The sequence below is a fragment of the Notamacropus eugenii genome, chromosome 1, assembly GCF_028372415.1.
Source record: "Notamacropus eugenii isolate mMacEug1 chromosome 1, mMacEug1.pri_v2, whole genome shotgun sequence".
Taxonomy (NCBI): domain Eukaryota; kingdom Metazoa; phylum Chordata; class Mammalia; order Diprotodontia; family Macropodidae; genus Notamacropus; species Notamacropus eugenii.
In genome coordinates, this window is record NC_092872.1 from 482,963,376 (window position 1) to 483,107,554 (window position 144,179).

The following is a 144,179-nucleotide window of genomic DNA, read 5'->3' on the forward strand; positions in this document are numbered from 1 at the left end:
GACAAAACTAGCCAATTCATTATCCTTCAACCTTGCTTGTACTTTATACTTTGTACACCCTTTGCCTACCTAGATGAGCTTCCTTTCCCCTTTTCTTCCTGCCCACTTCTGTGGAAACCTCAAATCAAATCTTCCCTAATCCCTCTTCCATATCCAATCCATCCCTTACTGCCAGACACCCTCCGTATCCAAAGATACGCTCATATCACACCACTGTTCAAAACCTTGCAAAGGTTGCTAGTTCCTAAATTCAAACTCAGCTTTACATTCAATGTCATCCACAAGCTAGCAACAGCATCTTTCCAGTCTTAGTTCTTATATCTACTTATACCTTAGTTCTTTTACCTACTCTACTGTCCAGTCAGAAGAGACTACTTGCCCCAATATATTTGGTGCAGTAGAAAAAGTGCTGGATTTAAAAGACCTGGGTTCTCATGTGATATTGGGAATGACAACCTTTTTCAAGCTGAGTATATTCCTCTGGAAAACCAAGAAGTTAGAATACATGACCTCTAAATGAGGCAACTAGTTGGTAAAGTAGGTAGAGTGCCAAGTCCAAAAGACTTATTTTTCTGAATTCAAGTCTAGACTCAAACACTTGTTAACTTTGTGACCTTGGGCAAGTCATTTAACCCTGTTTGCCTTAGTTTCCTCATTCGTAAAATGGGCTAGTGAAGGAAATGGCAAACCTCTAGTAGCTTTGTCAAGAAAACCCTCAAATTGGGTAACAAAGAATTAGGACACAACTGAAAAAATGACGAGAAGAACAACAAGTATCTGAACACGACCTATACTTTTTGATAGTGTAGATAAAGGATTTTGCAAATTTGAACTCTATAGAAACGTCAGGTGTTATCTCCAATTCCAAGTCTTTAAAGTCCAGTTCAGATTCCACTTCCTTCATAGCGCCTTCACTGAAGCCATCGACAACTGGACGCTTTGTAGCTCTTGAGCCTTAAGTTTGATTTGTCCTAATTTGCCTCTGTGTCATCTTCAGCTGTTAGACCTAAACTCAGAGAAGCTTATTTAAAACATGGTATTCCATTCCCCCACACCTCAGTTCTGCACAAGAAGACCCGGTCTGAATTAGACCGAATTCCCCAAACTTTCCCTTTTCTTATTGGTCTTAAAAACTCTTCGCGGTCTTCCTCCCGGCAGTTCTCCGCGTCCTGGTGGAGAGGCTGGAAGGCAGGCAGGGATTTTACTTCTTTCTCTAAAATCCAGGATACAAACCTGGCAGAGGGTGCGGCGACAAGCCCGCGCGCAGGGGTGTTGAATGAATGAATGAATGAATGCCATTCATTGCGGACCACGCGGCGGGAAGGACGTGAAACAGAGCCCCGCTACGCTGAGCTATATGCTACACACAGACATTTCCCCATCCGTGAAGAATTTTTTAAAAATAAATGATTTACTTTGTTAAATGTTTCCCAATTACATGTAAACTATTTTTAACATTCGTTTTAAAAAAAATTTGAGTTCGAAATTCTCTCCCTTCCTCCCGACATCCCCCACCCATTGAGAAGGCGAGCAATATGATAGCGATTATACATGGGAAGTCACATCAGTCAAATTAAAAGTTAAAATTTTGGAAATTAACTTCCGCGGTCCAGAAACTCCCTAAGATCCTAGACTGGAAGATGACTGCATGTTAGGAAGAAAGGCTAGGCAACAGCGAATCACGACTGATGGACTTCAGGCCACACCCCCTTCCTAGGGTAAACCAATGGAAAGAGGCGGCTGACAGTAAGCGCGAGCCTGACTGACCAATGGGAGGCTGCAGTTCACAGCGCGCTCGCGCCAGACGGGCCAATGGAAAGCAGCAGCTCACGACAGGCTCGAGTTGGATCGACCCCTTTCCCACCCTCCTAGAAGACTGTTTCTCACGGGTGTGACGTAGTTTTGATGCGCCGGAAATGGCAGCCGTCGGAGCCTGTCGCTGAGCTCAGCGAGGGAATTTTTCCTCGCTGTAGCTCCGGCTCTCCGGGGGCGGCGGCTCCTCGGGCTCCCGCTTGTAGGGAGTCTGTGCCATGGGAGACGAGATGGATGCGCTGATCCCCGAACGGGAGATGAAGGTCAGGTTCAATGAGACCTGGGCCGGGAGGGGCAGGAGGACCGGTACCACCGGGACAGGCCACGCCGCGCCAGGCCTGGCCGGACGTCACTGAGGCCCAGCGTTGCCTTGGAGAGAGAGCCTCCCGTCTCGAATTTCTCGAGGCGCTGGGTGCTGTAGTTTAGAGCTTACTGGGCACGAGAGAATGGGAACCCAGAGATTTGGGTTTCAGTTAGAGTCTAGGATGTTTCCCCGTAGGTTCGATACCTTTCCCTACCCCTGCATCTCGTCTTGAAGGGACCGTAGATTTAGAGCTAGAAGGGACCCGCGGCACAGATTATCTTGTCCGGCCCGCACCCCACACCCACTTTACAGATGAGGAAACCGAGGCCCACAAGTTAAATCATTTGCTTACCGTCATAAGTGGTAGCGCCCTACATTTTCTGACTCCAGGTCCGGTCACTGCCCTTTTTTATGGATCATTGCAACGTCTACAGCCCAGTGCTTTCCCACCTCACAGGGAAAAACTCAGCATCTGCATCTTTCTTACGTAGCTGTTTCCCCAGAACAGAAAGCTAGATGAGAAAGATATAAAGGATCTTCAAAATGCGACGTCTTAGATTTCCGAAAGCCAAGAAGATGATTAGCATATATTCGGGGCATAAATCCAGACAACCTCCTCTTCCCAAATATGTAGAAAATCAAAGGGAAGTAAGTGAAATTATTCTTTGGCCCCATTTTACATATGTTTGGAGAGAAAGGGACACAAGGTGGAAATGATTTGTGGAAGAATTCCAGCATCCTGGGAAAACACAGAAATGGCTCTGGAGGGCACCGTCTTCTTCAGATGAACCTGGTTGAACAAACCATCACTATCTATCTTAGATGCTGTTGTGGAAGGGCTCCAAATCTCAAGTTGTCTTATGTGAATAAGAATAATGGACTAGTCTTACTCTTCTCGATGCCTCAGTTTCTTCATCTGTAAAATGGAGGAAACTGGATTAAGTTGTTTTGGAAGTTTTTTCCAGTACTGATATTCTGTAGTTCCTGGAATTTGTCTCTTAGGCTACATATATCTGAAGGGAATGTTGCAGGGACAGTTAGATTGACAGGTTGTTGTGAAGGGAAGTGTACCATACTGAGTATTACAAAACCAAAGTCCTAGTCACTGATTTGCTACTAATTTGGTATGAATTGTTGTGATGGGAAGTATTTCTACACTAGGTATCAGAAACCATGAGTTCTAATTCATTGATTTACTACTAAATCATAGTGTGATTCTGGGACACTCCCTTCCTCTGTCTGGGCTTTATTTTCATTATGTTTAAAATTAGGGGATAGCACTAGGTTGTTGCTAAGGTCTTTTGCATTCTGTGGTTTCTGGCTCAGTAGTCCTTGATGGATTTAGCCATTGAAGCAATATTGACTCTGATCTCTTGGACAAAGTTGGGTCAACGTTGGGTTGAGAAATATGCTGAATTGAGAGTGAAGAGATCTGGATTCTGCTTCCATTAGGTTGCATGCTTCTTGAGGGCTGAGAATATCTTTTGCTTCTCTTTGTATCTCCAGTGCTTAGTAGAGTGCCTAGCACATAGTAGTCTCTTAATGAATATTAGTTGACTGACTTCTAGATGTTTGACTCATTGTACAACCTTGGGTCACTTCCCCCTTAGAGACTCAGTTTTCCCATCTGTAAAAAACACTAGATAGTCTCTAAGGTCCCTCTCTCAACTCAAGAATACTATGGATAGTGATCCTTAAGGCTAACGTACAGATTTACTTAAGGAGCCTGTTTACATCATTGGTTCATCTGTCATCCAGATGTTGGGTGACTGTGATCTTAGAGGCCCAAAAATAATCCAGATTGTACTTACAGAAAACTTTGTTGTGGGTCTGGGCTTTTTTGGAAGGGATCACAGTAGTACACTGGACCAGTGAAAATGCCCATGAGAACTCTCATAATCCTTTTTGAGTTTGTAAATGCTATTTCAGAGGCTACAGTTCTTTAAGTATGATCATATAGGTATTATGATCCCCATTTGACAGATTTAGAAACTGAGTCAGAAAGTGACTTGCCTGTGGTCACATATCTTTTAAGTGTCAGTGATGGGGTTTTAAATCTATGTCCTCCTGATTCTAATTAAGTTCATCTTCCACTGTCTGCAAAGCAGAAAACATTCTCCCCTTGTATAAAACCACTCACAGAAGTACCTTTTCTGTTCAAGATCCTTAGCTAGATGTTGAGAATACGGAGATGCAGAATGACATAGGCTTGGCCTGCAAGAAGTTTACATGTACATATATAAGTAGAATTCAAGGTAGACAGAGATGGGGCAAAAGATATTTTGATGTGCTGAAATTTCATTGTGAAAATTTCTTGAAATGTCACATAGAATTAAGTAATCTTTTTCTTGTTGGTCAGTAATTTTTGAGTACTTGTTATGTACATAGATTTTGTGTCTTGTGGGACTATAGTAATAAGTCACATTTCTATAATCTTTTGGGGTCACAAAGTATTTTCTTCACAACATCTCCATAAGGGAGCACAAGTTTTATTGAAAATGAAGAAACTAAGGCTCAGAGGAAAAGTAACTTTCTAATAGTTTCATAGCTACTAAGTGTCAGAGCTGGAATCATTCAGTTTTCTTTATGTCAAGTCTTCAATTCATTCCACTATACCATGGGGAGAGAAATGGAAGGGACTGTCCTTATTCAGAAGGAATTTACATTGCTCTCAGTGGAGAGGTAGAATATATACTTATGTATAATTAGAGAGTAAGACTTTATATGTAAGTATATAACAGTGAGTGAGTAAGAGAAAACTAGGGTGAGCTGAATTTGTCAGGGAAGGAGTCAAGGAAGGAATGGGAGTATTAAGTCAAGATTTTCTTTGTAACTCTCTTTGACCCAGGTAAGCAATACCTCTTATCATCATTTAAACTACTGAGTTACTCTCTGTTTTTATTCTTTATGACAGGATTTTCAGTTTAGAGCGCTGAAGAAGGTTCGAGTCTTTGAAGCCCCTGAAGAGCTGTCCAAAGATCGCTGCAGTATGCTTACTGTGTCTAATAAGTATGGTCTAGTGTTCGCTGCCGGAGCCACTGGGTTTCGGGTTTTTCCTACCAAAAATCTTCTTATTCAGAATCGGCCTGGGGAGGATCCCAATAGAATTGGTTAGTTACAGTCCAGCAAACTTTTATTATTAAACTCCTACTGTGTGTGTGAAGAGCTTTTTGCAAGTTATTGATCTATGTAAGATAGAAAAGAGAGGAATGTAGTGAAATACTAGTGAAGTAGTCTTTTTCTCAAAGAAAATCTCTGACATGGTCACTGAAGTCGTGATTTTAAGAGTGTTACTAAGTTGACCAAAGGTTCCCAGGTAAGTACCAAAGCTATTCCTGAGGTGTTGGAGATAATCCATGTGGGTCTTCCTTTTGAGGTATCTGGTCATCCCTTCAAGCTCAAAGTAGGGAAAAGTCTACCTTATTTTATTTTTTGTTGGGCTTATGACCTAATTGTGGAAGGAGTTTATTGTATCACATTTTAGTTGGCTTAACAGTACTCTTGTTAAGGAGAAGATGGGCAAATTATGTACTAATGATAGAATTATTGTGTCGCTGGAGCCATATGCAGCACTGCTTTCTAAAACTCCCTTGAGGGGGTTGTTCCTTTTATAATGGGATGCCCCGACGGGTTACAGAAGAACCAAAACTTAAAGATGTTTAATTGGATCTTAATATTAAGGGTGTATGTCTGGGAATCTTTCATATAGACACTTTACTTAACATATCACTAGATGAAAGTTTTTGTCTGCATGCTTATAACATGGTGACTTTTGTTTCTTGTCTTTTTTTTAATAGTTGAGAAAGTTCCAAACGTCTTTATCCCTATGAAATTCCCAGTGTACCACTTGGCTTTGAGCTGTGATAATCTGACACTTTCTGTTTGTATGACATCCAGTGAATTTGGCCTCATTGCCTTTTTTGATGTTCGTACATTTTCAAATGAGGTAAGGAACTTGTTAGGTGATCTTGGAATCTTTATTCAGCATGAAAGTGTAGTTTCTGGTGTTGAACACTTACCTCCGAAGCATCTGCCTGCAGTCTTGCTTACAGAACAATAGTATTTATCCATTACTGAATCCTAGAATCTTAGAACTGAGAGCTAGAAGAGATGATCTACTACAGTAACTTCTCTTGAGATGGTGGCATCTTTGTTTTACACATAAGGACTATGAGACCCTAAAAAGGTGGCTTGTGAAAGGTTACACAGTTGATAACTTCAGTCTGATGCATGCATCTTTGTCTATCCTTATTGTCTCATCAGTCCGTATGCTCTTTGACAAACATTTTAGTCACCTGCTGCTCACCAGGTATTTTTAGCTTGTTTTTGGTGTTGTACGTTATTTTGAATATGTTGAGCTAAAAAGGATAACAGTTTCAGCACCTTGCCTTAAGATTTGCCATAATAAGCAGAAGTTATTTCCCCCATCTGGGCCTTAGTTTTTCTATCTATAAAATGAACAAATAAGACAATAGGATCACTAAGAAGCCTTCTGATCCTAAAGCTTTTTAATTCTATAAGGAGGACAGTCTATAATTGGGAGGAGCTAGCATAGATTGGTTTTGTCTGAAAGATGTGGTGCTTCTGTGCATGTTTTAAAGGCTAAACAGCAGAAACGCCCATTTGCTTATCATAAACTGATGAAAGATGCTGGTGGCGTGGTCGTTGATATGAAGTGGAACCCTACCATCCCCACCATGGCAGCAGTTTGTCTGGCTGATGGTAGTATCGCAGTTCTGCAAGTCACAGACGTAGTGAAAGTATCTGCAAGCCTTCCACCATCTGTGGCAGTAACATCTGGTAGGTAATTAAAAGCTTTGACCCTATTATGTATATTTATGTGATTCTTTTTAAAAATTAATTTCTAGAAGTAACATGTGACATTAATATCTGAAAAGGGGGATAGTATTCTTGGAAGCAGGAGAGCATAAATAATTTAGACTGAGTACTTAGTTTTTTCTGAGGGAAGAAACACTTTTATACTGCTTGCTGGCCCCCTGTTGGGATTTGATAATAACTTAATATCCCTTCTTCTTAAATGAATGCACTCTGGTACATTCTTTTGCTTCTTCTGCGGAAAAGAGTATTAGAAATGATAGTGAGAAATTGAACAATTTTCTGATACTTGTAGGCCTGCTTAACTAAGGTGGAAAGTCTTAATCCCTCTGGGCAGGTCTCGCTTAAAAAGCTCTCTTAGCCCTCAAATGATTGGAGCTAAGACAATATAGTTTGGTTGGATCCTACACATATTCTCAGTGTCTTTAACCACATTTAATAAATTCCAAAACAAGCAGCCTTCCTCTTTGAATTGGCTATTAAAGCAACAAAAAGTGGTGATTATGCAAATTATCTTGTGATCATTCTTAGTTGTTAACCCTGTTTTTGAAAATGCTTAGTAAAATTTTCTTCTTTCCTCAGTGTGTTGGAGCCCTAAAGGGAAGCAGCTTGCAGTAGGAAAGCATAATGGAACTGTGATCCAGTATCTCCCTGTAAGTTTAGTCTGCCTTCTCACAGTAATTCTTGTGTGTGTGAAATTTATTTGTCACTCACTGTTATCTTTGCTCTCTTGACCCCTGAGGATGGGTAAAATCAATATGAGACTTCTGTGTTTGGCATAAATTGCTTTGCTTCTGGGGAGAACCAGTTGAAACTTGGCCTGGGTAGTGTTGATTATTTGAAAAAAAGCCTTTTGTCTTGCAGACATTGCAGGAGAAAAAAGTAATTCCTTGCCCTCCATTTTATGAAGCAGATCATCCTGTAAGAGGTAAGGTACTTTATGTTTAAAACTGACGTCTTAAAAAAATGATCCCTGATGAGTTGTGTGTTTTTAAAGTATATTCACATTAACCAGATTTTATCACAAAATTCTCAGAACTATATGCTGTATTTTATCATCTACAGAATTGTTGAGTAAATTTTTAGATTCTTTTATGTTCATGTTATTTCAATTCAACCTAGGAAAGCAGTTTTTGATGAATTGCTCAAGGAGATTATTTGTCTTTATGTGAATGTCAGTTTTTCTTAGAAATGTCCATTTTTATAAGTCCCCAGATAAATTAATAACTATTTTGACCTGAATTGAACTTGTCAGCTTCTGTTAGTTGTATACACTCAATGGAATCTTTTCAGTTCTTAAGTTAAGTTTCTTGATTTCATATATTTAGATGTTAATTTTGTAGTATCTAGTGGTCAGCATCAACCATGAAAGTTATTGCTTCATCTGTTATTTTTAATGATGAATTCATTCATTCATATCTCTTTTCAGTTCTCGACGTGCTGTGGATTGGTACATATGTCTTCTCAATAGTGTACGCAGCAGCAGATGGAACCTTGGAAACCTCCCCAGATGTGGTGATGACTGTACTGCCTGTATGTATACTGATTTATATGCCCTGCTTGTGAACTTAATAGCATTGCTTTAGGTGTCCTTTTAACAAACTATTTTTGTTGGAATAGCTTTTCTTTTTCTTTGGAATGTTTTATGCTCTTTTACTTTGAATTCTAAATAAAGGAGTACCCAGGCACCAGTCATATGTGTTTTGTACCCTTCCCCAATATAATTTTTAAGAAATCAGTTCATTAAGCATTAAGTAAAATAATGTTGAAAATTCACCTCAGAGTTTGAATCGTGAGTCCAAGGAATAAGCTTACGTAGCTCACTGTGGTTAGTGTTTTATTCATATTGCCCTATTTAAAACTGTTTGGATTAATTTGATTGTGAATTAAAATTTCTGTATTAATTTAAAAAAGAACCTAACTAAAGTTCTGAGTATTTGCCTTTTATTTTTCGCTTGAGCTAATCTACTAGAAACTGAGTATGCTTGAGGCTCAGTAATTATTTGAGAATAAATGAAGAGCACTAAGTGTTGTTTATTCCTAGGGATCTAGATGCTTGTTGATCTGTGAAGTTGCTGATATTGGCATTCCCTTAAGTGGTATAGATGAAGACTGTCACCCAGGTCTTCTCATTGTGTTCTGTTCTTGTCTGTGTCTTGCGGTGCAGTGGGTAGAGCACTAGTGCAGGAGTCAGGAGGACCTGAGTTCAAATCTCACCTCAGACACTTGACACAGACCTTGGGCAAGTCACTTAACCCCAGTTGCCTCATCCTGGGTCATCTCCAGTTATCCTGATGAATATCTGGTCACTGGATTCAGATGGCTCTGGAGGAGAAGTGAGGCTGGTGACCTGCACAGCCCTCCCTCACTCAAAACAAAGTCAAGTTCAAGTCATGTCATCATTTCTCTGATGGCATGGTGTTCTTCGGCAACGAAGGACAAACACACACACTGTAAATCTTTGGGGGTTACCCAAATACTGGGGGCAGAGGCCTTTTTTTGGTGTGTGGGGGGGGGAGGAGATAAGCATTTATACAGGGCCTGCTGTGTGCCAGGCACCATGCTAGGCACTTTACAAATATGATCTCTTTAGATCTGTTGCGATTGAAATAATGGTAAACTGAGGCAACAAAATTCCCAGTACAATCACTTTATTATCAGGGCTAGGAGATACCAATAAATGGAGTCCAAGGCTCCTCAGTAACCAAAGACACAGCTGAAAGTCAAGATAGCTCTTTTATAGTCATACAGAGGAACCCCAAAATAGAAGGTGACATCAATCTGGTGTTACAGAGCTGTATCTCACTTCTGATAGGTCAGTGCCAAAGTTTTTTTACTGATCCTATGGAAATTCCAGTGATTGCTAATACCTGAGAGAGAACAAAGAGCTTGTGGTATACATGTTACTGATTTCTGATAGATTAGAATTTTATGCCTGGAGACTCCTGTGGAGGGCAATGGGTGGCCAACTAAAGAGCTGACAGCTATAAGCTTAAGGAGTTTAGAGAGAGCTCAAGTTCACATACTAAAGGACAGTAATTAATATATAGCAACTTGACCATTAATACATAGTAATTGATTAAACTTTAATAAAATAGAGGAGATTATTCATTTTCAATTACACAGATCTTTGAACTCTCCTTGGATACTAATGGAGTACGCAGGCCGTGTACCTATGTTGTTCTTCGATTATCCCTAACTCTCATATTTCTGGCCCACCTCCTTTTCCAGACGTACTTCTCTCCAAGGATATCTTTTGTGTTGCTTCTCTCATGTAGCATACTCTTGCTTACCATACCCTTTCATTGACTTTAATTCTTTGAGACTTTGGTATTTCCATATAGCATCACTGGAAGAATCTTGATGTTATCAAGATGGATCTTTATTTCAGGTAGAAGCTTGGAATTATTAAAAAGACTACATGATTTTTCCCAAAAGCAGTTCAGCCTTCTTTCCTCCTTATGTTCAGTTAATTATTCATTCATAGTGTCTGTCCAAGACATGTACTCTACAGGTTGCCCATGCCACTACATATCCCCATCTGGACAATAGTCTTTCTTTAAAACACCTTGTTTTTTCTGCTTTGGGTAGTTAAACTGATAGTTTTTGAATGATGATAGTTCTTTTTAAGGAGCATCTTCAGTGTTCCATGTCTTGATATCACTACCACAAAGCAGGAGCACCTGAAAGATCTTAATTTTTTTTTGTTCAGTCATTTTTTAGTCGTATCTGATTCTTCACAACCCCATTTTGGGGTTTTCTTGGTAAAGATACTGGAGGGATTTGCCCTTTCCTTTTCTAGCTCATTTTATAGATGAGGAAACTGAGGCAAACAGGGTTAAGTGACTTACCCAGGGCCCCTCAGCTATTAAGTGTCTGAGACTAGATTTCAACTCAGGAAGATGAATCTTCCTGATTTCAAGCCCACTGCACCCCCTAGTTTCCCTTACTATTCATACTATCCATAGGATAATAGATTGAAAGCTAATAAGGACCTTAGAAGTCTGACCCCCCCTTATTTTATAGATGAGGTTTAAGTGAGTTGTTCAGGGACCCATAGCCAGTGTGTCTTAAGTTAGGATTGAAACTCAGGCCTTCTTAACTTTAAGTCTAATGCTCTATCTATTAACAGTACTGTGCCTCTCTCCAATTAGATATATCCTTATGACAGTAACAAACACCTCTGGTGACCATTCTTCCCATTTTTTTCCATACTTGGTGTTAATACTTAGAAGATCAAACAAAAATAAAATTATCTCTTGTTATTCACATTTTTCAAGTAATTCTATTTTTAACTTAAAGATGGGAAGATATCTTGGAGTAGAACTATAAAGGCAGTTATTTTTATAGTTTAATAATGAATGCAGTACTACTTTTTATTTTCTGTACTTTTCAGTCATTTGTATGACTGTAAAGATGTGGTCTTCTCTACAATGTCTTTCTGAAAACTTTCCTGTTTCTTTCTTATACCTTTATCAAAGATACTCTCAGTACATGTGTAAAGTATTCTTATCAAAATTTTATAGGGATGGGAAAATAGGCATATGGGTCTTGAGAGCCCTCTGTTTAGAGGTAGGGATGAAACTAAACACTGTGATTTTAAAAAATAAGTTTTACTGACATCCTTTGTTTTTATATCGCAGTCATTTCCAAATATATGTCCTTTGCATGTCCCACGTAAGTAAGAAACTCTTCCTTACAATGAAGGAAAAAATAGGCAAAAAGAACCAGTAGAGTTGACCCCCTCTGATGGTAGGTGGTTCCCCACCTCTTTGCCAAAAGGGAGGAAGGTATACTTTCTTTTCTGTCCTCTGGGACCAAGATTGGTCATTATAGTTACTTAGAGTTCTTCCTTTCCATGGTCCTTTCATTTATGTTAATGTATTTACTGTGTATGTTTTTCTCATTCTGAATACTTTAGCCTGTGCTAGTTTGTGAGTCTTCTTATGTTTTTTTGAATTTCTTATATTTGTCATCTCTAACTATACAGTAATGTTGTTACATTTACATATACATTTCATTGAGCTATTCTTACCCACTTTATTTCCATTTCTTTACTGCCTCAAAAAATACTGCTTTGAATATATACGTATACATGGAACCTTTCATCTTGTCTTGTATAACTCCATTTTCCACAATGGTTGGGATCTGGTTTGTTCTAAGTGCTTGGCATTTTCCCTTCTTTTTGATATCTTGAGAATCAAATTACTTAGTGCTATCAAAATTGTGTCATCTCTCATATGACCTTCCCCTGGGTGTACTTAATCTAATCCATCTTTTCTTCCCATTTGTTTTCTTTATTGCCACTTCTGTTTCCTTATGCAGGATGTTGGGAGCTGTGATGTTAGAGTCCCACCATCATTGATGGAGAAGAGAGTTGATTGTAGTAATTATAGGTGTTTTTCATATTTGCTCTGCTGTGCTCTAGTTTCATCTTTAATTGCTTTCAGAATCATCTGGCTTAATTGGCTCTTTTGTTAGGTTTTCTGTAAATTTGTTTTTACCTGAACTGCTTCTTACCATATTGTGAATGATACTCCTCATAATCTTTTCAGTAAGATTTTACAACTGAATATACATTTTAAACTGCTTTTGCAGTTGGCTGCTATATCTTTCCACTTGGCAAGAAGATCAAGTGTTTGCTGGCTCAGCTTGTTTCTAGCTTCTTTTAGTCTCCTTATTGTGAGCATTAATTTACATTGGCTAACTTCCTTAGGAAATGGTGATACCTATGTCAAAGTCTATCCTTTTATCCATTTAACCTCTTTTTGATGTCAACAACTTGTTAAAAATAGCCAGGCTGGAGTTAACTCATTTGCAATCCAAATGTCCCTTTATTCTTTTTTGGCAATGATTTTGATCTTTGTTCTCATAAGTCAGTGCTCTGACTGCATACAGGCATTTGATTTGGAAATGACTCCTGCATAAGTAAACAATGATTTGCTTTCCATTAGAGTAAAATCACTTGTCATTTTTGTGACATTCTCCAGTTTTTGCCATGTCTATTTTTCTAGAATCTCGAAGAAAGTATTCATAGTCTGTAGCCAACAAGCTTCCATATAGTCTGGGGGCCTTTGGCATCTTTCGTTTCTTCTTTTTAAAATATTCTAGATCAAGGGTTCTTAACCTTGGGTCCATAAACTTTTTTTTTTAGGGGTTATGGCATTTGAGGTTAAGTGACTTGCCCAAGGTTACATAGCTATTATGTGTCTGAGGCAGGATTTGAACTGAGGTCCTCCTGCCTGGTACTCTGTTCACTTAGCTACCCCCTCAAAACTTATTTTAAAAAAATATTTTGATGACTGTGTTTCTATGTAATTGGCTTCCTTTATAAACTTAAATTTTTTTTTTATTTAAAAAATTCTGAGAACAGTTCTCTTGGTTACACCAAACTTTCCAAAGAATCCATGATAAAAAAAAAAGTTAAGAACTCTTAGATCAACTCCTGAACCAGCCTGAACATTTTGTGATTTCTTAAAATTTAAATGCACTAATTTGTGTTAATTGGCAACTTATTCTTGGGGCCACTGAACAGTGTCATTTTGGAGGAAAGGAGTATGCCAGTTATTCATTTTTTTCCTCTTCCATGTTTATAGAAAAAAGAAGATAAGCACCCAGAGATATTTGTGAATTTCATGGAGCCTTGCTATGGCAGCTGCACTGAGAGACAGCATCATTACTATCTCAATTACATTGAGGAATGGTGAGTCTAGAATCCAAGAAAGAGGTTCCTTCTCTTCCTCCAGGTCAGAGATCAGAAATCATATTCTTAGGTTTCTCTCTAGTAATCTTTGTACAAGTGGGAAAAAGAGAGTCTGAATACTGTGAGAGCATCTACTGTGGCTAGAAAGAAAGCTATGATAGTTCCTACTTCAACCTCCTGTGATCCACAAGAAATATAAATACACAATTAAAAAAATTTTTTTAACTTAGTTCCAGTGGTTGCTTATAGGAAATTGGCATTTGAGGAACATTTCTAAATTCTCCACCTGAGAGCAAATAGAACTGGAGCTGAAAATTTCACTAAGCAGTACTTGTGCTTATATAGCAGAATGAGATAATTAAATGAGATAATGTTTCTAAAGCGCTTATTTAGCACAGTGCCTGGCACATAATTGGCACTTAATAAATGCTTGTTACCTCCTTCCACTTATATAATGAATAGGGAATACATATTTAATGATTTTTTGCTCTTTGCCAAGCAGCAGCAGGAGTTAATTTTCTGTGCCACTTTAAGCACTTTTCTTATATCAGTCTTTTGAGATAAGTAGGACAAAGATTATCATTCCCATTTTGTACAGATGAGAAAGCTGAGGCTTAGAGACATAAAATCTCTAGCTTGGAGTCACACAATTTGTATGTGAGAACCAGGCCTTGTACCCCAATATTTCCTGAATCCAAACTCAGTACTCTTCTATGCTCTTGTTTCTGTACTTGTTTATATAAATTGCTATCACTGTTATTACTGATGCATCTTTCTCTTGATAAGACATGCTGCTGTTAGTTAATTTTTTTTTTTTTTGCTATATTCTTGATCCAAAAAGTGAAATATTGGCTGTAAAGCGCTTTCTGTTCTGCAACTGTATAGGCCACATCACTTTCTCCTTAACTATTCAGTAGAGAAATTAACTTTTCTGTATTGACATAATGATGTGTTCCTTTATAATATTACTAGTTCAAATCAGGTTTTAGCCTCTGCCTGTGACATAATGGTGATCTGGATTTGTTTCTTGAAGGGACTTAGTGCTGGCAGCCTCTGCAGCCTCGACAGAAGTCAGCATTCTTGCCCGACAAAATGATCAGGTACCTTTTTTTTTTTTTTTTACATTTTCACCATAGTCATGTTGTATAGAAGAATTAATTAAAATGAATGGGAGAAATCATATAGCAAACCAAAATGTAATACAAAAGAAAATGATCTGCTACAATCTGCGGTTGAATTCCATAGTTTTTTCTCTGGATGTGGAAGGCAGTTTGCCTTAAGAGTCCATTGGGAATTTTTTAAGTCCTTGCAATGCAGTGAAGTTCTAAGTCTACCAGAAAAAGTCCTTACACACTGTGGTTGTTACTGTGTACAAAATTCTCCTGGTTCTGCTCCTTTCACTCAACATCAGATCATATAAGTCTTTCTAGGCCCCTCTGAAGTCTTCCTGTTCATCTTTTCTTGTAGCACAATAGTATTCCACTACATTTATATACCATAATTTATTCAGCCATTCCCCAATTGATGGGCATCCCCTTGATTTCCAGTTTTTGGCCACCACAAAGAGTGCTGCTGTAAATATTTTTGGGCATGTGGGACCCTTTCCCATTTTTATGATCTCTTGGGGATATGGTCCTAGAAGCTGTATTGCTAGGTCAAAGAGTATGCACATTTTTGTAACCCTTTGGGCATAATTCCAAATTACTCTCCAGAATAGTTGGATCAGCTCACAGCTCCACCATCAATGAATTAGTGTTCCAACTCTCCCACATCTTTTCCCACATTTGTCATCTTCTTTTTCTGTCATGTTAGCCAATCTGATAGGTGTGATGTGGTATCCCAGAGTTGTTTTGATTTGCATCTCTCTAATCAATAGTGATTTAGAGCATTTTTTCGTATGACTATAGATATCTTTAATTTCTTCCTCTGAAACCTGTCTGTTCATATCCTTTGACCATTTATCAATTTGGGAATAACTTGTATTCTTGTAAATTTGACTCAGTTCTCTATATATTTTGGAAATGAGACCTTTATCACAGATACTAGTTGCAAAAATTCTTTCCCAGTTTTCTGCTTCCCACTTAATCTTGACTGCATTGTATTTGGTTGCACAAAACCTTTTCAGTTTGATGTAATCAAAATTATTCATTTTGCACTTCATAATGCTTTCTTTCTCTTCTTTAGTCAAAAATTCTTCCCTTCTCCATAAATCTGATAAATACACTATTCCTTGCTCCACTAATTTGTTTATACAGGTACCTTATATTTTGTATAAATAATCTCTGGTGGTTTTCTAAGTAAAATTTCTAGGGGAGTAGGAAAGTTAAAATTGAAAGAACAATTACAGTATGTAAGTTTGACATTGCTTCATTATTTCATGTCTAGACTATAGCAGCACCTGCATGGCATACTGGAGCTATAAATAAAATGGGCCATTTGTTGTAGGGCCAAGTAGCCTGCAGACACATCCGAGGTATCAGATTTAGTGGTAATCAAACACTCCTGCCCTCTAATGATCAGTTATGGATCAGCAAAGTGGACTAGATGACTAAACCATCAGTGAGGCAGCTTGTGCCTTTATATGAGGTGGAATTGAAAGCTAATCTGACCTTACTCCTAGTCACAGTAACTTTTTTCTATTAGCTTTCTTAAAGCCATTTCTTCCCACGTATCTGTATATGAGGAGTTGAAATTGGGTGACCTCAGGTCCTTTAAGCCTGCGATCCTCTGACCATAAGACAGTAGTTAGCACTTGATTGTGTCTTCCATTGTGTATGTGGGGGTGGGGGTGGGAACATGCTCGGGAATGATGTATGTGATATCAAACAGTGGCTAGCAGGTCATGTTTGTTTGATGTTGGAACAGTAGCTCACATTTATTTAGCACATTAACATTCACCAAACACTTTCCATATGTTATCTCCTGCAGTCAAAGATTTATTCATTGTGGCAGGAGGCTGAGCCCAAATAACTTACAAGATCATACAGGCAATTATTGGTATTTAGTCAGTGAAGAGACCCAGCTAGTAGGTGCTCTTTCCACTATATTAATACTGCCTCCACAAAATGAGTTTTCCTAATTTATTATAAGGAAGAGAAAGTAAATCTATTTTATTGTAATGTATTTTGACTATTATCACAGTTTAAGGAGGAGAAAGTAAATTTCCCAGCCTTCAGATTTCTGAGGCTGCTCTGAGCTTCCACCATTTTAATGCCAGATTGGATTTAAGTGTTAGAATGAATTTGTAGATAACAAATTAATCCAAGAGAAATGGTTCTTTACTTATTCCCACATGAATGAGATAAAAGGCAAAACACGGACTAAAATGGCTCTTTCTTCCTTTCCAGATTAACTGGGAATCCTGGCTTCTGGAAGACTCTAGCCGAGCAGAACTGCCTGTTACCGATAAGAGTGATGATTCCTTGCCTGTGGGTGTTGCTATAGATTATACCAGCCAAGTAGAAATACCCATCAGTAAGTGAGACACTCACCCTTAAACTCAGAAATGCAATTCTTTCGAAAGATTGTTTGACTTTTCAAGCAATGTATCTCCAGAAATACATGTTAAAGACAATTACATTTCACTGTCTCTCCATTTTACTGGTTAAACTTATGCATAATTCCCATTTATTTTGGTGGCACACAGTCCCCTAAAATCCCTTATATGGGAGTTGTTGTTGACACTGACATGGGAGATTATAACATGACTTATCATTTGTCTGTAAAATACAGTTAAACTCTAGAAGCTTAAATTTGATGTTTATGCCAAGATAGCTGAGTTGGAGTTTCATTCCTTGATTATTTTTATTTTTCTTGGTTATCTTTTTAATCATAGTGCTTCAGGTGGTTTTCTTTGGTGATACCTCATAGATTAGAACAGTCACTTATTGGGATACTCCAGTCATTTTAATGTCAGGTTGGATCTGAACTCCTAAGAATCTGTGTAGCTAACCACTACATGTTGCCTGGAAGGGTTCCACAAAAAATATTTTGACCCACTCCTTCCAAATTCTAGCATCAGAAACAAGAGTGGCATGCTTTTCCTCTAAAACACTTGCCATTTGTCAATCAGCATGTTTTTGTAATAGGCATGGAGTAATGGAAGGATTACTGGGGTAATCTTACTGTAGGATTTCTGTCATTGGTTCTCAAACAGGTAAATCTTATATCTGCATTATATCCCGCACTATTTCCAATCTATTTCCCACATCCCACAAAAAAAGAAGGGCCTATACTTCATCTCTTAGTCATCAGGCAGCATTCTTTCTTTCTTTACCTTCTGTGTGTCTGGCATTATGCTAGGTGCTTTGGTGGCACAGAAATAAAAGGTATTTTTTACTCATAAGGAGTTTTGAGTATCCAGTCTGGTTGGAGAGAATCAGGTTTGTCTTTCTGGTGCCACCACTGCTAAGTGGCTATTTAGAGTGCCACAACTCTAGTCTCCCTCCAACATTGCAGCATTTTTTTATTCACTGAAAGGGAAAGACTTTCAGGAGAAAATTCAAGAGCTTTCCCCTAAGTCCTTGATTTGCTGCCAGAGAGATGGTTCAAGGTTTTGTTTTTGTCACCTGTATCATATCCTTACAACTCCTTTATTGATAATATGTCCTTTCACCTCCTTTCCCCCATTCAGTGAGACAATTGTGTTTATTCTAAAAATGTGATTTTGACCATATGGATTTGAAAATTGTGGCTTTTCAAGCATAGAATCCAAATGTCATCCAAATGTTATCAGTCTAGAACTCTATATACCACCTACTATGTTGAAGTTTGGCCAAAAGCTATGAATCAAGAGAAATACTCTTTATCTGCCTCCTAGTGCTCTAAGCTTTGGGAGTGTATCACAGTCAAGCACCATTAAAATCTACAGGATAATCCCCTTATACAAGCCTCAGTCATGCAGGACTGTTTGGCCTGATTAGCTATTCGCATTAACTGGTCCAGAGGACAAGCTGGTTCATTTGATTACCCTTGAAAAGTCTGAACTGACAAAAGTACATGTTTAGGATTCATCTATGAATGAAGGTAAAGTTGTTTGACGTGCCTTTCAGTCTCCTGCTTTGCTTAACACATTTTTCCACTAGCAGTTCTGCCTAAGCATTCCTGTCCTTTTAATTTTAAATGTTTTGAGCATTCACTTATAGTTTTTTGAGCCTTGAGGCATGCTGAACCTACCCTTTGAGTTCTGAGATACATTTTAAACCTCTGTGCCTTTGGCAGAGTAATGAAATCATCTTCATATAGGGCACAGCAGGAAGCTGATGATCTAATACAGGGAACCCATGCCCTTGAGGTCACATGTGGCCCTCAAGGTCCTACGGTGTGGCCCTTTGACTGAATTCAAACTTTACAGAACAAATTTCCTTATAGATGATGTGGTTTTCTTTTTTCTTCTTTAATATATAATTTATTTATTTTTCAGTTTTTAACATTGACTTCTACAAGAATTTAAATTCCAAATTTTCTCCTCATTTCTCCCACCCCCCTACCCCAGGACAGCATGCACCCCATCCACCCCTTCCCGTAGTCTGTCCTTCCTTCTATCACTCCTCCCTTCTTCCTTCCCCCTCCTCTCTATTTTCCTGTAGGGCAAAATAGATTTCTATACCTCATTGCCTGTACATCTTATTTCCTAGTTGCATGCAAAAACAATTTTTAACATTTGTTTTTAAAGCTTTGAGTTCCTATTCTCTCCCTTCCTCCCTCCGCACCCACCCTCATTGAGAAAACAAGCAATTCAATATAGGTCATACATGTATAGCCATGCAAAACACTTCCGTAACAGTTATGTTTCAAAAGACTAACCACTTTTCCCTCTGTCCTATGCTGTCCTCCATTTATTCCATTCTCTCCCTTGACCTGTCCTCCCACAATAGTGTTAGCTTCTGATTATCTCTTTCCCCAATTTGCTTATTATTATCTTCTATTATCTTCCCTCTCCTATCTCCTTCCCTCCTGCAGGGTAAAATAGATTTCCATACCCAATTGAGTGTGTGTTATTCTCTCCGTAAGCCAAATCCCATGAGAGTAAGGCTCACTTATTTCCTTTCATTTCCCCCTTATCCTCCATTGTAAAAGATCTTTCTTGCCTCTTTTATGTGAGATGATTTGATACATTCTACCTCTCCCTTTCTCTTACTCCTAGTATATTTGTGGTAGTTTTCTTTAGCCAATTATAGTATGAAAATTAAGATTCAGATCCCAACAATTTTAAGTATATAGTCTTGTGGGAAACCTGTTAGCCAACTTCTTGTCTCAACCAGTGTCTTGAGTTCCCAAGTTGATATTTTCTCTCCAAAATCTTTTCTCTTTAATAGATGATGAAAAGACTCTTCCTCCTGCTCCAGTTCTGATGTTGCTTTCAACAGATGGTGTACTTTGTCCATTTTATATGATCAATCAAAATCCTGGTCTCAGGTCTCTGATCAAGACCCCAGAACAACTTACTCTAGAAGGAGAAAGACAACCCAAATCAACAGGTACATACCCTCAAATTTCTTTTGTAGACAAGGAATTTGTAGTAAGCTTTTTGAAGAATTTTTCTTCTCAGAAAGGAAGGAGCTAGCGAAGTACAAATTGTGGTTATTCAGTTAGAGTTTAACACATTTATTAAGTACTTACTGAGGGCAAGATACCATGCTTAGCCTTTATATTACAACTCTCATCTTCATTTGGGACGGGAAATTCTATACTTTCTTCCTTCTGAACTCTTCTTTGTTGGTAGAAACTGGAAACTTGCTCAAAAACTTCATCCTCAGTCATAATACAGAGCCCTCTTGAATCTTTTGTCAAACTAACCTTGAAGGTTAAGTTACTGCAATGCCTGAAGGATCACGTTCTAAGTTAGGCTCAGACATTGTGCCACAGGGACAGCATCTTAAATGCTACATATATTTATAGGCTAGAGCTGGATACAGAAGTGCTCAGATTTGCTACCTTCATGTTCAGAGATATCAGTGAACAGTATAGTGTTCAGTCATTCATACTGATAAGACTAACAGAAAGAAGAATTGAAGTTAGTGTGGGTTGGGCAAGGCAGGAATTTTTTAGATTACTTTGATACCCTCTTAAGAACATTTAAGCCTAGAGTCAGGAGAGACATGCATTCAGCCTTTGGGCCTTTGGGCTTCTGTAAAATGGGTGCTTATCTCACAGGGCTGTCGTGAGGATCTAATGAGATAATGTACAGAAAAGTACTTTGCAAACCTTAAAGCACTACGTAAGGATCAGTTATTATTAGGATGACTTTTCTTACACCTTTTCCATTGGTTCATTCCTAAATGGAACTATTAAGATACCTAGACTACTGATGAACAAGTACCAGTAACCCTTCGATGACCAAGGGACTAATGTCCTGGTTCACTTACTTGTGTGGGACTTTGTGAATCCAGATGTTCACTAGCAGGTGTGGCACTCACAAGGTCCCTCTCAAGAACTTTGGATTTGACAATGCAACATGGGAGACACTGGCACAGGACTGCTTAGCATGACATGCCCCTATAAGAAAAGGTGCTGTGCTCTTTGAGGAAAGCAGAATTGAGATAGCACAAAGTAAATGCAGTATGCGCAAATTTAGGATATTCACCCCAAATCTTCACATGGACTATCTGTGCCCAACCTGTAGTAGAGCATTCCGAGCTTGCATTGGTCTGATCAGCCACAATCGGACACACTGAAATTTCACTTTGCAACGGTGATGTCGTTTTTGTCCTCTTCGAAGATGAAGGACAACAATCAACCAGCGGATGTTATGATGTAATGGCTAGACCAGTGGACTTGGAGTCAGGAAGACTTGTACAAATCCTTCACTGCACATTAGCTGCATGACCCTAAGCAAGTCATTTAATCTTTTTCAAATCCATTTCCTCTTCTGTAAAATGGGGATAATAATAGCACCTCCCTCACGGGGTTGTTGTGAGGATCATATGAGAAAATCTATGGAAAGCAAAGCACTTTGCAAATCTTAAAACACTGCAGGTGTGCACTAGTATGAGCTGGTTGGTAGCAGTGAGCTGTGCGGGCTCTCCTGCCTGATCCTTAATGAGCACCACATATTGTGAGGTGACAGGTTCCAGTGTGTGCTGGGAGCTTTGCTGATACTGCCCTTCTCGATGTTATTTACTTTGTGCTTGATTACTGGAGGGATCTTTTAACCAATAGGTGTGAAATATAAAAAATGATGTCAATGTCAGTTTTTATTTTTGATCTTTCCTGATGACTAGGGCTGCTCTTCCACAAGTCTTGAAGTCACCCAGCTCTTTATTTTGGGCCAGCAAAGGACAGAGTGCTTGTAAGCAGGAAATAGAAGTGAACAGATGCTAGGAGCACCCTCTCCACCCAAGCCTTGCCAGTGTGTCCTTAACTAAATTGGTGGTTCTTAAAGATTTCACCAGCCTTCCCCACCCTTACTGTTGTCAGAACATGTTTTGTCTGGGACAGGCACAAGTCCTTTTAAATAATGATATTTGCATCTAGTGTGTGTACATGTACATGTGCATGCACATACACATACATATACATGTATGTATGTACACACTCACGCACACATATCTGCAGTGTGGTTTTCAGGTTATGATCCCAGGTGAAGTTGTGTTGATGTGACCAGCATGTGTGAGTGGGCTCTGCAGAAGTGTTAACTCTCACTGATTATCTAGGTACACATAAGATAGCTCACAAGGAATCTTTTGGTACCAAAAAGGGTTTTTTAAATTTCTTTTGTCATTGTTCTTCAAAGGACATTATATTGTAAGGGGAGGTGATAGAATGTGATGAGCCCCAGGTTCAAGTTACATCCTGAGCCACTTCCTCTTCTATCACATCGTTTGCCTAAATCTCAGTTTTCTCTTCTGTAAAATGGGGCTGACAATACTTAAACTACTGAGCATACCAGGTAGTTGTAAGGAGAGTGTGTTGTAAATGGCACGGTGTTTACTTGGAAATGGTGGCACTTCAGATGTTTCTCTTTCTGGCTACTCCTGGTCAGATTCCCATGAGATCCTGTATTACAAAACTAATTTTTTTTCAAGTCACAGGAGAAGAATTGAAAATTTTTCATCTACATCAAGAAATGGGGATGTAATCTAATTATCTAAAAAGACTCTCTCCTTAGAGTTAACTAATATCACTTTTATTATTAAATCTTCGATTTTTTAAATTTAATCTCTTTATTTTTTCTTGTACCCATTTATGGGTAGATATACTTTCACTTCCTTTTTGTAATGTTTGATTTCCACCATAAGTGTTAATTGTCTTCTTTCCCATTTCCAGGAAGTACTCCCACAACCCCAACTTCTACTCAGGCCCCTCTGAAGCTTGAAGCATCACCAGCTCTGGCTCTGGCTACGGCACCAACTCCTGCTCTGGCTTCAGCTCCAGCTCCAGCTCTGGCTCCGACTCCAGCTCCTGGTTCTGCCCCACCTTTATCTCTTGCCACGTCAACTACCGCTTTCATTTTGCCTACAGTCACTCTCCCTGTTGCCACTTTCCCATTTGGCTCTACATCCTTAAAATCATCCAGTTTGATGTCAGGAGATCCCCCTTCTTTTCCCTTTTCCTCAGACAGCTCCAAACCAGCTCTAAGCTCTGCTGTAACTAGTGCAACAGCTTTCTCTTTTACACCTCCTTCTAAAGCCCCCTTGGCCTCAGCCCCCTCCCTAGCCCCAGTGACTACCTCTGCATCTTCCTTCTATTTTGGATCTCTTGCTTTTAAGCCTGCAGTGGAAAATACTCCAGTGGCTAGCATGTCTAGTCCACATGTAGGGACAAAGACATCTTTCCCACCTACGTCCTCTGCAGCCAAAGTAAACCTGAATGAAAAGTAAGTAACACTTCCTCAAGAGAACTGGATTTTTCTTTGTAATACATAGAAATATTTTGAGGTTTGTTTTGACCAGTGGGTAGAGTCTAGAGGACTCATGTACAGATTTATATGGCATTCACTCCCCATTAGATTGTCAGTGCCTTTAGGAGGAGGGATCATGTCTTCTATTTCTTTTGCCCTTCTCTCACTGCTACTCTAGGACCCTGTACACTTAGTGAGTGCTTGGTGAGTAAGGAAGTGGTTAAGTGAGTGTTCTTTTGGCAAAAGGCAGAAGTAGGAATGGTTGGGAGTCTTTGTCCTAGAGCTTGGTTGAACAGATGCTGAAACTACTACCCTATTGTGGCAGATTTATTAGTTCATATTCCTGTTAAATATTTGTTTGATACCAGGGTTGAATAGTTCATTCTCAAATCAGCTGAATATCTAGTAAAGTAACATCATATTTTCTTACAACCTGTACCCAAATTCAAGACATTTGTTTTGCATGAAGTTAGGAGTACTTTTGTCAGTAATATATTACCTTTTGGAGGTTTCACTTTTTACTGGCATGAGAAAGAAAGAAATGAGCTCTTTTGAAATAGTGTGCTTTTTTTTCGCAGATTCCCTGCTGGAGAGTCATCTACTCCTGTCAGCAGTTCCCAGAGCAGCTCCTCAATGCTATCATTTTCCTCAGCCTCCAAATTGGCTTCTGCTGGCCCTGTCAGTCACTCCACGCCTCTGTCATCTTCATCTAGCTCAATGTCAGCAAAGTCGTCGGTATCTCCCTCTGTTTCAGGTATGCTTTCAAGCAGATGGCTTTAAAGGTTTTTAATTCTCAGTGAGGAAGGGAATGGAGACTGGACTGATAATTTCATTGGTAATTTCCTTCTCCAAGTGCAGGTCAGTATTTCTGCTTCTTAAAGAATTACCTCGAACAGGTTACCTAGAAAGAGGTTAGGAATTTATGCCCGAGTATATGTCAGATGTGGAACTTGAACCCAGGTCTTCCTAGTGCTGGCTCTCTAACCACTACACCATGCCACCTCAAATATGCTCAAAGAACTTTTTTTTTTTCAGAGTTCTTAGAGGTACCAGTTATGTAAATGGAAAAAACATTTCTTTCTCTCGATGTAGAATAAGTTACTATGGATTTAGCATTCTCTTATTTAGGACAATCTGTAAATTATGTGGTATTGTGGACCTAATACTGTGATTGGCAGGTTTCCTTGTCTCCTTATTATTCCTCACAGAGCTGAAGGTACTTGGTGATTCAAATAATAGATCTAGTTGCCATCCATCTGCATCTAGTGTCTGTCGGTCTTTTGTCGACTCTAAAATGATTCATTAAAGAACAGATGAGGATGGTCCTGCAGTGACTATTATACTTGTCACCTGAGCCCAAAGCAATTACAGGTGAATAATTTTTGCAGATGTCAAAACCATGAACAATCTGTCACATAGAAGGGCAGCAGAAGCAGGCAACTGAGGACGACGAGGCTGAAGGGTAGTGAAGGCAGTGCTTAGTACATTTCCTTAGCCCATTGCTGTTTAGAATTTGGTATCATGAGTTATTGTCATGAATTAAAATAACAGGTTAAATGTATGTGGTGATTTACATCTTACAGAACCCTTTCTGTAATAGCTCTGTGAGATAGATAGTTCAAGGAGTAATTTCCTTATTTTGTCAGTCAGTGCGCATTTATTAAGCACCTACTCTGCTAGGCAGAATCTTGGGTACTGAGGCTATGTGTACAAATAAAATAATCCCTATTCACTTGGACCTTACATTCTTGATGGGGTGAGAAAATTCAGACTTTAAGAAGTTTGACTTCTTTCTATGCTAACATTGTGTCTTTAAGCACTAAAAAGAGTTTCATTTTCAGTAAGCCCACACTGTCTCCTAGCTATATCATGTTGGTTTTTACCAAAGAAAGGTTATAGAATTATTGAAATCTTATCTCCCAAGAATAGCCCATTCTGAATTCACTCTTACCTAGGAGAGAGGAAGGCCTGGTGCTGCTTACACAGTTAGCTTAGTCTTCTGATAATGGATTCTCTTTATTTCCTCTTCCTATAGAAATATTTCTATACTGACTGTTTCCCCTATCCTGCATTGTTTCCCCCAATTTGAGGAAACTAATCTTCTGTCTCAGAAGGTATGGGGAATGTGGGAACAGAGAGAAATGGCATTAGGTGAGTCAGTAGAGTCATTGTCAGATGTGCCAGCAGCAGATTTTCAGTTCTCATCCTTGATTCTCCCTCGGCTATTTTGGGACCACCCATGCTAGCACATGTGTCTAGCAGGACCTTGTCTAAATGTTTCCACTAATGGTAACCATGGCAGCCTTCCATTTGTTGCCATGGCTGATAGCCTCTCTGAGGAAGAATTATACACCTTTTTTCTTTCTCATATTTGAGGGTGAGGAAATTATGTAAATGTGGTATATTATGATTGAGTTATCTCATTGTCATTACAGGACGCTCTTCTCAGAGCAGTCCAGTATCTTCAATGGTGCAGAAATCGGCCAGGATCACTGCTCCAGTGGCAAAATCAAGTACTACTCAGGTACAGAATGCTTGGATTCAAGCAAAATTATATATGCTTTTTGATAAACTCATTTAAGTTATATTTTTGAAACTCATATTTTTTTTTTTGGAATTATCACTTTTGAAGAATCCCTTTGACATCATATTTTTATCTCTGCAATGCAATAAAAAAAATAAAGTGTAAGATTTTTGACTTAATGCATACGTACTTTATCTTAAACTAAAGATTATAGATTTATATTCTCATGCCTTTTTATATTATGGGATGTCTGCTTTCCTTCTTTTTTGGAGGAGAGAAGACAAAGCAGTTGAGGTTAAGTGACTTGCTCAAGGTGATATAGCTAGTAAGTGTCAAGTATCTGAGGCTGGATTTGAACTCAGGTCCTCCTGACTCCAGGGCCAGTGCTCTATTTACTGTACCATCTAGCTGCCCCATCTTCCTTATTTCCCCCAAGTAAGCAAGAAATAAACCTAATGGCTTTATTTTTCTTGTTCTTCACCATCAGTTTTTCTTATGGGATTTAAGCTAAAATCTCAGAGAATCTTGAACAGTTGAGTCCCTCCTTAGCCAATCACAGGCTTATGCTTTTGATAGTGTATTTTTAACTGAGTTTGCATTTCAGAACTCTCTGTTAATCATTATGTGTAATTAGAAGCAATTAAACCTTCCACAAGACTTATCACCTATGTTAAATGTTTGGTTGCATACACAGGCTACTTTCAGTGGTTGCAACTTTGTAGATTTTCAAAACTTCTCATTTCAGGCCAAATCACCACAGCCTGCTGCTGGGATAGAAAAGCAGCTGCATCAGTGGAAAGATTCAGACCCTATGATGGCTGGAATCAGTGAGGAGGTAATGTCATACCCTGCAGATTTTTTTTTCCACTCTGACCTCATGCATCCACATCAATGAAATTTGGTTCTGGTAAAGGCTTTTAGTCACAACCATCATCCATGTCCCTGGAAGCAGGTTCACAACTCTGCACCAGATTAGTCAGTTCTCCAGTAGCAGCAATCATCCAAATCTTATTGTCTCACTTCTGGATTGGCTTTTCTTACTACTTGATCGTGTAGATTGCCCACTTCCAAAAGGAGATGGAAGAGCTAAAAGCCCGAACTTCCAAAGCCTGTTTCCAAGTTGGCACCGCTGAGGAGATGAAGATGCTGCGGACAGAATCCGAGGAATTACACACCTTTCTCCTGGAGATTAAAGAGACGACAGAGGTATGTATCTGTTCATCTTCTCCCTAGGTTGAACTGACTTGTTGGATGTTAATGCTTCACCTTCTCAGATATGAGCTGAACAACTGTCATTGTTCTGACACTGCATGTGCATTTGATTCCTTCCCTTTTGATTTGGATTAGCAGTTTTAGTCTTTGAGTTTGAAAATTCGTTACTTTTCAAGTGACCCTCCCCCTTCTTCCCCTTTTTTCCTGTATTTTTACCAAATAATCTAATAACCCAGTTAATCTTCTTGTTCACATTACCCTGTTCATTCCAAAAAAAAGATTTCTTTTGTCTTGAAAATGACATCATTATATTTCTTTGATTCTTTTTAGTCTCTTCATGGAGATATTAGCACACTGAAGACCACCTTATTAGAGGGTTTTGCAGGGGTTGAAGAGGCAAGAGAACAGAATGAAAGAAATCATGACTCTGGATATCTTCATTTACTCTATAAGAGACCACTGGATCCTAAGAGTGAAGCTCAGCTTCAGGTAGGACATACTTGGAGAAGTGGGCCTTTTCAGTTGTTCTTATGTGATATTTGCTGTCACTACAGGTAAAGACTAGTACTCTTCTTGAAAAGTTATCCTTATGTGGATTTGATGAACATCAATAATTAGGGACATTTCTTTACAGGGAACAGAAAAAAGATGCTCTGGATCTTTATTACACACAACTTGGGATTTTAAAAAAAGTAGATTGTAAATTTATCGCAGTAATTCTAACACTGCTCTGCTGAGATTTATACTCTGGAGACTAATTATTTTCTCCTCCTCCTTAACTGGCCATTAGGATACTTGCCATCAGGCAGATGGGTTGTGTTGGTCATGACTTCCTGATCCAAACACCTACATACTTACCTGAATCAGAAACAGAAGTGTGCTTTCCCATTCAGTTACACTTTTTCTATTAAAAAACAGCAAACTTTTAATTTTGTATATATCTGCCCTCTTGATAGACTATAAATTTTGTGGATGCAGAAATTCTTCCTAATTTCACATTTGTCACACTCCCAATACCTAACACAGGCCATTGCATTCAGCAGTCATAGGTTCAAGGGATCATAGATTTGGAACTGGAGGAAACCTTAGAGGCCATTGAATCTAACCCCCTCGTTTTATAGATGAAGAAGCAGGCCCAGAGAGGTTAAGTAATTTGCCCAGGGTCACATACATAGCTAGTAAATGTCTGAGGCAGAATATGAACCCAGGTCTCCCTGGCCAAAAGTCCAGTGCTTATTCATCATGCTGCCTCTAGTCACTTAATAAATATATTCTGAACTCTTTATTTGAACAGTTAAGTGTAATTATACAGTATTGAGAAAGATATATTTATAGATTTAGATTTAATGGAATAATAATGGAATAAGGAGGTACTCTCAACTGTTAACCATCACTGCTTAATCTGAGCTTTTGCCCTCAGGCACGAGTATAGAACTCTTCTTTCATTTCTCCCTAAATCTTTTCATCTCTAGGTCTGAGACCCTTAGTCTTTTGTTAGCTCTTCAGTCTTGTTGCCCCTCTGCTTGTGTCCACTTCCATGTAAGTTTCTCAAGATTTGGAGCAGGGACAGGAGCATTTGCAGCAGGGGCCTCCCCCCCTTTATTCAGAACTTTTACTGTCAGCACCATCTCTCATCATCCTTTCCTTTGAGGAAATGAAAAGTAACCTCTCATTAGAAAAAGATGGTGGACTCTTTTTTTTTTGGTTGATATATCAGTGAAGTGATTTTTTTTTTTTAACAAGGTGAAACATAACCTACCTTCTTACCTTTCCAGTCTTTTTTTTAAATAGTATTTTATTTTTCCAATTATATGTAAAGATAATTTTTAACATTGATTTTTATAAGATTTTGAGTTCCAAATTTTTCTCCCTCCCCCCTCCCCAAGATGGCAAGCAATCTGATAGAGGTTATATATGTGCAATTTTGGAAACATATTTCTCCCTTAGTTGTGTTGTGAAAGAAGAAACAGAACAAAAGGGAAAAGCCACAAAAAACAAAAACAAGTTAAAATAATATGCTTCAATCTGCATTCAGATTCCATAGTTCTTTCTCTGGATATGGATAGTATTTTCCATCATGAGTCTTTTGGAACTGTCTTGGATCATTGTATTGCTGAGAAGAGTTAAGTGAATCATAGTTGATTATCACACAGTGTTACTGTGCTTGATGTTCTCCTGGTTCTGCTCACTTCACTCAGCATCAATTCGTGTAAATTTTTCCAGGTTTTTCTGAATTCCACCTGTTCGTCATTTCTTAGAGCACAATAGTATTCCATTACATTCATATACCACAACTTGTTCATCTGTTCTCCCCTTGATGGGCATTCCCTCAATTTCCAAACCTTTGCTACCACAGAAAAAGCTGCTATAAATATTTTTGTAAATGTGGGTCTTTTCCCCTTTTTTATGATCTCTTTGGGATACAGACCTAGTAGTAGGATTGCTGGGTGAAAGGGTATGCACAGTTTGATTTGTCCTTTAGGCATAATTCCAAATTGCTCTCCAGAATGGTTAGATCAATTCACAACTCCATGAACAGTGCATTAGTGGGACCTTCTTTTATAGTGAATAGTCTGTATGGAGATTCAGGGCATCTTGGAATCAGAAATTCCTTCAGGTTTTTCTAATATGGATTTTAACCCCCTTGAGCAAGAGAGCAGTTGTCTCTTTAGAATTTATCGGAGGAAAGGCCCCAATGGATTCCATCTGATTTTGTTGTTGTCAGTTTCTGTTTCCCTCACTGTGAGGTCATGTAGAGAAGGTTATGCAACATTTCCTCTAATTACTGATTTCCCAATCAAAAGGGAATAATTATTTTTTCTTAAAAGAGCCTCTACTCTTCCCCTGGGTATTTTCTTGAAATTCGTGTGTTATGCTTATGCTTAAATACTAATTAAACATCAAGCCCTCTTGTATCCCTACAATGTGACTTCTTTTAAAAAGTCTTCTTTTTCAGTTAAAAATTTAAACTCATCATAACATTTTTAAACAGATTGAAACAAAACATAAGGCTTGAATAGACAGAGAGTAGTTTATCTTCATTGTACAAATGGCTTTCTTGTCCTTCAATCTGTATGCAGTTTTAGCATAAGGCTCTAGTTTTTAGGTTAGAACTTTTATGACTCATTTTGTATAGACCTAGTAGTTTAACAGAAGACCAAGCAGGTAAGGAAAATAGTAGGGAAATAAGCATAAGTTTAGCCCATAATGCTGCTATTTGTATTTTGTTAGTCTTCTGAGGTTGCATTCCCATAAAGATATAACTTTAATAAAAGATAATAGAAATGACAAACATTTTTCAGCCTTGACTAGTAGTAAGTATGTTCTAAAAATCTGCAAGGTTTCTTCAGCTTTGATTTTCTTTTTTTGTAATGAATATTCAATTTTTTTTTTTTAGTTAATGTTTAACCCAGTAACTTGATGGTTTATAATGGCTCACCACATTGCCATTAATTTCATGAGTAGCAATGCATAAAACTAAATGACTGTTCTGTCCAACTGCCAGAATGTGATGGAAAATTCCCAAATTGTTGATAACACTTTATAGAAACTGGAAAAGGAGAGCTGAACATAAACCCGTGATAGCAAAGCAGACAGACAGACATCTAATGAGAAAAGCAGTTTAAGTACATTTACACTAAATTTTTTTCAATGTGTTACCTTACAAGAGGTATTGGAATTTTAGAGAGCACCACATAATCTAAACAATTGAATTTCTTTTGAGGGATATCATGTGGCATAATAATGGAAAGTGAAGAATTTTAGGTTGTAGTGTCAGTGGGGGTTTTTTTTGGTCTAAATTTTATTTTTTATTTTGATTTTAAACAGCCCAAAAAAGAACTTTTGTGTATTCATGGAAGGGAACAAAAAACAGATTGTATATGAAATAATTAATCTTCCGTGATTGATACTGTTTTTTTAAAAATGTATATAATGAATTCCAAACATCAACTTCCAAACTGTCCTGATTTTTCTGAGCTTCCTTTTTTCTGTATGTTAAAAAAAATGTTTCAGTGGCCCTCTTTTTAAAAATATCAGTATTGATAGACCCTCTTCTTCCTAGATAAAAAAAACTGAGATAAAGGGGTGTTAAATCCTTGTAACAAAGAAGCATATTGAAGCAAAAGGAATCTACACAGTGTCCACATGCCAAAACACAGGTCTTTTTCTGTGCCTTGAGTCCATCACCTGTGTCAGGAAGAGGATAACGTGTTCCTCATGAATCCTCTGGAGACACAGGGAGTCCTTGCACTGACGAGCACTCATGAGTCTTTGGAGACTGTTTTTGTTTATAGCGCTGTCCTTGTATGAGTTGTTCTGCTTCTGCTCCCTTTACTCTGCATCATGCTACCCAGGATCCTCTACGCTAGTCTTTTGTCATTTCTTATGGTACAGCATTATTCTATTACATTTATGTACCATGCTCAGGCACTCCTTATTGGATGAGCACCCTCCGAGATACTAGTTCTTTTTTTTTCTTTTAATTACCACTTCAGGATCAAGGAGAAGTTTTGCTTGTGACTCTTTCCTCCCCACTGTTATCCTCCCTCTTAATCTCCCATCCCTATTTGTTCCCTGTTTAAAAAAATTTACTTTGAACTTAAATACCAAAAAAGAGCATTTCTGTACATACAACAGAACACAAAACCAGGATTCTTTTTGAAACGGTGAACTTCCATTTCATTAGTGTTTGCTTCAGAATGTGTGTATGTATATACATATATTCATGTTTCTGTATATTAATTCTACACATTACTTTCAAAACTGTCCTGCTTGAATTGCATCCTTCCAAACTTCCTTATGTTCTCTTTTGTGCAATTAAAAGAAATGTTTCATTGATTTTTTTTTTTTAGTGGTGGGAAGTAAGGGGAGGACATCACTTTTTTTTTTAGTTTAAATTTTATTTTTATTTTCAATTCCAGATTCTTTCCCTTCTTCCACCCGTTCCTTACACAAGACAAGAAATACAATACTCATGCTACATGTGAAGTCATGCAAAACATATTTCCACATTAACCGTGTTGCCTCCCTAAAAAACAGCACTAAACCCAAGAAAAATAAAGTACAAAATATGTTTCAATCTGCACTCAGAGTTTATCAATTTTCTGTCTGCAGGTAGATGACATTTTTCATAATGAATCCTTTGGAATTGTCATGGATCATTGTCTTTATCAAAGTAGCTAAATCTTTCCCATTTGATTATTGTTACAATATTGTTGTTACTATATACAGTGTTTTCCTAGGTCTGCTCGCTTTACTTTGTATCAGTTTATATAGGTCTTTCCAGGAACCATCCCCTCCTCATTATTTCTTATAACAATAGTATTCCATCACAGTCATATACCACAGCTTGTTCAAACATTCCCAATTGATGATTATCCTCTTAATTTCCAGTTCTTCCACAGAAGAAAGTTCTTCCACCACAGATAGAGCTGCTATAAATATTTTTATACAAATCAGTCTTTTCCCTCTTTCTTTGATCTCTTTGGAATACATATAGACCAGTAGTATTTGCTGGTTCAGAGGTTGTGCACAATTTTATAACTTTGGGCATAGTTCCAGATTGTTCTCCAGAATAGTTGGACCAGTTCACAACTCTACCAACAGTACATTAGTATCCATATTTTTCTACATCCCTTCCAGCATTATTATTTTCCTTTTCTGTCATATTAGCCAATCTCACAGGTGTAAGATAATATCTTGGAGTTTTTTTATTTTCATTTTTTCTAATTGTCTGGTGATTTAGAGCAACTTTTATCTAACTATTGAGAGCTTAGATTTCTTTTTCAGAAAATTGAGAACCTCTCCTTTTCCCTCAATTTTTTAAAACTAGAAAGAAAGAAAAAAGAACCTGTGTACTAAATACGCCCAGATAAACACAGTGAATTCATACAGTGGCCATGTCAAATATGTTTGTCTTTTTCTTTATTTTGTGTCTGTCACTTCTCTGTCATTGTCAGATAAGTAACATGACTCATTGGTCCTCTGGAAACATGGTTGGACATCGTATTGATTAGAGTTTTTAAGTCTTTCAAAAAAAATTTTTTTTAATTTTGTTGTCTTTGTAGAAATTGTTCTTCTCTTCTGCTATCTTTCATTCTCCATCACTTCCAGATATTCTCTACAGTTGTCTCTTTTGTCATTTCTTATGGCAAAATCATATCACATCAAATTAATGTACTGTTGTTTATTAAGCCATTCCCCAGTTGAGTTGGAGGCAATTTAAAGCAACTCCTTAGATTCTAGGTTTGTTTTTTTAATATTTTACTGTTCTCTTGAGATCAGAATATTTGTTTTGCTTACAGCCATTCCCTCCTTAATCTTAACCCCTCTCTATCGATGTTTTTTTGATGTTGAGTTTGATGTATTTCTACACTAAAATTTTGTCTATCTGGGTGTGCATTCAACCCACTGTTGTCTGGTTCACATAAGAGTAAGGTTCATCTGATGCCTGCTCACCCTTACCTTATACTCTTCTTCTCACCTACCTCAGTTATAAAAAATAGTGGGTTCCACTACCTTTTCCTCTTTTCTACCCCATGTATTTTTCTTTTTTCACTTAAAACACTCAAAATGGAATCAGTCTTCCACCAGGGTCTCTGTTTTTCTTAAACTTCCTCAGTACCCTTTGAAGGTTCTGTTTTTCCTCCTATTAGAATGTTAGTACTACATCATCATATAAACGCTTTCATTTGCTCAAAGAAATTTATCTTTCTAGGTTTCTCTTGCCTCTTATGTTTGGCCTTTACATCAGAAATCCTTAAAAGTCCTCTATACCGTTAAAGGTTCATTTTTTCCTCTCAGCTTTGTAGGGTAAATTATTCTTGGTTGAAATCCTGTATCTTTTGTTTTTAGAATACTGTATTCTAAGATCCTTCTTGTTTGTAGTAGAAACTACTAAGTCATGTGTGATCCTGACTCTGGCTCTTTGGTACATGAACTGCTTTGTTCTGTAATCTAACAGAATTTTTTATTTCATGTGAGAATTCTGGATTTTGACTATACATTCCTATGGCTTTTACTTTTGGGGGTTTTATTGAGGAGCTGATTGGTGGATTTTTCTATCTTTGCTTTGCCCCCTAGTTCTAATAGATTAGTTTTCATATATGATTTCTTGAAATATAGCGTGTAGAATTTTTTTAAAAACATGATTTTCAGGGAGTTCAGTGATTCTTAAATTATCGCCCTTTGACCTGTTTTCCAGACTAGCTATTTTTTTATATCAGCTCTTACATTTAAAATTTTTTTCAGTCTTTTGATTTTTTTTTTTAATATTTATTTCTGACTCAAAGAGTCATTGATTTCTATTTAGTTTATTCTAATACTCGAGTTCATTTCTGGAGTACGGTACCATTTCCTAAGCCATTTTATTCACTTTCCACTTCTTTCCTCTCGTTTTTGTTTAATTTTTTTAAACTTTTGCATCATTTCTGCTAAGTATTTATGTAGACTGTGGAAAATCCATTTTTTCCCCTTTAAGTATTTGTAGTTGTTACAGAGTTATTTTCTCCTTTTACTGCCAGATCTTTGAACATCTCTAGATCCACAATATTTTTTTTCTATGAGTTGGTATTTAATTTATTTATCTCTTCAGCTTTATTCAGTTCATGATTTGGGGCTTTCTGCCAGAGGCAAGCGTAGTTTTTGGTGGGGTGATTGACTCTGATTTGTCTTACCCCGGGTCCAGTGGATTCCTATGCCAACTGTCTCCTCTTAAGGCTAGGGGTCTCCCCCAGCCTGGCCCCTTTGAGGCTGAATCTTCTGGTTCCTCTGTGACCAGTCATTCAGGGTGTTGAGTCCCAGATGTCCTAGTCTGTGTGCTGCTGTGCTGCTCTGCTCCCTACCTTGCCCACAGTGGTTGCTGCTGCTACCCAAATGCCCTGCTATGGGTTTACAACTACCTGGAGCTTTCTTTTGGAGCCTATCACTCTTGCTGCATCCCCTGTCTCGGATAGCCATGGGAGGTTTGGGGCTTGTTTGTCAGTGGTGGCCCAGCCCTCTTAGCTGTTTCCCATAGGCTGTTGGTCATGTGTTGTTGTCATCATCATTGTTCTTTGGTACAGTTCTGGGGAAGAAATCACTCAGTCACTTCTTAGTAGATTTCTTGATCATTTGGTCTAACATGACTTTCAAGGTTTTCCTGTAGTAGGTGAGGGGGAACTGGGCAGCCTGCCTTCATTCAACCAGGCATTTGCACCAGAAAACTGTGTGTGAGTGTTTTTGACAAGAGCCCCCTCCCCTCTTAAATCACACCCATTTATTCATATGGCCAGCCCTAGGTGGACTGGCTCTTTAGTACATGCTGCCCAGCTGCTTTTCATTCTTGTCTTTTGAGTCTTTTTATTCTTGAAACCTGTCACATCATCAGCTCTCTGCTTGTTAGTTTGCTTCTCTACCTGCTCTCTTTTGGTGGTCTTTTCTTTTGTCTAAATGTTTATATCTGTATATTTCTGTTCCATGTTAGAAGAAACTTGGGACCTTGTTTCGACTGTGCTATAACCTCCTTATTCATTTATCAAACATTTATTACGCACTTACTCTGCAAAATTCACGGGTGCTTACCACAGAGAGAAAGAACAGTGTCCTGCCCATCAGTTTAGTAGCTAATCATATTAGGTCACTGAATGGCTTGTAGCTTAGTGTTTTCAATATGAAGGTTGAAACCTTAGCTTTCTGTATTACTCTTTAAAGAAACAACTCTCAAGTCAAGACAGGATTCCCAAGGGTGTTAAAAAGAAAAGAATTATCATGTGATTGAGAGATCAGAGTTGTTCTTCTTGTCCTCTGTGCTCAGAACCAGGAGCATTGAGTAGAAAAAGTAGGGAAGTCGATTTAGATTTGATGCTGTAGGCCCCCTCCAGATTCTTTGAGCAAAGCTCAAAGGGATGTTTTCAAGGCCCTTTCCAGGTAAGTTTCTTTCCATTACTATGAGTCTCTCCTTAGATGTTCAGGAACAGATATCCTTTTTATTTCCCCTCCTTTTGTACCATCCCATCTCAAAAATCAGATGAAATGTTTCCCTAGAATTATTTTTTATATTAGTTATAAGGTTTTATATGAATAGTCAAACTCTGATAAAGGGTCCCCCACACTTTTTGCCTCTGTGTTTCTTTGTATTTTGTTTTTGTCTGTGAACATTGTGTATTCCCCAGGAGAATGTTAGTTCTTTGGATTGGGGCAGAACTTTTACTTTAGTTTTTGTGTCTTTAGCATCAACATAATGCCTTGCATGGATGCTTAATATTTTTGAGTTAAATTGAATTAATTAATTTGAATTGAATTAAATTAAAATGAGTTAAGACTCATTATGTATTGTTCCTTCCATATGATTAGACTTGCTTTGCTTGATCTCAGAGGGCAGAATAGTGGCAATAGGTAGAAGTTGAAAAAGGGGAGATTTTAATTCAGTGTAAGGGAAAACTGTTCAACCATAATAACTATCTAAAAGTGGAATGGGCTTACTCAGGAGGAAGTAGATACTCTGAGGTTTTCAAATGAAGGCTAGATGCCACTTGTTAGGGAGTTATTGAAAAGATTTTTGTTCGGGTATGGGTTGGACTAGAGACCTTCTGAGATTCTGGGGTTTTCTCTGTACAACACATTCAGATTCCTGTCTTTTGGAAACATTATAGGTATTTTGCTGTTCCTCTTTAAAATTGCCTTAATTTGAGCTACTGTTCCACCTGAAAAATGAGTCATCTATCTTTGTTTTAAGAATTTGTTTCTTGGTAGGAAATTCGGCGTCTTCATCAGTATGTTAAGTTTGCTGTCCAAGATGTGAATGATGTTCTAGACCTGGAGTGGGACAGACATCTGGAAGAAAAGAAGAAACAAAAGTGCGTGTTCATAGTATGACAGACCACTCTTTATTTCCTTTAATGATGGCCCCTTCTCTGTCCTGTATTACATCTTTCAGATATTCTAGTTGGTGCCTCCATTAATCCCTTCTCTAAATGTTTCCTTGGCCTCCCTGAAATACTCAACTGGGAAGTGATAACTGACAACACTTCCACCCCCCCCCCTCCCCATCTAGGGAGACATTCAGCCAGCTCTAGACTATTTGAGGATAATTGGTTTCGGGGAACATGAAGCAGTTGGGAGGAGTGGGAGAGAAAGGAGACTGGAAAATACAATGAAATATAAAATCATTTGGTGCATGATTGTCATAGAGTAATCCTGTCATCTTTAAAATTTTAAAGGTTTCCTTCCTATTACTGTCAACAGGCGCTTGCTTGTTCCAGAGAGAGAGACACTATTTAACACTCTTGCCAATAACCGGGAAATAATCAACCAGCAGAGGAAGAGGTTGAATCACCTAGTGGACAGTTTACAGCAGCTCCGACTTTATAACCAAACCTCTCAGTGGAGCATACCCAATGAGAGCCCTTCTCAGAGTAACACTCAGAGGTATGTGGGTAAACAGGGAGTGGAGTGGAAATCTTTCCAGATTCTTTCCAGAATTGTGTAGTGAAGGATTACATGAGACAGATGGCTAACAGGAAGAGAGTACCTCCTCAGTAGCTTTTATCAGAGGCTTCAGCTTACGTATTCTGTGTGGCATTCATTTGTTCTGTAATTATGCTGCAATTTAAAGGAACGCAATGATGGGATGGGTTGATATCTTGCTTTATAAAAATACCATCAGAAGCCCTCCAAATAGCATCTTTTGATTCTTTTTTTAATCAGATTTAAAGAATTTAGTGGAGATTTCTTATGTGATAGATGAATTTATTATAACAATTTATTTTTATTCATTCAGTATACCATTCTTAACTTGAAATAGTAGCTTTGAACCTTTTCCAGTGAGTTTCTTTTAAATTAAAGAAAAATTGTGTATCACCTTCCCCATGCCACTTGATAGTAGTCATAATATTAGTTACCTATTGATTATGAAATTATGTGATTACAAAAAGCCACTATGAATTCAGTAATGCTTTTACATTGATTTGTATTTCATCGTACCAGTGTCTAATAGCTAACAATAATAACTGACATTTGTATAGTGTGTACTGTGTGCCAGATACTGTGCTAAGCGCTTTACAATTATTATCTCATTTGATCTGCACAACAACCTTGAGGTAGGTGCTATTATTATCCTCATTTTACAGATGAGGAAACTGAGGCAAATAAAGATTTAAGTAACTTGCTCAAAGTCACACAGCTAATAGGTGTCTGATGCTAGATTTGAATTCAGGTCTTCCTGATTTCAGATTCAGTGCTCTATCCAACACACCACCTTGCTACCTCACATATTATATTTGCATATGGTGAATAATATTTTTGTTTATTTGTAGAATTTCTTATGAATATGGATTCCTGGGGCCCTTGAACTATACAAACTCTACCCCCCAACACACACACAACTCAAGGTTCTGAACCTACAGATTGGAAACAACTAACTTAGAATTTTATCTGCTTCCTCATTTGTTTTTTTGGTTTTTTTTAATATAACCAGTTCTTTATTTAAAAATTTTTTCAGTTAACAAAAATCTACCATGTTTACCTCCCACCACCAACTCCTAAATAAGAAAAATTAAACCCCTATTATAGAGATGAATAGTCAAGCAAAAGAAATTCCTTTATTGAACAAAGAAATATTTCATTCTATGCTTTGAATCCTTATTTTACCTCTTATCAAGACATCAGTAGTTAAGTTTTCTTATGAATCCACTGGGATCATAGTTGACCATTACACTGATCAGAGTTTTGAAGTTTTTCAAAGTTATTTGTATTTACCATATTGTTATCATTGTATAAATTGTTGTGGTTCTGCTCAGTGTACTCTGCATTAGTCCATAATAGTCTTATCAGGTTTCTCTGAAACCAACACGTTTGTATACCATGACTTGTTTAGCCTTTCCTTAATTGATAGGCACTCCCTCAATTTCCAATTCTTTGTCACTGCAAAAAGAGTTATAAATATTTTTTGAACATCCTTAGTTAGAGTTTGTTTTGCACAGGATTAAATCCTCCTTTTATCTAACTTCTACTCCTCCTTTCTTCCCTTTCCCTCCTCTTTCCTTGTTGAGTAAAATGTATTTATTTACCCAGTTATGTGTATGTATTCTTCTCTCCTTTGACTAGTTCAGATGAGAGTGAGGTTCAGATATCAGCCTCTCCTCCTCTTTGTCCTTGTTTATATATACTGCTAGTAACCCATTGAAGTGAGCCAGTTTTCCCAACCTTACTCTCCTTTCCTCTTTCCACTCCTTTCCTCTCTTTTTTAATATAATCAAGATTTCATATAACCACTCCCAGGTCTTCTGTCTAATTAGACTCCCTCTGTACCCCCTGATGTTGGTAGGGTTCTGAGGAAACTTAGGTATCATCTCTCCATTTTTAGAATATAAACAGTTTATCCTTGTTTAGTTAATTCATGTTTACCTTTTCATCTTTCTCTTGAGTTCTCATTTGCAGTCAGATTTTCTACATAGCTCAGGTTTTTTCATCAGGAATGGTTGGGTTTCCCCTATTTCATTTAAGATCTGTTTCCCCCCATTAGATTAGACTCAGTTTTGCTGGATAATTTATTCTGGATTGTGACCCTATATCCTTTGTCTTCTGGAATATTATATTCCAAGCTCTTGGCTTTTTTATAATGTTGGCTACTAAATCATGTGTGATATCCTGACTGTGGCTCCTTTAGTACTTGAATTCTTTCTTTCTGGCTATTGCAGTATTTTTTTCATTGCAGTATTTTTTTCATTGATGTGAAAGCTCTGGATTTTACCTATAATTCTCTTGAGAGTTTTCATTTGGGGGATTCTTTCAGGAGGATTGACTGTTAGATTCTTTCTTTATCTACTTTGCCTCTAGTTCTAAGAGATCTGAGCAGTTTTCTTAAGATTTCATGAAGTGCAATGTCTAGGCTCTTTTTTCAGGGAAGGGGAGTGGGTCATCATGACTTTCAGGTATGCCAATGATTCTTAAATTCTCCTTGATATGTTTTCTGAGTTAGACTTTTTTGTGGGGGAGGGTGTTTGTTTTAGGGGTGGATTTTTTTTTTTTTTTTGCTATAAGATACCTTACATTTTCTTCTATTTTGTTTAGTCTTTAAATTTTGTTTTAATATTTCTTGTCTAATGGAGTCATTAGCTTCTATTTTGTCAGGTAGTTTGTTGCTTAGGCAAGGTTTTGTACTTCTTGTGCCAAACTGTTAATTCCCTTTCCCATTTCCTTTTTTTTTTTTTTTTTTTTGGTCATCTAACACTCTTATTTCATTTAGAAAAACAATTTTAAACTCTTTCCCAGGAATTCTAATTGAATTCATGTCTAAGCCATGTTTTCCTTTTAGCTTTACTTGTAGATGTCATTCTCTTCTTTGTGAATTGAGTGTCCTTGTCACCGTAATAACTTTATGTTAGGATTCTTTTTTGTTTGATGATTCTTCCTGCTTATTTTCTGGCTATGAAAGGACATATTGTTAGGGCTGGGCTCTTCACCCTTCTGGAAGGAATGTCTTTGCTGGGCCTGCTGGTGCTTTCTTGGGATATTGAGTGTTGTGTTTTCAGTGCATTTAGTGTTCTGATCCAGAGCAAAGTCTGATTGCTGCCCCAGCAGCCTCAGTTGTACAATTTCCTGTCCTGGGTTTTGAATCTGAGCAACCAACTTGGTCCAGTTGGAATTCTGGTAGACTGCTGCTAGATTCAGCCACAACCATCTAGTTGGAAAGCTCTGTTGATTCAGAGTGATAGAGTAGTAGACTTCCCTTTGGGCTGGAATATCTGCCCTGGTTATTCTTCTGTAGGCTTCAGATTGAGCAAAAAGCTAGAAATGAGACTATGTTCTCCTCTTGGTGTCAGAACCATACCACTACCACTTGCTTCTAAATTTACTTCTTGCTTAGTACATAGCATAGGGCCAGTGACTGCCATTCAACTTGGAATGCTATTGCTAAGTGCAAGTCTCCTTAGTTCATCTTCGATATATGACCCACAAGTGGGTAATGAATTAGAGCTACCAGCTGGCCCCCCTTTTGTACCCTATGTAAGTTTAGGGTTCTCTCTGCTGGATCTAGGACCACTTTTTGCCCCGTTGCAGTCTCCTCTTGAGCTAGAATGCTTTGAAGCATGTTGCTAGCCCAGACCCGACACTGCCATTTTGCATACACCTCTTTGTCTCCCTATGCCAACCTGGGCTGGAAAAAAAATGGGTTTTTTCCCTTTAATTTGCCTATCACTGTTAGGTGTGGTGTGTTTTCTAAATCTGTTTGGAGAACCTGGGAGTGGAGGAGGGAGAGCTCATGTTATGTCTGCTGCTCCACCTCTCTAGCTTCACTGTTGCAGGTGGTGGGGCCAGTAGTTTCTGATAATTCTACACTTTTGGTTCCCTTTATATCACATTCAGTTACTTAATGGGAAAATAAACTCCTTGGCTCAAGAAGGATTAGTGGCTCTCTGTTACCTCTAGGGTTAAATTTAAACCCATTTATGTGACCCTTCACATTCATGCTGCAGCTTCTTTCTAGGTGATCACTCCTTACTGTGTTTTGAGTTCCAGGCCATCAGACCTTTTTGCGGTGCCCTATACACATTGTATCTCACATCTGCCTTTGAAAAGCCTATCTCCTGTGCCTAGAACATTCTTTCTCCTTATCTCCAGTTCTTGGTACCCCTAGATCTTTTCAAGATTTAGCTCAAGTGGCACCTCCTACATGAGGCCTTTCCTGATTCTCCTAGTAGTTAGTCTCTTTCTCCCACCCCCATCCCACTGCCCCCCTCCCCAACCCAATTACTTGCTATTTTGGATGACTCTTGGATTTACTTTTCTTTGTACATGTTGTAACTCTTGCACCCATATCTACATACATTCTTTGAGGAAAGATAACTGTTTTTTGTCTTTATATCCCCAGTGTCTAACACAGAGTAGGTGCCTGCCATAAGCTGAATTGACTTCTCAATGCATAGTATAATTCTGTATGGTCTTCTGCCTTTTTTTCAGCTTTGACAGTGACCTTGAGAGCCTGCGCAATGCTTTAATGAAAACCACCATCGAATCTCACACCAAACCACTACCCAAAATACCAGGTAAGAAAATTCCTCTTTCATCTTTTTTTCTAATACTGTTTTATGTTCTGCATATACTTTTGAACTGACTCTTGAGCATTTACAGGTTCATATGATTTCTTGCAGCTAAACTGTCCCCTGTGAAACAGGCACAGCTGAGGAATTTTTTGGCCAAGAGGAAGACCCCACCAATAAGATCTACTGCACCAGGTAGACACAACTTTTCATAAATTGGAAAACCAGAGCTACAGAATAGCATAGATTTAGAATAGGACCTTAAACATAGATCTTAATGAATGTCCTTTGAATTCTTTTCGTAGGGGATGAAGAGAATGTTTTGGCTAGAAAGAAAATGTCTGTTGTTGAGGGAGGGAGGGTATACAGTACAGAACTTACTTGTCTGTCTGGATCTGAGACAAAATAAGAAATAGAGTTTACATACACTAAATGATAGCCACTGAGAATTCAGTCTGAAGAAATATTTACCTAAAAACTGCAGAAAATTGAATAAAAACTTTTCCTGCCTTTCAATTATCTGGATAATTTAACATTTCCACTTTGCTTCCTATATTCATATACAACTTCATTCCAGATCTAAAATAAGAATCTACCATTTTCTTTGACAATCTTGTTTGTAGTCAGAACTCCTGTTTATACTTACAAGTCTTACTCAGTAATTGAAGAAAACTAAAGAGAAGTTAGTCTTGATTTTCTAAATTTGATTTTACTGTGCTGGGTTAGTTTTTTTCAGTAGTAATCTAGCTCAATAACCATAAAAAAGTTAGTATGCCTTGAGGTTTCCTTCCTTGTTTTTTAAAATCATAGAGCATAGATAGCTATTTAAATTATCATGTAAGTGTTGAATGTCCATTTATAATTTTAGTAACAACTGGCATATAGTACTGCCCTAGCAAAGTTCTGTTTTCCATGTGTAAGTACCAGCCTAGCTAAATAAGGAGATAGATGACCATCACCAATAGTCTGGGCCACATGACTACAAATTCTATTGTAATGGCAACATGTGATGGAAAGAAAAATATAAACTAACCTTCATTCATGTGCGGTCTTCTTCCATTTTTGTAGCAGTGATACTGGCAGAGTATTGAAAAATATTGAAAAAAAATACAGCAGGGGATGCTAAGAATCAAATATTTAAAACCAGGTGCTCTTAACCTTTTGTGTATCATGGATCACTTTGGTTGTCTGGCAACACTTATGATCCTTCTTCAAATAATCCCCTTCTTCAAATAATCTTTTTTAATGCATAAAATAAAATATATAGGATTACAAAGGAAACCATTTATACTGAAATGCAGTTGTCAGAATCTTTTTTAAAAAACTTCACAAATCTCAAATTCAGACAGTCTATAAACATGGTCTTAGTTGTTAGTATTCCAAATGGTACTGGATCCTTCCTTATCCAAGGACTGAGTGGATGTACTACTAGAGGAAGTGAATTGTCAATCTTGATGTTTTCCACATAATGAAACTAGGAAGACAAAAGAAAATCACAGCTAAAAGGATGGATGGTTCACAGGTTCTTATCTGAAAGACAAATGACAGATGAAAGAGTTGGTAGAGTTGGTTTTATTGTGCATCCACAGACAACGTGAAATATTTCATGGGACATTTGATTTCAGATTGTAGTACTCAGAATAAACATTTGCCAAAAAAGACCACTTTAAAGACAATTGGAACCTGTACATAAGCATAATTTGTAAAGAATGAGGAGATGGATAAGACACTCTAAGTTAAATCAGTAGAGTTTAGTACTCTGTGACTTTATTGCAAAGATGAACTTAGAGAAAGAGAGTTTAAAAATGTATTACAAAACATGGTTCAGGAGTAAAAATTGAGAGGTGAGAGACTCACAGACTAGTCTCCTTTTACCTAGAACTTAAACAATCTTTCAGGAAGAGAATCGGAAGGTATTGGGCATGACAAGCACCAAATAACTGCTCCAAAAATGAAATAGATTACATTTTGGCAAATGGGAAATAACTGATTATCAGCATGGAAATGATTTTGAAATCAATCAGTGACATGCTAAAGAAAAGGTCAGAATTAATACCTAATTAGAAGAAAGAGTAAAATATGACATGGAGTAATGGATAAAATAGATAGATAGATAGACAACATAGATAACAACTGTAGATAAACAACATTGATAGACTATCACTGGATAGACATCCTAAGGAAACCAGTCATGAAAAATTAGCCTTCATAAGAGGGAAACCTAAAGAACCTAGAAACTACCTTAGCCAGCCAACACTTGATCCCCTTACCAAATGGAAATATGGCAGTGAGCAACAGTTTTAAACACAAGTTTAGAATATAAGCTCCTTTGCAAATTATCCTGGAAGGTAATAAACAGTATAACTCTAATAAAACAGCAAGAAGGCACAAGAAAACACATGTTTATAGAAAGTTTAATGCAATTAATTCAAAACATCCTGAAAACCTTTAGTGATGAAATAAAGAAAACAACAGAAAAGGTGAAAAATAGAAAAGATCTTTTATAATAGCAATAACCAACTCTTTTCTTCATCGACTGTGAAACTGCCACTTTTTGACTCAAACATCACCCCTCACTGTGCTACATAAGGAAGTAGAAATGGCATTAAAGAAAACATAGGAATAGCAGCTAGACTAGGCCAAATATCCACAGAGGAGATCTGTGCTCAAGGCAACTAATTTTTCTGGTGTTGAGGGATTAGTTCCCAAGATATGTTAAAGAAAGGAGGATATTAAGTACTTGGAAAAAAAACCATATACCTTGTTACTGGAAAAAAAAATCACTTGAGGAAATAATAGTAATTACCAACCCATTTTCCTACTTTCCCATCTCTACAAAATCTTCATAGGAGTAATCTACACAAATATTGGCTATATCCTACATGATGGAGGTGTGGAAAGGAACAGGCAGACTTTGATAAAACATATTTTATAGAAGACTACAGCCTTAATATTGTTGACTGAGAGGGATAGAAAATATAAGACTCTACTGTATTTAATGTTTGTTGACTATAAAAAACAATTTTATTTAATAGAGCAAAATGCTTCCCTAAAGGCTGTCCTCCTTAATCAGTCAATCAAACATTAAGAGCCTACCATATACCAGGTACTGTGCTAAGCATTAGAGATACAAAAGGGGCAAAAGACAGTCCCTGCCCTCAGATAGCTCACAATCTAATAATGGAGGCACTTCCCATATATATATCAAAGTCATACAAGATTCCTTTAAAAAATGAAACAATAGATTATTTAACCTTCTTAATGTAAAGAATAAAATAGAAGGAGGTATACTTGCTAAATTAGTCCACCACTATCATGGAGACTCTCTTGGTCAGAGTACAAATTGAGAGGATTCCCCATACATAGATGGTGAACACTTCCAAATAATCCTGTTTGGGAAGATGATCCTGTTTGGCATTAAGCCCTAGAACACTGCAGAGCCTCCAAAATAAATGAAAGTTAGGAAGTATTTATTTAAGCACCTGCCAGGCACTGTTTTAAATGCTGGGGATATAAAGAAAGTTAAAAAAAAAATCCCCCTCTTCAGAGTCTGTTGAGAGCCATAATTACGCAGATGAACTCAGCTTAATTAACCACATAGGAAGTCAAGTGAATGAAGGATGTCTATTTTCCAGACTATAATATGTAGCTTCCTACAATTGTATATTGTAGTTTGGTCCATCAGTACATATCTCTTAGGCAGACATTGTGGATGTACAGTGAACTGGCTTCAGAATTGAACAGAAGGAAAAGAGAGGACTAGGCCTTTGGGAAATTATGTGATTGTTTTAATGATTTCAAATGTATTTCTGAAACAAAAATCAGTTTTTTAACACCATCGTTATTACTATGATACTTCAAGCCTTCGAACCACAGAAGGCCTCAATTTATGAAAAATTAAAGTAGTCATTCACTAGAAGAAAAGGATGGGCTCATGTTGGACATGAATAGGCAATTACTTGCTACCACAAAGAATTGCATAGGAGAAGCATATCGAGTTGATATCTCAGAGATTTCTGACCAGAAAGGAGGTGGATCATTCATGTAATGTATGATTGTAGACAGTTCACTTGTTATTGACACACTTTTAAGAGATGTAGCAGAAAGTCCCCAGCATATTGCATAGACCCCAAGTGGTGAGATGGAAAAGTGCCCTGGCTTTAGAATCAGAGGACCTGGATTCAAATACTCTTTTCAGTGCTTACTGTCTGACCATGGACAAGTCACTTAAGTTGCCTCAGTCTAAGCTTCCTCATCTATAAAATGAGGGGGTTGAAATGGATGACCTCTAAGGTGCAGTACTCTCTAGATTGGTGATCCTATGACATGGACAAAAAGCACACAGGATGAGAGCCCTTTGTTTTTTGTTTTTTTGAAGGGAGGAGACAAGGCAATTGAGGTTAAGTGACTTGCCCAAGGTCACACAGATAGTAAGTATCAAATGTCTGAGATCGGATTTGAATTCAGGTCCTCCTGAGGCCAGTGCCGGTGTTGTATTCACTGTGCCACCTAGCTACCCCAAAAAAGTTGTGATCTGAAGCTTTGGAGGGAGTACCTATAAAATGAGATGAGAAATTCATCCAAGTCTCATTCACTTTTTTTTATTTAAGAAATCTCATGGCCGCCTCTCCCGCCCTTTAGAAATCGGCGGCCCGACCGCCTCCCCCCAGGCCCGTCAGAGGCCGGAGAGAGTGCCGGGGGGCGAACGGGAGGGGGGCGGGGGGCGGGCGCGAAGTGGGGCGGGCGCGGGAACCCACACACCCCAGAAGCCATCTCCGCCGAGGACAAGATGGCGGCGCTGGCCCAACAGTGAGGCGGAGCCGCGGCCAGCCCCCGGCAGTGCCCACCCCCCGCGCCGTGCCGGCCCGGCCTGGCCGCAGCGGCGCCTCCGCTCGGCCCGGGCCCGGCCCGGCCGCGGGCTGGCGGGCGAGGCCGCCGAGGAAGCGAGCGGTGCCCGCCCGACCCTGCACTCCCGGCGCGGCCCGGCCCACTATGCAAAGCGGCGGCCGCCGCCCGCCCGTCCATCCGCCCGCCCCGTGGCAAAGTCCCTCTGATTGAAGATGGCATACATTGAAGAAAAAGTCAACTGTGTTCTCTGGTTAGCTGAACTCAAGTCCACAACAGCAGTAAGAAGAAAATTCGCCTCCCATTATAAGAGGGAAGCTCCCCACAGAAATTTAATTAACAACTGGATGAAAAAATTCAAGGAAACTGGCTCAATTCTTGACAAGCCTAGATCTGGGAGACGTCGAGCAAGTGAAGAGACTGTGGCTGAAATTGAGAGGGCATTTGAACAGAATCCCCAAAAATCAGTGCGCCGGGTGTCTGCTGAACGGAACATTCCGAAGACCACTGTGCACAGGATATTAACTGTGAAGCTACATAAGTGTGCTTACAAAGTTACAACTATTCAGATGCTGCAAGAAGAAGATTACTATGCAAGGTTAGACTTCTGTCAAGTGATGAAGTCAAAAATGGAAAATTCCAGTGACCTTCTGGGCAAATTGACTTTTTCTGATGCAGCCACTTTCCACATAAGTGGCATAGTTAATCGCCATAATTGTCGTATTTGGGGCACGGAAAAACCTCAGGAAGTCTGGCAACATGAGACAGATTCCCCGAAAGTTAATGTTTGGTGTGCCATCAGGAAGGCGTGTGTTATTGGTCCTTTCTTTTTTGAAGAGTCTACAGTCAGTGGCGAATCTTACTTAGCCATGCTTCAGAATTTTTTCATTCCTGAGCTGCAGAGGTTATATCTGTTAAATAGCACCATCTTTCAACATGATGGGCCATCCTGTTGTCATTCATTGCCTGTACAGCAGTTCCTGGATGACACTTTCTCAGATCAGTGGATTGGTAGAGGAGGTCCTCTTGATTGGCCACCTCAATCACCAGATCTGTCTCCATTAGATTTTTTCTTGTGGGGTTATGTCAAAACTGTTGTATATGCATCAAAACCTTGTTCTTTGGATGATCTTAAGGCAAGGATTACAAATGCAATTCTCTCAGTCACAGAGCAGCAGCTGATGAAAGTTTTCACAAAGTTTGAAAATCGGCTAGAGCAGTGTATAGCACAAGATGGTGGTTATATTGAATTTTAATAAGTATCAATATGTTAAGCTGTAAATAATTGACTTTAAATTTTTTTTGTAAGTTTGTGGCATGTATACTTCTGAAGCTATTAAAGCTTAGAACAGCACTAAAGTTTCTGGGACAACCTTGTATAATAGCTCTGATGCATGATGATTCAACCTGCTATTGCTGGTATTGTGTCAGTGAACTCATTCATTTTATCTACTTTAACTTTTCATTGTATATTAGGTCTGCTCACTTGGGACAAACAAAATAAATAGACTAATCATTTTCCATAGAACTTTAAAATATTTGAAGATCCCTATTATGTGCTCATAATTTGTCTTTATTATGTAATTTTGTGCTAAGTAGGCTTTCCTAAAGGCTGAACAACGAAATACGTTCGTGTGTGGTTTTATACGTTTTAGTTATTAAGTAAAAGCTAAAACATGCTTTACTTTGAATTGGGTATTTAGATATTGTAATTCTTCATGGGGGGTGGGTTGCATATGTGTATGCTATTGATCTGTAGATGTAATTATAGCCTTCCTGTTTGTTTATACAATAAACTAAGAAACTCGGTGTTAAAAAAAAAAAAAAAAAAGAAATCTCATTAAGGGCTGTTTATGTGATCATAGATCTAGAGCCAAAAGAGACTTCAGAGGCCATCTGACTCAAGCCCTTCATTTTACTAATGAGGCAACCAAGACTCAGGGAGGGTTGACTGACTTGTCCAAAGTCACACATCTAGTAACTGTCAGAAGTTGAATGTTCTGGATGTATTGTACAAAGAAGCATTCATGACATATCCTTAAAGTTATCTTCCCCATGGAGTTTGTAGTCAAATATATTGAAACTTTGTGGCTTTTACTCATTCTGTGATTCTCTACTGAGAGTGAAATGTGTATTCCTTGTTGTCTTAACCAAAATCAACTTCAGCTTCAGAATGAAGCTGCTCTCCAAAAGTGAGGTAGATTCTAAGAAAAGTCAGTTTTCTTGGATGGCTTGGTTCCCAGTTACAATGTGATGCTAGACCTTTTTATATGTTTGATAGCAGATGGACTTAGGTAGAATAGTAATTGCATGAGATCTTTTGTCCACCCAGGTGTCAGGAAGCTGGTTGCAGCCTTGGCAATGGTGGCAGCAGAGAGGAGCAAGTTGATAGTCGCCATTGCTTCTGCAGCAGATCCAGACACTCTCCCTTGAGAAGTAAATGCTGCTGCTGCTGCCTCTTGGGATATCCCTGTCTCCTCCCCACGATGGAGGAGTAGCCTCAAAAAGGAAGGAGACTAATTGAGAAACAGACCTGTTATTCAAGACAAGCAGTGTTGGTAGCCCTTGGTTTACTGAGGCTTGTGGAAGGTTATGAGTTAAGGTTATTAGCTGGTGTTACTACTGCCTTCCTTGGCTTTAGGAATATTGGCTGGAAGCATTATAGCCTAGGTCCTTTGCTGAGCCTCACTCACTAAGGTAACAAGTCTCCAGCAGAAGCATCTGCCTCTTCTCTTGATCTCTGTGGGCATTCACACCCTGTCCCTTCAGCCTAGTGCTTAGCTGTGGTGCTATCTGTGCACATGCCAGGACAAATGAGGTGCTAGAGTGGTATTTCTTTGAAGTGAAAGCTCATTAGTGAATACTAAGTAAATGTATGAAAAAGAAATCTGTAGTTAACCTCTTTCCCTATTCAGCTTCTTCTTATAGTTCTACTAGGTGTCACTCACTGGGTTTGAACTTCATTGTTCAAGTGATATAGCTTCCAGAGAGGGCCAGGGTTGTTTGGTATCCGCTTTGCAGATTGTCTGGGTTGGGGAGCACCTTCAAGGAGAGCAAGATCTTGAGGCTAGTGATTTTCATTCATTACTCTGATTCAAAGGGTCCATTTCCATAGAAACTTTTTTTGTGTGAGTCCAGTTAAACTATTTGAGACAATCTGGACTCAGGACATTCGATTCCCACCTCTTCATGGTGCTGTTCTTAAAAAGCAACATTGCCAGCTTACAGAAACATCCTCTCTGAGCCTCTCCACACCACCAGGGAAACTGATCTGTTCCTTTTCTGGCTTATTACTGCTCTACCTGTGAAAACTTTCCTCTGAAGCCCCTTGTTTGCAGGCTGTTAGTCCATCACTCACTCTGTCTCTCACTTTCTCTTTTGTTTTATTTATTTGATAGTCAGAACACACTTCTCCCCCGCAGCTGGGGGCTTTCATAGCAGAGCTAAGACCTAAAATTGGCCTAATTTGCAAGTGACAGCAGCAGCTGCTACCACTTGAAATAGTCGTTGAAATGTTTTCCTCATCATAGTTCATATACTTTAGAGTAAACTGGAGGAAACTTTAGAGATTCCCTGATTCACCCTAATCCCCTGCTGTAAAAATGGCAAAAGTGAAGCTCAGAGATCCAATATCACACATTGTAAGTAGAAGAAACAAATTTTGAACCCCAATCTTTTGTCTCCAGAATCAGATTTTTCACCCTTATCAGTGGAGATTCCTTTTGGCATGCTTTAGTTACCTAAAGTTGTCCCTTGTTTTGGCCTTTTTTTTTTTTAGCCAGTCTCTCCCGATCAGCCTTCCTGTCTCAGAGATATTATGAAGATTTGGATGAAGTGAGCTCCACATCTTCCATTTCCCAGTCCCTGGAGAATGATGATCCACAGATTGCATACAAAGATGAGGATGTGACGGTCCAAGTCCGTCAACATGCCCCAGTGGTTCGCACGTCTTCTATTCAGCCCACCCTCTTGCCTCAGGCTCCTCCTTTCACAAAAACTCATCAGCCACTCAGCTCTTCTCCTAGTCTGGTAGGAGGTTTAAGTAAGTAAACAATGATCTAGCTTATTTTTCTTCTATTAATAAGTCTTTGATGTGATGTCACCATATAGAGAGATTTTTAGTCACAGCCTGCCCCTTTTGATTTATTATTGTCAAACTCCTCAGACTAATGATGCCAGTACCTTCCATTTGTGTCCCCTTTTACAAAGTGCTGTTGCTTACTTGATCTCTTTCAACAACACTAGGAGGTAGGTACGGCGGGCCTGATATCTCCCTTTTAAAGATGATGAGACTGAAGCTCAGGGACATAAAGTACATCACCCAGTGTTACACAACCAGTAAATGACAGAGTGAAGCTTTGCTTCTGCTATTCTTTCAGTGATGCTATATTGCCTGTTTCTTGACCTTCTGGTGTCAGCTGACCTTAAGGCCTTTTTAACCAACAAAGTAAACAGAACAATCAGCATTCAGGAAAAGAAAGGCAAATTTCAGTGCGTGAACACACTTCTCATGTCTTAGCATGTCTCAGTTATAGCCTGTGGACTTGCTACTTGCTCTCTCAGGAGCAAGCCAAGGTGTGTATTTTCATTTTTATGTTTTTACCCCACTAAAGGGACTGTTCTGTCCTCTGTACCAAAACAATCAGCTACAGTTAGGAGTATCCTTACAGGTGACTTCTAATAGAAGTGGTCTTATCAGTAAGCTCCCATGGGTTAAAAAGGACATGCACACTAAAACCTTGGACACTGAAGCAGTCAAGAAGCAGTGTGGCATCAAGGGAGGACTAGAAGTTGAAGAACAAAGCTTTGCTCTACCACTGACTCGTGTGACTCTGGGTAGACCATTTGATGACTTTGAGCCTCCGTTTCATCATTTCTGAAGAGGGCAGTGTTAAAGATATTGACTGAGTGGAATTTATGGGAAATACAGACTCAGAATTCCAGCCTCTGCTTGAGACTCTTCTACACAAGTTCCTAGAAATATATACATTTCTTGTGCTTCATTCTCTACTCCTGCATCCTTTAAGGGAACAGTTATCATTTTAGCTATGAGATTTTCCTTTGTCTTCACCAGTATTCTTATTTAAATCCAAACTTCTTCCTATTTTTTTTTTTTAATCAGTATCTACATCTACCAGCAAAATTGTTCCACAAGGGGCCGACAGCACAATGCTTGCAACCAAAACTGTGAAACATGGGGCACCAAGTCCCTCTGTCACCATTTCAGCCCCCCAAGCAGCTGCTGCTGCTGCCCTGAGACGGCAAATGGCCATTCAAGTTCCAGGTAAGAGTGCAATCAACAGATACTCAGTCTGATAATTAGCCATCAGAATTATAGCAAAGCACTTGGAATAATTATCTGTACCTGTTTTCTCTTCAGAGAGGAGACTCCACTCTCACAGAATTTCTGTTTTAGCAGGAGAGTTCTTAGAAAGTAGGGATTTGGTATGTGAAGTTTTCTTTACCCAGTGCCTAGTGTGAGACCTTATGCAGTTAGATGGGTAATATACTGTCTTCAATAAGGGTCTTAACTGCCATAGTAATTTTTTATATGCTTTGGTTCCAAGAATTTACTTTAAGGGTATTTGTCACAACTGCAACTTTTCTAGGTAGAAATTCCTAAATGGTTCTTTATTAGTATTTCATTGATGACCTAATTCTGTTTAAAATTCTGTGTAATGCAATTTAAAATTTTGAGTAATTGGTATCTCGTTGTAAGCTCAGAATTTCAGTTTTAGCTATTTGAAGTCATGTTCGTATCTTCCTGATCACTTTGGTGAAAACACTTAGCCCCTGCATGTATTCTTTGAAAAGTGTAGACACAAAAAGAAAGGTCTAATAACTTAATAAGCTAATACAATCATTGGATTTAAAGCTCAGAGGGATTTTAGAGGCCCATCTCATCAGCATGTTCATTTTACAGATAAACAAACTGAGGCCTAGATGAATGGGACTTGTCAGCCCCAGGTTACACAGCTATTTATTGTCAGAGCTGAGATTCAGACCTGGTTCTCCTGACCTCTGCTCTTACTTTAATGAGAAAATTGAGACCATTCACCATGAGCTCCCTCTTCCCTGCTTTTTTTCATCTCAGAACCCTTTGATATCATCCCTCATGTTCTCCTTCTTTCCTCTTGTTTCTGATCATGAGATGATCCTTCTTGCCATGGCCAACCCCTCCCTGTGTGCTCTTGATTCACTTCATTTCTCCCCCAGGCGTGTTGCCCTCTGTAATCTGCAGTCTCTTTCCATCTCTATGTCCCTTCCCTTTCGTTTTCACACATGACCAAATCTCCTTCATCTTAAAAAACTGCAGTTAGAGCCTACTATACCCTCAGGGTATCATTTTATATTTCTTCTTCTCAGCCAAACTCTTAGGAAAATCTTTCTACATTGGTTGTTTTTACTTTCTCTCCTTTCGCCTACTTCCCATCCCTTTGCAGTGTGACTCTTGACCTTTCTGCTCCATCTGACATAGTTGACCACAGTCATCTTACAATTCTTTCCTTTCTGTGTTTTTGTGACATTATTCTCTCCTGATTCTCTTCCTGCCTATCTGACTATTCCTTCTTAGACTCCTTTGCTGAGTCAACTTCCCTATCACATTCCTTAACTGTTCCTTAACACGTTCCTAAGAGTTCTGTCTCCTGGGTTCCTCTGTTTGTTCTCTCCTTTTCTCTATCCCCTTTCTCCTTTTCCCCTCTTCCTTTCTTTCTCTCCCCCTCTTCCCCTCCTCCCTCTTTCTTGATCTTTCTCTCCCTCTCCTCTCCCTTCTGTCCCTCCTTCCCGTACCCCGCAACTAGTTTCATTAACTCTATGCAGATGACTCCAAGATCTATATATCTACCTGTGATCTCTCCCCATCATCAGTCTGAATATATTGGAAATATTTTAAACTTGACATGTTCAAAGAAAAACTCGTTATTGTTTCTCCACAACTCATTCTTCTTCCATACTTCCCCATTTTTATCAGAGCCACTACCATGATCATAATTTTGCCACTCTCCTTGTTTCCTTACTCTCCCAATCCAGTCAGTTGCCACATCTTGCCAGTTCTACCCCTATAATACTTCTTAATGCTATCCCCTTTCCTGTTTCCACAGATGTACCATATTTGAAGTCACCTTCAGCCTAGATTATTGGAATGTCTTCCAATCTCTCCACTCAAAGCCATCCTCCACACAATTGTCAAAGTGATTTCCCTTAGGCATCGATCTGACATTGTTACTGTCTTACTCATTAAACTCCAATGGCTCACCACTATCACTAAGATCAACCATAAACTCTTCTTGTTACCTTTTAAAGGTGTCACGATTGAAATTCAACAAAGGTAGACTGAGGCATATTTTCTCTGAGTAAGATAGTTTATTAGCAGAGTGTGAACCAGAGAAAGGCAAACACAATTTCTTCCCTCAAAAAGCTCACACTTTTAGAAGCAGCTGGTGGCTCAGTGGACACAGTGCTGTGCCTAAAGTCAGGAAGACTTGATTTCAAATCCAGCCTCAAACACTTACTAGTTGTGTGATGCTGAACAAGTCACTTACCATCTGTACCTCAGTTTCCTCAGCTGTAAAATGAGAATAGTTACAGCACCTATTTTCCAGGGTTGCTGTTAAGATCAAACAACACAGTGTTTGTAAAGCACTTAGCATTTTCTGTGGCACATGGTAGATGCTCTGTAAATGCTTGTTCACTTCCCTTTAATGGTGTAGACAACATGTTTATATAAACTGATATATACAAAGTAAATATTGAATAAGGCTTCCTAGCAGACAGGGCACTTGAGCTGACGGCAGTCAAGGATTCTGAGAGGCAGGGCCTGTGAGGGGGAACAGGGAGGCACAGAGATGGGGTGTGCAGCCCTGTGTGTGAGAAAAGAGCAAAGAGGCTCTTGTGGCCACACCATGGAGTATGTGGAGAATATTTGTTAGAAACCTGGAAAGAAAGGAAGGTGCCAGGTTGTGAATAACTTTAAATGCCAAACATAGGAGTTTATATGTGATCCTAGAGGTAATAAAAGAACCATTAGTTTATTGAGTAGGAGGAACAATAATAGCTAATGTTTATGTAGCACTTCAGGGTTTGAAAAAATAAATTATTTTACTTGACCCTGTGAGAGAAGTGTATACTACAGGTATTATTTGTACTTTAGAGAGGAGGAAATTGAGGCTGTGAGAAGTTAGGTGATTTGTCTATGATCACACAATCTGGAACTCTCAGAGGTAGGATTTGTACCCAGGTCTCCTGATGGCAAGTCCAGGGTTCTTAGCACTATACTGCTTCCTCCAGTCTTGTTGGTTTCAATGTAATAGAGAGCCCTCCCTAACTACCTTATATGTAACTGCCTTGCATTTATTCTGTATGTACTTATATCATCTGCGGGCTTGGGTGGATACGTTCCTTTATTTGAATTTGTCTCAAGTCAATGTACAGGTAAAGTCCATTCTCTCTCCCCCAAGTAGTGGCACCAGCCTCATTGAACTCCTAGGGAGACTAAGAAGCCTTCATTCACCTCTGTGTTGGGGAAGAGAAAGGGAAAGGAGGAATAATATATTTGCATTTATTATATATTTACATTTGTATGTGGAGACTTCTCTTGAATGATTTTTTTTTTGTATCAACACCTAGCACGTAGTACCTGGCACAAAACAAGCCCTTAATAAATGATTGCTGATGAATTGATGGAACAAGTCTAGCCCTTTTTTCCCTGTACCACTTTATCTCCTAGCTAAGGAGCCCTAGAACTTCCAAGGAAAATAGAAATATTAAAATTCCAATTAAGACATCTAAAAAGGTGTGAGAGTCAGAGTCATGGCCTAGATGACATCTCAAGTTCCCTTCAGCCCTTTGATTCTAAGATGCTTTAAAATTATATCTGCCTGGAAGTGGAAATGGAAGTCAGTTCTTCCTCAGTTCCCAGATGAGTTCACTTCACCCTCTTCAGCCTTTTGATTCTAGGATTCTTAAAAGTTTTATTTCAATATTAGCTAAATATAAGCAGAATAGCAGCCTTGTGCCAGTGGCCAGAGCCATTAAATAATGACTCTACATCTTTATTTTCTTGTCCCAACCGCTGCCTAGAACTGGTTTCTTTTATATCATAGACATTCTATTAAGAAATCAACATTCTGCTTATGTATTTATATATGATAAAAGTTTTGATTCATTAATGGAATTAATATGTGTTTGTTTATTTAATAGCTGTGAACACCTCCTTGACAGAATCAACTCTGAAGAATGTCCCTCAAGTTGTCAATGTGCAGGAATTGACAAACAGTTCCCCAATTCCCACCGCAGCATTAGGGTATGTAATTACTTCCCCTACCTCACCATTTCTTCTACGTCTTACATTATTAAACTAAAAGATAATTCTGTAATAAGAATTAGCTGCCAGTAGAGTACAGTATTGCTGCTTTATACAGTTGGAACACTTCCCTGCAGAAACATTTGACTTTTCTTGAGAATAGTAGCATACCCATGCTAATTCTGTCTGTGTCTGTGTACGCATATATGTATGTGTGTACATGTGTGCACATATACTCATGCTGTGTTTTCAAGAGTTCTGCATCTTCTGAAGACTCTTCAAGAATGGTTGTTTAAGAGTGTTTAGGCAAAAGAAAAAGGTTTCTTGGATTAGATTTGTTCTTTAATTTTGTCCCCTAGTCATGCTCTCATTTTGACACAACCATGCCAAAGGCTATGTAAATTGCAAGTCATAATTTGGATTCTTAGCTGATGGGTTTCAGAAAATAGACTTCAGTAATGTGGACTGTTAAATCTGGTGAAATCAGTGTTAGAGTTGATGTTAATGACAATCCCTATTTGCCCTCAATTCCTCCCTGTAGTCATTTGTATTCTTCTATGTACTCTGCTTTTTTGAGAAGGGGGAACAAGGTACTTTCTAAAAAAGAAAAGAAAAATACTGTGTTAATTTTGAGTATTCCAGATGCCCTTTTAATCCTATGCTGTATTTTGTAAAAGCTTTTTCATCATTTCTTGAGATAATCTATGATTTCTGTTGATTTTGTTATTGATATAGTCAATTATATTGATAGTTTTCCTAATATTGAACCAAGGCTGCATTCCTGGTATAAATCCCATATGGTCATAATGTATAATTCTTGTGATATATTGATGGAGTCACCCTTGCTAGTGTTTTGTTCAAAAATTTTACATTGATATTCATTGGGGAAATTGGTCTATAATTTTCTTTCTCTATTTTAGCTCTTCGTGGTTTAGATATTGGCACCATATTTGTATCGTTAAAGGAGTTTGGTAGGACTCCTTCTTTCCCTATTTTTCCAAATAGTTTTTAAAGTATTAGAATTAATTGTTCTTTAAATGTTTGGCACTTGTGAACTTATCTGGCCCTGGGCATTTTTTCCTAGGGAGTTCATTAATAGTGTGTTCAATTTCTTTTTCTAAGATGGGGTTATTTAGGCATTCTATTTCCTGATCTGTTGATCTAAGTAATTTATATTTTTGTAAATATTAATTTTTTCTTCGTTGGTGGTGACTAATCCTGTATTTGAGGGTTAGTACAGCTGTTTGGTGATCATTTTCTAAAGTATGCATCTCTTCCTAGAACTTAGATTTCTTCTTTTCTGTTATTCTGAACATTACATTAGTAGTTTTCTTGCTTTACTTTACTCAGAGGATTGTATAGGCATTATTTTGTTAAGTCTAAGAAATTTTGAAGCCTCTTGTCTTTTCAGAAAGACATGTAATGTAGTACTTAGTGATAAGAAAAGAAGTGTTTTTTAAACTTATGGATTACACACGGGATTTCCCCAAAGTGCTAGCCTTGGACATACAGAGTTGTAAAGTATACTTAAGTTTGTACCTGCCTTGAACAAGAGATCCTAAATTTCAAGATGGGTTCACTATTCCATCTCTGGTTTATTAAGTAGGCCTGCCTCATGAGTCCTATGACCTTCTGTTTCCCTTCTCTAGCTCTAAAGAGCACAGCTTGTTCTGTCAGTTTTTTGATTATCTCAAGGTCATTCCAACAATCAAAAGACAAGCTTGTCTGCTTTTTGGTTCTGCTCTTGACCTTGGTATGCAGTTATTTAGACTAAGATAGTATTTCAGGCTAATCTGCACTTTCCAAGAGGAAGCATTATACGTGGGAAAGATTGGAAATTTTACAGATTCTTAGTGTCAAGACAGAAAAATTTACTTCAAGTCAGAGTATTATGTTAAGGAGGGAAAAACCCCTCCTATCTGAAATTTCTATTGCTCACACCTGTTGACCATGCTCTTGAAAGGCACATATTGGAGCAATTTCAATTTACCCATTGTCAAGATTACTTTTCCTCAAGTGAGCAGATGAGTTGATTGATTCATAAAGAGTTTGGTGGAGGAACAATTCATCTTCTACCATTCTGTCCTGAAAATTGTAGATCAATAAAAAATGCATTCTTTGGGAATAATAATAGCCACAACTCATACGTACATGCTTGGGTTTTAGGAAGCAGCTCTGTCACCACAATAACCTTGTGAGGTGGGCTGTACAAGGATTATTATTTCCCATTCCACAGATGAGAAAACAAGTTTAGAGAGGTCACAGTATAATATTAAGAGCTGGAAGATGCCTCAGGGGTCATCTTCTTTTGCAGCCCCCTATTTTACTGCTGAGGAGGCCGAGGTTTAGAGAGATTAAGTGACCTACTGAGTGTCTGAGGAAATATTGGAACACAGGTTTTTCTGACTGCTGGGTCCATTGTGTGTTCTGCTATGCCATATACTGCCTCGCATACTATCCTCATAAATGACTTATCTGAAGTGTCAGAGAAAAACCTTGAAAGCAGGTCCTCTGACTCCATGACCACTATTCTTTACATTGTACTTTGGTATTTTTTCATTATACTTTGGTATCTATTCCTGTGTCCTTAGAAAAAGGTCTCTGGTACTACATTTTGACTCTGAGCAAGCCTAATGTATGAAATTTTACTTGGGCTACATTAATTTCTTATATTTTCCTCCCTACTGTATACTCTTTGATCCAGTGACACTGGCCCTCCTGGCTGTTCCACAAACAAAACACTCTTATGTCTTCATTCCAAGTATTTTCTTTAGCTCTTCTCCATGCCTGGAATGCTCTCCCTCATCTCTACCAGTAGGATTAGGACTTTTTATGTTCCATCTAAAATCCTGCTTTCTACAGGAAGCCTTTCTTGCCTTTTACAACCCCTTTTAATTCCAGTGCTTTCCCTCTATTCATTATTTCCTATTTATCCTGTACATAGCTTGATTGTATTATTTGCATGTTCCCTCCCCAGTAGATTATGAGCTCCTTGAGGTCAAGGAACTGTCTTGCCAATTTTTATACCCCCAGCATTTAGCACTTAGTTCCTGGCAGATAGTAAGTGATTAATAAATGTTTATTAATTGATTAAGTTAAGCACCTGCAATGCCAACTGGGTGGTGAAGTAGATAGAATGCAGGACTTGGAGTCAGGAAGACCTAAGTTCACATCCAGATTGAGACTCTTACTAGCTGTGTGATCCTGAGTAAATCACTTTACCTTTCCATGTCTCAGTTTTCTCCCCTGGAAAACAGAAGTCTCAGGGGTTGTTGTGAAGACAAGTGAATTCACATATGTGAACCACCTTACTAACCTTAGAGTACTCCATAAATAGTAGCTGTTATTAGCACTGTGTGCATGTACTATGCTAGGTCCTGGGGATACCTTTGGTGCCTTTGGCAGATATAATGAAGTTTGAATTACCTTCCTCCTAGTGTCCCAGATTCATAATCTCAGCATCGTTCTGGATTCCTGGCCCTCTTCTCCCCCATATCCAGAAATTTGCCAAATCTTGTTGTTTCTGCCTTTATGAAATCTCACATCCATCTCACATTTCTTTACTTAACAGTTCCCATCTTAGTACAGGCCCTCATTACTTCTTTCCTAGATTGTTGTAGTGGTATCCTAATTGATTTCCCTCAAATCTCTCCACGCTCCAATCCAACCTACACACTGCTGCCAGAGTGATTTTCCTTAAGCACAGATGTAACTAAAGACAGTTCTTGCTTTACATAAGTGGACTGTTGCATAGACCTCTAAGTAAGGAAATTTTTATGCAATGTGAATTTGCCTGCCGATTTGGGGAAGAAAATCTTTGTGATTCCTTTATGAAAAAATATTACTGTGTTCAGTTCATTAAATTGTAGGCAGTTAGTCTTGGAAGCAACATAAGAGCAATAGGTGGAAAAACACTAAAATTTAGAACTCACCAGAAGTGGAATGTATTCCTCCTTACTAGAGGTAGAATCTGGAGGACCACCTTCTTCAGATGTGGGCTGGATCACTGAGGTCTTTTCCATTTCTTTGAGTCTATGATCTCTTTTCATTTTTTCCTTTTACAAATAAGGAAGCAGGTCTGTAGAGGTATAATGATTTTGTCCAAGGTTATGCATACAACATATTGTGAGTAAATACACCTACAAAAGAGATTGGGAGTGATATTGGACATCAGACTCTGCTGGGCCAGGATTCAAGCTAGGTCCTTCCTTCATTTCTGAATTTCCCCAAAAAACAAAGTGAATTTTTTTGCTATCTAGAGCAATGAAGTTCCTCTAGATTGAAAGCTTTCATATGCTTTGTCCAGGGAGTTTGTGTGACAGTTGCCTTGTTTTCCCTTGCTACTATTAGGATTTCTTCTTTGATATTGGATCTGAAGTGGCTAATTAGAACCTGTTTTGAGGGGAAAAAACATTGTTGGTTAGAATCCAGTACTTTGATTAAGGAAATGTAGCCAAGCTGGCTACCAAAAGCAACTTGTAACTCTCCTGGGATGTTCACACTTAAATGAATACTTGCATCTCTCTTCAATGAAGAAGGGACATTTGCCAAAGTATTGAGACATTCCATTAGGCCTGGTGCTTTGTTATGTGGAAATCAAGTCATTAAAATAAAAGCATATCTTTGACTCACCACCTAAAAATAAAAAAAACCCAACTTTATAATTTGTTTCTAGGACAGACTGTAAACTTGCATCTTGTTTCTGTTCTCCAGTTAACCCATAATGTAGGTTTATTTACTCATGATAACATGATTGATTTATATTGTTTCAAAATCATTTGGCATGTAGAGTACAGAAAGAAAAAATTCTTGTAGAAACAGCAGTTAATTTAACAGAGAACTCATATTTTTAAATAGTCTTCTGAATACTCAACTTTATTAATGCAGAGGGCTCCATAATCAGCAGATTTCGAACATATGATCTCAGTGTTTCTAAGAAGCAATATATAAAGGCTGAATTGAATCTTTTGTTTTCTCCATTCTCTTTTCTTCTCCTGAGTTACACATGAGTTCTCTTGTCTTCACGCTATATTTTAAAATTGTTAGAACCCTTGGTCATTATGTGTAAGCACTTGAGTCAAGATAGTTTTCATAGCCCATATCATGTGTAATTGTAGTATTTGAGGATCTTCTGTTTAACATGGTACTATTTTAATTAAGTAGCACCATAAAGAAAATGCATTGAATCAATATATCCTTCAGTTTTTAACAAATTACATCGCCTGGGTAAAATGTAAACAACTGGACCTACTTTTTTCTTAAACTCAGCCTTTTGAATTTTTAACATCATTCATTCAAACAACATTTATTAAGCCCTTACTCTGTGCTGTCATTATGTTAATCGTTGGGAGTATGAAGAAAGACAAGAGCAGTTATGGACAAAAGAAAAATAAATGTTCACCTTATCACTCCATATGAACCTTTGGTCTTGGACTGGAACTGTATTCAGTCGGTCAACAAGCATCTATTAAACACTTTGTGCTGGATACTGTGACAAACTCTAGGACTACATAGAAAGGCAAAAATATTGTGTTTGCTGACATTCTAATGGGGGAGACACATGCAATTAACTCTCTCTATAATATACATAGAGTGTAAATGAAAGGTAATTTCAGGGCAGGGGGTACTGTGGAGGTAGTAGGTGAAGCCAGTTGGAATGCGAGTTGAATTTTCTAGATGGCAGAGATGAGGGGAGAGAATTCTAGATAGAGGAGACAAACACTAGAAAAGCATGAGGTTGGGAAATAAGGCATGTCCTGTGAAAACCAGCAGGTAAACTAGTACAACTTGCTCATAGAGTGCCTGAAGTGAGGTCAAATGTAGTAAAACTGGGAAAGTAGGAAGGGGACAGGTTGTTAGGCTTTACATGCCAAATAGAGGATTTTATATTTTGCGTTGGAGGTAGTAGGAAGCCACTGAAGTTTATTGATCGGGCAGGGAGCAGTGGTGAACTAGTCAACTCTACCCTTTAGTAAAATCACTTTAGGAGCTAAGTAGAAGATAGATTGGAATGGGGAGAGAGACTTGACACGGGGAGGCCAGTTAAAAGACTCCAGTAGTGAGGTAATAAGGACATGCATTAGAGCGTATGGGAGGGTATTATAGAAAAGATGTTTTAGAAATTATAATGGATTGGATTTGTAGGATGACTGATGAATGATGGTGGTGCTCTCAACATTAATAGGAAAATTTGGGGGGGAAAATAATGAGTTCTGTTGTGGACATGATGAATTTGAGATTCCTGTGGAACTTTTCCAGGTTCATCAGCCTCCTTCCAAGTATGGTCTTCTCCAGGGTTCTGTACTGTTCCCTCTTCTTTCTCTGTGCACTCTCCCTTGGTATGGTCATCCATCCCCTTAGATTTATTTACCATATCTGTGCAGATGGTTTCCAAATCAGTATATCTAATTTTAATTTCTCCTCTATACAGTCCTACATCTTCAAATATCTGGGTTCCCTGTTGGTTCCCCAGGTTAAATATATCCCAAATAACTCAAAATTATACCTACTTTCTATCTTCCACATTTTGGTTGGAGCTCTGAACATTATCTAGTATAGGGGTTCTTAATCTTTTTTGTGTCATGGACTGCTATGGCAGTCTGATGAAATCTATGAACCCCTTCTCTTAAATTAATAAAATAAAATACATAAGATTTATAAAGAAAATCAGTTATAACGGTATAGTTATCAAAAATTTTTTTCTAAAACACAGACCCTAGGTTATGAAACCTCATTTATTCTAGCCCTCTTGCATGATAAAACTGAAACCTCTGAATAATTTTAGCTATTGATTTTTGTTTCTTGATTCATGAGCTTACAGGCTTTGGAGCATCTTTATTAGAAATACTATGATCTCTGCTATGAAAGAAATTTGTTTTCTCAGATCAGATTTTGTCATTCAGTTTGCATCCAGATAGCTAGTGTGTTTCCCTGCTGAGTTGTCACACTTGGGGTTTTAATAGGTTACAGTTTATTGTGTCCTAATCTTAGATACTTTGAGATTGAGTACTCCAGAGATGGAATGTGGCATCAGAGTAAGTAAATAGAACAATGATTATGCTTTGTCCTATTTGTACGCAGTTTCCTTTATTCATTAAGTTAGAACTGTTTGGGATGACTGTGAATTTCTAGAAATTGAGTATTTGAGCTGCTTCTTTTGTTACTCTAGCTCTGTCTTCTATTGTTTGTCGATTAGAAAGAAGTAAGGGGAGAAAAGTCTTCATTTGTCTTGTGATTCCTGTGAGGCCAAACCACTTCTATAAGTAATTTTCCCTGTCTGAACAGGTACTTCTTGTGCCCCAGGACTCATTTTCGCACATTCCTTTTCTCTCCCTTTTGTATGTTGATGTCATTCAGTGTAGGGGAGGGAACTTTGCATCTTGAAGGCAGAGTGATCCTCCAGGGGCCATAAGCTTTGTCCCTCCAGAGGACTGTAGCAGGTCCAGCATCACTGGAAAGTAAAAGGTTTGTTTTCTGTGATCACATAGGAAAGGATGACTAATAAGATTTCTGCAAAAACAACAAAATGAAACCCAAGTTTGCCTATAAAAATTATTAGTGATTTGTCTTATCAAAATGTCCTTTACCTCCTTTAATTTATTTTTGAGGGGAAATATAGTAATCTTCCTTGCCCTAAAGTTAGGAAGAGCTATGAAAAATGAAGCTAAATCTCCTAGCCTTTGCAGTTATACGCATCAATCATTGCAGTGTCTGGTTCAGTGCTTTGGGCAGGTAAGTTGATTGAAATTACTGTCCCTGGAAACCAGCCTTGGAAATTTTGCCTGTGATTTTGAATTAGCAGGTAAATTGATTCTGTTGCTGGTAAATTAACTCCAAGTGACTGTTGAATTGGCAACCCTATATATTAATTGTGTAGATCATCTGGGTGAAATTTTGATGTGCATTGTTAACCAGATGTGATGAGGTCTCTTCCTGCAAGTGTTGTGTATACCTTCTATTTTATAATGATAGTTGTCAAAATCAGAAGACTTGATGTATTTGGAAATATCTATCATTATATTAACCAATCAGTAGGATTCAGGTCTTATTCCTACTGACTTTGGGGAACTCAGGATTTCTTTATTCACCTGCCTAAGCCTTTAGAAATAGCTCCTCCTGCTATTTGAAGGGCAGCAGATGACTCTTCTCTATATAGGAGCTATTGCCCTAATTCTCAGGGTTGGAATGCATTAAGGAATATGTGGCACAGTCTAGAGTCTGGATTAAAAAAGTCTCATCAGACAAGTAGCATGTCATGTACAGAATTGTAATAAAATGGTTCTGAGAATTAGAAAAGGGGAAAATAACCTGAGATCATTGCATTTGGTTCCCTGCTAAAATCACAATTTTCATTAAGAGATTTTACATGTAGAAGTTATATCGGAAGAGTTGTCTTGTAATCCCAAACTCCTGTCTCCTACTGTCTCATTTCTTGGGTAGGTATAGGTGGCTTAAGAGCAAACATGATTGGGAGCCAAGATGGCAGATTAAGGAAAGCCACTCAGGTGAACACTCCCAACATTCCGCATTAAGCAACTTTAAAATAATGCCTCAAATAAAATTTTGGAGCAGCAGAACCAGCAAAAGGTCAGGTTGAGACATTTTTCTGGCCTAAAAAACTCAAGAGGTCAACAGGAAAAGTCTGTGACACCAGAGTGGAGCTCTGTCCAGAGCCCACACACAACTGTGGCCACAGCAGCAGCTTCAGAAGCTAGAGATTGTAAGGGAGTCAGACAACTGGTCAGAAAGATTGCAGGCACTGGGTACTGCTGGTGCTGATTAGCAACCATGTTTCCCTTGTGCAGTTCTGGGTTGCAGTTCCAGGGAAGGGAAAAGTGTTGGGGGTTGATCACAAGGGAGCAGGGAACTTGGTCACAGTTCCAAAGCAAAAAGGAGCACTCGCACTTGTAGCTACAGGAGTCCAGGGACCCTTCTTGGGTAAAGACCAAAGCATAGATCAGGAAATCAGTCACCATACTTCTCCTAGAATCAAACCACCTTAGAAATATCAAAAACTTGCAAACCCCTGGAATTAGTGCTGAAAAACAACAGCACAAAAAAAACTTAAGCTTGGATTAGTTCCTTCCCATCCCAAGGTGGAGCAAAGTGAGTCCAACTTTAACAAAAAGTTTAAAATTTAAAAATGGGCTAGAAAAATGAGCAAATAATTACAGCAAAAAAGAATTTGATTGTAAAAAAGTACTATGGTGACAAGGAAGACTGCTGCTCAGAAGGCAGCAGTATGAAAATAGCTACCAAAAAGCCTCAAAAAAACTCTGCTAATTGGATCTAAACCTAAAAAGAATTCCTGGAAGAGTTCAAGAAAGAGATGAGTGATACAGGAAAAAATTGGAAAAGAAATGAGAGTGATTCAAGAAAATTATGAAAAGAGAATTAACAGCTTGATAAAGAGACACAAAAAATATTAAAGAAAATAACACCTTAAAAAAAAGAATTGGCCAATGGTAAAAGAAACACAAAAATTCACTGAAGAAAAGAACTACTTAAAAAACGGAATACACCAAATGGGAAAAGATACACAAAATCTCAAAATTAGAATTGGGCAAATGAAAGCTAATGACTCCACAAGACATTAGGAAACAATAAGGCAAAGCCAAAAGGATAGACAAATAGAAGAAAATGTGAAATGTGAAATATCTCACTGGAAAAATAACTGACCTGGGAAATAGATTAAGGAGAAATAATTTGAGGATTATTAGACTACCTGAAAACCATGATTAAAAAAAAAAGGGGCCTAAACATTATATTTTTAAGAAATGATTAAGGAAAACTGCCCTGATATCTGCAACTGAAAAAGTAAACTAGAAATTGAAAGAATCTACTAATCACCTCCTGAAAGAGATCCAAAATGAAAATGTTATAGCCAGATTCTGGATGTCTCATATCAAAGAGAAAATACTTCAAGCAGCCCCAAAAAACCAATTCAGATTGTCTTATGAAATCACGCAGTCAGGATCACACAAGATGTAGCAGCTTCCACATTAAAGGGCCAGAAGGTTTGGAATTAATATTTCAGAAGGCAAATGAGGTAGGATTACAACCAAGAATAACCTATCCAGCAAAACTAAATGTAATCCTTTAGGAGGGAAAATACGTATTTAATGAAATAGAGGCCTTTCAAGCATTCCTGATGAAAAGGCCAGAACAAAATAGAAAATTTGACATTTAAATATAAGACTCAAGAGAGGTATAAAAAGGTAAGCATGAAAGAGTAATAAGGGAGGCAGTAAAGTTAAAACATTTACATTCCTTTATGGGAAAATGATACATGTAACTCCTGAGAATTTTATTATTTTTAGGGCAGTCAAAAGGAGTTTACATAGATGGAGGGCATGGGTGTGAGTCACTTACGTTGGAATAATCTCCAAAAAAAAATGAAGGGTGAGAGAGATGAACCAGGAAATGGGAGAAAGGAGAAGTAGAATGGGGAAAATTTTCTCATATGAAAATGGTGCGCAAAGGAGAGCTTTTACAGTAGAGAGGGAAATGATGGAAGGAAGGGTGGCACAGAAATGGTTAAACTTCACTTTCATTGGAGTTCATTTAAAGAGGGAATATACATACATACACAGACACATTCAATTGTGTGTAGAAATGTAATTTACCTAATAGGGAAATAGGAGGAGAATGAGATAAGAGAGGGTCATAAAAGGGAGGGCAGAGTTAGGGAGACAGTGTTTAAAAACAAAACAGATTTATCAGGACGGGTAGAATAAAAAAGAGAGTAAGAAATAAGAAAATGGGATGGAGGAAAATACAGAGTAATCATAACTGAATGTGAATGGGATGTGCGCACCCATAAAATGAAGGCAGCAGAATGGATTAGAAACCAGAAATCCAACAATATGTTGAACATACTTGACATACTTGAAACAGAAAGACACACACAGAGTTAAAATAAACGGCTGGAGCAGAATCTCATATGTTTCAACTGAAGTACAAAATGCAGGATAGCAATCATGATCTCAAAGCAAAAGCAAAAATAGACCTAATTTAAAGAGATAAGCAGGGAAACTACATCATGTTGAAAGGTATCATAGACAGTGAAATAATATCATAACTTTTTACAATAAGTTTCTCTGGTAAAGGCCTCATTTCTCAAATATATACTGAGTATAGAACTGAGTCAAATTTCTAAAAATTAGAGCCATTCCCCAGTTAAAGGATATGAACAGGCAGTTTTCAGAAGAAATCAAAGCTATGTATAGTCATTTGAAAAAAATGCTCCTAATCAGTATTGATTAGAGAAAGGTAAAATAAAATAACTCTGAGGAACCACTTCACATTTATCAGAAATGACAAATGCTGGAGGGGATAAGAGGAAAATAGATATACTAATGAACTGCTGCTGAAATAGTGAACTAGTCCAACCATTCTGGAGAACAGTTTGGAACTGTGCTTAAAGGGCTATAAAATTATGTGTTACTCTTTGACCCAGCAATATCCATACTAGGTCAGTATCTCAAAGAGGTCAATGGAAAAGGATCTCTATGTACAAAAACGTTTATAGCGGCTCTTTCTCTGGTGGCAAAGAATTGGAAATTGAGGGGCTACCCATCAACTGAGGAATGGCTGAACAAGTTATAGCATACAATTGTGATGGAATACTGTTGTGCTATAAGAAATAATGAGGGGGGTGGTTTCAGAAAAACATGCCAGTGACTATATGAACTGATGCAAAGTGAAGTGAGAATAACCAGGAGATCGTTGTGCACCCCAAGAACAACGTTGTAACAATGATCAACTTTGAAAGACATGGCTACTCTGATCAATACAATGACCCAACATAGTTCCAAAGGACTGATGATGAAAAAATGCTGTCCACCTCCTGCGAGAGAACTGATGAACTCTTAGTACAAATGAAGTATAATTTTCTGGCTTTATTTTTCTTACTTTAAAAAAAAATATGGCTAATATGGAAATTTGTTTTGCATGATTTCACATATGTAATTGATATATTGCCCACTTCAATGGGCATGGGAAATTTTTTTTAAAGAAAAGAATATTTAAAATAACATATTGTTTAGAAAAAAGTAAACATGCTTTTTTTCATTAAATCATGTCTTCTTATGTGGTTATACCGTTTCTTTTAAAAAATAGGTCACCCGCACCACCATCAGCAGCCAAAACATCCCTCCACTTGTTTGCTACAGTGGCTGCCAATCAACCTAAGCAGGTACCTTATTGATTTTTATTCTTTTAGCAAAGCCATTTGTCATTTTTGCCTTAGCAACTGATGGTGACAATATTTAAGTGCTATACATATGCTTAATTGAACCATGGACTTGTAATCCTTTCTGCATGGATGCCCTAACTTGGTCAATGACTGATATCTTTTGTTTTGGCTTATCGTTGGTTAGGGCTAGACTTTTTAGTCTCCAAAGATTTGCATTTTACTTCAGATTGTGCTGGGTACATGCTTCAGTGCCTTCCTGTTCTGTTGTTGTAGAATTGGATTATAGACTTAGAACTGGAAGAGACTTCAAGGGCCATCTACTAAGCCACCTCATTTTATAGATAAGGGTCTCAAGTTCTCTTTTATTTTGTTGTAAGTTGTTCTTTTTATTATTTACCCTACATGCCTTTTAGCCCTGTTTATTATCCATCATCTAACACCAGTTGGATAGAACTGGCTACACATTCACTCTATCTAGCTATAGGCTTTTGCATTGCCCCTCCCTTGAAAAGAACTCCTCTGTGCCATGTGACCAACACATCATTTCTCAGGAAGATGAAAAAACAAAATGAATGGGCTTAGAAGTATAGCATGAAGTTAAAGGAGACATATACAGAAACTAGTCAGTGAAAGCAAAGAGATTGTTACAACTTTTCACAAAAAACTGGTATCACAGCCTCTGAAGATGACTACATATTTGAGTTTGAGATTGATTGTAGAACTCACTTTCTCTCTTTTTTATAAGTCACTGCTGTGGTCTCAAGCACATGGCTCTACCTCCCTTATCCATAGTGTTCATTATATATTTAAAATAAGGATAATTTTAGTAGTTGTTCAGTCTTTTAGAGCTCATTCATAGTAAACATTGAAGGCTCACAGTGAGGAGCAACCTCTACTAAAGTCCTTTTCTAATGCCTCCTTATACTGTAATGGTAACCCTTGAGTCTGGAAGACTGAGCCAGCATACTGTGAGCTCTAGCCAGACTTAGCACCTGCAAAGGCAATGACTGTGACTGCTGTCTTAGTCTTTGTTGTCTGAGAATCAGCCTAGCAAGCTGAATATAGAAAAAAGCTACAAAGCTCTGAAAATTTTTTGATTACAGCTACTGATGAAGTCTATCTAGTAAGGTATAAAGGGTTTCACTCTGTGTCAGAGGAGGGAATGTCCCCAGTGGTAATATAACAGATTTTAATGGAAGCATTCAATTCTTTGAATTATTCATATGATTGAAGTATTTGAAGTGAGGTACAGGTCTTGGTTAGTCACATAGAATACATAGTTCACTAAGTCACAAAGGCAAAGCATCAGAAACTTATTTTGTCACTTGCAGCTCCACTGGTATGTCAGGTGTATTGGTCCCAACCTCTAGGAGTACCACAGAGTTATTGCTGAAGGGGAGGAATCCACAAATTCATATTAAATGACTCAATATAATTGTGTTGCATCCAGTATATTGCTGTTTTTTAGATATTTTTGATGCATTGTGATTAGTAAAATAGAATTTCATTTAAAAGTATTACTAAACAAATAATTATGTATCATTGGCTATTAATCTGCTGTTGTGGTGGTCTGTGGAGTTTTTGATGCTACAAAAAGCATCCTAACTTTAGAGGTAGACAGAATCATAGATGTCATCCTCATCAGCCCCCTCATTTTATAGATGATAAAACAAGAAGCCCCAGAATGTTAGGGGATTTGTAAGATCACGTAGTAGTGTGTGGCAGAGCCAGGATTCGAACATATGTCCCTGACTCCGGGTCTAATGCTCTTTCTACTGCTCCATGTTGTTTCCCCCACACATGGGAATACATGGTAGTATTAACAATGTAAATAACCCAACCTGTTTTCATTCCCTTATATATATATATTCAAAACAAATTAACTTCTAAAGTGTTTGTTTGCAGACCTTTTATTGTAATGTTTATCATTGTATATCTTTATGCAGTTGCAGTGATAAAGCATTTAATCTGACAGATTTACTTGTGCATTTTTGTGTTCTCTTTATAGGGGTCTCTCATAAATTCCATCAAGACGCAGTCTCCACCTGGCCCTACACAAATACCAGCAATAGTCACATCTGGCCAGCTGTCAACCAGTGACAAAGTCTCGGGTCAGTTTGCTTTTCTGTTTTCAGTGAAAATAAACACAAAAGAAAGGCCACCTCATACAACTGACATCGCTAATATGAGTTAATTTGTAATTATTTTGGGAGGTCAAGGAGACTGGAAAATGAAAGACCACATCAGTGAAAAAAATCTATTCTTCTTCATTCCCCCAAAAGTCACCTTTAGCAACAGTATACTTTCAGAAATTTTGTCTTCAATTTGATAAGGCACCTGTTTTTGTTAATTTTTATTTTATTTTGAACTTAAACACAAAAAAATGAAAAATGAATATTTCCATATATACAACAGAACACAAAAAGAGGATTGTATATGAAACTTGTGAGTTTATATTGCTTGTCTCATTAAAAAGAATAACAATAAATTCCCCATATTGCTTTTAAAACTATCTTGCTTTTCTATGCTTCCTTCTTTCCTCTTCTGTTCATTCTTCAAAATGTTTTAATGGCTGTCTTTTTTTGGAGGAGGGAGTGGCATCAGTATTATTAACCTCTTTTTACTACCTTCCCTACTCCACCCCAGTCCCCCAGATAAACTGAGAGAAGAAAAAAAATCACTTGTAACAAATAAATATGGTCCTGCAAAAGGAATCTACCCAGGGGTTATGTCCAAAATTATATGTCTCTTTCTGAATCTTGAGTGCATCACCCATCAGTCAAGAGATACACAGCCTTTTTCATCATAAGTCCTCTGGAGACAGGGTTTATTATTCCATTGATCAGAGTTCTTAATTCTTTCAAAGTTATTTTTCCTAATAAGGTTTTTATATTTGTATAAATTTATCTGGACTCAGCATCATTTTATATTACCCAGGATTCCTCGAAGTCATCTGTTTCATCATTTTTTATAGTGAAATATTATCTTATTACATTTCTGTGCCTCTCCTTGAGCTTCCCTTTAGAGCCTCATTGGTTTTTTTTCCTCTTGAGGCAATCAGTGTTAAGTGACTTGCCCAGGGTCACACAGCTAGTAAGTGGCAGGTGCCTGAGGCCAGATTTGAACTCAGGTATTCCTGACTCCAGGGCCAGTGCTCTATCTACTGTGCCACCTAGCTGCCCCTGATCACAGTTCTTTTCTTTTTTCCATTGAATTACCACTTGAGGATGAAGAAGATTGATTTACTTGTAATTATCCCTGCCCCAAGAAGGAGGAGCTATCTTCTGTCTTAACTCTACCCCCCATTCTGAGTTTGATGTATTTCTATCCCATACTCTGTGTGTGTGTGTGTATGTGTGCACGTGTGCGTATGTGCACACATGCTCACACGCCCTTTTTTGTCCATTTGAGATTCATGTGATGCCTACTGCCTCCACCCCTTCTTCAGTGTTTGTATAATTTTTTTTCTCACACATCCAGTTAAGAGGAATTTCCTTCATTTTGCTCAAGTATATTGCTTTTATTCTCTCTTCTTTTTCCCCTCTTAAACCCCTCAGAATAGAACCAGTCCACCGCCCCCACTTGCCCTCTCCACCAAACACCTCAATTGTGCCACCCCACTCTTTTCATTTCATTTCTAGTTTGTTTTTCATTTTATTTTTATTCTTAATTTTTTCAATCTTTTTGTATTCTGATTTTTTTTTAAATATTTTTGCTTTCTTGTTGTAATGATTTCTGTTTGATCTGTTGTGGCTTTTAGGGGAATCCATTTGCATTTTCTCTCTTTTGCTTCACTTTTTTTTAGGTATTCGTGTAGTCTTTGTGGAAAATCTATTTTCTTGAAGTTGTTATAAAGATACTTTCTCCTTCTAGTATGAAATTTGAGACCTCTAAATCTACAGTAATTTTTGTAATATTAATTGGTGTCATCTTTGGTTTACTTATGTTTCTGGCTTTAGGTTTCACCACCTGCTACTCTCTGGAGTATTTCACCTTCCTTGGTCTATCCCTAGGTCTCCTGAATTTCTGTACTGAATCCTGTCTCCTGGGGTGGTAGATCCCCTGAATGTTCAAGGGCTCTCTTTTGAGTTTTAAAAGAGAATATGAAGAATCATTAAGCTGTTTAGTACCTGGGGTTGTTCCTGTCATAACTCTGATAGTTGCCATTGTTGGTGATTTCCAGGTTCACTGCTATGGATTTCTAGTCACCCTAGAGCTTTCTTAGGGACTTCCCAGTTCTCAATGCTTTCTGCCTCTGGATGTAGAGCCCTACAAACTACACATGTCTGATTGTCTATTATAATTATACCTGGCCCATCTCTAGTTGGGTTGGGAGACTGGCAGCCTCTTTGCCCATGCTGGTGTTGGCTTTGTTAATAGTGTCTTTTCCTGTTGCTTGTAGGTTTCTGAGTGACTTTGTGCAGTCATAGAGTAGAAGTCACTTACTGTAGTTCTCATTGGATTTTTTAATCACTGTTTGGCCTGATGTGAATTTCAGTTTTTTTGCTAAAGTATGTAGAAGCTGAACTCTTTGCCTCTATTGGGGCTGCCATCTTGCCTGGAAGTCCAATTTAATGAAATCTCAAGTATTTTCCAAATATTTAAAAGAAAGCCTACTTGGAAAGCCTTTCTTCAACAGACTTATTAGTAGGATAGGAGTATATTCTTGTTCTAATAATATTTCTCCAAACCTGAGGTATAGGGTCTAAGTATCATAATATGAAATACCAGTCCCACAAAGAAAAGGGAATCAGGAATCATCTCATTTCACAAGAAGGTAGTGTTGAATACTACTTGATTCAACCTGAAACTTTATAAGGAAATATTTTAGCAAGACTCCTGAATCATTTGAAACTCACAGAGGTAAACTGGCACAGAAAGAAGTCACATAACCAAGATTCCTAGGTTCTTAGATTAAGAAGGAACCTCAGAGATCAACAAATTCTATGCCCCCCTAAGCCCATAAGGCTAAACAGAACAATCAGTCAATAAATATCAATTAAGCAGTAAACAGAATACCTGGTCTGGAGTGAGGAAAACCTAAGTTCAAATCCCACCTCTGACACAAGCTGTGTGACCCTCAGTAAATCACCCAACCCCATTGGCTTCAGTTTTCCTGTTTTATAAAATGAGTTGGAGGAGATGGCAAATTACTCTAGTGTTTTTTCCAAGAAAACTCAGAATGAGTCCCAAACAGTGAAACAGCACTGAAAACCTCTAAAACGACCAAAAAAAAAAAATACCAAAAAAGCCCACATCTTCTGTGTGCCAGGCTCAGTCAGGCCAACAAGGCTTCTTAGAACAAATTTTGAAAGTGGACCAGTGCAAGTAGACTTCTTTTTCCCATTGGTGTGTTATTAAATAAAGCTGCAAGTCTTTATGCCTCAACTCTTTTTGATGGGTTTATTGAATAGTTTGGGTTTTTTTGGTCATTCTTCAGAATTGAGACATTTGCCAAACAAACTAGATAAATCTGTGGAGACTTCTCTTCATTCTTCTGTTAGACACCTGTTAATCTGATTCTTAGGTGCATTTCTAGGTAGAAATCCATCATTCAATCATGGTCATAAAATACTCTCTTTATTCTCCTTTCTTGGAGAGCACAATGGCAACGTTCATATACTTTTTTATTATAGAAAGAACAAGCCTCATTCTCCTGGGGGAGGTGAGGAAGATTTAAATATTTCTGAAAGTTTGTTTTTCTTCTTTCTCTTTCCATTCATGAAAAGCCACCTTTTACAAAAACTTCTCTAAAAAGGTGCTTTTTAAAGTCAATGTGCAAACTAATGAGAAGAGTATCCCTATCATCTATTCTGAGTTCTCATTTATGAACAAATTACTCACTCTTGGTATTGTTAAATGAGCAAGAACAAGTTTAGAGCTGAACAGAAGTCACTGAGACTCTGCAGTTTCTGGGTCCACTGACAGTGAATGGGGTGGTGCAATATCTGAATTGATAAATAGATATAGATTGACAGATATTTGGTATGTGAAATCACAGTGCAGCTACAGTGGTAGATATAAGTAGTAATGTGGAATGGGGGGTAAGGGGAGAAGAATAACATACTAGTTGTTACCTAAATTGACTTCATGGAATGGGCTTGTTTGTTTCTTTAGGGCCAGGGACAGCCAAGATGGAAACAACTCTGACTTCGACTTCATCAGCATCTGGACAATTCAACAAGACATTTTCATTCTCTTCATCAGGGTCAGTATTGAAATTAAATTTTATGGCAAGGTTATATGTTTTCATCAATTTTATAGATGGCCTACCCAGATTTTATAACTTGGAGTCATTTTTACAAGTTTGAGAAGTGTCAGTCTCTCTAGCCGATGGCAATGAGTGTTTTTAATGTATTAGCATGGATATTTTCTCTATTTTAACTTAAATTTCTGCATGCGGTGTCATATGCTTTCATCAAGGATGGCTCCAAATTATTTTAGGAGAGCCTGTGCTAAATTTTTAAGTTGATTTGCATTGTCATTCTGTTTACTCTTCATTGCAGCAACTGTTACATGGTGGGCTAGGTGACTAAATTGGCTTTTCTTGATTACAAGTCCAGCATCTTAAAGCTTCCTAGGGAAGATGACAAAAAGGCATGGGGGTATTTTGAAGCATTAGTTTTTATATGCAAGTGGAGGAATCTATTTCAGTTAAATTTTTAGATTGTTTGATTATAAAAATTCACATTAGTTAATAAGAATTGGTTTCCTTGACTTCCTGTCCCACTCAAGATGAGCTTTTCCAGCCATTGAAACAAGAGTGTTTATTTTTTCTGAAGATTGGTTTCTGTAAATGCCAAAACAAATTGTTGCAAGTATTCATGTTGAAACCTATGAAATCTCCTCATGTTCAGTTACCTACAGAGATGGGATTATGATGGATGCCAGTGATAGAAAAACCCTCCAGAAATTATCGTCTTGTGTCTTTGATTGTATCTAAGAAACCTCTTATGACTTTTTTGTTTAGTAGTGTTTCTTGTTTCAGATTTGCTTTGGGGAGGGGAACTTTTAATTTTGTGGTTGAAATCATATTAACCGAACTCTCTTTTCCTTTTTTTTAATATGTGTCTTGAGTAGACATTAAAGCTAACCTGTTAAAGTGAAGTATGAGAGAGAGATTTTTAGATTAGGGCCATAGGGAAGATTACACATTAAATGTAGTATGTGACAGACCCTCAGTTTGTCTTTTACACTTTGTAAAGATAATTTGGAGTAATTATAAAGTTAAAACAGTTTTCAAAAATATTCAAATGCTTTACAAATGCTGGTTAAGTTTTCCAATCAGGGGATAAATAATCATTATTCCTTCCTCCCCTCCCCTTCCCAGAAGGTAATGATAAAAGGTAGTTTTCTTTCTAAGTTGTATACCTTAGTAAAACCATCCAAAAAAACCAAATATCAATAGTACAGCCATCAGTTTAATGATGGCCATACGAAAAACTACCTTAGTGAAGACATTTATAAAAACTCTGAATGCCTATTGGCTGGACAAAGCAACTATTTCTATGGATTTATCCTAACAACATGACATAACATTCATAGTGAAGATAGTGTAGTGTTATGAAGTATACAGAAAAATCCAAATCCTCACCACAGCACATAGCCACCTATTGAATTCACTATTTTAACTTCCTCCACCACTTTTTACAGCATTCTTTTATAGTGAATTTGCTTTTTGGCTCTGGCACCTTTGCTAATAGTGAAAAGGAAATGTATGGCAGAAGAAGGAAAGGGTAGGTTAAAAAGAATCAGATCTGTCTCTGAACCAAACTTTCCAACCTGTAATTCAGGGTTCTGCCAAATAAATAAGACTATCTCCTTTTATACATAAACTTCCCAGGTAGCAGAGTAACCTTCACTTGTGTGTCAGGATCTTAATAGTACATGCTTTTAAATTGTATTTTGGTTCTTTTTTCCTGGGGTGGATGATTAAAGGTCCTTTACCCTATCGCCCGTACTTACTTTTTCATCATGATCCTTTTCTATTGCTGGCCTCTGTGAACCCTTCACTCAGCCCAGAGTGATGGCCTTGCTTCCTGCAGGTGCATCTGAGGTTTTCATGCTTCTGCACCTTCACTTGTGTCATTTTCCTTTGCCAGGAATGCCTTGTTACCCACCCACCTATTCCAATCCTACCTAGCTTTCAAATTCGAGCTCTCAGTGTATCTCACCTACCTTTGAACTCGTCCAGTCCTCACTGTTTTTTTCCTACTAAATTGTGAGCTTCTTGGAGATTAAGACCATGTCTTACATTTCTTTGTACCCATCACAGGACCTAACCCAGAGCCTTTTACATAATAGATTGTGAGTGCTTAATAAATATTTGATGATTAAGTTAGCAAAAATATTTAGATGGAGAAAAAGGTATATTAACTTGTTTCAACTGTTTTTTTCCTTTTTTCTCTCTAGGACTGGCTTTAATTTTGGAGCAATAACATCAGCACCGCCTCCTAACTTCACTGCCTCCCCAGGTAAAGTTCTGTGAATTACGCAAGTTACCCTTTTGTGTCTCCTCCTGAACAGACAGTGATTCCTTCTCTTCTTTACGTCTTCTGTAGCTCTCTATGTGCTGTCAAGTCTCTGTTGTTAAAATACCCGTAGCAAGAGAGTTGTTGTTAGGAATGCCATCATCATTACTATAATAGTACTTTGATACTCTAGAAAGTCTGACTTTAAATATTAGTACTCAGTCCACAAAACAGCAAATTACAAATAGCAACCCTTCCTTATATCATGAGTTTTCAGGGCCAAAAAACATCATCACCTGATGGTCTTCTAGTGGAGCCTCTCCACACTTAACTGAAGTGATACACATAGTCTGTTTTTAGGCCCTTAGTCAAAGTCTTTCTCCAGTTTATAAGGCTTCCTGTTGTTTGTGTTCTACTTGTCTAGACTTTGAGAGCCATGGGTGACTTCTGTGATGTCATGAGGCATTGTAGTAGAGTTCATGATTTTGTTTGTTTTTTAATACCAATAATTTGTGAAAATGCTGAATTTAATGTGAAAGATCATAACAAGAGAATGGAATAAGGTCTACTCACTAACTGTAAACATATGGGAGAAAAACTGAATGAGAATGAATGTGATTAGGATTCCTGATAGGGATATAGAGTCAATCACAGAAAAGTTATACTTTATGCATTGAAATCATTTTAAATGTAATAGTCAACAAGCAAGTTAGTTGGTTGTGATGAAGTTTGGTATTTAGTTTCTAATAAAATATTTAATAATATAAAAGAAAATGCTTGATTTTTACCGAATAATGCAGGGGAATTGTGACTGCCTAGTTTCTTAATTTAACTAAATTATTTGCTTCTGGAGCATCATCAAGTAATTGTATTAACATAAAAGCCATACAATTGGAAATCCCTTTATTCCATTCACCTTTTTCTTCAGCACATCTAAAACTGCACTTTTTATATGAGGATTTTACACTCTGTAAAAATGAACTCAGTACCATGAAAAGAGAAGGCCTAACTCCTTTTTTTCTTAATATCCTCTTAAGCAATTCCAGTGGGTGCCCAATGAGTTTGCACCAATCATTTTTTCTAAAAGCTTATTTGATCAGAATCTGGTTACCTCAAAAGAATCCCAATGTGCTTCTTCATTTATCTTTTGATTCTTTATATGAAGCATATTTCCTGTTGACAAAATGGCTGCCATTCCTTCATGTGATAACTCTTATAAAACAGAACTTCTATTTCCAGTTCTCCCGACTCTTAGGAGCAATGATGACTGTTGTCGCAGTTGCAGTTGTTTATACCCTTTCTGTTAGTTGTTAAACTAAGGTCCTAATCTTTTTCTTGAAGCTGGTCTTTGGCCTGTCAATTATGTCTTTAAAAGTGGCCTTTAAGCTGTTATTTCAGTGATACATCTTATACCTGGTAATTAGGATGGGCTAAAGCCTCTGAATTAAGAACTGAAAGTAATAGCAATGTATATTTTCCCAAAACAGCAGAATGACCTTAAAAGTGGTAGTGACAAAAGGTTGATGAACTTTTTTCTACTCAGTGGTAAAAAAAAAAAAAATTTTTATAATAAGAAAAAACATAATTAATATAATACAAATGACATTATTACTGAAAATCATGTACACTTTGGGGATAAAGTCTTACTTTACACAAGCTAAATATCCTGTTTGCATTATATTTAAGTTATAAAATAGAAACTCACGTTGGCACACTAGTGTTCCTTTGTAGTAGCAACCAGTGGGTAAAAATTAGCTAGAATTAAGTTTATAAGGGCATAAATTCATTCATTCTGCTCTAGAATAAAACTGCTTTTGAAAATAAAAGCATTTCTTTCATTTTGAAGGGAGAGAAATGGATTTAGAGGATGTTTCAGTGGAGACCTAACAGCTTTACCTACTCTATCATTTCTTTTCCAATTTTCTTTTGTCTCAATGTAGTAACAGCAGCCACAACTAAAGAGTCAAACCTATATGAAACATTCTCATTTAATTCGGGGATCTTGCAAACAGCCAGCACCACTGGAGCAGCATTCAGCCCTTCTGGAGATGTGACCTCATCTAATAAAACAGCAGCACCAGCGTCTGCTGTGGCAGCCACTTCTGCAACATCTAGCAAACCCGATGCGCCTCCCCTAAAGCTGGGCGAGCATCTGTTTCCAAATTCCTTGGCTGGAGAAACACTAGGGAGTTTCTCAGGATTGAGGGTTGGCCAGGCAGATGATAATGCAAAGACCTCCAGTAAGACTTCATCCATAAACTTACCTAGTATACAACCTGCCAAGATGTCAACCATAACTTCAGAATTCAGCTTCGGCAGCTCTCCTCTCTTAGGGAAATCCACAGATGCTTCTGTTACCTCAACCATGACCACCACCACAACAGTAACAACATCGGCCAGCACAGGCCCAAGCAGCTCTTCAGGTGGTTTGTTTGGTGGCCTCCAGCTCACCAGCACAGGAGCCTCGGGCACTCTGAATCTCAGTGGGACCTCTTTGAGTGGTAGCAAGTCCACCTTTTCATTTGGACAGACTGGCAGTACAATGCCCCTACCTTCGGCAACACTTGCCTCAACTACCACACCCCCTGCTGCCCTCCCTGTATCAGCATCCCCATTGTCATTCAGTAATCTCTTGAGTACACCCCCTGCTCCTGTCCTTCCTGCATCCCCTGGCAAAAGCACAGGAGATGCCAAGTTGGCATCTGTGTCAGAGAAGCCAGAGGACAGTGAGGTGCCAGCCTCCTCCCTCCCTGCTCTTGCAGAGCAGCAACAGGAGCCTCCTGACCAGCCTCCAGCCCCAGGGCCACCTCTGGAGATGGTTAAGAAGGAATCTGCCCTCCTGCCACCTGTAGTAGGGGACTCCAGTGCCTCTGCAGCCAGTGCGGCTAGTCCTGGCCCAGCAGCACCTTCCACAGAAGCCAGTGAAGCAACTGCAGATGTCCCTGAGTCCAAAGACAAGGCCGAGGCCTCTTCTCTGTCCACCTTGTCAGTGCCTGAGCAAAGTGCAGTAACAGGAGCTTCTGCCTCAAGTGTGACCCAGGGGGCTGTGGGACCTCCTGGCGCTCCGCAACCCTCTAGCAGTGTGGCGTCTCCGGCCCCGAGCCCAGCTGGGTTTGGGGCTGCCACTGCAGGAGCACCTGTGTTCCCACCCACTCCTACCACCAGCTCCACAAGTTCTGCTTTCAGCCAGCCAGCCAATGATGCTACTCCTGCCCCTTCTGCTGCCTCCATGTTTGGACAGTTGGCAGCCACCTCAGCACCTTCCCTGTTTGGGCAGCAGACAGGCAGTACTGCCACTACAACAACAGCCACACCCCAGGTTTCCACCCCAGGGTTTGGGAGTCCAGCTTTCGGTGCCCCTCCCACTGGGGGCTTTGGGCAAGCGGCCTTTGGACAGACACCTGCCTTTGGACAGTCTGCAAGCAGCTCTGCAAGCGGGTTTTCATTCAATCAGACCAGTTTTGGCTCAGTACCTGCTTTTGGGCAATCTGCCTCATCTACTACAGCAGTCAGCAGCGGGAATGTCTTTGGTGCTTCCTCCAGCACCAATAGTGCTAGTTCCTTCTCTTTTGGGCAGTCTTCTGCCAGTACTGGCAGCAATCTTTTTGGGCAGAGCAACCCTCCGACCTTTGGGCAGAGCACAGGCTTTGGCCAAGGAGGCTCTGTGTTTGGTGGCGCTGCAGCTGCCACAACTGCCGCATCATCCTCTGGCTTCAGCTTTTGCCAGGCTTCAGGTAAGAGTCTGCCAGAGAGAACAGAAGCAGTTGGGCCCCTGTGGAACTGCAGGTTTCAATTACGTCTTTAGTTTAAAAGGATGGCCCTTCCCCTCCCTATAATCATTCCCACCTCCAACATTATTAATTCAGCAATTTCCCATTCCATTGACTATCAGAACGCAATAAGCAATAGCAAGGGTTGTTTCATAAAAGGTATTGCAGGCAACTTAATGACCTTTAGAATTTTGGAGCTAGAAGGAACTTTGTGATCAGAACCCCAAAAACCTTGGAAGTTTTTCATATACTCTGGAGAAAAGAATCTTTAGATCTAGTCCGATCCCTTTATTTTATCAAGGTAGAAATAACTCCCCAGGGTCACAGAGATCGTTTTGGGCCTTCAGAGCTGTTTGAAAGCTAGGACTCATACCCAAGCACCTTGACTCTTGGTGCAGGGTTCTTTTCATTATGCTATGCTGCTTCTTGGCAAAGTTGTCTGTTTTTAGTGTTGTTCAGGTGGGTGGAAGTTTTTGTTGTTTTTAACTAGCTACCTTTTAAAAATTGACTCATACAACATTTTTACGTTTTGAAAGGCATCAAGACCTTGAAAATAATTTACCCAGTTTTGTGTTCTTTTGACTCCAGTGATCATAAGCTCATGGATCATAGATCTAAAGTTGAAAGGTAACTCAGAGCCCATTTAATTGTATACACCTTGTTTTTCCAGATGAAGAAACTGAGGCCCAGAGGCACACCAGTAGTCAGTATCAGTATCTAAGGCAGAGAACTTTTGGTCCTCTGACTCCTGTGAATGATGGTTTGTCTGTCAGTAAACCATGTGAATGCTTTCTGTCTAGGTTTTAGGGTTTTTTGTAATTCATTAATGGGTATTCATTCCCTCATTTATATTGTTTTAATATAAGGCCTGAATGGGTGCAGCATGGTAGAATGGAAAGAATCCTACACCTAGATGGCCTCAGATCAAAACCTCTGTCTCTCATTCGTTCTCAGAGTGACTTCATATAAGTCACTTGGCCTCAGTTTTCTCATCTGAAATATCAGGAGTTTGAGTTACATTTCCTCTTTAAATTCCCCTCCATTTCTGGCATTCTGTGATTCTGTGAGTCTAAGAGATAATACTCTACACTGAGAGTGTCCACTCCTGTTCTCTGAGGAGACTTCTTCTTGCCTGTTTGATTGATTTGAAATATAGCAAGAAAGCAGAATGCCCCAGCCAAGAGAGTGGAGAAATTAAAGGCTTTATAAGATTTTCTAAAGAATTAAACATTTATTCTCTCATCTCCTCTGAAGACCTAGAAGGTGATCCAGAGACATTTCTGAAGTCTGTTCTACTCGCTTCTCTGCCTCTCCTTCTCCCTTTTCCCTCCTTCTTTTCTTCCTTTCTTCCCTTATTTCCCTTCCTTTTTTATATTTATCCCTTACTCTTTTCCCCACTCCCTTCTTTCTTCCTTCTCTCCCTTCTTCCTTTTTCCTTTCCTCCTCGTCTTGCTTCCCCTCCCCTTCCCTCTCTCCCACTTTCCTTTCTTTCTCTCTCTATCTCCCCATTTCTTCCCTTCCTCTTGCATTCTTCCTTTCCTTCCAGTATCAGAGCTGCTGGATGGCACAAATTAGACCACCAGAGAAAAAGCCATCTCTAAGTAGTGGTCACAGGCCTTAAGAAGAAGACTGATAATAAAACTTTTGTTTTACAGGCTTTGGTTCCAGCAATACAGGTTCTGTGTTTGGTCAGGCAGCAGGGACTGGAGGCACAGTCTTTGGCCAGGTAGAGTAACAGTGGGATTGTTGGTGTGGGGTGTATGAGTGTATATCAGAGTATTTTGCTAGTGTTCAGACATTTTCATCTTACAAAGCACTTCTCCATACCCCAAATGCTCTCAATTTATCCTGCAAATACCAGTGCTACTAAATGATTGTTAGTTTCTTCTCACATTTTTAGAGTGTTTTGAAGTCTACAGAGCTCTTTCCCCACATCAGCCTATGATACACCAATATAAGTATCTCCCCCATTTTTAGATAAATAAGCTAAAGGTCAGACAATAGCAGAACTCAGATCTCTGGACTCAGGTCCTACCTTCTTTCTACTACTCCATGCTGCCTTGTCAGTCAGTAAACGTTTATTAAGTACCTGCTCTGTGCTGGGCACTGTGCTAAGCTGTGAGGATACAAATACAAATGAAAACAAAGACAGTCCTTGCCCTCAGGGAGCTTAGAATCTAAAGATAACACTCAAAAAAACACTGAAAAGGCGAGAGGGGGGGTTGGGCTACTTGTTTTGGGATGTGCTGAGAAGTTCCAAAGATGTCCAGAAGCAGTTTGGGGGAGGGCGTGATCACCCATGGCCCTGTCTCCATGCAGAAGGTCTGCTCAGAGAAGCACAGGCTACTGATGAGACAGATATGAGGACTAGGCTGATTCAATCTTGCAGCAGAACTAGATTTTCCAGGGGTGAAGAAAGGCATAATGGAGAGACCATCCCTGCATCCCCTATGGAACTTCCCCAAGAATCTTCAGGATGGATCCCAAATTCCAGTTTATTTTGATCCTTCGTTGTGCCCAGGCTCCTTTTGGAGAAGGATTTATGCCTCATCACATGCTGCCTGCTGTAAGAGACTAATTCATGGTTGTGGGACTGATCTTCCTACCCAAAGACTCCCTAACCTATTTAAATGTGATCCTGACCCTTTAAATATTAGGATAGGGAGAGTAGGATGTCCATGGAAAGGAAAATAAGAAATTGTAGGCATCTTGTGAGTTTCTTGCTTATTTTCAGGAGTCACCCTCTCCTTCAGTGCTATGCTGTGCTCCAGACTGTGTTCACCTGAGAGTTGTTAAAGGTGTGAAATTAAGCAACCCACCATGATAGGTGTCTTCCACTTTAATGACCCTAATGATGGAAGGGGGCATTTTACCTCACATAGTAAGGACACCATTATCGAGCCTGCTTTACAGAAGCTGCCTTTGCTTTACTTGGTGAGTTTCTCCAGAAGCCTGATAGTATGTCCCCAAACAGACCAAAGCACAGGATTTGCCTATACTGAGCCAGAGAGCTTGGCAGCACATCTCACTGAGGCACTCATGCTTCCCTGAACTATTGCTGGGGAGGCTGAGCATCCATCACTAAGCAGGAAGACTGGAACATCTGGCTGCCAGGGTAGTGAAAAGTCAGGTGGGGTGATGAAAAAGCTTTCAGCCTAAAACATGTTCTCATTTTTCTTTCACTTTCTTGATAAATCATAGGCCAGTCAAACAGATGTTCGGAGCTACTCTTCAAGTAGCTTGCCATGTATTCTGGCTACTCCCCATTGTATTACATAAAGAAAATAATCCTGATTTGTCCTTTAGCAGTTTGCTGCTTTGGATGTTATGGGATCATAGATTTAGATTTAGAACTGAATGGGAACTTAGAGGCTGTTTTGTCCAACCTCCTCATTTTGTAAATGAGGAAACCGAAGCCCAGAGAAATGAGATGACTTATGGGATCAGCTCAGAGAAGTCAGAGGTTTAGAGCTAGACGGTCTTTATGGAGTCATCTATACCTCACCTCCATCTTTTTATGGACTAGGAAACTGAGACTGAAAGAGATTTAGTGACCTGGGTCACATAGGGGGTGTCTGGGGCAGGACACTTTATAATTTGTCCTCATCACACTTTTCCACATTTATCTCAGATGAGACTAGTATTCATTCCTTCTTTCACTGTTTGAGGGGATCAGCAGACTTCTTCCCCTGAAGACAGGCAGGGGCTGTAATACTTGAGCTAAACTATTTACTTTTGGCTAATGCAGGTCAGTCAGGAAATGATCCTGTTACCTTTTCCAGCTGTCACAGTGGTTGAACCAGTCCTATGCCTTTGATGAATAACTGAAAAAGGAGCTCATATTCATATGGGACTTGAAAGTTTACGTGGATCTGTACATGCTTTTTCTCATTTGATTCACACAACAGCCCTGAGCTCAGAATGGCTATATGACTTGGCCAGGGTCACACAGCTAGTAAATGCCTTGTAGCAGTACTGGAGCTGAGGTCTTCCTGACTCCAAGTCCTACACTCTCCCCTGTGCTGTGCCTACAGCAATAACAAACGAGACCTGACACATGAATGGTATTAATGACCCTTAGAGTTTGTCATTCATTTGCCTAGATGAACTGATTTCTACTCTGGGAAATGAGGTCTCTGGTACAGCTTTGACTCAGCATGTGTTTCTAAGCCAACAGCAGCATCAGAAGACAAGATTTGAGGACTTGGACAGACTTCAGCTGTGGTCATCATTTCAACAGTGCAGCTAATTTAGGCTGATTTCTACAGTATGGTAAAAGTCATTATCAAATAAAAGTGTAGAAAATGGAGAGTGGGCAGCATAGATCACGTATCACCAGTAGCTGGTTTGTTCAGTCTAACAGTATAAAGTCAGAAGTTGTAGGGTTCTTCATGACTTATAATGATGTTTTCAGACTTTTTGAGATTGTAGAATTCTTGGATTTTATACCTTGTTTAGTGTAGGACAAAGACCAGAGACAGTATAAATACCATTTAAAAGCAATCAACATTTACAGATCATTTCTCAGACTATTACAGAGTCCTAGACAAAGAACAATTTAAAAATTCCACTATCCTTTAGGAATGTTCCTATTCAAGCCTACCTTCTTTTCAGATTTCTGGAGCATTCATTAACAAAACAGTTTTTCCATTTGTATGGTACATGAGGGCCTCCTGCCTATGGATGTGCTCTGCCATTTTTCAGTGACGTCTAATCATATCATACTTCCTGTTCCTTTTGTTTCCCAGCAGTCATCTTCTTCCAGTGGAGGCTTGTTTGGGTCTGGAAGCACTGGAAGAGGTGGGGGTTTCTTCAGTGGCCTTGGAGGAAAACCCAGCCAGGATGCTGCTAACAAAAACCCATTCAGCTCAGCCAGTGGGGGATTTGGATCTGCAGCCACCCCAAGTAAGCAAGCCACATGTTCAGAGAAAATAAGAATTTTCTCTCTTCCTTAGTCTTTAACAGTATTACCTCCTTCAGAGTGTTAACAGGAAGTTAAATAATAAAAAAGGTGGGGGGGGGAAACAAGTGCCCATTTAAAACAAATTTTCATAAATGCAGGTGTGACTTTTTCTTTATAGGGAATCTGTTTAACATGGAGTGTCCTTTATGATCTTGAAAAATCCATAAGGCTGTATGAAAAAAATGCATATGACTGTTAGGCATTTGTTTCCCAAGGCCCATGTCTTTGTCTCTTTTGTTGGGATTGAAGTGATATGATGTGAATACAAACAGACAAGCAGAAGTTATCTTTAAGAAGACAGAAACTTGTGCAAGGTTTGTTTTGGGAAAAAGCATTTTCATTGGTATGATGGCCCTCTTTTAATCTGTCTCTAAAACTCAGCTTTTATAGGGAAATGTCACCCAAAAGTTAGAAGCCTTAATTATTTCTCATCAGTTGCATTTTTGTTTGATTTTCCTCTGAAGCTATTCACTCCATTTCCTGACTCTCATTTCTGAGGTTCTTTGTTGATCTGTCTGTTCATAGTTGGAAGTAATACAAAGTTTGTTTTTTAAATCATTAAAAAATATCATGCTGCTGATGGGAGGATTAGATCAGGAAACTGGAAGTCTGTCATGTTCACAGCCCAAGTCTTCTATTCTCTCATTTAATGTGTAACATAAAACTTTAATGAATCAAGAGCTAGTGTTCTGCAGACTGAATAGACATGTGTCTCTAATATTGAGGCCCCATCTAGTTCAAAACAGAACTGTTCCCTTATTTTTCTCCCTTTTGAATCTGAAGACTCAGTGGCTGTAATTATGATGTCACTGACAACAGTAGGAATGAGAGAGAAGACATTATTTAGCAAGAAAAACTAGAGATGCTCTTGCTCACAAGATTGTATGTCCATAATTTTTATGCAGTCTTCAATGTGTTTGGATAGATGTATTTAACTACTTCAGAAGTTAAACTTGAAAATTTGAATCTTCACATTAAATTTTTTTTTTTTACCAGCACCCAGGGGCTTAATAAGTGCCTGCTGGGTAATGATTCATTCATCACACCTTGTATCATTATTGATATAAACAATGTTTTGAAATACAGTCACTTCACTGGAATGTAATATATTCAAGTAATAATTCAATGTGCTAGCTGGGGATTTGGGTTTAAAATAATAAGAGGTGATCATCTACAGAAATACAGATGTTATTTTTATGGATAATTCTTTTAGGAAGCTGGGGAGCATCAGTACCTCCTTTAAAAGTGAATTGAAGAGGTAGAAAGCTGAAAAATGTGTTGTTGGATTTGGGGTTTTTTAAAGTATTTAAAGTGTGATTTGTTAGTACCAAGGACAGCAACTTTTTGAGCATTGAATATGTGGCCACTCCAACTAAGAAATTACTGTAGGTGGAAAGATAAGCCAAAGATCTCCAAAGGGGAAAAGGAAAAGGAAAGAAATTAAATGAGACTAAAGAAAAAGGATAAGAAAGAAAAAACAAAATAATTTCACTTCTTTTGGGGAAAAATACTCGAGATTGGGGGGAAAGATAAAAAGCACTTTCTTTCCTGTATTCATAAAAGTCAGCAGTGATGATGGACTTTTTCTAAGTCATCACTGGTCTTTTTTAATGTTTCAGCATCTGACCCTGTTGAAAACTCTCTTCTTTTCTCTCTGTCTACTCATATGTATTCTCTGACTTTTTTCCTACCCTACTCCAAGATTAAATTAGTTAAGGACTCTACTTAGGGTAAGTAGGTAGCACTGGTGAGGTGTGGTGGGAAGGGGATCACCCTCTCTCCTCACTGCCCTGAATGGCTAGCCATTACCCCACTCCCCACTCTCATCTAGGAAACTCCATCTATTACTGACCACCCTCTGCCCCCCACCCCACCCCCACCCCCTGCCATGTATTCGTGCAGGTACCTCATTGCCTAGATATTATAGTAGCCTCTTAACTGGTCTTTTTTCTTCGGTCCATTTTACATCCCATTCATTTTCAAACTGATCTGACCTAAACACTGATTTAAGTAGTTTGTCCCACTGCCCAAAAACCTTTGATTGATCCAGTAGTTTTCAAGAAAAAGTTGAGGTGACTTAGTCTGACCTTGAAGCCTTCTACATTCTGCATTTCTGACTTCTCTTCTCACTTCCCCCAAAACAAATTCTCCTCTTAAACCAGGTTGATCTATTCCATGTCATTATCCCCTGTGTATTTCTTCCTCTGTGTCTTTACTCATTCTATTCTTTTTCCTTGAATTGTAGTCTTGAGAAAAAACTGGAAATGTAATACTGAAGGAGGAAAAAAAAGTAGCAAGAAATACTGTCCATTCTATTTGGTGTGTTCTCCATCTGGTGTAAAGGCTTCTGTCTTCACTTAGGACTCCTCCTACTATGAACCACTGATCTCCTAAGTCATTTAGGAGTCAGCACAACTTGCCCTTACAGAGCAATTACCTTCTTTATATTTATACCAAGAGTATTGTTTCCAGTCCTCAACACATTCATTCTGTTCAAGGACATGAAAGGAATATGAGTATCAACAAATGAAGAAGCTGTCTTTTGAAAGTCCAGCAATTAACATTTGGTCTTAAGATATCAATCCAAAAAGTGGAACAGAAGAAAATCTTCCTTTCTGAGCTTCTGAAATTTTGCATTGGGTTCATATTTGTTTTTTTTAGTGATATAAGATGACCTGGGATAGGGTTTAGATCTGGAAGAGACTTTAAAGGTCATCTAGTCCAGCCTCCCCCTCTTCCCCAGGCTCAACGTAGTAACTTCTGCAAGATCACCCAGACTAGAATTCAGGTTTTGTGGCTCCATGGGGAGTGAATATTTTTCTACTATACCACATTGCTTTTCTATTGTTCTTTCCTTTAGGAACCATCCAAAGTGTGGCCATGCCCATGTGACTTCCCTCTCAGGAACAACTTTGTACCATGTTAATGTCTGTCCTTTGTGAGAATTCCCCTCTCACTCATTTTCTTGTAGTTTCACATGATCTAAATAAGAGCCTTCTGTTGTACTATGCTAGTGTTTTCACTATAAACAAAATTAAGAGTCCATTCTGGGAGGTAAAGCCTGCTTACTTCCCTCTTCTTTGGCCAACGTGGGAAACTGATGGAGTGGGTGCCCTTTTTTTTTCTTTTAATAAGTGGCTTCAGAAGCCTTTGTTTATTGCCCCAAAAGCATGGGTTATGAAATGGTTGCCAAAGAGTACTGGGCATTTTTTCTTATTGGTTTATATATTTTCCAGTGAAGAATCTCCTGAGATAATAATACTAGTCTGTGAAAAAGAAATTTCCAGGAGCCCAAAGGTGTACCTTTCTAGGTACTTAAGGGAAAACTGTGTGGCAGAATAAATCAAGAAATATTAAAGGAGGAAAATATAGTTTGGGTTGTTTTTTTTTTTAATAATGCCAATTATATAGTCTCTGTCTTTATTCCTGACCTGTGTTAAGTTTAGGTCATGTCCTTAAGCTGAATTGGATTGTGATTGAAGGAAGGAGAGGGGAAAATACTGAGAGCAGTTATGTGGACCTTGAGCACAAGGGGCTTTTAAAGAAACACTGGATTTAAAAGACTTATAAATTTTTTGTGGCCACCAAGCAATTGAAGGTGCTGACCATGTTCCTCAGGAATTTACTGGACCTTGATTTTTATACAGTTACACCAAAGTTTGTCTGACACAAGACCCAGGAAGTCTAACCATACATCTATGCTTCTGTTTGCTCTGTGGGACTTACATTGCTAGCACCAGCAGAGACAGGAAATGAGAGCTGTTTGTTCTTGAAATACCCAGTAAAAGTGACTTGCTGAGAGAAGTATGCACCTCTGTCTGTCTCCAGTATCAAATACCCTGGCACTGAAGGCTCCAGAATATAACTTCCAGCTTAGCACAATAAAGGAAAGATCAGGCTGTTCAAAGGGGCAGATTTTATACAGATACAACTCAGAGCTCAATAAACACACGATACTTTATTTCGGGCTAATAGAAATTGATTTATCTCTACTCCAGAGTTTCCAGCTGCCACATGCCTAACATGTTCAGTCCTGTGCCCTCAGCCAAGTGGTCAGAAATTGTTAAGGATATTTTTGAAGAGAGGACACCCATGCAGGGATCTGAGTCAGACCTTACAAGGCCACTGACCCAAGAATTGAGAGGTGCTATTGTCTGGACAAACAGACTTAAGCCAGAAACCCTGAGCAGAGTAAAAATAATGTCACAACTGAAAATACTGGTAGCATTGCACTTTGGTTTTTCTGGGCTATGAGAGGCATCCAAAGAAGTGGTCTATCTGTCTGCCTCTTTAAATAAACTGGTCTTAAGAAAGAATAACTACTTTCCTTCTCTCTTCTGTATACACTGGAGGTTTGGGAAAAGAAGACTCTTAGGAGGCACATGTGTGCTTTCATTTTGTGACACGGACAGATCTATTCAGTCTGTGGTTTATCAGTGGGTCAATTATCCATAAGGGGCTTGCTTTTCAATACTCTGCTGACTTTCCTACCACATTTCATAGAATCATGGAATTAGAGCTAAAAAAGGTGAGGCCTTACAAAGTCATGAGCCCAGTGGCCTCTTATTACCTTGAGGTGAGGCCCCTGCACTGGTGATGTGACAGAACCACAACCATGCATCCTGTGGATCAGGGGTTAGAGGTGGAAGAGACTCCAGAGACTATCTAGGGCAAGCCCTTTTTACAGGTGAAGAACCTGAGGCCCTGGGAGGTGAGGGGAGGTGTCCTTGCTTCCACAGGGAGTGTCCAAGGTAGGCTTTAAATCCAGGCCCTTTCTTGTCATCCAGCTGGTGTACACTAATCAGAATAATACAAGCAAAGCACAGTTAGAAAAGTGTTGCTCTATAAAATGGTGTATAAACTGCCCAAATTCAAACACGATAACTTCTTTAGCTGTCTTAATGACTTCTTCCCTCCATTAGTACAGATAATCTAATTAATACAGATTTCATATGTGTATGAAAAGCATGTTTATGTATTGCCTGTCACACTATTGGAATTGATAAATATGATCATTAGAACACTTAGACCTGAGCTTTTAGTAACTTCCTTTATTTCCCTCTGCTTGACAGCAGTTGTATAGTTGGTAGTGGATAAGTGACCTAGGAGAAAAACAAAAGAAGTCAAGGACTTAATTGGACCTCTTAGTAAGAGGAAGTCAAGCTGAAAGTCTCACGTACTTTCTTTGACATTCTTCAGCACTTCCCTGCTTCCTGTTGAGATCAGAAATAGCAAGATAATGGTTTTCCTTATGCTTCCACTTCCATTTCCCATCAGGACCTCACCCTCTTTTGTCTGCACAGTTACTCCTCATTGGTCTCCCTGCTCCCGACTTCCCTTCTCTATTCTGTCCGTATACAGCTGTCACAATAACCTTCTATAGACACAGGTTTGACTGGGTTACTCCCTTGCTTACAGTTTTTCAATACCTTCTAGGTTAAAATGCAAACTCTCTAGCCTGCTATTTAATACCCTTCTCAATCTGGGTGCAGTCTGCTTTTCCAGACTTATTTATACTATTAAGCTATTCCCTGAACTCTATTCCATTTCCTTCCTCTGTGCATTTGCACAAATTGTCTTGGATGCCTAGAATGCACTGTCTCCTCCCCATTTATTGGAATCCTTAGCTTTTTTTCAGGGCTCAGCTGTAATTGGTACCATCTCCTATGTGAAGCCCTCCATGATACCCCAGTTGTTTGTGCCCTGGCTTGTATTTATGTATGTATGTACTGTATTGTCCAATGAAATATAAGCTTCTTGAGGGTAAGGTCTTGTTTTGTCTAGCACAGTCCTTTGTAGTTAGTCAAAGTTTAATAAGTTTTTGTTTAATTGAATTGAATTCTCCTTCAAACCCCAGGCATCATCAGACATGTCAAACCAGATAGAAAAGAAATAAGATGAACTCATGAGACCATTTTGCTTAGTTCTGATTTGATTTAACCTTACTTTCCTAAGTTCATTAAAATTTTAAGTTGACCTTCATTTGAAATACCCCTAATTCTTTCAGAGAATTTCCCCTTCCCTCAGTGAGTATTGTACCTATAAATAAAACAAAATGTTAAATTCCAAGAAATTCCAAGAAATACATGTAAGGACATCTAATATCATCTGTATTTATATGTAAAACCCTTCATGTACCTTATATTTAAGTTTGTATTGTATCATGGGGCAAGATTCCTTCAGGAACATAGACTGTGACCTATTTAAAAGGGGACCCACTTAATGGAATGCCACAGGGCCTCTTTTAAATGGACCACACTGTCCTTGTGTATTTGACTATAAAATCATGCCAGGAAAATCCTGACTTCTCTTGCCAGAGTTTATTAACCCATAATCATGGTCCAAGAAAGAAAGCTACTGAGGAAATTAGTTTTTTATAAAAGTACAAGCCCATCCCCTGGCTTGGATCCTAGCCTTCTTTTATCACATCCCCCACATATTCCAAAGAGATTTCCTCTTCTCTTTTTTAGTGACCTAGATCTTGAGAAGTAAATAAGAAAGTTTTACCTATAATCTTCACAAGTGTTGTTCATTTCTCCAGATACTTCTAACCTTTTTGGAAACAGTGGGGCCAAGACCTTCGGTGGATTCTCTGGCTCATCATTTGGAGATCAAAAGCCTGCAGGCACATTCAGTTCTGGAGGAGGGAGTGTAGCAGCACAAGGTTTTGGATTCGCTAGTCCAACCAAAGCAGGTACTAATTATATCTAGTCTGTCACCTGTCTGCCTGTAAAATGCAGAGGAAGAAGCAGGGGCAGATCTGAGGGATTCCGGAAAGGGGGTGGGAGGGTAGGGGATTCCAGCTTCTGTTATGTGGAAAATTAAAACAGGAATCAAAAGAAAACATCTCTGGTTTTAAAAAAAGAAAATTGTTATTATTACATTGCCTAAAAAGCAAAGTACTTATGGATGGGAGACAGAGTTACTTTTTAGAGATGTTTTTCTGGGATACTCTGAGACAAAGTCAGTCTTCAGTGGGTAATCATGTCATGCCCAGCAAGACCTTTCACCTTGATTACTCAGGCACAGACTCAAAGGAGTATTGTTGTTGGGGCTTTTTTTGTTTTTTCTGATGGCCTTGGTCATGGAATAGGCCACTCTAAACTTTTAAAGAGATCTTCTCTTTTTAAAACTTGAATTGAACCACTTTTCCAATGCACCACACCCTGTAGTATGCTTGTTCAGGTCTGTGCTCTTGCTGTCAAATTTCAATTCTTCTACAATTTTAAATGAATGGACTAGTGTAATTTCTCTGCCTCATTCTGTCTATACCCTCAGTGAATACTTTAAAGAGCCAAGATATTTTTATTCTTAGTACTAGGAAGACTAAACTTAGCTAAGAAAATTCCATTTTTGGCATGTCAGATATTTTTAAAGAAAATTGCTTATGCTATCATATCCATGCATGGACCTCATCTTCAGAGCAGGTCAGACTTTCCATATGACTCGACAGTCTCATTTAAATTGTTTTTTTATCTTAAACAAAATTATTATTTCTGTTTTTAGAATAGTTTTCCCATTTGGTCCTTTGCTTCGAAATGAAACCACCTGGATTAGGCAGTTAGGCAGATGATGGTGTCTTGTAAAGGAATGAGAGGGGAATGAAATAGAGAATGAAGGAAGGATCCCTTCATTGTTTCATTTGGTACCCTAGTAACCTCAGAATTCTGCCCTCTAGAGATTGTTTTGCTGTCCTTAGGATCCTTTTATTGGCTTCTCTTCTTAAATACTTGGCACACCAGTCAGCTTCCTGTTTAGGAGTAATTTTAGGTGATTGGTGTCAGAACACAACAGTGGAAAGTACCACATAGGTTCCTCCTCCCTCTCCCTGGAGGAACCAGAGATCATTCTCAGGGGACAAGATGTGGCATCACAAGCTTCAGTCAGTGTTTCACTAGGCCCTGTTTCCACCAGTGGTGCAGCAAACAGGCTCTGCACACATCCAGATTGTGCCACCTTTCCTTGTGCAATGAGTTAGTCTCTTACTCCTGCTGTCCTGAGATTCACTCATATATTGGAGTTAGTGGATGCTAGAAATCCTTGCTCCAGCTCTGGAAATGACACAACAGTATGAGAAACCTGTTTTCCTCAGAGTAAACTGTGAATCCCAGAACCACAGCAAGCTCCTTTTTCTTTCTTTTTGTGGAATATAAACATGGAGATTGGTTTCACATTAGCATTGCATTTATTTTTATCTACTACTCCCCCCTTCTGCCCAATTTACTTTCTATACCATCCTGTCTATTCACCATGTCCGAAAAGCACTTGTGTACAAAGCACTAGATAAAGCCCCATGTGTCTAGAAAGAAAGTGTAATTAGATCTGCTATCACTCTTAAATAATTTAACTCAAAGGGTTTTTTTTTTTTAGCACTTTTCTTCCCACATACACTGTTATATTTGCAACCAAACTGTATCCATTTTCAGGGTAGAGGCTGGAATTTCACCCATGGTATTAAAATGCAGAATGCTAATCCAAATGTGGGCTTTGGCAAAAAGTATCTTCAGAGTCTCTCTTTGACAACAAATTTTAAACAAACAAATAATTGAACCATAAAGTAACTGGTTACTATCAAAATGTAACTAATGGCCTTTGGTGCACATTATATGATTCTTCATGATTGCCTAGTGATTTCTGCAAAAACAGTTTGGCTTTATTTTTTAAATAATACTTCCACATTCCCGTGTATGAAGTAGATTCAATTTCCCTTGTCTCCTGTAGGCATTCATCTCTTTGGTTGCCTTTATGCTATTTTTATTAACTTAACATTTGACTTAAATCAAGTTAGCAAGCATTTATTAAGTACCTACTAGGTGCCAGGTAAGTGCTGAAGATACAAAGACAAAAAAAAAAAACAACACAACCCACGTTTCTGCTTTCAAAGAACTCGTAGTCTGAAGTGTCCCAATTTGCATGCTTTCATATGAACAAATAAATATATACAGGATAAATTGGAGATAATCAACAGAGGAAAAGCACTAACATTAAGGGGAATTGGGGAAGATTTCTTCTAGGAAGGCAAGTTTTTAGGTGGGAATTGAAAACAGGAAAGCAAAGAGATGAGGAAGGAGAGAATTCCAGGGTTGGGGGACAGCCAGTGGAAATGCATGTAATCATAAGCTGGACTGGCTTATGTGAGGAATAGCAAGGAGACAAGCCTCAGTTTCCTAAAATGGGGAGGTTAAACTAATTAATCTCTAAAGTCCTTTCCATCTCAAAAGTACTATGATTCTTATAAAAGAGGGGCAGCTAGTTGACTCAGTACATGGAATATCAGAAAGATGGTCAAGAAGATCTGAATTCATATCTAGTCTCAGACACTTACTGGCTGTGTGACCCTGGGCAAGTCACTTAACCTTTGTTTACCTCATTTGTAAAAGGAGGATAATAATAGCACCAACTTCCCGGGATTGTGAGGATCAAATGAAGTAATACATTGTAAAGCATTTAGGACAGTATCTGGCACTAAGTACTATCTAAATTTTAGCTATCATCATATTATTATTACTACTACTGCTACTACTACCATCACTACTACTATTTTGTAGCTTATCAGTTTCTTTCCACCAGTCATTTTTTGAAGGCAGCTGCCTTCAGTGGCCACTATTCTTACCCCCTTTTAGAACCATAGGATTGTCCGCACAGATCTCTTGGATGTTTGAAGAGAGTCAGCTGAAGGGTTAATTGTGGGTAGTAGAGGACTGTCCTGCCCTCCCTCCGTCAGTGGTAGCAACTGTTCATAACCTGTCTATTCCTCTCTTGAACCTTTTCTGGGAGAGCACATGCATATGGACCATTGTCTTTCTGGCCAGATGCAGAGTAGAGATGAGAGGGAAGATGAGGAGCACACGCCAGATGACTGAGGATCACTTTGGCAATACTTGTTCATTTCTTCCTGTGCTTATATACTATCATTATTCCCAAGAACATGGACTCTGAGCTTCATGTTGAGGAGTAGATTTTTAAAACTGTAGGGCAATTCCCTGGTCATAATCAGAGAAGTATTTAGGGCCTTTCCCCACCCCCCAACACTACCTCCTTTATGCAGTGAGAGAGAGACACTGATGAGAGATGTGAGAGCCATTATGCTTTAAATAAATAAAAAGCATCTGGCTGTTCTCCAGTGCTATGCATCTCCTTTCATTTCCAATGTAACCTAGTTTGTGGATTCTCCCTGATAGGCAATTTTACCCTCTAATTTTATAACTTGAATTTTCATGGGAGTCTCTGACTTGCCTATATTCTAGTAGGTAATGAAATCTATATCCCATTGGAAGCTGTAGATATTGAAGCTGCTGTGAATGAATGGTTTTCAGTTGGCAGTTTCAGCAGCTCCAAGAATAAGCCAGGAAGGGATCTGAAATGTACCAAGTGTGCTCTCAGGTGATGAATCTGGTTTCACAAGATTGTTCATTATGCAACCTTTCTTGCCTTTGAGGGAATGTAGAAGTCTCTCAGGCAAGCTTGGTGGGTTCTTACAGTCTTACACTTTTGATTTATATGAAATGAAGATATTAGTAGATCCCAGACCCCAATTAAAATGTTTTCTGCCTGAAGTGAGGGAATGCAGGCCCTGTCTCAGGGCTTTGTAGTGTATTTGAAATCCTAACATCTTTTTCTTCCTTTTCTTCCCTCTTTTGGTTTCTTTTCATTTTAACATCCCTACCCTTTCTTTCCTTGTCCTCTCCTACCTACCCAACCGACTCCTTTCTGTTGTTTTTGTTTGTTTTTTTTGCCTCTGTTTTGCTCAGGTGGCTTTGGTGCTGCTCCAGTGTTTGGCAGCCCTCCTACTTTTGGGGGATCCCCTGGGTTTGGAGGGGTGCCAGCATTCGGTTCAGCCCCAGCCTTTACAAGCCCTCTGGGCTCGACGGGAGGCAAAGTGTTCGGAGAAGGGACCGCAGCTGCCAGCGCTGGAGGATTTGGGTAAGCAAGCTCTTGGAAGTGGGAGGCAGGGAAACCAAAAAGTTCACATCAGGGAAAAAGGCCTATGGTTTTTCACCACTTAAAAAAAAAACACAACCCAGAAGCCTCCTGAATTTTCCCAATTCTTGGTATTGAGATAGAGGCCCCTCCCTCACAAGACGTCTCCTAAGTGGTAAGATGGTGTCTTCAAGCCCAAGTTTCCTGTTCCCAACAGGAACAGACTTTGGGTTTTGTTGTTGTTTTGTTTTTTACACTAGACTGTTTTGAATATATGGTTGGACATCAATTGTGTACACACTCTGTCACAGAGAGTGGGGCCTATTGCCCATATAAAGCTGGTGAAAATGGGAAAAATAATTCCTTGTCAGACATTAACAGTCTTTGTTGCCCCATATTTACGAACTTCTGTTATGAAGTCCTGACCAAATGACTCTTATCAGCTCCATGTCTCTTGTGACTCCTCTGCATTTAATCTTGTTAATTAATGTTGTTAATTATTGTCTATTGTTAGCATATTTATTAACATATTATTAATGTTAATTAATGTTATCTCTGAGCAAAGAGCACTTTGTTGTCCCCCTTTCTATCCCAGCCCCGTAGAGTCGATAGACTGTTCCCTGATTCCCATGAGCCAACACTGCACTGGACCAGCTGATGATTGCTCAGCTTTCAGAGTGCTCTCCTTGCCTCATGCACAAGGCCAGTGAGTGCTACGGTGGGGTCGGTTTTAGAAGCCCAGCAGCTTCTCCTTGACTACAAACCCACAACAGCACCCAAGAAAACACACCTTGTAAATGCTGCATTTCCTCATTCTAAGTGAACATTAATTCCTAGAAGTAAACACTTCATACTCCTCTACTTCAGAATTATGCTTAAGGAAAGATGCTGTAGGTGTGAATATCAAGATTCAGGGGAAGGAGGAAAGACAAGAAAGGTATAGGCTTCCAAGGCAACTTGCTTCAAAACAAGTTTAAGTAGGTTTCATAAGATGTGGCAACCATATCTCTTCCATCCTCCCTTAGCAGGTGTGGGGCTCTTGCCTTTGACCTTCCTAAGATCCCAGTATGAAGTCTTGAGACCTGAGATGATAGAGATTATCTGGGCTGAAAAAGATGAAATTCAAACAGAACATAGCTATGCTTGTGAAACTGGTTCAGTTTTCCTCTCACATGTTTGAGAGACCAAGCAAGCTGCTGATTAAAAGGCAGACAGTGGTTTGAACAAAACTTGTTTTTCTCCTCTTAGAATGATTATATACTGCAGCACCTTTATGGTTAAGGCAGTTTAACCACAAGTTTCTGCATCACTAAATTTACCCATTTCCTTTCCTGACTAGTATAGAAGTGATTCATTTGACAAGCCAAATGTCTGGTGAGTTTGTCTTGTAGATCTGTTTTCCCCTTTCCCAGAAACCCCTTGGAGAGAAGATGAGAGCAGGGCTATCTCTGGGCAGAACTGTGAAGAAAGTCTCTTTGGTTCCCCTGGCTGTCCCCTTTTCTCCATCCTCATATGTGTCAGGGTTTAAGTTTTGGCTGTTATAAACTAAAGTGAGGTTTTTGTATTCATATTGCTTTTTAGCCATAATACTAAGATTAATGTGCATTTTGACATGAATACTATCTCCTTGAGGATAAGCACAAGTGCTGAGGTAGAGAAAAGCCTACAAGGGAAAGGAAAGAAAGTTTGGCAGAGGCTAGTGTTTCTCAGAAAATCTTCACAAGCATTACTTCTTTTACCCACCATAAATTAGACTGGGAGGCCAGAATGAGGTGCTTTCGATTTTGTTTCTGTTTCTTTCATGATAGAAGGGTAGGGAGCTCACCTTGGAAACAGTGAATTTCCTGTGAATCCTTCTTGCAGTTGCAGTCAGATAGCTCAGTTGGTCAGAGCATTTTGCTAATGAAGTCAGGATCACAAGTTAAAAGCCCAAGTGAGGTAATTACCCAAGTGAGGTAGTAATCACTACCACAGATTGCCTCCCTGGTCCTGACCAGTTCTCTCAAGACAGTATGAATGGACTTAATACAGATGTATCTCCACTCCTGGAAATAGGAGTCTTTTAAGTGCAGTGCCTTCCTACTAGTGATGGATCACTAGCATCATCTCTGTATGAAAGACACCAAACCATCCCTGTAGCACTTCAGAGCTAAATTATAGTTGTAGAGTAAGCAGAGTTTTGATGCAGAGAGAAATGAAGCTGGATAAGTAAGCGGCAAACAATTTTTTAACTCAAAAGAAAATATTTAGATGAGGAGACCAAATGAAAATTGGAAAGAAAGGATACAAGCTTTGAAGATAACCTGCCCAATATTTAAATAACCTGTGACTTCATTGTTTGGAACACAACCAAAACTGTGGGTGAGCTTTGTTTAAATTGTTTTGATTCTCATATAAAGCCCAGAAAAATGATTAGTGCTATGCTAAAGGTTCCCTTTTTTCAGGAGGCTGTTGGCTAACACCTAGCTAGTCATCTTACATCACAAGTGACAACTGAAGGGGAATGACCGTGGCATAGCAGTCCAACATATGCTGGTGGGGGAAAGGCTTGAGAAGGGCCAGGGACATGGATGCTGAACTAATGGCTAATGTGCTTTGTCTTTGAAACACAGGTTTGGCAGCAGTAGCAATACTGCATCATTTGGCACCCTGGCGAGTCAGAATGCACCCACCTTTGGGTCATTATCCCAACAGACTCCTGGTTTTGGGACACAAAACAGTGGATTCTCTGGTTTTGGATCAAGTGGAGGAGGTAGGACACCAAGTCACCTTACCCCACAAACACCATGGTCCTTGCCCTTTCCCTAGGTGACCTTTCTTGTGCTGAAACACTCAAATAAATGCTTCCTGCCCCAGAGGAGATGAGTGATTGGAACTTAAATCTGTGCTCATGGTTCTACATTTAATATTTCAAAATATTAAAATGGCAAATGAAGGGATGTCCTTTTTCCACCACCCCATCCCCACCCCTACTACCCACATACACACTTTAAATTGGAGGAGATATAAATGATGCTGTTGGTATCACAGAAATTTGCCTTTCCCTCAAAATTTAATCTAGAATCCAGAAATTCAGCGTATAGTCAGAGAACACAAAAAGAGTGAGGTCTAATAATAGCTTGTGTTTGGCATAGCACTCGACTTTCTCCAAAGCACTTTCTCATCCGTTGTATCATTTTTACCTCACCATAAAACTATATGATAGATTAGATGTATAAAATTATCCTTTTTTTACAGAGGAACACATGAACATCAGACTCATTAAGCAATGTACCCTGGTAATCATGCAAATTTAGTCATACAGCCAGGACTAAAACTCAAGTCTTCTTATTCTAAGGGCAATACTCTCTGTATCTGATGTCCAAATCACAGATGATTAGAGGGAAGGCCAAGGTGAACATGTCAATGAGATGAATGGGAAGACCACATCTCCCATTGGGATATCCTCTGTCTGTCTTAGTATAACTAGAACAGGGAACTTTGCAAAAGATGCTCTGTGTGAAAGCATGAGACTATTGGACATGAAGAATGGACCGAGTGCCTGGAGAGGGCTCTATTATCGCTTGAAAAAATAAAGTGGGTTTGGGTTTTTTTTTCTTAATGGACCTTATCATCTCTGGATAAGCTCAGAAAAGCACTGAATATAATGCAGTCAAAAGAGCACAGCATTTGGCATCAAATCCTAGCTTTGCTTCTTACTCCTCTCTGAGTGACATTGGATTCATGATTGACTCTCACTGAACCTTTGTTTTCTCATCTATCAGATGAGAAAGTTGAACTAGATGACCTTGAGGCTCCCCCCTAGCTCTAAGTCTGATCTTGTGATCCTTCTCTTCCAAACTCAAGTCATTTTCTGAAAAATTTCCCAATGCTAATTCTCTACTTCATTAACAGCTTTAAAGAGAAAAGTTTTTTCAGAAAAAAAATAGAAAGGAGACTGATTGAAAAAACAAATAACTTGATTCTTTTAATTTCTGTTTCAGCATTTGGCTTTGGATCATCCAACACGTAAGTACCTGTCTCTGGCCTTGTGTGATTTCAGTTATAATTTTTTAAAACAGGGAAATAGAATGAAAATGTAGCATGTAGAAGGAAATGCAGGAAAAGTAGGTTGAAATAGTACTCTTGTTTTATTTTAGTTTTAAAGCAGACACTAAGGATCTGGACATTTATTTATTCTTTTGTCCTATTAAGTTTTCCGTAGATTTTCCTAGAGACCTTATATTTAAATAGCAGTATTTGGGTTTTATGTCTCTTGTTTATAGTCATGCTTTATGTTAATAAGTTGAGTTAGATACTACTCCTCTCCTTCCCAGAAGTGACAGATGAAAGGGAAGGAAGACTGTTCCCTTCTCTTAGAGCATAGAATTTCAAGGCAAGGACTTGAGGGGTCAGTTTTTCTATCCTACTTGTTTATGTTCTTAAATAATACTTGCTGTCCATTGGCAGCAGGGTGATGGATGACCAGTGGTGCTGTATGCACTTCCCAGATTCTGTGGTCTTCATGGAAGATCTCTATGCTGCTCTTGTATGGAATTGCAGGAACATTTCCAAATGTAAAGTCCTGCACCAGAAACAACTCAGTGCTTTATAAACCCTCTGTAGGCCTCGTAAGAGTCATTGTTCTGTTCTGCTGCATCCTTGCAGGTCAACCCCAGGGTTTGGTGGATGGAGAAGCTGAAGGAATCCTGTCATTTTTTTCCGTTCCTGGGATTGACTGCATGCTCACCTCCTCCTCAAACACAAAGCTTGTACCAGCCTTCTAAAGGGCATGTGCTCTCACTTTTTTTAAACTGAAGATGCTGAATGCTTATTTTTTATTTGTTTTCCTCTCTATTAAACTATTTGACCTCTTTCTGCACAGAATGCGTGCGGGTCATTCTGCTGTTCCATGGACCTAAGAAATTCATCCAGCCTTAGGGCAACCTGAGGGGTGACCAGTGCATAACCTTCCCAGTAGCAGTGAAAGTAAGAGAAGTAGGATATTTACATATAAAGTCTTAGACAGGAGCTGTTTTTTAACTTGTTTTTAATTAAACTTAATTTTTTAGAACATGGCTTGGTCTCTCCTCTCTGTGCCCTCCCAAGTAGAAAGAAGGAGAAACTCACTTTTAATTAAAATAAAATTAAAAACAAATATCAGGACAGATGCAGATGCAGCAATACCTTTAAATAAAATTAGGTGGAGAGCCAACTTGGTTCATCTGCCTCTCCTCCCTGAAACATCATATTAATATGCCTAGTGGTGCTTCTTACTTGGTTTATGTATCTGAAATCCTTGGAAAGAATTCCAGAAAGGATCCATATCTCCTTTTTCCTCCTATCCTAGCCTTATTAGATTTTTTTTCTCCCAGTTAACTATTGCTGTCCCTAACAAACGTGGTAGGTGAGTCACATTTTCTGATGGTCAGTCATTCCTCACAGATTTGTGTCAAGTTAGATATTGCGGGAACATGGAGAATTAAAACTTGCTTCATTGAAAAACTTCAAGTGTTGCTTTTTGAAGAAAGGCTGTGGCCCCTTTGTATTATACTGTTGATCTCCAGCACTCTCTAATGGACCCAGGCAGGATCGGAGACACTATGTGTTCCATTCCTATCTCTTCCTCAACTTGGAGGAGCCAGTTGGTTGAAAGGCCAGTCTTTATCTCTGTGATTTAGTGACCTTGGTAGCTACTCCTAACAAACCCTCAGCACCACTGTGCCGGATGGGTGTCCTTGGATAGATAAACTGGAATTGAGAATACTGGGCGATCTCACATATATTAATTTTCTGTCTTCAGAACTGGGGAACTGAAATGAACAAAAGTAGTAAGAGTAGCCTTTTCTTAGCACTTCCTTACAACAACCCTTGGAGGAAGCCCAGTGCATGCATGACTGTGATCTCCAAGTTCACTTCCAGATCCGATAGTCATTCTGTGAACAGGAATCTGTTTGTGCTACAGAGTTGTATCTGACGATGTCATGGGTCATAATTTCATTTTTATGAAGGTGTTTGTTTCCCACACTAGAATATCTTTCAGACCTGTATATTTTCATTTCAGTTTCCCAGGCCCTTAGACATGTGCTATTTTACCAGACTTGTCCAGGAGAGGGGATAGGGGAGGGGGGATAAGTAAGAATATCCAGAGATGCCAAAGGGGATGGGGTGAAGAAGCTTTCCTGTGGGCACTTAGTCTGAGAAAGTTGTGTCATTAGGCTAGAGAAAAAGAAGTCCTTTAGGGTTTTACATGTTGGTGGAAAACTGTTTTAAAGTGTGTAAATAAACATTTTATATGACATTAAGTTGTCTTATAGCCAGTGCTTTGGTCTCGATTCTTTTGACTCAGTAGAGGATATGAAATGTCATGAAGTTTCAGACAAGAACATTCTGACTTGATAAAGAGAGTAGAAGTTTATGCACCTAGCCTAGCATCCTTGAGGTTCAGAAGGCTTCCGCTCGCCCTTGCACCAGTTGTCACCAGAGCCATACCCAAGTTGGAATTAGATCCGTATTTGTGGTTGATTATTTGTCGTCCCTGATACCCTGTGGTTTAGGGGTGCAGAGGGGCTCTCCATACGTTTGTATTCATTAGGAAGCCAGCTTCTTATTAGATTTAGAATGTGAAGCCTGCCACCTACTTTCCCTTATTCCACTTTGAAGAATTACCCCATTTCTTTATACTCATATGTAAGTCTTCCAACTCCCAACCCCCGAAGGCATTGTTTATGATATCGGCTAGAGGGATAGTTGTTTCAGCTTTACATATGGACATATCCCACCTTATAAAACCTGTAAAAGCCCCTGCCTCTTAAGCCGTCCAGTGGGAAAGACGCTTCATTGTGCATTCTTTGTGGTGAACCCTAGGACTTCTCCAATGTCATGTGAGTTATGATCTTAAGACAGAATCAAAGTTAGCAGGGAACCTGATCTCAATGGTAGCAGTGGAAAAAAAAAAAAAGGTAGAAAAGAAAAAGAACCAAAGGCTCTCCCAGCTTGTCGTTCTTCTCACCAACATCCAGGCGGAGCCAGGCTCCTTACCCATTTGTTTCCCCCTACAAGGATCTTCTTTATAAATAGAAGCTGCTTTGGCCCAAACGCCTGACCTCACATTCTTTGCATTAATCCTCCACCTCGGTGGCATGTGACACCTCCTCACCAGGCCCTATCATCTGTGCTCTCATAGATAATTCCTGATCCACTTGCTGCCAAGCTAGGCAGCACCAAAAGAATGTACCACCAGGATGTTTCTTTTTTTGGGGATTGATAAGAATGATGAGATGGGGGTAGGAGGGGAATGGAGTGTCATGCCTCTGAGGGCATAACCTCACTCAGCGCCTAGAACACAATCCGCAGGATGCCTGGGAATGCAGAGTTCCTGAAAGAAAAAGAGCCAGGAGTCAGGAAGACCTGAGTTAAAATTAGCCCCAGATACTAACTGTAATCCTGGGCAAGTCAATTAATCTCTGTTTGCCTCGATTTCCTCATCTGTGAAATGGGATTAATAATAGCAACTATCTGAAAGTGTGGTTGAGGACAGTGCCTGGCACACTGAAATCATGGTATAAATATTAGCTCTCATTATCTGGGCCCAGAACCCCTCTGAATGGTGGGCTATTGTTATAGGTGGCCAGGAAAAAAAAGTCAGTGAGAACTAGCCCCCTACATAGGAAAAAAGCCTCTTCTCTAGCTTACTCTGACTTGAGGGGAAAAATGACCGGCCCTCTGGAATTCCACTGGCTGTTTGCAATTGAGGATAGTTACAAAGTATTGAATCCACTGTCACAGGTAGCCCTAATCCAATATGTCTGACACAATTATAAGTTGTAACTGGTAGTTGTGAATAATGGTCTGGGAAGTGCCGTGAACTACTGTGCCAGAATGATGTAAATGCAACCAGCTGTACCACTTTGAGTAGTTGTCTCAGATGGCAGCATAGTAATGTATGAAGTGAGCTCAGCTCACTCTTGTTTCTCTGGGACAGGTGTCCATATATAACAAAGAGACTCTCTTAATCTCTCAACTCCCAGTCTGGGGAAGCAGAAGAATGCACTTGAATATTTGCTTGTTTTATGAGGCTCCAAAATACTATAGCACCAAAAGGAGCTATGAGGTCCTGTTTGGTCTTGGTGCCTTATGGGGGCAGCTGCTTTATTATATATCTAATAGCACATTAACTCAGTCTCCATTTATTTATCTGCAATCCCCAGGAGACCCAGAGTAGTTCTCACCTTTCAGGAGGCTGCCTCCAACCTCCATGCTTCCTTTTAGAATTTCCTCCTTCCTGAGAGTTTTTTCCTCCCTTTAATAAATGTGTTATGAATCAATCACATGTTTATATGTCATGGCCTCCTCTGGCCAGATACAAAGGATAAAATAGTCCATACTCTAAAGGAGCTCACATTCTAATAGGAGAGGCAAGAATGTGTATAAGCATATGCAGAATAAATATAAAAAGAATAAATGGAAGCTTATTAGGAAGAGAGAGGAGGTCCTGTCTGGACAAGACATGCTTCATTGGTGACCCTAATGACTGACACCCATGTTGTCTAAGGACCAGCTTGACTAAGTTTGGAGAAGCTCACCAATCCATCAGCAAACATTTCTAGAGCTCTTACTTTGTGTTAGGTACAGTGCTAAAAGATACAAGAGTCATTTCCAGAAGATTGACCATCAGGTGCTTTTTCTTTGGGCATAGCAGTTTAGTGAGACCATCTCACAAAGTCTAGTGGGAGGGGTAACTACCGAGATAAAATTGTGAAACTTTGAACTGTTGTTACAAGTCAGTCCATAAGCATTTATTAAGCACCTTGCCATGTGCCAGGTATCATGCTAAGCTCTGGGGATACAAAAAGTGGCAAATGACAGTCACAAATCTAATGGAGGGAGACAATAAGCAAGCAGATATGTACAAACAAGCTATATATAGGATGAACGGGGGAAAATTGTTACTGTTATATAAGCTAACTGAATGTAAATAGCAAACATGTAGATGGGTCACATTTTCCACCAGGCAACTAGTCACCATCTCCCCCGTGACCACTGGTTTATAGGGACCCAACTACTATAGATGTTTATTTTTAAGTTAATCCTAGGAAGAGGATCCTTTGTGAACTTTTTGCTTTGGGGAACACAAAATTTAAATTAACTGCCATTGCTCTAATCTGTTCATGATGGTCACAATAGCTACCATTTAATATGGCCCCTTAAAATTCGTAGAGTACTTTATTTTACTTACCTCATTTGATCCTTCTGTCATATTCCTGAGATAGACACAGTTAATTAACCCCATTTTACAAGTGAGGAAACCTGAGGTTCAATTAAGAGACTTGTCTAGGGTCACACAGTCAGTAAGCATCTTGAGGTGGGAACTGAACTCAGGTCTTATGCCTCCATGTCCCACACTTGACCCAATATGCCATTCCACCTTGTAGAAAGCTGAGCTATCAGCATTGCTCTAATGAGAACAAGCTATGTACATCGAGGTGGCACAGTGGATAGAGAGCCTGCCCTGGAGTCTGGAGTTTAAATCTGGCCTCAGACACTTACTGTGGCATCCTGGGCAAGTCACTTAACCCTTTTGCCTCAGTTTCCTCATCTGTAAAATGAGCCCGAGAAGGAAATGGCAAACCACTCCAGTATCTTTGCCAAGAAAACCTCCAAATGATGTCATGAAGAGTTGGACACAACTGAACACCAAAAGAAATATCCATTAGCTCCTAAAAATTTACCATGGAGAAGCCTTCTCAGATTAACAGGAGAGACTGCAGCAAATGCCTTTATTAACCACCTTATTCCATTTCTTCTTGGTCTAATGCATGTTTCTTTTGTCAGCTAACAAATGGTAAACTCTTAGAAGATAAGGATCAGGTCTGTTCACTTCTTAATAGCTTATACGCAAATATAGGTGCTTGTTAAGTACTTTTAGATGAGGATAACCACAAGACTAGTGACATCCCCTAGCCCTTAGATTGTCCGAACCTGTTTCTTTCCTTTGTCACATCCTCCTGTAGTCTGGCTTTTGAGGCTTTCCAGAGTTCTACAGGAGGTCAGGTTCTGGGGCCTCCGGGCCACTCAGGCTGCAGTTGCTTTATTGTTTGAGCTGATGTCTGCTTATAAATAGAAACCCATCCATACCACAGCCCTGACCGGAGATTCTCAGCATTATTTTTGACCCTCACTGACCAGCTGCAAAGAGAGACTCTGGAAGGGAGAAAGCAGCAGCTCAAACCACAATGAATCTCTAGCTCCCAATTCTCTCATTCCGTTTTGTTCCTTCCAAAATGGGCATTTAAACAAGTTGCCTTGCAGGCTGTGGTCCTCATCCAATGACGATACCAACAGGAAGGCTCTTCCATTTAGTCTTTCAAACCTTGGCATTCATTTTAGGCCTCACAGAATCCTGCACGATTATACTTCGAACTGAAAGGTAGTTTAATTAACCCCCTTGTCTTACAGATGAGGATACTGAAGGATGGAGATGAAGGGTAATGTGCCCAAAGTCACACAGCAAATATGAGCCAGAACTTGAAACTGGGCCTCCCTTGAAACTAGCTCCCAGGATGGAGTTCTCAGCCATCTCCTTGAATAACTTTCTGGCTGGAGACATTGCTAATGCATGAACTTGACCACTAGAGCCAATACAAAGCAACAGGTATCTTTTCTAACCGTTTTGGTGCTGCTGCTTTGGGGTTCTCTATGGTTTTCTTGGCCCCTTTATTTTATCCTTATCTCACCATCCACAGACATAGCCCACACAGAACAGAAACTGCCCTGTTGCCTCCTTATCCTCACTGGGAAAGAGCATGCATGCAGCAATCAGTCAGGGCTGGTCCCCATGTTCGCTCTCTTGTGACATAGCAACTTCCTCAATTCCTCCAATTGAGAAGCCAGCACAGCTGGCTTTTGCACACTTTAACAATACTTCTGAGTGACTCATGAAGAACAAGGCCACCCAGAGGCCTGCATAAGGGGAGAGCAAGCCGCTTGCAAAGAGAAAACACTTTGCCCCTCTTCCCTACCTCCTCTCCCTGCTTAGGACCAAGCTGAGGGAAGGTATTCCATGTCTCTGGGGATAGGGCAACTTGCATCACTCTGTCTTCGCCACTGAGATTTCAGACTATTAAAGGCTGAGGAGTCTGCTTTTAGCTCAAGTCCCTGACCTTACAAGAAAAGAAGAGCTGAGTTCATACCCTTCCTCTCCAAAAGCCTCTCCCCAGCCCCACCCTTACTAATCATCTTCATCCAGGATCTCCAGCTGTTGGAGAGGGAAGGGGCAGGAAAGACTTGCATGCTGTATTTTCAGTCCTTTCCTAGGTAGGATCTGGTAGAAGGGAGTTAACCGTGTTTTTTGAAATTTCATTTATTTATTTTTAGTTTCCAACATTCACTTCTCTAAGATTTTGAGTTCTAAATTTTCTCCCCTTCCCTCTGCTCCCCCTTCCCCAAGACAACATGCAATCTGATATAAGCTATACATGTATAGTCACATTAAACATATTTCCATATAGTCATGTAAAAAAGAATTAGAACCAAAGGGCAAAGCCACAGGAAAGAAGAAATAAGAAAGAAAGAAAACAGTCTGCTTCCATCTGCATTCAGACTCCATAGTTCTTTCTCTGGATGTGGAGAGCATTTTCCATCATCAGTCTTTTGGAATTATCTTGGATGAAGGGAGTTAACTATTGCAGAGTTAGTAGCTTTGACTATCCCCAACAGATATTCCCAAGAGCCTTCACAATTTCTCTAGCTTTCGGGTTTTACTTTTCTTTTGGGTTCTTGTACTTCTTCCTCAACCTCCTTTTTACAGGGAACAGAAACTGCTATAATCGCCATGTCAAGGGTTCCGTATCTCTTTTCCCAGGGTAGCTTGATGCATCTGCCTTCTAACTCAGCCAGACCTAGAATAAGGAAAGCCAAGTTCTTTTTCTAAACTTAAGTTAATCACTCCAAACTGAATTTATACCCTCCCTTCCTCCCTCCCTCCTTGTCTCCTACACCTGTGTTTTCACATGTCCCACTTGGCTTTAAGCATTCTGCTGACTAGTTCAGAGAGCCCTCTTTTCCTCAAGTTTGGCTGCTCTTTGGGGGCAGTTTATTAAACACTTGGTCAGGAAAAAAAAAAAACAACTTAAGCCAACTTCTAGTTAATATTTGGTCTTTGGCTGCCAAGTCTGCAGAAAAGGGAATGGATCGAGCACTTAATAAGCACCTACTGTGTGCCAGATACTGTTAAGCTGTCTCCAAATATCTCAATTTAATCATTAACCCTGGAAGACTGAGGCAGACAGAGGTTAGTAACTAGTAAATGAGACTAGATTTTAACTAAGATCTCCCTGATTCCAGACCCAGTGTTCTATCTTCTGTGCCATCCCTCTTACATAGACATTACCATCCCACTGTCAAGACTGCAAGATCTCTGAGCTCTCTTTTCCATAGAGTGGGGGTGGGAGTGTGTACTGCGTTGATATAATGATATTGTGCTCCCCTAGAATTAGAAATACCTTTTGTGGCTGTTGCATGGAGAGAGAACAAACGATTAGTAGCAGGAGTTCTTGACCTGGGCTCCATGAACTTGGATGCAGGGGGAATAAAAACAACCTACATCTTTCGTTTCACATGGTTTCCTTTGTAATTCTCTGTGTTTTTTATTAATATATTTAAATCCATTATTCTGCAAGGACTCCATGGACTTCACCAGATTATGAAGGGTTCAAGGCACAAAAAAAGATGGAGAGCTGACAATCTGCAGTAAGATCAAAGAATCTCAAAAGCTTAGAGCTGGAAAGAATCCTTAGTCACCTAGTTCTTGGTTTAGTTCTTTCTCTAACAGAAGAGAAGGTGGGCCCAGAGTATGTTAAATGACTTGCTCAGGGTCACCTAGCTTATCTGTGACATGGCCAGGACTAGAACTCGATTCCAACCAATAGTTGTTTTTTTCTTTTTTGGGGGGTGGGGGAGAGAGTCTGGGTTTTTTTCCGTTTCTCAACCCCACTCAAATCTATCTACCTCCATCACCTTTTGACATTAACACTAGAGAGAGCCACAAGCTACAAAGCACCCGATTTTTCTTTCTGTTTAACTCACTCTGCATTTGAAAAGCAAGTGTTCATTCTCATGGCCAAATTGACCGAGGGTAGGTGGGAGGAAGAGAACAGGGTGATATCATTTATGGCTACCCAGCATCCTGTCCAATTTGTCAGAAAGTTGCCAAAGGGATGAGATTAAACTTATCTCAGCAGACAAGTTCATGATTAACAGGACTCTCATCTCTGATTCCTTTAGTATGGCACCTATTTAATGGATGGATCTATTTTGTTTGACTGCTAAATGCCTACCAAGAGCAGACAGACCTCCTAAGCACCTTCAGATCAGCTGCCTATTCACAGGCAATCATACTTGAGGCCCTATTGTGTTATGATGATCCATTTACAAGCTTGTTAGTCCTTCCAAAAGATGGATGAATAAATGAGCGTTTATTAAGTACTGACTACTTGCCAGGCACTGTGTTAAGTGCTAGGGCCATGAATCAAAAAGATGACTCTGGTTTATTTCCTGTTGATGCACACACTAGCTTTAAGAGGAACCAGGGGATTGAGATGAGGGTTGGAGAGAAGACAAAACCTTGGACAGCATCCTACCTCTGCTTCCATCTACACTTGAACTCTAGATCACAGAGACACTTCAGACTTTGAAGAGACCTTAAGGATCATTAATCCAATCCCTTCCTTGTACAGATAAGGAAACTCCCATCTGTGAAAAGTGAGGTGCCTTTCCCAATATCACATAGCTAGAAACAGAAACTAGTACCAATAGGATGAGTGGCTAAAGCACCTGCCTATCTATTCCTGGAGACCAAGGGACAATTCCCTACTTTGATACAGAAAGCACAGTACACTGGAGGGAGCAGCAGCTCCAGAATCAGAAGCCCCCAAATCCCACCTTTGACAACCTGTATTGTCTCTTAACTTCCCTGGGCTTCAGTTTCCTTATCTGTAATTTGAAGGGGTTGGATGACCTCTGAAATTCTTTTCAACTTTAGGTCCATGATCTTATAATCTCTGTAGCTTCCTCCATAATGGTTTCATACTGAAATTAGAATCCAACTTTTCTCCTCCTCCCTATGGCATTTTGTCTTGAAAGTGATTATGACAATGGGGAGTGGCAACCGCGATGCCACTCCAGCAAAATAGCAGCAGTGCCTCCTGCTCTTCTTTTCAGCTTTATAGAAAGTAATGGGCCTGTTTACAGAATGTCTTTTTCTTTTAAATGCTCAGTCTACTACACGGACATGGTGAGAGGAGGTAAGGAAGGCAGATATGGTTGCTTGATGCTCATTTATCTACTACCAACTAGTAAATCATTTCCCCCACAGCCATGCTCAACAGAAAGCCTTACTTATCAGAGCTACCCTAAGATGTGTTGAAGAGGGCCAGACCTAGGGGCTAAATTCCAAGATCACATCAAAAATCTAGTGAGGATGCCTCCTCCACTGACCTACCATGAGGCCTTCACCCAGTGAACATCAGGGAGAGGCTGCTCCAATTGATATCTCAACAGTTTATTTGCAATCTGAAGTCAAAGCTTAAAATAAATATAGTTGATAATAAAACCAAACTCTTTCCTTGAGTTAAAAAAAAAAACAAAAACAGTGAAATATGAAGCACATTTGATTTTTTTTAAATGTATTAGGTTAAAAACAATATTTATGAAATAATTTCTTAAATCTTTATTTCACTATCCAGACTGAAATTAGGTGGACTGAATTTCATTCAGACAACTTCATTTGATTCTATTCTGGATTTGACTTCATACAAACATAATCTAGGAAGTGATTCATTCTTTGAACCTTCTAAGCCTGCTCCTGGTATCATAGCATTTTAGAGCTTAAAAGGTACCTTGAAGAGTATCTTAATTCAGTCCCTGAGAAAAGTAAAGGACTGAACCAAGGTCACACAGGTAGTCATTGACTGAGCCAGGACTGGAGTCCAAATATCTTGATTCCTGGGTGCAGTGGGAGTTCCCATAGCCACATGCCTGCCATGAGGGTCAGATGTCTGTAAACTGGACATCGCTTCTGTATTGTATCTGGGAGGGTGGCAATTTACTACAGGATACCAGCCCAAATCCCTCAAGCTCTTTAGCCTATTAAAATAAAAGCAACTTTAACTCAATGTAACATGCCTTGCAAACTAAGGGAGTACTTCACATTCATGCAATGGTGCAGTGACTCTTGTGGTCTGGATGGTACTGTTGTCATGAAAAACAAAATCCTCAGCACTAGAATAGCTTAGCCTGTGAAGACCTTGAAGTTAAACTTAGAATATGTTAAGTTCTCCTCTTTCCACAAGCTCCTTTATCTTCGTTGTTATTTCTGTTGTTTTGTCATTTTGGTCATGTGCAACTCTTCATGATTGCATTTGGGGATTTCTTGGCAGAAACACTGGAGTAGTTTGCCATATCCTTCTCCAGCTTATTTTACAGATGAGGAAATGGAGGCAAACAGGGTTAAATGATTTGGCCCAGGTCACAAAGCTAGTAAGTTCTGAGACTGGATATGAACTCAGGAAGGTGAATCTTCCTGATTCCAAGTCCAGTACTCTATCCACTGCTCCTTTTTCTTACAAACTTTTATTAAGCATGTGTTGTATACCTAGCATTATTCTAGATGGTAAGGGACAATCCTGTAGGACTTACTGTATGAACTTACTTAATTAACACTTAGCATATGCTGCCTCTTTAGGTAAAATAATGCCTCCTTGATGTAGTATCATTGGGGAATGATATTCTAGATAAATAAGTGAGTTTTCCACATAACTGAAATAACCTTTTACACAAAAATTTATTATTATTTTGAATAATAATTCTAGTGGAAATCTTAGAAATTTCTAAAATCTGTCATCTACTTCCCTGCCTTAACTTCTCTGCCTTCTTAAAAAGAGGATGCTGGACATAATATAAGCTTTTCTTAAGGACTTAGGATCATCATTATGTGCTATAACACAGTGCTGAAATTCAGTCAGTAAGCATTTATTGTCTACTATGTGCCAAGTACTGTGCCAAGTGCTTAGGATACAAAGAAAGGCAAAAGACAGTCTCCAAAGTGGTGCCATTAATTAGGGCCTATTGAAGTATACAGTTCGCCACTGAACAAAGTGGCCCCATAACTGTTGCGGCTTTTTTATTTAAGTAGTTTTTTCTGTTTCTTCTCATCAGAGTATTTTCATGTCCCTCTACCCTCATTCTAAATTTGTCATTCCCATTCTGGAGAAAAGAGCAAAGGATGAAGGCAGGACTTCTGACAGTCAAGGATGTGAAACTTGAATGAAACACTAATCCGAGCTTAGAAATATGTTTGTTATGGTGGACTTTTCAGTGTAATTATATTGTACAGAGATTTGCTAGGTATTTAGGCTTCTTGAGCTGGGTCCCTGTTTGAATTGGTATCCAAGGAGTAAATGTTCAAGGAAGAGTAAGAAGACCAGTTTGAGGAAGTGGAACCAAGATGACAGCGTAAAAGCAGGGACTTGCTTGAACTCTCCCCCAAATCCCTTCAAATACCTGTAAAAAATGACTCTAAGCAAATTCTAGAGCTACAGAACCCACAAAATGACAGGGTGAAACAAATCTCTAGACCAAGACAGCCTGAAAGGTTGACAGGAAGGGACTATCTCACTGGGCTGGGAGCAGAGTACATTTCATCATGGGCCATGCCAGCATAGATGGGGCTAAAGCAGGCCTCAGGAGACTGAATCATTGGCAGCTGTCGTGGTTTCCAGACTTCTCAACCCACAAACCACAAAGTAGAAGGTTAGTGGAAAAATTCTGTGGGACCTGGGTGAAAGAGGAGCATGAACTGGCCCCAACCCTGGGGTAGCAGAGGTGGCAGTGATGGTAGCAGCAGCAGCAGTGACAGCTGCTTCCAGAACTCTGGGGCCACAGACAGTGAGAGATTGAGTGGCTGATCAGAGAGGGATTGCACGGATCTCTGCTGGCACCAAGGCAGGTTTCTCTCACTTTGTGCTGCTTGGATCCGGATCACTGTCCTGGGTGGTGGTCCTTGGGTGAAGAGAAATGCTGTTGTGGTGAAGTTTGTGGCAGTGGTGGGAAGGGAATCCTCCTCACAGTTCCAAGGCTGAAAAGAGTGCTTGGAATCACTCACAGACCAAAGTGCAGGCAAGGAGACGAGTAAACACCTCTCATTCGAACATACCACCGTGGAGGAGCTGAAAATTTACAGGTCCCTAGAAGTGTCTCTGAAAATAGCTGTACAAAACCCCTAAGCTTGGGGACAGTACACCCATGCCCACTCCCACTGGAAGCAGAGTCATACCTTGACAAAGAATTAGAAAGTCAAGTATTTGACTGGGGAAATGAACAAACAGCATAAAAAAAAAAAAAACTCAGACTCTAGAATCTTACCTTGGTGGCAAAGAAGACCAAAACATACAGTTGGAAGAAGGCAACAAAGTCAAAGCTCCTCCATCCAAAGCCTCCAAGAAAAATGTGAATTGCTCTCATGCCATGGAAGAGCTCAAAAAGGATTTTGAAAATCAAGTAAGAAAAGTAGAGGAAAAATTGGGAAGAAAAATGAGAGTGATGCAAGAAAATCATGAAAAACAAGCCAACAGTTTGCTAAAGGAGACCCAAAAAAAATACTGAAGAAAATAACACCTTAAAAAATAAACTAACCCAAATGGCAAAAGATGTCCAAAAACCAGTGAGGAGAAAAATGCTTTAAAAAGCAGAATTAGCCAAATGAAAAATGAGGTTCAAAAGCTCACTGAAGAAAATAGTTCTTTAAAAATTAGAATGGAGCAGATGGAAGCTAATGAATTTATGAGAAACCAAGAAATTACAAAACAAAACCAAAAGAATGAAAAAATGGAAGATAATGTGAAATATCTCATTGGAAAAATAACTGACCTGGAAAATCAATCCAGGAGAGACAATTTAAAAATTATGGGTCTATGTGAAAGCCATGATCAAAAAAAGAACCTAGACATCTTCTTTCATGGAATTATCAAGGAAAATTGCCCTGATATTCTAGAACCAGAGGGTAAAATAAATATTGAAAGAATCTACCAATCTCCTAAAAGAGATCCCAAAAGAAAAACTCCTAGGAATATTGTAGCCAAATTCTAGAGTTCCCAAGTCAAGGAGAAAATATTGCAAGCAGCCAGAAAGAAACAATTATAGTATTGTGAAAATACAGTTAGGATAACACAAGATCTAGCAGCTTCTACATTAAGGGATTGAAGGGTTTGGAATATGATATTCCAGAAGTCAAAGTAACTAGGATTAAAACCAAAAATCATCTACCAAGCAAAACTGAGTATAATACTTCAAGGGAAAAAATGGTCATTCAATGAAATAGAGGACTTTCAAGCATTTTTGATGAAAAGACCAGAGCTGAATAGAAAATTTTACTTTCAAACACAAGAAGCAAGAGAAGCATGAAGAGGTAAACAGGAAAGAGAAATCATAAGGGACTTACTAAAGTTGATCTGTTTACATTCCTATGTAAGAAGATAATATTTTTAACTCTTGAGACTTTTCTCAGCATTTGGGTAGTTGGAGGGATTATATACATATAGATAGAGAGCACAGGGTGAGTTGAATAGGAAGGGATGATGTCTAAAATAATAAAATTAAAGTGTGAGAGAGGAAGATATTGGGAGGAGAAAGGGAGAAATGGAATGGGGCAAATTATCTCTCATAAAAGAGTCAAGAAAAAGCTTTCTTCAATGGAGGTGAAAAGAGGGGAGGTTAGAGGGAAGAAGTGAAGCTTACTCTCATCACATTTGGCTCAGGAAGGAAATAACATGCACACTCAATTTGGTGTGAAAATCTATCTTACACTACAGGAAAGTAGGGGAGAAGGGGATAAATGGAGTGTGGGGAGGATGATAGAAGGGATAGATAAATGGAAGGAGGGAGTAATTAGAAGTAAACACTTTTAAGGAGGGACAAGGTCAAAAGAGAGAATAGAATAAATGGGGGGCAGGATAGGATGGAGGGAAATATAGTCTATCACAACATGACTATTATAGAAGTCTTTTGCATAATTACACATGTATAGCCTATATTGAATGGCTTACCTTCTCAGTGGGGATGAGTGGGGAGGAAAAAAGGGAGAGAAATTGGAACTTAAAGTTTTAGGAATGAATGTTGAGAATTGTTTTTGCATGCAACTGGGAAATAAGAAATACAGGTAATGGGGTATAGAAATCTATCTTGCCCTACAAGAAAAGGGAGAAGATGGGGATAAGGGAAAGGAGGGGTGTGATAGAAGGGAGGGCACATTGGGAGAAAGGGTAATCAGAATGCATAGTGTCTTGGGGTGGGGGAAGGCAGAGATGGGGAGAAAATTTGGAACTCAAAATCTTATAGAAATGAATGTTGAAAACTAAAAATAAATAAGTAATTCAAGTAAGAGAAGTAGAGGAAAAATTGGGAAGAGAAATGAGAGTGATGCAAGAAAATCATGAAAAACAAGTCAATAGCTTGCTAAAGGAGACCCAAAAAAATATTGAAGAAAATATGTGTGTATGTGTGTGTGTGTGTGTGTGTGTGTTCATCCTTCATTGCCGAAGAAGACCATGCCATCAGAGAAATAATGACATGATTTGCACTTGACTTTGTTTTTTGAGTGAAGGAGGGCTGTGCAGGTCACCAGCCTCACTTCTCCTCCAGAGCCATCTGAATCCAGTGACCAGATATTCATCAGAATGACTGGAGATGATCCAGGATGAGGCAGTTGGGGTTAAGTGACTTGCCCAAGGTCACACAGCTAGTGAGTGTCAAGTATCTGAGGTGAGATTTGAACTCAGGTCCTCCTGACTCCTGCACTGGTGCTCTATCCACTGCACCACCTAGCTGCCCTATTGAAGAAAATAACACCTTAAAGAATAGACTAACTCTAATGGCAAAAGATGTCCAAAAAGCCAGTGAGGAAAAGAATGCCTTAAAAAGCAGAATTGGCTAGATGAAGAAGGAGGTCCAAAAGTTCACTGAAGAAAATAATTCCTTAAAAATTAGAATGAGGCAAATAGAAGCTAATGACTTTGTGAGAAATCAAGAAATTATAAAACAAAACCAAAAGAATGAAAAAATACAAGACAATGTGAAATATCTCATTGGAAAAACCACAGACCTGGAAAATAGATCCAAAAGAAGTAATTTTAAAGTTGTTGGACTACCTGAAAGCCATGACCAAAAAAGAGCCTAGACATCATCTTTCAAGAAATTACCAAGGAAAACTGCCCTGATATTCTAGAACCAGAGGATAAAATAGAAATTGAAAGAATCCACCAATTGTCTTTTGAAAGAGATCCCAAAAGGAAAACTCCCAGGAATATTGTAGCCAAATTCCAGAGTTCCCAGGTCAAGGAGAAAATATTGCAAGCACCTGGAAAGAAACAATTCACGTATTATGGAAATACGATCAGGATAACACAAGATGTAGTAGCTTCTACATTAAGAGAATGGAGGACTTGGAATATGATATTCTGGAGGTCAAAGAAGCTAGGAATAAAACCAAGAATCACCTTCCAAGCAAAACTGAGTATAATAATTAGAGGAGAAAATGGATATTCAATGAAACAGAGAACTTTCAAGTATTCTTGATGAAAAGGCCAGAGCCGAATAGAAAATTTGACTTTCACACACAAGAATCAAAAGAAGCATGAAAAGGTAACTAGGAAAGAAAAATCATAAGGTACTTATTAAAGTTGAACTGTTTACATTCCTATGTGGAAAGATGATATTTGTAACTCATGAGACCTCAGTATTGGGGTAGTTGGAGGGAATCAATACATAGATAGATGATAGATAGATAGATAGATAGATAGATAGATAGATAGATAGATAGATAGATAGATAGGAAGGTAGGTAGGTAGGTAGGTAGGTAGATGGCACAGGGTGAGTTGAATATGAAGGCATAATATCTAAAAAATAAAATTTAAAAATGACAGAAGAATATATTGGGAGGAGAAAGAGAGAGATAAAATGGGATAAATTATCTCACATATAACAGGCAAGAAAAAAGTTTCACAATGGAGAGGAAGAGGATGGAGATGAGAGGAAATGAGTGAACCTTACTCTCATCTGATTTGGCTTCAGGAGGGAATACACACTCAATTGACTATCTTACCCTACAGGGAAGTAGGAGAAAAGGGGATGGGGGTGGTGGTGATAGAAGGGAAGGCAGATTAGGGAAGGGGCTAGTCAAAAGCAAACACTTGAAAAGGGACAAGGTCCAAAGGAAAAATAGAATAAATGGAGGGTAGGATAAGATGGAGGGAAATACAGTCTTTCACAACATGACTATTATGGAAGTGTTTTGCATAACTACACATGTATAACCTATATTGAATTGCTTGCCTTCTCAATGAGGGTGAGTGGGGAGGGAAGAAGGGAGAGAATTTGGAGCTCAAAGTTTTAAAAACAAATGTTAAAAATTATTTTTACGTGCAACTGGGAAATAAGATATGCAGGCAATAGGGTATAGAAATCTATCATGCCCTACAAGAAAGTAAGAGGAAAGGGGATGGGGGGGAGGTGATAGAAGGGAGGGCAGACTAAGGGAAAGGCTAATCAGAATGCATATCATCTCAGGGTGAGGGGAAAGGAGAGATGGGGAGAAAATTTGGAATTCAAAATCTTGTGGAAATGAATCTTGAAAATTAAAAATTATTTTTTAAATTAAGGAATAGCAAGTTTTACATAATAGAAAAAAAGGTCAGTTTGACAGGAAAAGTAATTTATTCATAATTGGTACCTGTCAAGGCTACCATGAACACCAGCACCATCAGCACTCCCTACATTGGTCAGCGGAAGGGCTTCATCTGGGATTCACTGATGGCAGGAGGTTCCTCATATTAGGATCCTAATTAAATCCTTGAAGCTGATTAAGCCTTTGGGCTTTTATATCCTTGGTTAGTTACTCATAGGTGGCCAATTCATACCTACCATACCTTGCTACCTTCCAGTCCCTGAAATTCCAGTTTTATCTTCCAAAATAAAAAACCTACTTTGTTACTACTCAATATGCCCATGCAATTCAGCTCTCTTCCTTCCTAATCCCTATCTTTGACTATCCTCTGGAATACCCCGCCCCCCATACACACACTAAAATTTCCCTTCCTCCTAAATCTCTCTTTTGCTCTTCTGGTATTTTTGGAAATTTAGCTATCTTAGGTAGCACAGCAACCAAAAGGACTGAATTGAAATCAGGAAGACCTGAATTCGATTCACAGGTGACACCTACTAGCAATTGGGCCCAAGGCAAGTCATTTAAACTCTGATTATCTCAGTTTCCTCATTTGTAGAATGGGGATAATAATAAAACCATCTTCTTCACATAATTGTGAGAATTAAATGAGATAACATATATATGGGTGTGTATACACACACACAGAGCAGAGAGAGAGCACTGTGCAAATCTTAAAGCACAATATAAATGCTAGTTACTATCTCCTGCTTTGCCACCTTTTCCAATGTTGACTATATCTCTCAAACCTCCTAATACCCAAGGATCGAAGGAGTCAGTGTGCCCCTTGCTACCCACTGATCCTCTCAGAGATTCCCTTTGCCACCATCATTCAGTGGCCAAACCCTTTGAATTTGTTCCATCCTTCCACATTAATCTGTCTGGATCCTTATTGCTGTCTTCTACTGACCTCTGGGTTACTCTTCCCTCATTCCTAGATGAGTTCAGAAAAACTGGCTCACAGTTTTTCTCTGTATTCCAACCCCTGCCTTCATCCTTGGTAATGTCACTGATATTTCTTGAACCACTCTGGCCACCCTGTTCATCAGCCTCTTCAGTCCTATTGTATCCACCTCCATTGGCTTGAACCCTGCACTTTTATGCTCTGATCATGTTTCCTGTCTTTCCAACCTGTCCTGCTGCATTAATCCTTCTAAACCTGCCATGTGTCCTCATTTCAACCTCTGGCCTCCCCGATCCCTCCCTACTTTTCTAATCTGTCATCCCTGTTCTGGTCTCCTTTTCTTGCCTTTTTAAGTCTTACCCTTATAGCTAACCTTTTCAACAAGGTATATTGTCTTCCTCCATTGAATCTCTTGTCCCTTTGTCCTTTAGCCATTTTACAGCCTGCTAATCTTCAGTCCTGGGTCACTCCCACCATGTTGCCTTGTCACTGGTATTCCTGAGCAACTTAATACTGGAGAAAGTTAGGAAACTGAACTGACTACATTTGCAACCAGTTTCAGTTCTCTAACCTCACTGCTGCTTAGCAGTTTTTACTCATGTCTAATTGACTTTCTGCCAGTCACATTCCACATAAGGAATGTTCCACAACTTCTTTCTCTACAAGGCTCCAACACCATCCCCAATTTCTTTTCTTCAGTCAATGAATTTACTTCCTTCTTTACTGAGAAAATGATAGTGAATTCCACCTTCTCCATACCCACCTCGAAACCTCACTTCATCTTCCCCAGTGCTTTCCTCTTGTTCCAGTCTGGGGGCAAAGTGACTGTTCTCCTTGCCAAAGGTAACTTCTCTCTTCTTGTGCCCTTGGATCCCACTCCTTTCAGCTTCCTGGAAGAGTTTGTCCTATTAATCATTCTTTCTAATCTTTACTCTTATCTAATGATTCCTTCTCTGCTCTGGTCTCCCCTTGACTAGCCTTGTCCTCAAACTATTGGCCTGTATTTCTTCCCTGCCCTCTAACTGCCAAAATGGTACAAAATGTTTTCTACAGAAGAATATCAGAGAAATTAATGAAAAGAAATGCAAGGGAAGGTGGTCTAGCTGTACCAGGAGTAAAAGTATATTGTAAGGCAGCAATCATCAAAACTACTTGGTATTGGCTAAGAAATAGAGGGGTGGATCAGTAAAATAGGTTAAGTACACAAGACACTGTAGTCAATGACCTTAGTAATCTACTGTTTGATAAACCCAAAGATTCTAGCTTCTGGGATAAGAAATCACTATTTGACAAAAACTGCTGGGGAAACTGGAAAATAGCATGGCAGAAACTAGACATAGACCAATATCTTACACTGTATGCTAAAATATGATCAAAATGGGTACATGAATTAGACATAAAGAGTGTTACCATAAGCAAAGTAGGAGAGCAAGGAATAGTTTACCTGTCAAATATATGGAGAAGGGAAAAATTTATGACCAAACAAGAGACAGAGAACGTTATGAAATGGATAATTTTGATTACATTAAATTAAAAAGGTTTTGCAGAAACAAAGCTGATGCAACCTATATTAGAAGGAAAGCAGAAAGCTGGGAAACAATTTTTACAGGCAATGTTTCTGATAGAGGCCTCATTTCTAAAATATATAGAGAACTGAGTCAAATTTATAAGAATACAAGTCATTCCCCAATTGAGAAATGGTCAAAGGATATGAGCAGGCAGTTTTCAGATAAAGAAATTAAAACTATCTATAGTCATATGAAAAAAATGCCCTGAAGCACTGTTGATTAGAGAAATGCAAATTAAAACAACTCTGAGGTACTACACCATGCCTATCAGAGTGGGTAACATGACAAAACAGGAAAATGATAAATGTTGGAGAAGATGTGAGAAACTTGGAACACTAATGCATTGTTGGTGGAGTTGTGAACTGATGCAACCATTGAGAACAATTTGGAGCTGTGCCCAAAGGGCTTTAAAACTGTGCATTCCCTTTGATTCAACAATATCACTTCTAGGTCTGTATCCCAAAGAAATAATAAAAGGGAAAAGGACCCACATGTACATAAATTTTTAGAGTAGCTCTTTTTGCAGTGGCAAAGAATTGAAAACTGAGGGAATGTCCATCAATTGGAGAATGACTGAACAAGCTGTGGTATATGAACGTAATGGAATACCATTGTGCTATAAGAAATAATGAGCAGGTGGATTTCAGAATAACTTGGAAAAATTTGAAATGATGCTGAGTGAAGTGAGCAGAACCAGAACATATACACAGTAACAGCAGTGTTGCTCAATGGCCAACTTTGATAGACTTAGCTCTTTTCAGCAATGAAAAGATCTAAGACAATTCCAGAAAATTCATGATGGAAAATACCATCCACATCCAGAGAGAAACTGGAGTCTGATTGCAGATTGAAGCATACTACTTTCTCTTTTGTTTTTCTTTCTTGTGATTTTTCCCTTTTGTTCTGATTTTTCTTTCACAACATGACTAATGTAGAAATATGTTTAATACGATTGTACATGTATAGCCTATATCAGATTGCATGCCATCTTGGGGAGGGAGGAGAGGAAGGAAGGAGAAAAAATTAGGAACTCAAAATCTTATGAAAGTGAATATTGAAAACTAAAAAAAAAGAAGAAAATGTCCTCTACTCTAATTGCCTATATTTCTTCACACACCTTCACTCCCCAAGTCCTTACAGTCTAACTTCCAACCCCAACATAAAACTTACTGCTCCAAGGTAATGAGTGATCTCTTCAGTGCTAAACCATTTCTTATCCTCCTTGACCCCTCTATATCTTTTGACCCTTGCCTGCCCTCCTGGATACTTTCTCCTCCCTTGGAATTCCTAATGCAGCTATCTTTTGGATCTCTGCCTGCTTACCTGAGTCTTCCTAGTCTTCTTTGCTGACTCATCACCCAAGGCTCTTTTCTGAGTCCTTTTCCATACTCTCTCTCTCTCTCACGATCATCTCATCAGCTTCTAATGGTTCACTTATCACCGCTATGCAGATATGTATATTCAGTACCAACCTCTCTCCCAAACCTCAGTCCTTTGTCCCCAACCTCCAGGTGAACTTAATCTGAATAGTCTCCACCCTCCAATTCAACATGTTCCAAACTAAAAATATCACCATCTTGCCTAAACTTCTACCACTTCTAAACTTCTTTATTTCTATTCATTGTCACCCTCATATACCCAGTCATCAAGGTTCATAAACTTATAGCCATCTTTGTCTCTTCCTTCTCTTTTGCTCTCTATAACCAATCAGTTTACCAAGTTCTGTCAATTATGCTTTTAACAGATCTTGTACCATATTGTCTCCTTCACTCCTTATGGCCACTACGTTAACTATCTAGCTTCAACTTACCTTTCTGTCACTATTTCATATTACTGACATTTATGCACTCTATTTTTCATTCATCTTCCACTTCCATGCATTTGCACAGGCCATTCCCCATGCTTGGAAGGCACTCTCTCCTCACCTCCACTTTACATAATTCTTATGCCCTTCAAGGCTCAGTTCAGATGCCACCTCTTATAATCTTCCCTGATCCCCTCCTTTCTCCACCCCGCACCAAGCTAAAATGCTCTCCCCTTTTACACATATTCCAAGGACCCTATCATTTCCCATTTTGCATTATGCTCCTAATCTCACCAAGTAAAATATAAGCTCCTTGAGGGAAAGGACTTCTGTTTTTATCTTGGGGTATCCACAATGCTTAATCCAAGTATTTATTAAGTCAACTGAGTTTAAGTGAGCTGGGAAATCAGATGTATAAGCTCATTTCAGAACTGTATCTAAAATGAGTCAATAAGCAGTAAGAGCTTGCAGGGTTCTTCTCGATGAGCTTTTGCACACAAATGTTGGGAAATGTTTTACCTCCTCGGAGACCCTTCTCTTTCACTCATAGCAATATCACAGATAGTTGAATTTGCTCAGCAAGTGATATACTGTTACATACTCTTGTCTTCCCCAAATAGATAGCATACTCCTTGAAAGTAGAGATCAGGGCTTAGACTCTATATTCCCCACAAGGAGAGCACATGGTAGCTATCAGTCACTATTTGTTGAGACTGATAAAAAGATTTTTTTTCTTCAAAGTATACATGGTCCCTGCTTTTGAAGATATCACAATCAGGTTAACATGAGAGAATCTCAATGGGTGTATTAAAATCTCATTTTCCACTGTCTTATTCTTGAGGGAGTTCAATAATGCTAGTTAATTTTTAAATTCATGCCAAAGCTATGAATGACTATGTGCCAGAGGGAGGAAGAAGATGGCTTTTCACATCTCCATTTATAAGAAGGAACTAAGGCATGCAGGGCCTAAGTACTTTACCACTGCACACTCTACAAGTGGCTGAGCCAGGAATAGGACACCAAGCTTCTAACTCTGCATCTGGCCTGCTATAAACACCGAACCATTCCACCTTTCATCTGTCTGATTAAAAAGAGACCATAAAACATCAACTGTGGCAGCCAGACGTGAGCCTAAATCAGGCTTGTTCCAATGGAACAGTTTAATCGCTTCTATGAATAAGAGAGGGAACTAATCCAGTCATGAGATTTGGGAAGGGGGAAGTGATCCTTCGACAGTTACTGTTCTGGTTTATGGTAGACCTGGGTAGCCATAATGTGGGCTAGGGATTATTTTCTAGTTCCATCCTGGATGGTGGAAAAGACTAAACTCATTTTCCCAAAACATCTTCCTCTGTTCAGTAATCTCTGTGGTCTGGCATTCTGTGAAGCCATGCTGCTGTGCTTTGCTGATACAGCGGTAATTAATGTCCACAATGATGGCTCTGGGCCACAAAAAAGACACTAAAGGGCATCCTGAAAAACCGTAGCGTGTAGTGCTAGAAGAGCTGAGAAAGCAGCGAGTCTCTGATTTTATAGGCAAGAAAATTTCTCAGATGTTAACTGACTTGCTTAGGTCACAAAAAAAATAAGCCGCAGAGCCTGGATTCAATTCTGGGTCTAACAATAATAATACTAGAATTTATATAGTACCTACTATGTTCCAGGTACTGTACTAAGCCCTTTATAATTATTATTTCATTTGATTCTTACAGTAGGTGCTATTATTATCCCCATTTTAGAGATGGGGAAACTGAGGCACACAAAGCTGAAGTGATTTGCCCAGGGTCACACAGCTAGTAAGTGTATAAGACCAGATTTGAACTCAGATCATCCTGACTCCAGGCATAGGGCTCTATCCATTGCACCACCTAACTGTCCATGAGTTTTCTGAATCCAAATCCAGCGTTCTTTTTGTTGAACCATGTTGCTTCTATGTAACTTTTTTAAAAATTGGTAATTCATGTCTTGTGACATGGCATCCATTAGTTAATATTTCATTTCCTAGAGGACCTCATTTCCCAACCATGTGAGATAATAGAATTTCTGTAGCAGGTGTCCCCTAAAGGACAGTAAAGAAAGGTGTATGAATACTGAGGTATTTGAGTCATAAGAAGACTTGAGGGAAACCAACCCTGGCAAGAAGCAACTGCTCTCCTGAAATTCTAAATGAAACCTGCTTCTCTTTGGATCCTAATACGAAAGCCTTCTTTCTAAGCTTGTAGCATTCGCCTGTCGTGACTGATCATGCGAGGAGGAGTGGGTACAATACACAAAGGATGACTTTTCAGGGATGTTCTTGGAGGAATTCAGTTTTAGACTAAATGGCCCCTGAAGTTCCAGCTTTGCTAGTCTCCCATTCTAATTAAGGTGAATTTTCATTTTTTACAGACATTATTTATCTGTAATGGACTAATTGCCAAGTACCCCCAGTTCCATGGCCAACCATTTAATGCTCTATTTCTGTTACTGCAAGTTGATGACCTTTTTTTCATGTTTCTGAAATAAAAGTGTTCTGAAGATATGTTCATTCTCTTTCTACATCATTAAGGAGCCCCAAATTGGATGACCTCTAGAGAAGCTGTTTTAAGAGACTGAAGTAGGGCTATGTTTGGAAGCCAAGTGCTGAATGAAGCTTTGACAATCTTTTTCCCGGACATCTTGGAGAAATGTCAGGACTGCCCAGGACAGACAGCAAGAGACCTAAGGCTTTCAGCTCCCTAAGTGTAACCTGGAACAGCTGTCCATAGCCCAGCATCTGTCTGTCTGTCTGTCTATCTGTCTCTGTCTCTGTCTCTGTCCCTCTCTCTCTGTCCCTCTTTCTTTCTCTCTCTCTCTCTCTCTCTCTCTCTCTCTCTCTCTCTCTCTCTCTCTCTTTCTCTCTCTCTGTCTCTCTCTCTCTCCTCCCTAAATTGGGACTTCTAAATTTAACTTGCTATCAGCCCAGGAGGCTGGAGTACTTCCACCATGGTGCAGAATGCCACATGGAAAACAATTTTCTCTACTTGCAACCTCTCTTAGTGAAAATTTCCCTCACAAAGTTGTGACCCAGAAAACACCATGTTCCCCTTTCAATGTCTCTTCTCAGCCTCACATCAGCTTACAGGTTCAAGCTCATAAGTGTATACATACCCTTCAACTCGGTTCCCTCCTTCACAGTCAATCTTATACCAAGTTTTATCATTTCTAACTTCACAAAGTCTCTCAGATATATCCCCTTCTCTATGCTCACTCTGGGTTAAGCCATCTTTATCTCCTACTTGGACTATTGGTAGCCTCAAGTGTCATCTCACTACAATTCCTCCTCCTCTCAGCTGCCAAAGTGATTTCCCTGAAGTATAGGTCTGACCATGTTTTCTCTCTACTCAATAAATTCTAGTGGTTCCCTATGACCACCTGGGATCAAATATAAAATAATCTGTCTGACTTTCAAAGCCCTTCACAACCCAACTCCTTGCTACCCCTTCAGTCTTCTAACTCCGCTTCCCATACACTACGGTCCAGCTTGCTTGGTGTCCTCAGTCATGTCACTGCATCTCCTAAATCCATGTCTTTTCCTTGATTCTCCCTTCTTACCCCTGCCCACTGGTTTCCCTGGCTTCCTTTCAGCCTCAGCTCAAATCCCATCTTCCAGGTTTTTTTTCCCAGTGTGTATTGATTGCATTGGCCATCCCACCCCCAACTACTAGAGCCTTCTTCCTATGCATCCCTTCCATTTACACACTGTATATCTTGAGCCTGTATGTATACAGTTATTTACATATTGTCTTTCCTATTAGAATGTGAGCTACTAAGAGCACAGACTGTGTGTTGGATTTTCTTTGTATCCTCAGTGCCTGGCATGATGCCTGCCACATAGTAACCACTTAATAAACTATCTATTGGCTGACTGACTTCCACCGGGTTAGGTCTGCACCATTTTCTGAATTTCTGAGGCCACATATACCTGTGGCTGCCCATTAATGAGTTGATTGTACATGGAGAGTCCAAACAGTCACCCTGAAATGAGCCCTCTATGATGCAATTTCCTGCATTAAAACTTTCCTCTGGCACAAAAGAAAGAAGATATCTTAAACTGAGTTCATTTTGTTTGTTGCAAAGACAACAAACCTGGGAAATAATTAAATCATTTATACTCTGAGTGGATGTAGGTCCTTAGTTTTCCAAAATGGAACCCAGAACCCTCGGCCCACTCAACAGGATGAGTATGATCATCTAGAGGAAACTGGAGCCGCCCATCTTCAAAGAGAACGACATGGCATATTGTGGGTTAGGGGAAGACTTACTGAAAAAAAAACAACTTTCCTTCCTGTGGGGGAGGAAAAGCATTTCCTCTACTTACAATGGATTAAAGCACAATGGACACAACTTGGGGGTTTCTTAAGAAAACAAGAGAAAAATCAAACTAAATTCTCGTGTTTTCTATCCTCCTTCAACCCTCCATTTACAGATGGGAACTAAAGGGATTTATTATCTGCACCAGCCTTTCATCCATACACCAATGCGGTGAAATTGTTTTTATAAAGCTGGTAAAAGGGAAAAGATGAACACCTACGCTATAAGCTAATTCGTTGTGTTGGGTGTTCGTTATAGAAGCAGGTTTAAATGTGTATATGATCTGCAGTATAGCTCAATCCAGGGCATAATGATTTGTGTTATAACGGTATACCGCAGCCAAAGTCTGGCATCACCCTAAACACGGAGATTTCCCAGGTCAGGCCCTTGTGGAAAGGGAGATTGTGAGTGGAAGACAGGAGGGAAGGGGAGGGGGGAATCTGATCTATTTATAAAGCAACATGTCTCATTTTCTCTCCTTGCATGGTGTCTGCTCTGAAAACCAACCCATGGTTTCTCACCCCCAAACCCCAAAGCCCCCCGCTGGGGTGAAAGGGAAGCCCATTTGTATCAAGCCGAAACCCCAATGCAGCTGCTGCAGTCCTGCAGAAACATCCAGACCCTCACCAGGACTTCTTGAAAATTCCACTTTATTTTGCTTCATTAGTTTTTTTTTTTAATAAAAGTTTTTTTTCAGTTTACATTTTCTTCAAGACTCTCATGTCTCAGTACATTTTTTTTCACAGTATCTCTGTATAACCAAGGAGGGTTCTTTATTGCTGGAAGATGTCCAAGCAGGGAGGGTAAAGGGAGGAGTCGGCAGCCTCCGAAAGAGACTCGTTTTATGTCCGTGCTCCTGAGGTGGGTAAGAGGGTGCAGAGCAAAAAGTCAACCCTGATGATCCCTTTGGGCCCTGAATGGGGAAGTCTAGAGACCAGGGACGGGATTCTGTCTTTACCACTGACCAGCTCTGTGACTTTGCTTCCATAGGTCTCACTTTTCTCATCTGTAGTATGAGGTGGTTTGATGAGGTGATTACTAAGGTCTCTTCCAACTCTGATATTCTATATTCTAGTTTCTTTCAACTCTTAAATGGGTTTATAACATGAGATCTGTGAACGTTTTAAAAATATATATTTTGGTAACTATTTCAATTAATTGATTTCTTTTGTAATCCTAGGGACTTAGTTATTTTATTTTATTTATTTGAGGCAATTGGAGTTAAGTGACTTGTCCAGGGTCACACAGCTCGTAAGTATCTAAGGCCTGATTTGAATTCAGATCCTCCTGACTCTAGGGTTGGTGCTCTATCCACTGCACCACCATGCTTCCCCACTCCTATGCATTCTCCTGAGGAGTCTGTCACCAAAAAGGTTAAGAACCCCTGTTCTAAAGTCTCTTCCACCTCCGACCTTCTATGTTCTAGGGTCACTTCCACCTCTGACTTTCTATGATTCCTCGTTCTTCCCTACCTTGGACTAAACTTAAGCCTACTTCGTTATAAAACCAGTAGTGACCTAGGTCACTCAGGGGCCCCCCAGTCCTATTATCCTATTATCACAGGGAGGGGCAAGAAGTCCACATCAAAGGTAATAGCTGAATAGGTGGAGGATGCTGGTCACTAGTGTGTGAGCTGGGATGGGGAGGGACTGGGGAGCGGAGGGGGGGGGGGGGTGAGGAATAGGCTAATGGCTCTAATAAAGCTGCTATCCAGCCAAGGTCCGGGTATTTCCTGAGAAACTTTGGCATTTGCTCAAGAGTGGGATCCTGAGGAATCCGTGTAAGGAGCACCTCAGAGGAGTCCCTGCTTCTCCTGAAATGGGCCACTTTGTTTATTCCTTTCTAAGGGTGAACTGATTTCTTTAAGAAACATGGACAGTCACTCTAAAAGCACTGGTTTGGAGGAATGACCTGAGAAGCCTCAAGGCCTCAACCCCAGGGCCTCCCCTGTTCTGACCTTTCTGTGCGTCTGCTCCTTGTCTACCTTTGCACGTCTAGGGCCTGGAGTCAGATGAACAAGGCCTTTGAGGCTAAATCCCTCCCAAGGCTCTCATGAGGCTGTGCCCACTGTGAGAGCCCAATCCTGCATCCGGATACTGACACTGATACATCTTCATGACATGTATTATCCATCATTATCCCCGAACTCAAAGAATAGCCTTAGGAGGGTTCCGCACATTTGAAGCACACAGCACTTTTTCTTGAGAGAGCTGGAAAGACCTTTATAGAAATCATCCAAGCTGATCCCCTCATTTTGTAAAAGAGGTGGACAGAGGGGAAAGGACTTCTAAAGTCATAGGTCATAAGATGTAGATTTGGAAGGGTGCTGAGAGGTCATTTAGGCTAGCAATTCTCAAACTTTTCAGGCTCAACACCTGGTTTATACCCTTAAAAATTGACAACACCCCCAAAGAGCTTTTGTTTTTGTCTATTGATATTTACCATACTAAAATTGAAACATCTTAGTATTATTACAAAAATAATTTTGACCTTGCAAGACCCTGAAAGGGTCTTGGGGACCCCCATATCACACTTTGAGAACCATCAACTAGTCTGATACCTGTATGTCAGTCAATAAACACTGATTAAGCACCAACTATGTACCAGAAGCTCAAGTCCAGAGAAGGTAAGTAGCCATGCAGGTAGGTGCTTGGGGCAGGACCTGGGCCTCAGTTGCCTTCTGCCTAGAAGCTGCTGACCCAGATCCACTGGGGGTGATTTCTCACTTTGAGGCTAAATGTCCCTAGTAGCAGTTTTAACTCCACAGTCAAGGCATTATTATTCACCCATACTATCATGGCTATAGCTCTTGACATTTTCTGCTATCTCTCTTTGGTGCATTGTCCTCAGAAGTAGGGTGAAGGTTTCCCAACCCCTGACCTCATAGCTTGCTTACATAGCTTTAAAACCACATACTGAGAAGCACATGGGATGGAGTGGTGGTGTGTGTGTGAGGAGGCCCCTGATTGTGAGCCAGAAGACCAGAGATTCAGTCTTAGTTTTACTATTCACTAGCCATATACCTTAGGTAAGTCACTTAGTGACTCTATACCTGTTTCCTTATTTATAAAACAGAGCTCCAAGGGTTCTTTTGAGGGTCAAATGATATCAAAGATACAGAGCTCTAAGGGACCTCAGAGGCTAACCCCCTTCCTACAAATGAAGGAACTGAGACCCATGGAGGTTGGGACTTGCCCAAGGGTCACATAGGTAGTAAATATCAAACCACATCCTCTTAGAGCTTCCTGAGTCAGCGTCCTTTCCACTCAATGCTGTATGGCTAGGGCTTTGCAAACTGCAAAACATCTGTCCACTCTCATTATTATTGTCATTATTTTCCTTTTTGGCTCCTCTGAGCACGCAGAAGGAAAGCAGAAGTTTTCTGAGGAGTGGAGGCTATCGAGATGTAGCAGAGGGAATGCCTAAGCTTGATATTAACCAGAAAAAGCTAATCAACTATTTCTAGGCAAATTCATTTTAACATATAGTTTTCTTTCCCAAATATATAAGCTGGAGGAGACTCCATCTTGTGTTAAATATCCCTGAATACATGTAATATTACACAGGTAATGGATATTATAGCATGGGATTTGGATTATTGTTTAAAAACCTTCTTAAATCTTAACTGAGACTATAACAGGTGCTGTGTCTCAAGCAGAAATGTCTGCTGATATTCTGTTTTTGATCTAGCACCCTGGTTTATGATTATTTGTGGAGCTGAGGGAGTTCTGGGGTGACTTTACAAATTTTGAAGGTTGTCAGGAAGGACCACAGTCTCAATAAAATGCTACAACAAAGGGGAATACATTTAAAGCTATAGGGAACCATTTATTCCCCTGTGGTTTCTGTGAGCAGCTATCCAACTGAGCATGACATTTGCTACAAAGCATTGGCATTTACTCAGGAAGAGGGGTAGGGGGTCTACAGGTTACGATTGGGACTACAGGGTACCCCAGATAGAGAGGAAAGTGTGAGACAGGTTCCCTGAGTGCTCATTGGGTGTGAGATACTCAGAATAAGCTGCCAAGGCCAGGCCTCCACGTGACTCTGAAATCAATGGTAGGTCTACTTGGACTTCCCATCTTTGGTTCATTTCCTGGAGTTGAGGAAATATGGGGTCTCTGAGTTAACGTTTCCCCTAAACTTCCCAACAAGGAAAAGATCCAGAGTAAATTTTGTAGCCCTCCTCCTCCTCTTCCCTCCCCTACAAACTGTCTGGATTAATAACATTTGATGATTATAGAAGTCTCTGACTAGAGAGCTTTTTGTGAAAGCCCAAAAGAGGATTTTATCCTCAGAACACGCCTGTAGCCCCATACAATCCATTTTCAAAGAACACTGTGGAGCTGAGAGTGGAGGAGGGGTAAAAAGTATGCTCCTGTATCCCATTCTCTACAGTTTCCAACTGCATGGAGAGACATCCTCTTTTTTTTTTTTTCTTTTGCCTTTCACACACAAAAATGGTTGTATATTATCAGTGGTAGTAGCTGGTGTTCCAGAAAGTTAGAAGTGGTACAGACCAGCATGGAGAAAGCCACTCCGTTAGGGAATACACAAAATTAGCTGATATATGGGCAGGGTGGGTGCTCAGAGGGTGTGGGCACCGCCAACAAGCTGAAGACCAAGTTCGTGGTCTGGAACGATGGCTTCCTCTATATATGGTCTCTTGACTTCTTCCTCCCCTCCATTTAAACCTAGCCCTGAGCTGATGCTATAAAGAAGAGAACAGAAGGGCCAGAGCCTCTGCATGGGACCAAGATGGGAGGGGGAAGGAGAGAACAAGAAGGACCTTTTTAAAAGCCAAAATAGGGAAGGGTTAAAAGCGATTGGCGTTAGGTCTGGGCTTTTTTCTTTGCCTCCTCTTTGAATCCCAAAAACAGATGGATTTGAGCCACCTTCCCTTTCCTTCCCCCACAGAAGGAAGGTGGTGCTCCTTTCACCCTCCATTCACTTGTTAAAATCCGGCAGGAAAGAGATTCTGCTCTTCTGTCCATCCCTCCTCCCCCCACCCCCCACCCCCAGCATAGCTTAAGGCAAAATTTTGGCAAAGCAAAATCTATATAAGGCCGCATGATTAGGTAGGGGGAGGAGGTTGCACATCTTTATCAAGTGAAAAAAAAATGTGTCATCAGTAAGATAAGGGGTCAGTTGGATTGCTCCAAGATCTTGGGTTTCGTTGATGAGGGGACTCCCTTCCCACTCCCTCCCCCTGAACCTTGCAGAGAAAAGAGGGAAAAAAGAAAAAGAAAAACTCAAAAGTTTTTTGTTTCATCAAGTCTGTTTCGAGTGAGTAACTGAAACTCAGATCATAACCAGAGAAGGGAAAAGAGAGAGGGGAAAACCAAAGGCTAAAGTGGAAATGAAAAGGGATTGTGTGTTTTTGCTTTGTTCCTCCTCTCCCCACCTCCCTTCTCCTGCTCCTTAGAAAGCAGGTGATGAGGAAACCCCAGGTGAGGTCTTCCCTGGAACTTTAGCACAGTGAAATCCGTCCCACTGGAGAAGGTAGAATGGTTGCATTTGTGTTGAATGATTAAAAAGTGCATTCTGACTTTGTTTTGATCATCATTATTATTATTTGTTTGTCTTAAACTAGCAGATCAGAGCGTGTTCTCCTCCCATTCGGTGCCAGGACCCCTGCTCGTTACCGGTATTTGGGAGGTATCACCACAAGAGGCTGCCCATCCCTCGGCCTCCACATGAGGACTTGAGCATCATTGGCATTCGGTTTGACAAGGGCACTGGGTGGTATTGGCTCATTCTTACTCAGGATCTGGGGCTGCTCTTGGGCAGTTGGCCCCCGGAGCTTGGCACGTTGTCCCAAGGGCCTGTTGGGATTCACTTCGATATTCAGCTGCATCCTCCAGTGGAGTGTCTGAAGAATGACCATATCATTGGTGGCTGTGTTGGTGGCCACCAGCCAGGTGGTGAAACTCTGATCTCGGTAGATGCTGGTCAGTTTGGCTACGTTGCTCTCACTGACCGGCACTGCCCACGTGACACTAGGATAGAAATTGTCATTCATGCTGATGATAAACTTGGAGTCTCTTTTGGTGGGGCCCACAATGGTGCAGGTCTCTGTGGTGTTACCGTACCAGGGGTAGTTCACCCCATCTGAGTCACTGATGGCCTGAATCTTCCCTGTCTGAAGGTCTGGGAGCTCCCAGCTGGACCTAGAAATAAGGATGTTCACTTAATTACATCTCCAATAATTCTCTGTTCTTAGGATTTCACCCCACTGGGCTCCTATCTGTGAGAACTTCTATTCTCCTCACTGAGATTTAGGCTTCCAGCCCCTACCTCTTTGCCCCTTCCCCTCCTCTTCAGGACCAGCCCCAAGATCAGGCTAATGGTGTGTTATTGTCATGTCAGATCCAAAAAGCTTCTGGGGTCTATTGTTGTCTCAGACACTGGCTTGGTTATATCACTAAATCACCCCCACCCCCATCCCTAGCCAGAAAATGAGGTTTAGTAACACCAATCCATATCCCAGGCTGAGAGGAGAAGAATCTCCCCACAATGAGAAAACAACCTTGCAGAGAGAGGACTGAGATGACGAGCACCTTGGCAATGTGCTACAACCTGGGCCTAAAGCAGAGGGCAAATGGAATAGGAATGGTTTCCCTTCACTCTGCTTTTTGTTCTCCACCAAGAAAGGTATCATGGCATAGGGCAGGGCTTGGAAGCAGAGGACTAGACTCCTGGTCTTGCATGACCTTGCTTTGGGCTCTGCATGATCTCAGAACCCCTCAGTCTGTTCATCTCTGAAATGATGCAGTTGGATATAAGATCCCTTTTCCAGCTCTAAATCTGTATGTGAATGAAGAAGGTGGAGAAACAAAGCATCATCAAGTCAGTAGCCAATAATATTTATCAGATGCCTACTATGTGCCAGGTACTGTGCTAAATGCTGAGGAGGCAAAAGACAGTCACCACCCTCATAGAACTTACGATCGAAATGCCCCACATGCGTTTTCCCTGACTCAGAAAGTATTAGAATTAAGTTTATTGTTGTTGTTTGATTGTTTCAGTCATGTCTGACTTTTTCTGACCCTATTTGGGGGTTTTTTGGCAAAGATACTGGAGTGGTTTGCCATTTCCTTCTCCAGGTCATTTTATGAGGATGAGGAAACTGAGGCAAGCAGGGTTAAGTAACTTGCTGAGGGTCACTGAACAGCTAGTAAGTATCTGAAGATTTGAATTCAGGAAGATGAGTCTTCCTGACTTCAGGTCCAGCACTCTATCCGCTGTGCTACCTAGTTGCCCTGGAATTAAGTTAATGCCCTTCAAAAGAGGGAACCATATCAAATCAATACTACTACTACTGTTTCTGAAAGGGGTATGCCAATCAACTCCTCTACAGCTCCACTCATCCTTGTGTCTTCCCATATCAAAACAGCCCTTGGTAGCCACAATGCCCCTCTATTTGTTTTGTTTTCCTATTCGAAAGTAAGCTACTTGAGGTAAGGAACTGTCTCACTTTTGTATCTGTACACCATCTCTCCTCCCCCTCCCATGCTTGGCACATTGTAAGTGCTTGACAAATGATTTTCATTTATATTTTCATTCATAGGAATGAGATTCTCTTGTTTTCCCTCCTGCCTAAAGCCATGGTTATAAAACTGGAATTGATCCCATAGTGTTCTGCCCAGCTTTTACAACAGCCTCCCAATGCCAGATCTGAGATTGCTTTAACTTAATGGTTCATAGTATGACAAACCCACACTACTGCTGCCAGCTACCCCAGTTCCCTCTCTAAAAAGAGAAGTTTCTCTTGTCTCAGCACGAGTTTAGCTTGTGATCTGCATCAAGTAGCTGGGAAGCCCTTCAGAATGGAGCCAAGAGGGGTCAATTTCCCTGGAGAAGCTGAGAATGTTGATTAGGCCAATTCCAGTCTCCCCTGGGCTCCCATCAGCATGACTGGTCATATCCCAAATACAAGCATTCTAGGGTAGGGCACCTTTTATAACAGGGTTAGTGCTGCTTTTTGTCCTCTGATTACAAAGATACCATCCCATAAGTAATTAAGAGCCAGAATCAGGAATGTGTAGGTAAATGTGTAACAATCAGCTCTCCAGGGAGGAAAATGCCTGCATGACAAACATTTAAATATAATTTTTTATTATTAATATTTTTCTCCATCATTTTATTAAGGCCAGATCAATAAAACAATAAATCGAACCCTGATTTGTCACATTTGCCAAGGTGTAAATACTTCCACTGAAAATTTAACAATTAGTTCTTAGGCCTGGAAGCAGCATACCCCTGGAGGGGAATTCTCAAAAGCATGTTTTTTACAGATGAGGAAACAAAGGCCTCTAATAGGAGAAGTAATTTCCCCAGATCAGACAGCTGGGTGGTAGCAAATTCAGAACCAAGACCCAAGTCATCTGATTCCCAGCTGAATTCACTTCCACCACATCATACCTCCTCCTGACATAAATTCAGGTCTCAACTCCAGGACAAGGAGCATCCTAGAGAATTCCCTGCAAACCTCTTGTATGAATCAGTATAGCTTCAGACATGAAGCTTTCTTTCAGTTTTTGTCATTTCGGCATAATTCTGGTGTTAGTAAATGGGAACCAGGCTAATGTGAAAAAGCAGGGCAGTCATTTTGCCAGGCCACTGTTTTTATTCAAATGTTCCCTGATAACTCAAGGGCCTTCCTAGAAGCCTATCTCATTAGTGACCTTGCTGGGCTAGATTTTAAGCCACTGTATCTCCCTTGTGCATGTCAGACATGAAAGCAGCTGGCCAACCTGACCTCATTTTTGCAAAACCCCCCCCTAACATCTGGGGACTGTTGTCTAAGCGCACCACAGCTACCACCTGACACAGTGAGTCCCCACCAGCAGCAGCAGCAGCCGGAGGAGCAGGTAAAATTACAGCAGTTTGCCAAGTAATCCAACTCCCCTCCCTCAGTGTGGGCACATGCCCTGAACCCAAAGGTTTCCTCCTGGCTCTGTGTTACATATCTCAAGTAAGTCATTTTGCATTTTAATAGCCTATAAAAAATACTTTTTTGGTTGGATGTTTAAAAAAAAAAACCAAAAACAACCAACCAACCCTGTACAACATCATTCATTCCTCCCGGGCCTTTCACCTTTATTTTAAATGAAGAGATTCTAATCTGGGGTCTCTTGAATTTCTTTTGTAAACATTTTAATAACTCCATTTCAATATAATTGCTTTCTTGTGTAATCTTATATATTTTATTATATGCATTTAAAAACAATACTCTGAGAAGGGGCTCATAGTTTTCATCAGAGAAAAGGTCCATGACTCAAAAAGATGAAGAATCCCTGTTTTAAAGGAGCAAGAGAATAAACAGAAAGAAAAGTTTAAAAATAACTTGGTGTTTTTTCCAGTTGTGACCTCAGCTTGACTTCAAAAAAGCTGAAGAGGAGCTTGTTTCTAAGGTGTTGAGCTGGGAAACTGAGGCAGAACTTGAGCAGATCCCTTAAATTCACTTTTGCCAACATGGGTCTTTGGGGTTTTCCTTCACATCGACCTGGAAGTATGACAGATTCAGTTGCAGTATTCTAGCACCCAGCCAAAGCCCAGGAAAGAGGAGCTGCAGATGCCAGGCAAGCAGTGTGTCTCTTGTAGAATATTATCTAGGATTCAACTGTCAAAACGACTTGGGAAATAGCCTCCTTGCCCACTCTCCCAGAGTGAGTCACATTTTAAATACATCAGAAATGTCACCCTGTATCAGCCCAAAGGCCCATCCAACCGAGAATTCTCTCTGTTGGGAGCCCTGAGGGACTATTTGAAGGAGGGTGTGGCGCCATTCTATGATGTCAGTGTTTGAGGTTAGAAGTTAGAGGTCAGAGGTAGCATGGGGCAGTGAGGAAAGCCTCTGATTTGGCACCAGAACACCTGAGTTTGAATTCCAGTTCTGCTGCCTACTACCTATAATGATTGTGGACGAGCCATTTAATATCTTTCATCTTCCTCCACTGCAAAATGGGGACTTGGGGGACTTGGGGGCACATGATCTCTAAGGGCCCTTTCCTACATTTATTTAAAGACTTTTTCAATCTTTTCATATATGCAGCCTCTATGACCTTTTGAGATAATAGTTTCCTGCCTACAGTAGGATGGCTTTCGCTTGTCCTTAAACTACCTCTTTGAAGCTTCAAGGGGCATCCCCACCTTAGTCTGTAATTCTGGAATTTGGAGAAGCCCATATTCATGTCTTTAAGTCTTTCCTGATTGGATAGACTTTGATCCTCTCTCTCCCATATGTCCTTCATCTTTCCATCCCGAAAAGCCAACCCTTTTTAGTCTTTCCACTACAACCCAGACATGCCAACAAAGAACATTAATTTCCCTTTTCTTACAACCCTTTCATCCTCTACCTGGGGGGCAGGGCCTAGATGAACTTCAATGGATCTCAAACAGAAGCTGCCTAAAAAAGGTACTTCCCTAACCTCTCCTACCCTCTTTACTATTCTCCCACCACCATCCTGGAAGCCTTGGAGATTAGAGAAAATACTAATGGAAGAAACCCACAGCTAGTGGAGGAAACACAAGTGCTCTAGTTCTTTCCCATCATAATATGAACTGTTACTATATAATCACCAAAGGTCACAAGGCTCCAAACCCTCACATTCCATTTGAGACCTTTCTCCATCCTGTCAGCATAAGTTTAGAATTCAACCCTCCCTCACACAGTGACATATCTGACACCCTTGGTCAAACCAGGAAAGCTCCAGGAAAAGGGACGAGAATCCCAGGCACCCTATGTTACACTTTGAGGAAAACGCACTTTTTTAGACTCTTGGACATGTACACTCCTGACTGAGTTGCCAATTGAGATTCCACTTCTGATCTTAGAGTCCAGAACTTTTCTTATTTCCTTCCTAATAGCAGCAACTCCAACCCAAACAATCTATCGCTGGGATGTTTTTAGCTGCAACCCTGGGAAAGCCTCTAAGCCATATGACTCAGGAGGGTTGCAGATAATGAGGAAACACCAAAGGCCTATTTTCCTATGAGTCTAGAGATCATAGGATCATAGCCTTAAAGCTAGAAGGGACCCTAGAAGTCAACGAATCCAGCCTCCTGAAAGGAAACTGAGGTTGAAAGAGGTTATGTGACCTATCCAGGGTCATGCAGCTTATACATGTCTGAGGCAGAATTTGAACCCAGGTTTTCTTGACTCTCAAAGTCCATCCCTCTCTATCCACTATACCACGCTGCCTCAGTGATGTGGGCTGGGCAGTGGTACAAACACCATGATGACTTATCATCCTTGCCCCCACCCCCATTCCCCAAAGACTAGCTAGGAATAGGTAAAAGAAAGACATTTACTAGAGAGGCTAAGGGTGTCTTCAGTTGATCAATATTAGGATTTAGCCCCTTCCAAGGGTTGTGTTTCTAGACTATGGGAGTTAAGAGAACTGGAGAGATCATTGACACTGAAAGGGGCACCAAGGCAAGCTAGGTAACTTCCAAATTTTATGGTCAAAAGAGTATTATGCTTTTCCTCAAAGCTATCTTCCACACCCCCTCAGTGAGTGACCCTTGCATTGAGAAGGAAAGCTTGGAACCTTCCTTTTGGAGTTAATTTGGAATCTCTACAGTATCTTCCAGTTCAATGCTATCTATGATCCTACAATCCCAGGAAAGGGTTAAGACTCATCCTGATGGACCAAATTTGAGTTCACCCATAATGGAAAGGACCCTGGATTTGGACTTGTAGGACTCCAGTTTAAATCCTGGCACTGCTATTATACTACTATATGACCTTGAGTAAACCATTTAAAACTAAGTTTCATCATCTATAAAATGAGGGGCTTAGATGAGATGACCTCAAAGGTCCCTTCCAACTCTAAAATCTATGACCCTATGATCTTTGGGCAGACTTTATAAAGAGAACACCAAATGTGAATTATCTCAAGCTCTTGCCTTTTTCTTTATCCTATCTTCTGGGATCAGAGCTGGTAGGTAAACTCTAGACAGGGTCTGGGCCTTGACTCCACTTGACAATTAGCAGAGTTTCCCAACTGGAGGCTCTATTCTGTACCTTAGAGAAGGAGCCCAAGGGCAAAAAAGAGTTATTTAAAAGTTTCTTCAACCAACAGTTCAAATTCCCTTCTACACCAGGCTGGACAACTTCCTTAAATCAGGCCAGGCAGCCTGCCATGACAGCAGCATTTCCTGGAACAGACTCCTTCTAATCCCAGTTCTGCCACTACCTAGCAGGGAGACCGTGGGTTGGTCACCTCACTTCTCTGGACTTCATATTCCACATCAGTAAAATGAGGAGACTAGATCTTTAAGACTAGATCTTAAAGTACCATACAGCTCTAAATTTCTGTGATCACTTACCCAACTGACCCTAAAGACACAAAAACTAGAGGCTCCCCTAAAGCCTAAAGTCCAAGTGCCTTCCTAGATATTCTGACTGTTCTATAAATCTCATTTCATTCTACTTTTTCTAGTATCACCGGAAAAAGCATTTCTTTGGGAAAAAGCAATGTCTCAAAGAGAAAGTTTGAGCCAGAGTTATTCTGCATACACCCTCCTGTTCAGTTCTTTCTCCCTTATCAACCCTTGCCCTATCCCATATTCCTGGACCTTTGGGGTCTGAAACATGTGGCCCAGGGCTGATATTCTTCCTGGGTGAGAAGCAGTTATATTGCAAGGCGATTTTTCCCCACCTTCTGCAGCTGGAAATAGAAGATATGGGTTGTTGACATTCTGGCTGGGGTCAGGCCTATTGATATTTCTCATGGGGCCCTACTGTCTCCAACATTCTCTCCACATTTCCTCAAACTCAGAAGGTTTGAAACTGGGGCTCGCTTTTATACACATTCTACCACAGCTGGGGCCTTGAATATGTGGGACTGGCCTTCCTCTGTTAGAGAGAAAGTCTGAGCCTGAATTGTTCTTTGCACAAGCACACATTTCAGGAAGAGACCACACAGTCAGTGTGGAACTTCCCTCCCCTTGGCCATTGGACATCTGTAGATCACCAAGCCTTGTCTGTCATCATAGCAGTGGGAGAGGACAAGTTCCAGTGTATCTATCTCTGATCTCCTTCCTGACCCTTCCTTTGACCAGGAATTCCCCTTGCACTCTATATACACACACAAACAAGCACAACACATCTCTTTGGTAGCATGGAATGTCAGAGCTAGAAGGAACCTTAAAGAGAACTTACAGATGAAGAAACTGGGCACTGGAGGGAGTAAGAGGTTTTCTCAAGGTTATACTTCTTTGCTTGATGACACTGACAATTTAAAGAACCTCTACCCCAAACATCCTCCTTCCCCCTAATCCCAACTGTCAGACCTGTGCCCTCAAGCCCAGGCTTAGGGAAATGGGCTAGCAGCAGCCAATGTCACTGTGTCTCCCACACAGGGAAGAACTTGTGACTTATCATTTAAAAGGCTTCTCTGTGGAGATGACAGGTGGCGGGTGAAGAATTGCGGAGGCTGGGGTTGTGGAGGCAGGTGTCTTGAAAGTGAACAGTGGATGGGGGCTCCAAGCTTTTAAAGGAATGTGGGTTGGACCCAAAATCCTATAGCATTCATTTCATCTGGCATCAAGAGATTTACTCTCCATTTCACAGATCTCCTTATCCACAAATTTAATTTGCTGTTATCAATTATCATTATGCCTAGTACAGAGTTCCAGAACACGGACTGTCAGATGTGCAAGAACCTTTAGAACGTCCCATATCAGAACTAGTAGGAGTGTCAGGGCATAAAATATCAGAACTAGAAGACAATAGAGAACAAAGAAGACCAGAGAGGAGACCTTAGTGATCACTGGACCTACTCTCTGAGCTTGGGAATCAGCCAGAACCCAGTCTTCTACTGATTCCCAGTATATCTCCTCCTTCTGTTAAATGTTTGCTTATACTGGGAACAGCCAGGTGGTGCAGTGGATAGAGTACCAGGCCTAAAACCAGGAAGACTCATCATCCTGAATTCAAATCCAGCCTCAGACTTACTACTTGCATAGTCCTTAACTTACATGTGTCACAACCTTGTTTGCCTCAGTTTCCCTCATCTGTAAAATGAGCTGGAGAAGGAAATGGCAAAACACTCCAGTGTCTTTGTCAAAAAAAAAACCCAAAAAACCATACACATACACACACAAACAAACCCAAAATGGGGTCATAGAGAGTCAGACAGACTGAACAACCACAAATACTGAGTCAGAGATTAATTTCCTACAGGGTAGCCTTATTTAGGTACTGTGAGTGGCAGTGGTCAATGGAATTGTTATTTTTAACAGAGTACACTTAAAAAGGCCAAATATTCTACCCCAGGTATAAAAAAAACCTGATCACTACAGTTTACTGAATGCAGCTTAATTTTCCCAAGATGCACTGTTTTCCTCTTTATAAAACTCCTACTAAACTGGTTCATCTTGACTAGATTTCCAGTCAGTTTCATAATCTGACTAGTTGGAGAACATGGGACCTGGAACCAAGAAGACTTGACTTCCAGTCTTTGCTCTGTTACTCACTACCTGTGGAGGGTCCTACCATATGTCAGTGAACCCTGGTGGGTCTCAAGTTTGTTTATCTGTAAAATCAAGGACGTGGACAGTTTCAAAGGTCTCTGCCAGCTCTAAATCTTAGGATCCTAGGAAGTGTTGAGATCTATTCTAAATGGGCTCCCTCCTCTTTCCATGGAGATATCAAATGAAATAACACATGTCAAAGTGCTTTGTAAATGTGTGTGCAGTAGGATAGCATTGCATTTTATACACATAGATACACAAAGATTAATAGTGTCCATATACATATCCGCATATTTACATATACATATATGCCTGCCTGACTATATGTTTATATATGTAAATAAATACACATCTATAAATCTAGCCTCAGACACTTACTAGCTACGTGACTAGAGCACAGTCCCTAAACCTCTGGTTGCCTCAAGTTCACTCATCCGTAAAATGCGGAAAATAGCCCCAAGATTGTTGCAAAGATCAAATAGATAATATTTGAAAATTGCTTAGCACAAGACCTGCCAACACATAGTAAACACTTGTTTCTACAAATGTGCATATGCACTGTATGTAAATTTCTACAAATGCATCCACACAAATGTGTATAAATATATACACATGTAAATATGTACACACAAATGCATATGCAAATGTACATTGCACTCGTAAGATAGGTATTGTACAGATACACACATGTGTAGAAATGTGTACAAATGTGCACAATCTGTAGGTGCATTGTGCAATACAAATATATACATACACATGTATACACATATATAAATACATATAAGTTATCCCAACACATGTACATTTATAAAACATTTTAAACACATTACCTCACTTGATATCCATCCCCCCATAAAGGGGAGTCAGCTCACCTGGAACAGACCTAAACATATCCTAGCATATTCATACGTACTTATGTAAATGTAAGCCATCTGGGGTTTTCTTGGCAAAGATACCAGAGTGGTTTGCCGTTTCCTTCTCCAGCTCATTTTATGGATGAGGAAACTGAGGCAAACGGGATTAAGTGACTTGCCCAGGGTGACATAGCTAATAAGTGTCTGAGCCTTATTTGACTATTCACTCAACAGAATTGTGTGCCTTTCAAAGGGTCTCAGACTCTCCTCTGTCCTAATATCCACATGGCTGCTCCGCACCTCCAATCAGAAAAGGGGAAGCTCAGATCCAAAGAGAGTCAGATTTTCCGGATGACAGACATCAAGCATTGTAACAAGCACAATGGTTTTGTACTACGGGTCAGCTCTGAAAGTCAGTGTAAGGAGAGAGGACTGGGAAAGAAGGGAAATATCTGGGGAAGATGTGGGAAGAAGAAAGAATCATTAAAAATCTAAAGCTCACCACAATGGGTTCGATGTAGAAGAGTGAGTCTGCCCTACTAGGGAGGAAGTTCAGGGAGGATCCGCAATTTCCAAGTTCATAATATTGTCCTCTGAACCAAGCCTTCCAAAGGACTTTCACAACAGTTAGGGACACACCCACCCTCTACACACTATATCCTCTCTGACAATAATAGTCCCACTCCTAAAACTGGAAAATGAACTTAGGGGCTGCTCAAGTATCTGCCTGAGCTCAGGCAAGACTTTAATTCATAGCTTTTGACTCCTGAGTTCTGACTCCAACCCCATACCACACTTTCATTTAATTCAGAATCATCTCATTTGAAATCTAAATAGAACCTCAGCCATCATTTAGTGTAACCTTTTGTTTTTAGAAGTGAAGAAACTGAAGCCCAGAAATGGAGTAAGTAACTAGCCCAAGTATTTTAGGCTAGTCACTTAGCGACAGAGTGAGAATTAGAACCCTGATTTCCTGACTGGTCTAATTAGTTTTCCATCACAACAGACTACTCTGTAGGGTCATACACTTACTGAAAACCAAGCCACACTACAAAGTCTTCCCAACATTTCCCCACCATATTTCAGTATCCTTCAGAATCTAGAGGTCCCTTCTGGCATCCCAATGAATTCCTCTAGGCCTGAGGAAGGAGAATTTGGTCCTAAACCCCTTGGAAAACCGTTTTTTATTGAAAATTGCCTGGGAGGCCTCAAAAAGTACAACAAATCCTTCTGGGTTTAAGTTTTCATAGGAAAATTCCACAAAGACTAAAATTCTATAGAATTCATTCTTTCCTTCCTAGAGTGGGGGTGGGGTAGGGTGGGGAGGGGACAGGCTGGTCACAGACCCTGAAGTGAATTAATCATTGTTTTTGAGAGCTGAGAGGTTTCAGGCTTGATTCGAGAAAACTGCATTTAAGTTTTAACAAATTCCTTTTTTACTTAGGTGAGAATTATGATCTTTTCACTTTGTCTTACCATGATCGATTCCTGCTCTCTTTTAATTTCAAAATCATTAAGTGAAGATGGCGAAAGATTTCCTAGTTTTTCCCAGTCTCTCTTCCCTAATGTTTCTTTATTTACAGCTTTTCTATGGTATATTAAAATTGGTGAAAAGTTCCAACTTGGGGGAAATCCTATTTTCTTTTCAGGTTTCCATCTCTGCACCTTAGGAAAAGGGCTCTGAAATCAGAATGAGGTAACAAGGAAAGCAGAAGTCCCCCCTGGAACACTGGCTAACTTCGATTTGTGTCTGTCAGTCAG

General features: G+C 39.6%; 2 protein-coding genes across 7 annotated transcripts in view; one reads left to right on the forward strand and one right to left on the reverse strand.

Moving 5' to 3' along the window:
* The first annotated feature begins 1,896 nt into the window (after positions 1–1,896).
* Positions 1,897–103,005, forward strand: NUP214 (nucleoporin 214). Of its 4 annotated transcripts, none has more exons than XM_072632745.1 (36): positions 1,897–2,075; positions 5,031–5,226; positions 5,914–6,062; positions 6,718–6,916; positions 7,535–7,605; positions 7,817–7,880; positions 8,382–8,485; positions 13,549–13,655; positions 14,689–14,755; positions 17,003–17,129; positions 19,973–20,134; positions 22,923–23,472; positions 24,075–24,250; positions 25,932–26,020; positions 26,766–26,855; positions 27,077–27,226; positions 27,563–27,721; positions 36,965–37,068; positions 37,457–37,639; positions 42,173–42,258; positions 42,364–42,447; positions 50,876–51,139; positions 52,220–52,381; positions 56,299–56,401; positions 68,522–68,597; positions 70,606–70,708; positions 74,715–74,805; positions 77,010–77,071; positions 79,009–80,802; positions 82,494–82,564; positions 85,587–85,743; positions 92,343–92,495; positions 96,553–96,724; positions 99,334–99,473; positions 100,705–100,729; positions 101,369–103,005. In XM_072632745.1, the coding sequence occupies exons 1-36, from the start codon at positions 2,031–2,033 to the stop codon at positions 101,400–101,402; spliced, it is 6,369 nt and encodes a 2,122-aa protein (XP_072488846.1). In that variant the 5' UTR covers positions 1,897–2,030; the 3' UTR covers positions 101,403–103,005. The 4 variants fall into 4 exon arrangements, with proteins under 4 accessions (XP_072488846.1, XP_072488847.1, XP_072488844.1 ...); XM_072632746.1 differs by having other exon boundaries at positions 85,590–85,743; XM_072632743.1 differs by lacking the exon at positions 1,897–2,075 and adding an exon at positions 2,586–2,764.
* Positions 103,006–127,713: 24,708 nt separating this feature from the next.
* FAM78A (family with sequence similarity 78 member A) overlaps positions 127,714–144,179 on the reverse strand; it is a 19,878-nt gene continuing 3,412 nt past the window's right edge. For all 3 annotated transcript variants that reach the window (XM_072632751.1, XM_072632750.1, XM_072632752.1), the window contains one exon: positions 127,714–133,250. In XM_072632751.1, coding sequence (XP_072488852.1) covers positions 132,722–133,250 — 529 coding nt within the window. In that variant the 3' untranslated portion in view covers positions 127,714–132,721. The remainder of the gene's footprint in view (positions 133,251–144,179) is intronic.

Bases quoted from the DNA above. Each gene is read 5' to 3' on its own strand.
- NUP214 (XM_072632743.1), top strand. From the start codon at position 2,660: ATGCGACGTCTTAGATTTCCGAAAGCCAAGAAGATGATTAGCATATAT. The intron at 52,382-56,298 runs GTAAGAGTGCAA...TTTATTTAATAG, and splicing joins AATGGCCATTCAAGTTCCAG to CTGTGAACACCTCCTTGACA. The intron at 82,565-85,586 runs GTAGAGTAACAG...TTTGTTTCCCAG, and splicing joins GAGGCACAGTCTTTGGCCAG to CAGTCATCTTCTTCCAGTGG.